The 140,639-nt window shown below is 53.6% G+C and overlaps 1 long non-coding RNA gene across 3 annotated transcripts, besides 15 other annotated features; it reads right to left on the bottom strand.

Moving 5' to 3' along the window:
* Nucleotides 8,862-9,475: an enhancer, noted in NCBI's record as "H3K4me1 hESC enhancer chr14:104808523-104809136 (GRCh37/hg19 assembly coordinates)". NCBI's record gives its function as "activates a minimal SCP1, AML or CMV promoter by ChIP-STARR-seq in primed H9 embryonic stem cells {active_cell/tissue: H9 hESC(primed)}" and the evidence as "EXISTENCE:reporter gene assay evidence [ECO:0000049][PMID:30033119]".
* Nucleotides 16,132-16,633: an enhancer, noted in NCBI's record as "H3K4me1 hESC enhancer chr14:104801365-104801866 (GRCh37/hg19 assembly coordinates)". NCBI's record gives its function as "activates a minimal SCP1, AML or CMV promoter by ChIP-STARR-seq in naive H9 embryonic stem cells {active_cell/tissue: H9 hESC(naive)}" and the evidence as "EXISTENCE:reporter gene assay evidence [ECO:0000049][PMID:30033119]".
* Nucleotides 48,590-49,091: an enhancer, noted in NCBI's record as "H3K4me1 hESC enhancer chr14:104768907-104769408 (GRCh37/hg19 assembly coordinates)". NCBI's record gives its function as "activates a minimal SCP1, AML or CMV promoter by ChIP-STARR-seq in naive H9 embryonic stem cells {active_cell/tissue: H9 hESC(naive)}" and the evidence as "EXISTENCE:reporter gene assay evidence [ECO:0000049][PMID:30033119]".
* Nucleotides 54,078-54,767: an enhancer, noted in NCBI's record as "H3K4me1 hESC enhancer chr14:104763231-104763920 (GRCh37/hg19 assembly coordinates)". NCBI's record gives its function as "activates a minimal SCP1, AML or CMV promoter by ChIP-STARR-seq in primed H9 embryonic stem cells {active_cell/tissue: H9 hESC(primed)}" and the evidence as "EXISTENCE:reporter gene assay evidence [ECO:0000049][PMID:30033119]".
* Nucleotides 56,151-56,842: an enhancer, noted in NCBI's record as "H3K27ac-H3K4me1 hESC enhancer chr14:104761156-104761847 (GRCh37/hg19 assembly coordinates)". NCBI's record gives its function as "activates a minimal SCP1, AML or CMV promoter by ChIP-STARR-seq in naive H9 embryonic stem cells {active_cell/tissue: H9 hESC(naive)}" and the evidence as "EXISTENCE:reporter gene assay evidence [ECO:0000049][PMID:30033119]".
* Nucleotides 57,157-57,824: an enhancer, noted in NCBI's record as "H3K4me1 hESC enhancer chr14:104760174-104760841 (GRCh37/hg19 assembly coordinates)". NCBI's record gives its function as "activates a minimal SCP1, AML or CMV promoter by ChIP-STARR-seq in naive H9 embryonic stem cells {active_cell/tissue: H9 hESC(naive)}" and the evidence as "EXISTENCE:reporter gene assay evidence [ECO:0000049][PMID:30033119]".
* Nucleotides 57,825-58,493: an enhancer, noted in NCBI's record as "H3K4me1 hESC enhancer chr14:104759505-104760173 (GRCh37/hg19 assembly coordinates)". NCBI's record gives its function as "activates a minimal SCP1, AML or CMV promoter by ChIP-STARR-seq in naive H9 embryonic stem cells {active_cell/tissue: H9 hESC(naive)}" and the evidence as "EXISTENCE:reporter gene assay evidence [ECO:0000049][PMID:30033119]".
* Nucleotides 59,683-60,665: an enhancer, noted in NCBI's record as "H3K27ac-H3K4me1 hESC enhancer chr14:104757333-104758315 (GRCh37/hg19 assembly coordinates)". NCBI's record gives its function as "activates a minimal SCP1, AML or CMV promoter by ChIP-STARR-seq in primed H9 embryonic stem cells {active_cell/tissue: H9 hESC(primed)}" and the evidence as "EXISTENCE:reporter gene assay evidence [ECO:0000049][PMID:30033119]".
* LINC02691 (long intergenic non-protein coding RNA 2691) lies at nucleotides 63,592-128,077 on the bottom strand. 3 transcript variants are annotated; one of them, NR_146612.1, is made up of 3 exons: nucleotides 127,845-128,077; nucleotides 64,108-64,175; nucleotides 63,592-63,827 (listed from the first exon to the last, which is right to left on the bottom strand). It is a non-coding gene; the product is annotated as a long intergenic non-protein coding RNA 2691 (long non-coding RNA). The 3 variants fall into 3 exon arrangements; NR_146613.1 differs by lacking the exons at nucleotides 63,592-63,827; nucleotides 64,108-64,175 and adding an exon at nucleotides 76,032-76,317; NR_146611.1 differs by lacking the exons at nucleotides 63,592-63,827; nucleotides 64,108-64,175 and adding an exon at nucleotides 105,511-108,564.
* Nucleotides 72,095-72,310: a silencer, noted in NCBI's record as "fragment chr14:104745688-104745903 (GRCh37/hg19 assembly coordinates)". NCBI's record gives its function as "represses an EF-1alpha promoter that drives an FKBP-Casp9 reporter gene in an ReSE screen in HepG2 liver carcinoma cells {active_cell/tissue: HepG2}" and the evidence as "EXISTENCE:reporter gene assay evidence [ECO:0000049][PMID:32094911]".
* Nucleotides 80,207-80,891: an enhancer, noted in NCBI's record as "H3K4me1 hESC enhancer chr14:104737107-104737791 (GRCh37/hg19 assembly coordinates)". NCBI's record gives its function as "activates a minimal SCP1, AML or CMV promoter by ChIP-STARR-seq in naive H9 embryonic stem cells {active_cell/tissue: H9 hESC(naive)}" and the evidence as "EXISTENCE:reporter gene assay evidence [ECO:0000049][PMID:30033119]".
* Nucleotides 80,892-81,577: an enhancer, noted in NCBI's record as "H3K4me1 hESC enhancer chr14:104736421-104737106 (GRCh37/hg19 assembly coordinates)". NCBI's record gives its function as "activates a minimal SCP1, AML or CMV promoter by ChIP-STARR-seq in naive H9 embryonic stem cells {active_cell/tissue: H9 hESC(naive)}" and the evidence as "EXISTENCE:reporter gene assay evidence [ECO:0000049][PMID:30033119]".
* Nucleotides 110,980-111,824: an enhancer, noted in NCBI's record as "H3K4me1 hESC enhancer chr14:104706174-104707018 (GRCh37/hg19 assembly coordinates)". NCBI's record gives its function as "activates a minimal SCP1, AML or CMV promoter by ChIP-STARR-seq in primed H9 embryonic stem cells {active_cell/tissue: H9 hESC(primed)}" and the evidence as "EXISTENCE:reporter gene assay evidence [ECO:0000049][PMID:30033119]".
* Nucleotides 111,825-112,670: an enhancer, noted in NCBI's record as "H3K4me1 hESC enhancer chr14:104705328-104706173 (GRCh37/hg19 assembly coordinates)". NCBI's record gives its function as "activates a minimal SCP1, AML or CMV promoter by ChIP-STARR-seq in primed H9 embryonic stem cells {active_cell/tissue: H9 hESC(primed)}" and the evidence as "EXISTENCE:reporter gene assay evidence [ECO:0000049][PMID:30033119]".
* Nucleotides 113,522-114,023: an enhancer, noted in NCBI's record as "H3K4me1 hESC enhancer chr14:104703975-104704476 (GRCh37/hg19 assembly coordinates)". NCBI's record gives its function as "activates a minimal SCP1, AML or CMV promoter by ChIP-STARR-seq in primed H9 embryonic stem cells {active_cell/tissue: H9 hESC(primed)}" and the evidence as "EXISTENCE:reporter gene assay evidence [ECO:0000049][PMID:30033119]".
* Nucleotides 128,223-129,115: an enhancer, noted in NCBI's record as "H3K27ac-H3K4me1 hESC enhancer chr14:104688883-104689775 (GRCh37/hg19 assembly coordinates)". NCBI's record gives its function as "activates a minimal SCP1, AML or CMV promoter by ChIP-STARR-seq in naive H9 embryonic stem cells {active_cell/tissue: H9 hESC(naive)}" and the evidence as "EXISTENCE:reporter gene assay evidence [ECO:0000049][PMID:30033119]".

The raw sequence follows: 140,639 nt of genomic DNA, 5'->3' as shown, positions 1-140,639 counted from the left end.
AGGTCCATATACACAATGGAGTACTATTCAGCCATAAAAAAGGAAAAGATACTGCCATTTGCAACAACATGGATGAATCCAGAAGACATCATACCAAGTGAAATGATCCAGACACAGAAAGAAAAATACTGCATGTATTTGTAGAATCTTTAAAAGGTGAATACATAGAATCAGAAAGAGAAACGGTGGTTACCAGGGGCAGGAGTGGGTATGGGGGGATGTTGATCAAAGGGTATAAAATTGCAGTTATGTGGGATGAATTAGTCTAGAGCTCTAATGTACAGCATGAGGACTGTAGTCAGTACTATATTATATGCTGGAAATTTGCTGAGAATAGATTTCAGGTGCTCTCATTTAAAAAAGGTAACTTTGTGGAGTGATGACTCTGTTAATTGGCTTGACTATAGTAATCATTTCACTATGTGTATGTTCAAATGTTGTATATCTTAAATATATACAATGAAATATATAGTAGTCATTTCACTATGTGTATGTTCAAATGTTGTATATCTTAAATACATACAATTTTATTTTAAAAATGTTAATAAGGAAAAGTTCACCATGGGTCATTGGTTTGGGGACAAGATGATGGGAGGCAGCATGGGGAATCATTGGTGAGGGCTCTAAGGGTGAGGGTGGCGAGGACATTACTGGAGGCTGGAGGAAAGGGCCCCTGTTACATGGTGACAGTAATGGAAAGTTTGACCTGCAAAAGAGAAAGGGCAGCTCACCCACCGGTGGATCTGACAGGGGACCCTTCCAGGCAGCCAGCTTTGCCTGTGATAAAATACAAAGAGAGAGGGGGTCAGCTTAAGGAACAGTTAAATTCTTAGCAGAAGTTAGAGTGAACATAAAAGACCCAGGACTTGCTCAGTTCAAAAACAAAACTGTGTCACCCTCAAGCTCTCCCAACGAAGATTCTCAGTACAAACAATGATCTCGGGGCAGAAATGTGTGGCTGCAAGCCAGCGCAGCTGGAAGCGCTCTTGTCCAGACCTCAGAGAGAAGGAAGGGGGTGGCTCACTGCCCTCTCAGCTAAACAAAAGAGCCTTTAAACATCTTCAGGGGGTGCCCCACCGATGCTCCCAGCCAGTCAATGAGGCTTCCAGGCATGTTTGGGTGCTGTTCCATAGCCGGCTGCCCAGGGTGAAGATAGGCCAGCCTCAGCAGGCAATGCCAGGGCAGCTTTGATCCAATCCAGCTGATTTTTAGTTGGTCTGGAAGAACCTCTCAAACCTTTTAACAAAATTGTACCAGTGGTGTTCTCTATCTTCCTAAGGTAGGAGGAAGGCCGAGCTGAGGACCTACCTGTGAACAGGGACAGCTCATATGGAAGAGAAAGAGTGACTCAGAGGATGATGCCAGGAGCCCAGAAGGCACAATCTTCTTCACCCAGGGGCCCCCAGAACAGTTGACATCTGGGTGGGTCATTGCAGTCACACTCCTTCTGCATCACATCAGGGCGCAGGAGCTGGCAACATGCCAGGGTGGATTTCAGGATCGCCATGGAATGACTGTGATGTACTCCTGCTTTCTGCTCTGTTGAATGGGTGTTCATTCTGGTGGTCCCCAGAGTCTCACCACCAGAATCTAGGTGGGTGGAAGGGCCCCATGGCTCGTATCTGGGTTGCAGTTCTTCAGATCAGAACAACTGTGTTGGAGGACCCAGGACCCCATGTGCACTGGAGTTCATTAGCCCAGAGGGTCCTGGACCTCCAGCCAAAGCCAAACAGATGAGACAAACGGGGGTCTCCAGTGGGGCTGGGTGCACGTTGCGAGGGCCTTCAGTGAGATTCAGTGTGTGTTGCATTTGAAAGGAGTATCAACAGTTGTAGCCACAGGGCAGACTGTGGTAGATTAAAGATGGATAGAAATTCTTTGTTCTCATTGAGAAATGAAGTCGAATCTGCTGCTACCTTGGATCTGCCCTGGTCTTAGTGACTTGCTTGACCTACAGAATGCAGCAGGCATGACATGCCAGGACCTCTAGACTAAGTCCTGTGAAGTCTGGCAGCTTCTGCCTCACTCACTGGAATGCTTGCTCCAGGAGACCAGCAGTCATGTAAATTCAGCCAACCTGAGATGTACCTGCTGTAAGAAGCCCAAGCCATGCAGAGAGGCCCTGGGGGATGAGACAGTGTGTGGAGGAGAGAGAGAAACAGAGGCACTGGGGCTCCAAACATGGGAGTGAAGAAGGCATTTCGGAAGTAGAGTCTCCAGCCTCAGTCACCCCCGCTGACACCAACTGAATGAGAGATGAATCACTCAGCCAAGCCTTTTCCAAATTCTTGGCCCATCAAAATAAAATAGCTGTTTTAAGCCACTAAGTTTTGGAGTCATTTGTTCACACCAATAGATAACAGAGTAGGGACCATTAGCAGAGAAAGCAGGACCGGGGCCATAGAACAGTTAACATCTGGGTAGACCACTGCAGTCACACATCTTTCTGCATCATATCCCTATGCAGTCCCTTCCCATACAGAATCTGAGATTGGCCACATGACTTGGCTTATCCAATGAGACAATAGCAAATGTGACATAGGCATGATGGGGCCTGACTTCTTTCTGCTCTCAGACCCCTGTGAACACATATGGAGGAGACAGGACCAGCCTGCTGGATGATGAGAGACACGTTGCCCAGAAGCCCTATCACCTCAGCCAACAGTCTGCTGGCTACCAGGCGTGTGAGTGAAGCCACCCTGGACCTTCTGGCTCGCAGCTGACCTGCTAGCTGACCATAGGTGCATGAGTGAGCCCAGCTGAGGTCAGTTGACCAGACCAGAGGAGAACCACCCACAGAACCGTGCACAACATGAATGGTTGCTGTAAGCTGCTAGATTGTCGGTGATGTCTTGCACAGCAAAGGAAAACTGATGGTGCATTTCATGGTATATTAATTATATATTAATAATTTTTTAAAAAGTGAATAAAGAGACTGTCTCTCTGCCAAGACTTACATTCTTGTCACTAGGTTTTCAAGTCAAGGTAAGCAGAGCCTGAGGTTGTGTGCTACCCACAACCTGCCTTTAGGGAAGAGAACCCCTAGGACTCAGTTGGTGGCAGTTGTACAACCAATGGGTTGGTGGGATGTACAACCAATTCATTCGTTTGTTTACTCAACAAATATGCTAAAGAGGGAAGAGGGATATAAACAGTAGCAGATTAGATGCAGTCAAAGACAGACTTACTAAATTAGACAAGAGAACTGAAGAAATTACACAGAATGCGTCTTAGAGAGAAAAGAGGTAGAAAATACAAAAGAGATATTAAGAGACACAGAGAATAGTTTGGGACGTGTTAATTGACCTATCTTCAAATTCACCGGTGCTTACTTTGGATGTGTCAGTCCTCTGATGAGCCATTTATCATTTCTGTCATAATTGTTTGTTTGTTAAAATTTCTAGTATATCTTTTTGATTCTTACTAAGAGTTTCCATCTCTCTACTTAGGTTAATCATCTGTTTCTGCTTGTTGTCTTTTTCCATTAGAGCCCTTTGCATATTAATTATAGTTATATCTACCTTCCTTGTCTAATGATTGAATCGTCTGTGTTACATGAGTCCATTTCTAATGGTTGCGTTGTCTCTTCAGATTGTGTTTTTTTCTTACTTTTTAGCATGCTTTGTAATTTCTTGCTGAAAACCTGACATATTGTATTGGGTGGTAAGAACTGAGAGAAATAAGCCTTTAGTGTGAAGTTTTGTTTTGTTTTGTTTTGTTTTTTGAGACGGAGTTTCACTCTTATTGCCCAGGCTGGAGTGCAATGGCGGGATCTTGGCTCACCGCAACCTCTGCCTCCTGGGTTCAAGTGATTCTCCTGCCTCAGCCTCCCAAGTAGCTGGGATTACAGACATGTACCACCACACCTGGCTAATTTTGTATTTTTAGTAGAGATGGGGGTTCTCCATGTTGGTCAGGCTGGTCTCAAACTCCCGACTTCAGGTGATCCTCCTGCCTTGGCCTCCCAAAGTGCTGGGATTACAGGCATGAGCCACCGCACCTGGCCTAGTGTGAAGTTTTATGTTAACCTTGCTAGGAGTTGGTCCATGTTTAATGTTTGCTGTAGCTATGGGTGCCAGAAGCATCAGATTCCTCTAGTATCCTTGTTTGTGTCCGCCACTTTTGACTTTGGGCTTCCCTGAGTAATCCTCCTTAGAGAGTCTGTGTCTGTCCCAGAATCCACTGCTATTATATGGGAGCCCTGTTGGGGCTGTGGTAGGTGTTGGGGAGGAGGTTCTTTATAATCTTCCAATTACATGTCAGTGTTGTAGTGGGCCTGTGACCCTAGGCTGTTACCTTCACGTGTTTCTGCATGGGTATAGCTTCCTATCCCTGCAAGTCCTTTCCTGGTTGCAATATTCCCAATCTATTCTTTTGAAGCTCTCTGGCCCTCGTTTACTATGTTTTTTGTTTTTATCCTAAGGTGAGACAGACACACTGGCGGGGGCAGGAGTGGGAGGAAATCCCTCCCCCACCTGCAATAAGGTTTCCTGGAGAACAGGCCTTGGTTATGAAGAAGGCACTGGGTATATTTCACACGATTGCCTTCGCCACCCACTGCCAGAGACACAGGGGTCATTTTCAGATCTTCACCATGAAAGACTTGTTGGTTTCTGGGAGTGAAGCCCACGAAAATGGGCCCCCCATAAGGAGTGTGGCCCCGAACCCAGGAGTCAGAGGTTGCAGTGAGCAAGGTCGTGCCACTGTACTCCAAACTGGGCGACAAGAGCGAGACTCCATCTAAAAAAAAAGAGTGTGGCCCCAGGAAATTGCTCCCTGTCAAGCTACTCCACGGTCAGCCCCCAGCAGTTCATCAAGGCTGCCAGTCAAGTTGCGGGTTTCTGGCTCCAGCGGCTTCGGCTCCAGGTGAGCAGATCTCAGACTTGCTCTTCCATATTCATGTGTCTCCCGGGATTTGAGGGTGGCAGTTTGCTTTGCAACCCCATTCTCTGATGGGTTTGAGAAAAGTCACTGATTTTCACTTTTTCCGCCTTTTTCTTATTGTAAGGAGAGGAGTGACTTCCAAGCTGTTTACATGTTGCAGCTGAAACTGGAAGTTCTGTTGATTGATTTATTTTTGTTATTTGTCCAGAGGTTATCACCATTATCTATGGCAGGATCAGTCCAATTCGAGCTTTGATGGACACACAGCAGTGGAACTTGACTGACAACTTTTTTAAATGGCAGCTTTTTTCACTTCAAAAATAAAATTTAGAGTTTGCCTCCTCCACTCCCCACCAAAAAGGAGCCAAGCGTGGCCCAGATGACTCACACTGGAGCCTGTCCTCAGCAACTCGGTCAGGTGGGTGCGTTCCTGCCCTGGAGGGGAGATCCGAGGACAGGGCGGTGCACGGTGCCTTGAGGGTGGGGCGGGTGTGCCGCCTTCACTGCCGGTCTCTCTCATTCCCCATCTCCAACATTCTCGCAATGCCCTCCAGTGAAGTCGGATCCAATGTCTTGCACGCCTCCCACGGTGCCGGGTGCCCCCCGTTTTGTGAACTTGCTTTTTCAGTTTGGAGCCTGTGAGCCCCACACTTTGCCTCCGTCTGGCACAGAGTGAGTCTCAGAGTTGGCTAAACTGGCTTAGGATCCAATCCTCCCACAAATTAGGGTAGGGGAGCGGGGTTGTCAAGAGGGCCTGGAGGGAAGGAGGCAGCCCTGGACCCTGGATGGGCAGCCCCAGCAGGGGCACATGCAGTGGGGGTAGGGGACCCTACAGGGTCTGCCATTGCACCTCAAGAGAGGAGAGGGGCACCAGGCTCATGAAGCCACAGATGGACACCCAGCTCAGTGACCGCTGGCCTGCTCACCTTCCTTCTCTTCTCTCCAAGGCCCTCCCTCCTTTCTCTTTTTGTCCTACTCTTTCATCTAGAGCTTGCCCCCTTGGTCACGATGATCCATTGGGGCCTCCTCTAGCAGGGAGGCAATGCTTCTCTGCACTGGTGCTCATTCCAGGGGGTTCCACCGGCACTCCTCACCCTCCCTGGCCCTAAGCTCCATGCACACTGGACCTTGCCCTTGGGTGCCCTCTTTGGAAAGGACCCTGGATGGCACCATCCCTCCATGTGGGCAGGTCACAGATATCTTTCTGTTGCCTTCATGTCTGGGTCATGCCTCTCCCTGGAGGCTCAGGGCTGGGATTCAGCCTCATGCTGGCTTCAGGCAGGTGCAGCTTGGACTTCCCCCAGCAGGTGCTTGCACTGCTGGTGGCACTGTGAGCTGGTGGCACGTGAGCAGCACATAGCTTCTAGGATGCAATTTGCAACACATGGCGAGAGCAATAGCAAGGGCTCCTCTATCAGGTAATTGCAATTCATGGGAACTTATCCTGAGAAAATTGCTCCCCCGATTGGAAAAATTTTGCCACTAAGGCGCCCCTCTCCATGGTGTCTGGAGGAGTGATGTGTTGACAGCCTGAGTGTGCAATGTGCAGAAGAGTCTGGGAAGGCACCCATCAGGCAGTCGATAGCACTTGGGCAGCGCTAGTGAAAAATCAGAAGATCTAATGGAAACGTGGGCAACTGGTATCCAAAAGGAGGGAAGCCAGCAGGACACAGAAGCCATTTGTCCTGCAAGTGCAGCGATGATAAATGTGCTGTGTGGACATTGCCTCGAAGGGGATGTACAACCAATTCATTCGTTTGTTTACTCAACAAATATTTATTGAGCACCTCCTACATGCCAGACACTATTCTTTATGCTAAAGATTTGGCAGGAAAAGAAATGCAGACAAATCTTTCTGTTTGCATGGAGCTTGCATCGCAGGGGAAAGAGCAGAAAGCTTACTCACAAATGAATAGATCATGCTGGGTGATGATCAGTGATACAAAGGAAGGACAAGGAAGATTTTCCTTGGTAGGGTGAAAGGCCGAGAGAGATGGAGGCACAGAGGTATGGTGGGGAAGAGAGACCTTCCCACGAAGGTGGCATCCAAGTTGACTCCAACTAATGAGGAAGAGTGCGGGCTGGTGTTCTCACCATCGTTGTTTGAGGTCCTGGGCTGATGCCTCCCTCGGGAGTGTGCTCACCTCATGGCCCCAGACTGAGGCTTCTGTCTGGGCACCTGCCCAGGCACCTTGTGTCTGCACATCTGGTGCCAGCTGCCTCTGCAGCCAGAATCGGGGCTCTGTGCACATGGGACATCTGCATGGGAGCCCAACGCAGGCTTGTAGAAGTGACTTCAGAGTCACTCCAGTCTAGTAGGACAGGGAGGGATCCTGCAGGAACCTGGAGTTGGAGGAGGCTGGAAGAGTCTGCAGAGGTTGGGGGTGGGAGACTGGAGCTTGGCAGGTGCAATACAGATCTGTGGGCAGGAGCTGGAAGGTGCCAGATCTGTGCAGGGGAGAGGAAAAAGGCCTGACTTCAGCCCAGGGTCCTCCAGGGACTCACAGAGGGTGCAGCCTGACAGAGGAGGCCTCTGGGAACTGGAGGGTGAGGGTGACCCTGCCCTGATGTGCCACCTGGAGTCGATGGAGGTGTGGGCAGGCACGGCTGAGCACCACCCTGCAGGACAGTTACTCAGAGGACTATGGGGCTGGCGCCTGCCTCCCCAGGGATGTGAGCCTGGAGCTCCCCAAGTGTCTCCAGCCCCTGTTGTGGCATCTGGCACTGAGCACATGCTCCAGAAGTATGTGTGGAATGTGCGCCTGCTCCTAGGCTGCTCACAGGATCCCTTGTCAGCATGGCCCTGGGTCCAGGGCGCTGGGCTGGGGGTCCCCAGGAGAAGGGGTGTGGCAGAGATGGGAGAAAGCAGAACATCTCACGGGGAAGCAGACCGCATGCATTTGCTGGGCTTCTTCCTTCCCCTCACACCCCCAGCGCCCCCCTCAGCCACCCAACACACTGTCTCTGAGAGGCACAAAGGCTGACCTGCAGCACCAGCTCATACCACAGACAGGGAACCCAGGCTCAGAGAGGGCAGGCCATCACCCGAGGTCACACAGAAAACCCACAGTGGCAGCCCCTTCTCCTCGTCTCTCCTTCAACTCCCTGAGGCTCTTCCAGGCTCTGCTGATTTCTCTGGAAAGTGGGTGTCAGGATGGTGTTAAACTCAGCAGTGGTGGGGGCCAGAATGAGAGGATTCAGGAAGGGGTTAAGCCCTCTGTTCTCTCCCTACATCAGCCGCAGAGCTCTGCACTCAGTGCAAACAACCCAGACCCACAAGGACAGGAGGTGTGGGTGCCGGGACTCCTGGCAGGTTGTCTGGCAATTCGGGCAGTGAGTCCTCGGAGGGACAGAGGGCCTCCAGCTGGAGGGTTGGTCTTGCTGGTCTGGGTGCCAATGACTGCTGTGGCCTTCCCACGCCAGGGACCTCCGGCCTCCCCAGCTTCCACTCACCTCTCCTGGGCCCTGCAGACAGGAGCAGGAGGGGCAGCCGCAGCCCATTGGTGAGTCAATGGGCCTTGCCTGGGCCACTCACCCCAACTCCCCACCTCGTTAGGCAGCCAGTGAGCAGCCAGCCTGTCGGCCCAGCAAATTGGCACAAACAGCCTTATTACCTGACTAATTAGAGCCCAGAGGCCCGGCCAGCGCCCCCTGCCCACCTCCTCTGCAATCAGTCCCAGTGAGTAACTGCTTGAACAAGTGCTTTGAAGGCAAATCTGTGGTGTCCCCCGGAGCCATTTCCCAGGTGTATTTCAAACCGGCCGCCATCCTTCCTCTAGGAGGCCTCACGCCTGCCCTGCCCCTCCTCCCTGGGCCAAGCAAAAGGTCCAAGCCCAGGACCCCATGGGTTTCTTCAAATAGATTCAGCACAGACTGGGTGGACAGCGCCAGGCCCGGTGATCAACTCAGCCAGGGCTCAGATCTGTGACATGGGGGTCACCATGCAGGGCTTCCTTACAGGGCTGGGCAGGTAGGAGCACGCATTTCAGGCACCTGGCACCCAGCACATCGTCAAAGGGGCAGGTGAGGGGACAGCCTACTTAGTGGTCTGAGGAGTTAGAGGGTCAGAGCGTGGAGCTCGGGGAGGCAGGATTGCACGCACCCACACGGAGCTCGGCTTTCTCATCAAGGATGTGAACACAGTGCCTGCTCCCCTCAGCCTCTGCAGCAGCAAGACACAGGAACATTGCCCTGAGCCATCTGGGCCCCTAGGGACCCGGACGGGCCTTTGTAAACTTGACTTTCCCTGACCTGAATTTCAGATCCCCTCGGCTCTGACAGTGTCCAATAAATAACTCCACCCTGCATGAGCGATAGCAAACCCCAGAATGGCTTTAATTTTGCAGGGTGATAAATTAAATGCAATGTCTGCCTCGTGTGCGCGATTAAACTCTTTTTACAGCGTTTTCATGTTGCTTTATGACTGGACCACTGCACCTCTTGAAATTCTTGGCAGAGTCCGCTGCAGTCAGGCAGCTCCTCCAGGCCAGTGCAGGTCACATGGGTGGTGAGTCCCGCCCCTCCCCGCCCCGCCCCGCCCCGCCCCTTACTGGATGCGTCCTTGGGAACCGCAGGTGGTGCCAGCTGGGTCCAGGGCGGTGAACTGGGGCCCGGAGTGCTCCTCCAGCCTGCAGGTGGCGCTGCAGGCGATCTCCATAAGCGCGGAGGGCAATTCACCGGCTCCGGACCTGAGTTCTCCATTTCGGCATTCCACGTTTGGAATTCCATACTTTGCCTCTGACCTTTATTTTCCTCTTCCTTTCTGACCTTCATGTGAATTAGACATTTTTTATTCCTGATTTTTCCTTCTGTACCGGGTTGGAGGTTGTGTGTACTATTCACATTGTCTCAGTAGTTGCTGTGGTCTGAATCCTTGCATCCCCCCAATATTCATATGTTGAAGCCTAACCCCCATGCAATAGTATCAAGAGGTGATGAGGCCTTTGGGAGGTGATTAGTGCCCTTGCAGAAGGGGCTGGAGGGAGCTTGTTTCCGGCTTCTGCGTTATGAGAACACAGGGAGAAGTCATCATCTGTGAGAAACCGGCGCACCAGTCACTGAATTTGCTGACACCTCCATCTTGGACTTCCCAGGCCCTAGAACTGTAAGCAATAAATATCTGCTGTTTATAAATTGCCTGGTCTGAGGTATTTTGATATAGTAGCCTGCATGCACTAAGGCAGTTGTTACTCATAATTTTAATAGGCTTTTTTACAAAGTCAAAAGTTAACCAAAGGGCCAGTCCAGTTTCAGTAAAGCAAAGAAATAAATGCATGAGGAAAGAAAAGAGAAAATGTGATCATGGTCTGCAGATAATATGATTGTTTAAGTAGAAGGGAAAAAAACTAATACTAATTAGAATGAAGATAGTTAGCAAGTTTGCTGGGCACAAAATCAATACCCCAATCCAACTGCATTTCAATACAATCACAATCTATACAAACCGATTTCTATACCAACCATGGTCTTAAAATATAAATTTTAAAATGTCATTTACCCTAGCAATTAAAAATATTGAATACCTAAGAATAAAACCAACAACAGATGTGCAAACACGTTATGGGAAAAATAATGAAAGCTTTATTCAAAGACATTAAAGAAGGTGTAAGTAAAAGGAGAGATGTATCATATATTTTATAAAGAAACATACTATGTACTTCATCACCATGTCAGTTTTCCCCAAATTGACCTAAAGATTTAACACACTTAAACAAAAATCACAAGAGGTTTTTTCATGTAAGAGCAAAGGACTAAGATTAGCCAAGATGCTCTTGAAGAAGAAAGCAAGCTGGGACCTATGCAACACAGCAGGACTTAGCACAGAGCTGAAGTCATTAAACTGTATGGTATGGGTGCAGATATGGACAAAAAGACCAACAGAAGATTACTGAGAACACAGAAAAATATATACTAATGGAAACTTGAAGTATAACTGACAGAATAAACAGTGCAGATCAGTGTAGAAAGGATGTTTTTTGATAAGATGCTGGGAAACTTGCTCTCCATACATTTTTTAAGTAGAGAAAATGAATCCCTACCTCACATCATACTCAGAAATAAATCCCAAATGATCAAAGATTTAAACATGAAAGGCATAACTAAAAAGACTGTTGAAGAGGGAAGGGCTTCTCAAGACACAAAAAGAGCAAAGCGTGAAGGGAAAGCTGTAACAAAAGGCAATTTTATTAAAATTAAGAAATTCAATTCAGCAAAAGAAACCATTTAAAAAGTGAAAACGAAGGCTGAGGACAGTGACTCACACCTATAATCCCAACACTTTGGGAGCCTGAGGTGGGAGGACTGCTTGAACCTGGGGATTCAAGACAAGCTTGGGCAACATAGCAAGACCCCTTCTCTACAAAAAGCAATAACAACAACAAAAAGTGAAAAGACAAGTCACAGGCTACGAGAAAGTATCTGCAACACATCTAACTGACCAACAGAATACAAAAAATATGAAGAGCTTTTACAAATCGATAAGAGAAGGCAAAAATCCCCGTGGGAAGAAATGGACAAAAAATTTGAACTAGCATTTCACAGAAGAGGAAATACACAGATTCATAAACATTTGGAAGTAAGTTCAACCTCTTCAGTAATCAAAGAAATGCCTTTGTTTGTTTGTTTGTTTTTGTTTTGGTTGAGATGGGGTCTATCTGTCATCCAGGCTGGAGTGCAGGGGCACAATCATAGCTCACCACAGCCTCAATCCCCCAGGCTCAAGCAATTGTCCTGCCCCAGCCTCCCAAGAAGCTGGGATTACAGACATGCACTGCCACTCACTGCTAATTTTCAAAAAGTTTTGTAGAGACAGGGTCTCACTATGCTGCCCAGGCTGGTCTTGAACTCTTGAGCTCAAGTGATCCTCCTGCCTTGGCCTCCCAAAGTGCTGGGATTACAAGCTTGAGCCACTGTGCCTACTCAGAAATGCCTTTTGAAAATCCTCTAGGGAATTCTGATTGTGATCATAGACTGAACATATGCATCTCACTTTCTCTCCACACTCCTACTAAAACTATAATGAGAGGTTTTTTAATGACATAAACTCTTAGGGATGAGAAGAACACAACAGGAAGAGGGGAAGTGTACTTTATGACAGACTAAATCATAAACAACTAACAGTAAACAGTAAAACACAACAAAATTTTGGAAGCTGGAAAGCAGATAGACAAGTGCTAACTGCCTTAGCAGACTTGAGAAAGACAACTCCTGAGCCAGCAAGGGAAAAACTGTGAATAAGTCTGATTTGCTCCCAAGAATATTTAAAATCTCAGGAACTGGCAGCAGCAGGTGTCTCTAGGACTGACGATGAAGGGGGAGTGGCAGAGCCAGGACTAGGATGAGGCTAACAAGATGCCAGAGCACAACACTTAAGGAGCAACATCCTTAGCCATTAGAGAAGTGCAAATTCAGACCATGATGAGATACCACTACATACCAGTTGAACACCTAAAATGAATAGTGATAATACCAAATGCTGGGGAGGATGTGGAGAAACTGGAGATCACTCATACATTGCTGGTGAGAATTTAAGGTAGTACAACCACCTGGAAAACAGTCTGGCAATTTCTTATGAAACCAAACGTACTCTTACCCTATGACCCAGCAATTACACTCTTGGTCGTTTACCCTAAAAAATAAAAATTTATATTCACATGCAAAATCTGTACACTGTTGTTCATAGCAGCTTTATTTGTAATAGCCAAAACCTAGAAACAACCAAAATTTCCTGTAATAGGTGCATGGTTGAACAAATTGCTGTACATCTATGCTATGGAGTATTAGCAATAAGAAGGAGCACTGTTGATGCATGCAGTAACTCAGATGGCTCTCAAGGGAATTGTGCTGGGAGGGGGGACAATCTCAAAAGGTCACATGCTTTACAACTTCATTTATACAACATTCTCAAAATGACAAAATTATAGAGATTGAAAAAAGATTAGTGGTTGCTAGTTTTCTCTAGAAAATAGGAGAAAAGTGAAAGGACTATCCAGTATGGTGGTGAGGGAAGATCCAGGCATACAGGGCAACCAGTCTAGATCAGAGCAGATTTTTCAGGACACCAGAATATTGAAGGTTGTCAGGGCTGATGAACCATCTTTTCACATCATTTACCCACAAAATGGTTCATGCCAAACAAGGGAGCAAACCAAGAAAGGAAGACATGAATGAGATCCAGGAAACAGGGACCCCCACCTGGGAGAAAAGCATCAGCAGAGGCAAGTCCCGGGACGAAGTGTGCAGCCAGCCCAGATGAGAGGAGAAAAAGATCTTCAGGCAGAGGGTTTACAGGAATATGTGATGTGGAAAAGTGCACAAAAAGGACATTTGAAGATGTGGGAAGAATTAGTAATAGGTTAGAAAAAAAAAAAGTAAGCAAATCAAAAAGCAAGGCAATGAATAACTTTAGGAAACACAGAAAGTAAAAAAGGAAACATAATTGGAGTATACTATAATGTTAGGCTGAGCTATGAATGTTATATAGACAATGTAAAGGTACAAACTTTACTTAAGCAAAAATTGTAGTATAACTATACTGGAAGAGAAGAAAGGAGAGCACAGGAGCTAGCAGAATGCAAGGGCTAAATTCTCATCACTGTAACAGGAAATTTTAAAAATTATATTCTAAATGAATTAATAAAAAGGCAGCAATATATACACAATATTTAGAAAAATGCAGATGTGTAAATGCCAGAACAAAAAAATTTTAAGTCAATCATGGTTAATTCTAGAGGTGACACTGGCAGGATCAGGGAAGAGAAGATCAGTGAACATACCATTTAGTACTGTGTGAGTTTTGTTGTTTCAGCTATATACATGCTCAATAATAGACAATTGGATTAGATAGGATTGGACTGGATTTAAATTGTATTTATCTATTAAGTCAAAATAAAATAATATGATATCATTTTACTACAACCAAATTTGCACAAATTAAGAAGCAGATCAATTCTAGGTACTGGAAAGGATGAGTGGGCAATAGGATGTCTCAGCCACAGCTGTCAGAGCTACACTTACTTTGGAAAACAGTTTCTCACACCTAGTAGAGGTGACTTGCACATAACTAAAAAGCCAGCAACTCCTCACCGGGTGCCATCTCTAGAGGACCCCAAACCTTTTCCAACTCCTGGCAGAAAACAGCAGTACTTATATGACACAATGGAGTAAATGGGCGAGGCTGCTCCAGGCTGCAAGGCCAGACAGAAAGTCCAGGGTCCAAGCTGCTCCAGCCCTGCTGGCTGCTCAGACAGAGTGGGGCCCCATTGCTTAAACATGCCTGCACCCCAATCACAGCATTCCAGCAGGCTCACCCAGAGAAAGGCTCATGCACACGCACCTGGAGATGTATACCAGGATGTTTATAGCAGCACTGTGATTGTAAAAAGCCTGCAGACAACATAAATGTCCATCAGCGATAGAACTGATCAACAAATTGTGACATATTCACACAACGGAGTACCCAACAGCAATAAAGACTAATGAACTGCACCATAAACATTCAAATGGATAGTCCTCATGCATATAGTATTGAATGAAAGACCAAGACACAAACGTTATATATGAAGAAGGTTCTATTTACATAAGGTCTAAAAGCAGCTCAAACAAGACAATATGTTATTTAGGATCACAGATATAAATGGCAAAAACGATCAAGGAAAACAAGGGAAAGATGAACACAAATTCAAGTTCGCATTACCCGGGAACACTGGGGATTGAAGAAGAGAGTATGATTAGGGAGGAGCATTCCGTGGGCTGTTGAGGCTCCGGGAGGATTTTATCCAAGTGGTGGCTACAGAGGAGTTTACATGATTATTAATCTTCTTTTTCTTCTTTAAACCATATACATACATTTTATACTCTTATATATGCCATATAAAATGTTAATAAAATTAAAATGATTAGCAAGAAAATAAGCAAAATGCAATAGTTAATACTGTAATCCTCTTACTCTCCTCTCCAACCATACAGGATCTGAGAATACTTTCACTCCCAACACTGACCTCCTATCTATATGTAATTATTATCAAGCATTTTATTTCTACCTTGTTCTTTTTAGTCAGACATTACCACCATGGCTTCATATTGTCAATGTTTACTGAAGTGTACCCACATGTCTCACCTTTCTTTGCTTGCTATTCTTTCTTTTGCTTTAGAACATCCTCCTAGATCATTTTCCCTCTTCCTAAAGTAGGGATTATTGTTAACAAATTCTTCCCACTTTTAGCTGAAAATATCCTTATTCATTCCAGGTCTTAAAAATATTTTTTTTCTCAGGCATGTGACTGTAGGTCATGCATAGATTACCAGTTGCCCCCAATATCTGCGGTCCCCTTCTTCAGTAATAGAACACACAATTTTCACTGGGCAGGTGTCTTCCAGGAATAAAGGCTACATTGCCCAGCCCTGTTTGCAGTGCGGTCTGCCATGTGACTAAGATCTGGCGATGGAAAGGAAACCTCAGGAATAAAGGCCATGCATGGTGGAGCAACAGGACAGAAGCAGCCACGGCTCCTGATGCCAAGTTCACAACAGCAGCCCTGGACCTGCCCCCTTCCAGCTTCAGAAACACACAGACAAACACACAGACAAATACACTTCTATCATGTTGAAGTCATGATTATTGGGGAGCTTTCTATTCTATCCAGCAGAACCTAATTCTAATTAGATATAGGAGTGAGAGGCAGCAGAAAATCCTCTGAAAACAAATACAGAAGCTTCCAGCCCATTACTTGCCCCCTTGGCTGGGTGCTCTGTGCTCACTGGTTAATCTTCACAGAAGCCCTGTGAGGAGCACACATGTCCCCTGTTTATCAGAACAAGAAACCGAGTCCCACAGACGGTGCGTGGCTTGCTTGGCATTGCACACAGTGTGCCTTGGGCTCCATGTGGCTGGTGCTCTCTGCTCCTCTCCAAACGGATCCCTTTCTTCCAGGGCCCAGGGCCCAGGGTCCCGCAGAAGACAGTGGGCAGACAGTCTCAGGCCATCGACAGGATGCTGGCAGACGTGTGAGGGAACATCTCCCCCACCCTGGCGTCTGGGAATGGAAGCTGCCAAAGACCCAGCACTAGGCTGGGCTCTGGTCTCAGGACCCCCAGACTAAGTCGCTGTGTGACCCCAGACAAAGCTCTCCACTTCGCAGGGACCCGCTTCCTCCACCTGCGAATACCCATCCTCCGTTCCTCCACATGGTCCACCAGGCCCAAGGCATGTGACCACTGTGAGCTGGCAGCAGAAGAGACCTGGGGGCTGGGCTGGGCTGGGGAGGGAGGGCAGTTTGGTGCGGGGTTGAGAGAAGAGGGAGGGGCTGGGATGCTTTCTCCTTCAGGCTGTGTCTGCTTGTGGCTGCCTGTCCCCACAGGCTGGGCCTCCCCACTGGGCCTCCCCACTGGGCCTCCCCACTCCCCAGTCTCCACTGGGCTGCAGGGACAGGGAGTGGGCACGGCCATTTCTGAGGGCCACTCCTGCTCCTGTGCGTCCTGGTTTGGGCTAGGCTCTATGCCAGGCACAAGAAGAGAAAAGGATGTGGAGAAAAGGAGTATGAGTTGTGGGCAAGAGCCTGAGACTGGGTGTGGTACCCGGGCCCTAGGTAAGCACTCCACATAGCGGGGCCCAGGTGAGCACATCACACTTGTTGACTGCCCAGAAGGGCCCACAATGGTGCACACGACACAGCGGGATGAGGTCACAGAGGCTCGGCTCAGGCTGAGGGCAGGGAGGGTGCCGAGGGCCGAGGGAGCCACCTGACAGGGGTGGGGGTGAGGGCAAACTCCTGTGGCAGGAGGGGCCACAGGATAGCAGGTGCAGGGGTGTGTGCGGAGGGCTGTGGGCGGAACTGGGAGGAGACTGCCCCAGGCCGAGAGGAGGGATGAAATGGGGGAGACCGAGTCACCCTCCCTGGAACAGCCATCCCAATGCCAGGAAGTGGGGCAGAGGCCGGCCTGGTGCCCAGAGCCCAGGGCCTACGTCCCACCACCCTGCCGGGGTCTGTTGCGAGGCCCCTTCTACAGTGCCCGGGCTCCACGAGTGTCTTGCAGCTTTTGTTCCAGGATTTATTTTTTCATCAGATTGATATTAGAGTCACTTCACGCAGTGCTCTCCAGCGTCAGCAAAATAAAGATGCAAATACACCTCCTGACCCGGCTCCTGGGGCCGCCGGTGACGCACGCCTCCCGCCACGCTCGCCGCCCATGGTGGCTTTGAATTTTAAATTTCATTTTCCCATCGCTTTTCAATAACTGCTTTTCCCAGCGATGTCTCGAGTCTTGACCTTATAATGCCCGAGTTAAAAGGCAGTGTCTTGTTTCCAGCTGCAGATAATTTACTTCTGAATGGTCCAATTACACGGCAGCCTGGGCTCTGCCTGGCTGCGGAGACGTCGCCGTTCGCCCGGGAGATAATGGTGTCGCCGGCGACATATCTGTTCCCGACCTGGGCAGCCGCCGGCTGGCCCGAGAGGGCACTGTCTAAGGAGGCCCTGACAGGCACGGCCACCCGGTGCCTCCCCGGCCCAGAGACAAGTGGCCTCTGTTGGGCACGAACATCCCCCGGCACATACAGGCTGAGGTCCTGACAGGCAGCACCTGCCCTGGGCCCTCCGGCTGCCACTCACTGCCCGGAACCCACGAGAGACTGGGGAGCGTGGCGCTGGGTTCCAATGCAGCCGCGGCACGTGGGGATATTAAAGGCCACGTGAAGGATGGTGTAACCACAGGAGCTTTTGAAAGAAGCGTGAAATCCAACCAGTCGTTAGCCCTGGTTTGGTACAGCTGCAACAAGGAGGCTTTATCCATTTGACGTTCATGGAACGTAAAATCGGAACCGATGTGAACGATCTGTGCCTTCAGATTCTTAAAGTGGAACATTTAAGTGCTTTGCTGTTCCGTGAGATTTCTTCCCTTGGCACAAAATACTGGTTTCTAAGCGGTTTGGCTTCAAAGAATGCCTCGACCTAAGTGATCCCGTTTTAAAGCCAAAAGTCCCCAATAGTTCTTAAAGAAGCGGAGGGAAAATGCTAAGCTACTTCTCTCCTTGTCAGTGGTATAATAATGTGCCTATAACTGGAAACAAATGGCCTCCCTGCATTTTAAACAAAGCACTTTTCCCTTAGATTTTCTTTTAAAAATGTCTAAATAAATGACAATTTAAAAAAGATTTTAAGGTATTTCCCCTAACACATAGAAAGTATGTGACTGACGGATCATCACGACCAGCAGCATTTCCCGGACAGCTATTTAGGGACAGTTTCCAGTGGTCACACCATCATCAACAGGCCTTTCCAGGGACAAGTGTGAAATCCTTCCCTGGGGAGCAGCACGGGGCTCCGAATCTGTCTTTGCTTCCAGAGACCAGCCCTGTGGGGAAGCTGGAGCCTGGGGAGAGGGTGGTGAAGGCATCGCCCTGGGGAGCATGGAGGGGGTGTGGAGGGCGTGCTGGAGGTAGGGGTGTGGAGGGTGTGGAGGTGGTGCTGGCTCAGCTTACACCCCCCTCTTCTTTCTTGGTGCCTCTTCAGCCTGGCCTGAACGCAACCCCCTCCCCATAAGAGGCAGCCACCCCCACCACAAGCCTGTCCCAGCCCTTCGTGCCCAGGAACCCTGAGAAGAAGCTTTGGTGGGGTCTCCTGGGCTGGCCGGGGAAACAGTCTCTGCTGCATTTGAAAGGCCAGCTGGGCAGAGCTGAGGTGGTGACAGGGACACCCGGACGCATGGGCGAGCCTGCAGCTGGAGGGAGCTCGGTCTCCTGACCCCCACGTGGGCATGTAGACACTTCCTCCTGCTGTGGATGTTTCCTGGTGCTGGGAAAGGCAGCTGGCAAGCCCTGGGCTCATGGTCCCTTGTGAGCCTGAGCTTCTGGGACCCCAGGGAGGATGACGCTGGGAGGAAGAACTGGGTCTGACTCTCTCCCTCTTCCTCGGGGCTGAGCTGCCCAGGATGTGGAGTCCTCCACAGGGCCCCCGGGGACTGGCTCTGCCTTAGTTCAGGGGCTGCCAGCTGGAGCAGTCCCTGGACTGGGAGGGTCAGTGCACCCAGCTCTGGGTTCGGTCTGAGCAAGGCCTCGTGGCCAGCAGGCTGGTCCACGGACTCCTCTGGCCAGACCTTAACTACCACCTCCCCTCACCACTCTGTCGTTCACCAGAGCATGGGTTGGGTGGCAGGTTCTAGCCCCACGACCATGCCTTCCTGCTCCTGCTGGACAAGCCTTGCCTTCTCAAGCCTGGGCTCCCCAAACAGCCAAGGGAGGAAAAGGAAATCTTGGTCCCTCTGGGAAGACTGGGACGGTCCAGCTCAGGCTGTGACTTTGCTCCCAGGAGGCAGGCAGCTCCATCCCAAGCATTCTCAGGGTTCATGCAGACAGCATGTCTGGAGCCCGGGTCTCACGCTCACATCTGATCAAGGAGAACAAGGGGCCTTTCCTGAAGGGGCCATCAGGGGTTACAGAGACTCAGCAGCAGCAGAGGCTGAGGCGTGGGGGGCTGGTGTCCCTGCCGTCCGACCACGCAGGTATGGGCAAGTGGAGGGTGGCGTGACAGGAGAAGAGCCTGCGTGTCAAGGTTCCCAAGGAGAGGCCTCCTCCGGGATGTTCTCTCTGTGCTGCACGGCTGCCTTGTGTCTCCTGGGGGCTCACAGGCCCAACTCTTGCTACCTCCAGGGTCCAGCTTTCACAGTCATCAGACAACACTAACCACGGCTCCAAGGCTCACATGACGTGAGGCTCCGCCAATACCAGGCTCTGCCAGCAGGAGCACTGCTGCGCCACTGCACGGCTGCGCCACTGCACGGCTGCGCCACTGCACTGCTGCACCACTGCACTGCTGCACCACTGCACTGCTGCACCGCTGCTGAACATGCAGCCTTGGGCAGGCCAGGCCCCTGCAGGCTTCTCTCCTCTAAGAGGAGGCTCCTGAACCCCAGGGCAGGACACAGGCAACACACTTGGCACACTGGAAAGGGCACCTGAGCTTACCTGGGGGACGAGGACTCCCCATCTTCAGGATGCTCTGTCCTCATTCCTTAAGGTCCAAGAGGCCCCAGCCTGGGAGAGCAGTCTGCCTGGGGTTAGGGGTTGGGAAGGGGGTTTCTTGTTGTCACATCACCTTTGGGTTTAAACACCTGCTGTGCTGGAGATAGGAACACACAGTTCACAGAAACAGAAATGCAAATGGCCCTAGAAGATGTAAAAAGAAGCTCATCTTCCCCCATAATAAGAGAAATGCAAATTAAAACCACACCAAGGTTCCATGTGCCACCTACCCCACTGTCAAAAATCCCAAAGTTTAACAACACATTCAGGATAACAACATATCTGTTTATAGCATAGTTTATTGAATATTTTAAGCCCACTATTGAGAACTACTGCTCAGAAATAAAAGATTCTTTTCAAAATATGACTGCTCATTGACTGTGTACCCAAGAGCTCTGATGGAGATGTACAAAGAGATGAACATTGTTCTCATGCCTGGTAATACAACATCCTCTCGGTAGCCCATGCATCAGGAGGCATTTCAACTTTCAAGTCTCATTATTTAAGAAATACATTTTGTAAGACTGTAGCTGCCATAGATAGTGATTCTTCAAATGGATCTGGGAAAAGTAAAATCTTCTGGAAAAGATTAATCCTTCTAGATGCCATGAAGAACATTTGTGATTGAAGATATATCAACATTGACAGGAGCTTAGAAGAAGTTGGCTCCAACCATCATGGATGACTTTGAGGGGTTCAGGGCTTCAGCGGAGGAAGGAAATGAAGATGTGGTAGAAATAGAAAGAGAACTATAATTAGAAGTGAAGCCTGAGGATGTGACTGAATTGCTGCAATCTCATGAGAAAACTTGAAGGGATGAGGAGTTGCTTTTTATAGATGAATAAAGAAAGTGATTTCTTGAGATGGAATCTATTCCTGGTGAGGATGCTGTGAACATTGTTGAAATGACAGCAGAGGATTTCAAATAGGATCAGAAACTTAGTCGACGAAACAGTGACAGGGTTTGAGAAGATGGATTCCAATTTTGAAAGTTCTACTGTGGGTAAGATGCTATCAAACGGCATCACATGCTACAGAGAAATCTTTCATGAAAAGAGTCAAACGATCAATGTGGCAAACTTTATTGTCTTATTTTAAGAAATTGCCACAGCCGCTCCAGACTTCAGCAACCAACACCCTGATCAGACAGCAACCGCCAACATTGAGGCAAGACCCTCCATCAGCAAAAAGATTATAATTCACTGAAGGCTCAGAAAATTGTTAGCATTTTTAGCAATTAAAAAAATTCTTAATTAAGGTATCTACACTGCTTTGTAGACATAATGCTGTTGCACACTTAACAGACTGCAGTATAGTATAAACATAACTTTTAAATGCAAAAATAAAAAAAATTGTGTGACTCTTTTTTAGCTATTTGCTTTACTGAGATGATCTGGAACCAGATTCACACTATCTCTGACAGGTGCCTGTACACTGATGAGTCAGGGACAGGAAAACTCCTATACGCACTCCCCTTCAAAAAGGGGAGGAACAGGAGGCACATGCAGTCACCAATCCTGGCAATTATGAAACACAGCCAGTGTCCTCTACTCCAAGGGCAAAGAATGTTCCTTGATTAGGTCCAGCTCTCCTCCTTGGGAGTGGTTTTCTAATTTATTGTTCTCCTTTGTTCTTGGCTACACCCTCTGAGTTTTATTTTCTTTTCCTTAAGAAGTGACCCACATTTGTAGCTGAGTAATTTCTCAACCTTTTTCTTCCCAGAAGCTTCTTTTCATTTTAAACCGTCTTCTGTGGTCTAAGCTGACAGTGTTTTTACCAATACAACTCTCTTTAAAACTTTGTGGATTTCTTATGAATCTAATTGAAGTTTACACCATATCTCAAAAGCCACATGCATAATTATTTTTTGAGACAGATCTTTCCCTGTCTTGGGCCATGTATGGCTGTTATGGAACAATCCTGGATTCTTAAAATCCCTTTTGTGTGGCTGAGAGGGCCTATTAGGTACTGCCATAAGTCTTTCAAAAGCCTTAACAAAGGATCTTACAGATACATCCTTAATTTGATCTTTGGCCCTGGCTTCATTTCACTTTGCATATTTTTACTAGTTGGAGAGAAAGGGGATGAGTGACAGTTTTATTTTCCACACAAGCTAGTCCTGGGCCTTTTGTCTTTAAGTTCCGATTGCAGATTGAATGATCCCTTCTCCAGCTCACCTTTGTCTTTCTTTCTTTCTTTCTTTCTTTCTTTCTTTCTTTCTTTCTTTCTTTCTTTCTTTTTTTGAGACTGAGTCTTGCTCTGTCACCAGGCTGGAGTGCAGTGGCAGTGGAGCAATCTCGGCTCATTACAATCTCCAACCAGGTTCAAGCGATTCTCTTGCCTCAGCCTCCCAAGTAGCTGGAACTACAGGCGTGTGCCACCACATCCAGCTAATTTTTGTATTTTTCGTAGAGACGAGCTTCACCATATTGGCCAGAATGGTCTCGATCTCTTGACCTCGTGATCCGCCCACCTCGGCCTCCCAAAGTGCTGGGATTACAGGCGTGAGCCACTGCACCTGGCCCAGCTCACCTTTCTTTCTGTATCTTATCACATGTGTGAGATGGAGCTGATGGGCACTTTTGACATTCTGTCCAGAGGCAAGACCTTCCACCGGATCCTACACGTTCATAAGGTATATCTTTTACCTTCCAAGTTACCATAGGTGACAGTTTGGCCACTTATTCCTAAGTGACAAAGGTCACTGTTTCTCCAGCCTCCAAAGGTCCCTTTTCCCCATCCCAGCCATTACCCACCCTTGGGCCCAAAGCCAACGTCACATGTCTCAGGTGCTTGTCAAGGCACCAGTCCACTGGTGGTACCAATGTCTGAATCACTTTTCTATTTGCTACACCACAGACATGCTGAAACATGGTGGCATCAAGTAACAATGCTTTATACGTCTCACAATGATGGGGGTCGACACCGGCTCCCTTGCTGTCCTCACAGGGGCTTCCCACCTGCCTGCAGCCAGGTGAAGGCCCAGGCACCAGGCCCAGCTGGAGCAGCTGGAAAAGCTGGGCCCACTCTGGATAAAAGAGCTTTTCATCACAGCCTTCTTCATAGCCTGGCGGTCTCAGGATCCTGGAGAGTGGAAAACAGGAACTGTAAGATCTCTTGAGGGCTTGCCTTCAAGGTCACACCACATCATGTCTGCTGCACCTTCCAGAACAAAGCAAATAAGATCAGTCCGGATGCACAACATGGGAAAACAGACTCTCCCTCTTGACAGGGACAGAGCAAAAATCTCATGGCCAAATTGGCTCCCCCACGTTCCAATACAGTCGCACAGATCATGTGCAGTGAGAGAAAGCAGGTAAGTCATCACGCAGATGTCATTAGGAACCAAGATTTTCAGCATAAGAGGAGAGAGATAGAAATTAAAAAATCAAAGAAGCTGCACAAACACTGTAATCTTACATTTAAATGGGAAATATTAGTATGAATTCATGATGTATTTTTCTCTTGCCAAAAAAACCCAAAAAATAAATGCATTTCTCAGCTTTGGCCACAGGAAAGGTTTAGAAGGAATGACTTGCCTAGCAGCCGCAATCCCCTTAGCTCCCGACTGTGACCATGAAATGCCATTTTCCACTAAAGGAAACAGGGCTGCCTAGAGAAATGGCCACTGTGAGACCTGGAGCAGGAAATGTGCAAGATGAATCTCGAACATCTTGTCATACAGGAAAATAAACAGCCCTCAGGATGACCAGGTTGAGCGAGAGAGTCTGGAGGCAACCAGGATGCCTCCCTCCAGAGGAGGATGGCACGATATTCACATCGCAAAAGTCCACGTCTACGTTAGGGGCCAAACTGTGTCTCCCAGAGTCATATGTTGAAGTCCTCATCCCCAGTACCTCAGAATGTGACCATAGTTTGGAGAAAATTTTTAAAGACACAATAAAGTTAAAATGAAATCTTCAGGGTGGGCCCTAATCCCATCTGACTGATGTCCTCTTAGGAAGTGATTGCGGCCCAACTACGCACAGGGGGATAACTGTGAGCAGAGACATGGTGAGGAAGGACCATCGCAAGCCGCAGAGACAGGCCACAGCAGAGCCTCCCCCGCAGCCTACGAAGGAGCCAGCCCTGCCGACACCTGGACCTCGGGCTTCCAGCCTCCAGAGCTGTGGGACAAGACACAGCTGTCATTTGGTCTGTGGCACTTTGTTACACAGCCCCAGGAAATGAATACAATTTATACCTTTATACATCTCATGTATGACTGCAATGAACTGAAACCAAATTAAATGATACCATAAGGACAAAACACTGAAGAAAAAACTCACGGCCCCTTTGGAAGGACCACGGCACCATCTCATCCCTGTGGACAGAGCTACATGGGTGAGGATCAGGTGTTGGCTGCCTTTTCTGTGTGAACTGTCTGTCAAAGTCATCAAATCATTGGCAAGGAAAATGTCCCTAATGGAAGAAGGCCAGGAGGTAGCTGCAGCGGGTTAGAATGGTGACTAGCGTCACCCCTGGTGGCTGCTCACACCACGGTGAGAAGCCCATGAGAAACCTTATAAAGGTGGAGCCAGGCTAGTGGCCCCAGCCGGCAGCCCCATCCCAGTGGCGTGTGCAGTGACACAGCAGGTGTGTGTGGCTGCTTAGCCAGGCTAGTGGCCCCAGCTGGCAGCCCCATCCCAGTGGCGTGTGCAGTGACACAGCAGGTGTGTGTGGCTGCTTAGCCAGGCTAGTGGCCCCAGCCGGCAGCCCCATCCCAAGGGTGTGTGCAGTGACACAGCAGGTGTGTGCGGCTGCTTAGCCCAGCCTCAGGGCTAAGCACAGATTCGTGGCACTGCTGGGCAGAAGTGCAGGGTGAAGGGCACCATGAGGCTCTCCGCATGGACGCAAACGACCGTGCAGAGGGCAGGAAGTTCCACAGGCAAAGACACTGATTTCTTCAACACATACATAGCCAGACCAGCAAAGAGGTTTGGAGCCACTCAGAGCCATAAGAAGACAGGCGCCATGAATCGGCCACATCTATGCAGGAACTCTTCTGGGTCCCAAGACCAAAGTTTAAATATGGAATAATTTGCTTTAAAATAACCCAGTGGGGGCCTGGTGGTGCTCATTATTGAAGCTGGGGGATGGGCATGTGAGCATCCAGATACCACACTCTCTCATTACATTGCTTCTGTGTCTTTTTTAAAGCTCCCTATTAAAACATTTAGAAAACACAATTTTAAAAAATCTGTTGTGAGACAGGACACAGGTGCTGAGTGAGGCAACACGTTCCAGAAGGCAGGGCAGGGGGCAGGGAGCCAGTACAGGCCAGGGGCTCCCTGGTGTCAGCAGGGGTGGTGGAGACTCACTGGGCCACTGAGACCTGGACCCCAGAGGGACCCCAGGGAAACAGAGCAAAGCTTGTTCCTGAAGCTCCACCCACAAAAAAGGATGGACAAGCAGGTGCCAATGGGAGAACCCCTTGAAGAAATTCTGAGGGTTCAAAGCAGCCCAGGTACATATTGGGTGAGGCCAGGCTGGAGAGGCTGCCCGGGTGTGGACGCCTTCCTCTTCCAGAGGAGCAGGGCGCTGGAGGCTGTGTTGGGTCACTGAAAAACACGTCTCTACCTAGAGCAACTCGGAGGCCCAGGAACGACAAAGATTCCAGGAAGGACCCTTGAGATTCCTCCATACACACCAGGCCCCAGTGGAACATTTGGTGTTCCCCTCCATGCATGTTCCTTTGGGGGTGTGCATGCACACACTCACACCCATGAATAATCACACTCACACTAACCGTAATGCATATTCACACTGACACATGCATTCACTCATACGCAGGCATAGTCACACACTCATGAATAATCACACTCACACTGACAATGTGTATTCGCACTGAAACCTGCATATTTACACTCACCCATGCATAATCACACTCATACGCACGCATAATCACACTCACGCTCATGCCTATCCACACTCACACTCATGCAGAATGACACTCACACTCATGCCTATCCACACTCACACTCATGCAGAATCACACTCACACTCATGCCTATCCACATTCATGCTCCTGCCTATCCACACTCACACTCCTGCAAATCCACACTCACACTCATGCAGAATCACACTCACACTCATGCCTATCCACACTCACACTCATGCATATCCACACACACACTCATGCCTATCCACATTCATGCTGCTGCCTATCCACACTCACACTCCTGCATATCCACACTCACACTCACGCCTATCCACACTCACACTCATGCATATCCACACACACTCATGCAGAATCACACTCACACTCATGCCTATCCACACTCACACTCCTGCATATCCACACTCACACTCATGCCTATCCACACTCACACTCATGCCTATCCACACTCACACTCATGCAGATCCACACTCACACTCATGCAGAATCACACTCACACTCATGCCTATCCACACTCACACTCATGCCTATCCACACTCCCACTCATGCATATCCACACTCACACTCATGCAGAATCACACTCACACTCATGCCTATCCACACTCACACTCATGCCTATCCACACTCCCACTCATGCATATCCACACTCACACTTGCATATCCACACTCACACTCATGCCATCCACACTCACACTCCTGCCTATCCACACTCCCACTCATGCATATCCACACTCACACTCATGCAGAATCACACTCACACTCATGCCTATCCACACTCACACTCATGCATATCCACACACTCATGCCTATCCACATTCATGCTCCTGCCTATCCACACTCACACTCCTGCATATCCACACTCACACTCATGCCTATCCACACTCACACTCATGCATATCCACACACACTCATGCAGAATCACACTCACACTCATGCCTATCCACACTCACACTCCTGCATATCCACACTCACACTCATGCCTATCCACACTCACACTCATGCAGATCCACACTCACACTCATGCCTATCCACACTCACACTCATGCCTATCCACACTCCCACTCATGCATATCCACACTCACACTTGCATATCCACACTCACACTCATGCCATCCACACTCACACTCCTGCCTATCCACACTCACACTCATGCATAATCACACCCACACTCCTCCATATCCATGCTCACGCTCATGCATAATCACACTCATGCTCATGCATATCCACACTCACACTCCTGCATAATCACACACTCATCCCATCCACACTCACACTCATGCCTATCCACACTCACACTTGTGCATAACTACATTCACACACCTGTATATCCACACTCACACTCCTGCATATCAACACTCACATTCATGCATAATCACACACTCATGCATAATCACACACTCCTGCATATCCACACTCACACTCCTGCATATCCACGCTCACAATCCTGCATATCCACACTCACACTCAGGCATAATCACAAACTCACAGTAATGCACATGCACACTCATGCCCACAGTCATGCATATTCACTCTCACACAGTCGCACATATTCACACTCACCCTCATGCATGTTCACATTCACACTCACTGTAATGCATATTCACTCCCACTCATGCATGTTCAAACACATTCATGCGTATCCACACTCCCACTAATGCATATTGACACTCATCCCAGTAGTGACTATTCACATCGAATAAGCAAGAGAAGCAACAGCCTCGGAAATATATTTTTGTGTATTTTTCCAATGATTGCCTTAGGATAAATTACTGGTGTGTTCTCTGTCATCCCATCTCTCAGAAGAAGAGGCTTCCGGAAGGCAGCCCTGCACCACAGAAGGCACACAAGCCTCAGGGATGCTCTCTGGACCCAGGAGCAGGTAGCTGTCTGTCAGCGGCTGCAGCACCTTCATCTCCAGGAGTCCCCAGAACTAAATGGAACCTTGCCCACGCAGGGGCCACTGTCAGGGCCTCTGGCATTCAGTGCTTCAGGGCTGGGGGGATCCCATCCCTCAGCCTGAACCTGTCCTCCCCGCCCCAACCGACTCTCCATCTGCCTCCCCAACGTGAGGCCAGATCGAGTCTATTTCTCAGCAGGCATGTCTCCACTGAGATGTCAGCACTAGCGGTCCTCATCCTGGAAAGACCCCACGGCACGTCTCAGAGGGCGGAGTCTGAGCCAAGGTGAGGGCCGGCCCATGGGCAGGAGGGGTGAGGCAGCACCTGACCCCAAAGAGGTGGAACCTTCTGGAATGATGTGGAAGGTGGACCCTAAAGCAAAGGCTGGGCCCCAGGACGGTGCACCCTCTTGGGTGCCCAGTAACCAATGATAGTTCTGATACTGTTTGTGGGACAAACTGAGCCATAGCCGACTAACCCCAAGGTGTGTGGGCTAGAAGACGCCTACTCTGAATCAAGAGTGCATACGCTTATTTCGTTGGATATTACAAAGTACAAACCTGGTTGCTATGTAATTAACTCAGAATGTAATGAGCAATAAAAATACAATTATATTCCTGTAATACATTAAACCACCGTGCTTTCCTAAACCACTTAAAAGGCCCTGCGCATGTTCTCAAGGAAGAGCACGCTAAGGGAACATGGGGGAGGTGATGCTGCATGAACACGTCGCTCTCAGACAGCCCTTCAGCCGCTGAGCCACCAGCAAGGGCGTCGGAGGCTTTCAGAGTCTGCTTCAGAGACTTCACAAAAGGCTCTGCTGTGCCAAAGGGGCCAGCCTCGAAGCTCTAGGCACCGCCGGCATGGATGAGCCCAGAAGGGAGAGCTCTGCATGAGGGGAGCTGACAAAGGCTGGAGTGGAACCGCGCGACCTGGTGACTCCCCGCCTTGGTGCTGTCCTGGAGGAAAGGCAGACATGCGTCCCCACAGCACACGCATGCGAGCATTCACAGCAGGGCCATTCACACAGCCACAGAGCGGAAACAGCCGTGTCCATCAAGGGGTGGATGGATAAACAAATGCGGTCCATCCAGATGATGGGATGTGGTTTGTCTATAAAAAGGAATGAGGTGCTGGCACGTGCTGCAATGTGAGAACCTTGAGGACGCTGTGCTCACTGAAAGCACCAGACACATTGGGCCACGCCACGAAGGTGCCATTTAAATAAATGCCTAGAACAGGCAAATCCACAGAGACAGAGGGTCTGCAGGGGCTGGGAGTATGTGGGGAGATGGGAGTGACTGCTAATGGAGAGGGGATTTTGGGAGGTGATGGAAACGATCTCAAATGTGATGGTGCACGCATCCGTGAGCACATAGTCATTGAATTGTTCACTTTAAATGGGTCAATTGTATGGTACATGAATTTTAGCTAAATAAACTGTGGTGTTTGTTTGTTTGTTGTTTTTAAGACGGAGTCTTGCACTGTCACCAGGCTGGAGTGCAGCGGCATGATCTCGGCTCACTGCAACCTCTGCCTCCCCACTTCAAGCGATTCTCCTGCCTCAGCCTCCTGAGTAGCTGGGATTACAGGCGCCTGACACCACGCCTGGCTAATTTTTGTGTTTTTAGCAGAGACAAGGTTTCAGCATGTTGGCCAGGCTGGTCTCGAACTCCTGACCTCAAGTGATCTGCTCGCCTCGGCCTCCCGAAGTGTTGGGATTATAGGCATGAGCCACCGCACCTGGCTAATAAGCTGCATTTTATTATAAGACTGGAGGAAGAGATGGGGGGACAGGCTTTGGCAGTGCAGGAGGGGCGGCCATGCCTGGATGCTCACGGGGCTTCTTCTCAGCCCCTTCTCCACCCTCCTCAGATCCTTCCTGGGTCCCTACCAGAAGTCAGGAGCAGAGACAGGCAGGAGCACAGGCCTAGGGCTCTGGGCACAGGGACGCCCATGCCATCCTGCAGGAAGGGGTCCCACCTTTCCTTCCTCATGCTGGATGCCTCCAGCCGCCCCCGCCCCCAGTGCTGTGCAACGTGTTCCATCCCCGAGGCCACTCGCCCTCCCAGACAGCTCGTGCCTGGTGGGCCCCAGCCCTGATCTCTGGGCCCGGCTCACATCCGACTTGGACCCCAAGCCTCGGTTTCCCCATCTGTGAAATGGGGATACTCGTGGTCTTGCCAAGCAGGCTGTTAGGATCTAGGAGCTAGCGCAGAGCCTGCCCACAGGAGAGGCGCCACCGTCACCATGGCATTGGTCAAAACCAACAGCACACTCCTGCCCTTTCATGGAACATTAGATGGTGGCTGTTACGTCATGATGATGGCGGAGATGAGCGCACACCTTTGCTTCCTAACTGTCCCCCAAGATGGGATAAGACCAGCGGTGGGGACCCCCAGACTCCTTCTGGGGAGCCTTCTGGCCCTGCAGACAGCCAGGAAAGTTCCGGGGCAGGTCAGTGGTGGGGTGGGGACTGGAGCCCCATACCCAGACTCAGGAGGGGGCAGGAAAGGTGGGCAGCGTCCAGCACGGGCGGTGTCCAAGCGTCCAGGGGCCATGGAGAGGCGCAGGGGGACTGGAGGAAGGAGTGAGCATCTGGGCCGGGCAGCCCGGCAGGAAGATGGGGGGGGGCACCCCGTGCGCTGTCAGGCTGTGGGAAGTGTGATATTGATAAAACATGCGGCTGGAAAACATCATCTCGCAAGGTCATTTTTACAAGAAAGTTGTGCTGCATGGATTTATTGCTGTGTGCAGAGAGGATTTTAATTACCATGTCTTAAGAGGTGTTATTGTCTCTGTGGCAGGCTCTGAAAAAAAATACTCCCTGAGCCATAACCCGCCCCCCGGCGCACTGAGCCCGGGGACCAGAAACCCCCGGCACTGGAGGGTGTTCCTGTTCACCACCCCCCGGGCCTGCCCCGAGACCCTCCTGACCCTGCTCAGACGGGCGAGGAAAATAAGGCCACCTCCCTGGCGGAGCCCAGGCCAGTTCTGGAGGCACCCCCTTCCCCAGCCTCTGCCGAGAGTCCCGCCGTTGGGACTCCTCTCCTCCTCTCCAGCTGGGTGTGGGCGGCTCCCCGGCCACAGCAGCTCTCGGGCCAATAAGACCGAAACTCCCATGTTCTGGGCACTCTGCTCCTTAGGACGCAGCCCTGGGCGTGACAGGGCCAGCTCCAGGTACCCTTGGGGGCCTGAGGCCAGACTCGGCCAGCCCGGAGGAGGGCAGTGTGGGTGAGGGGATGGGGCCATCAATAAGGGAAACGGGCTGTGGGTGGTGATGAGGGGAAGGGGCCGTGGGTGGTGATGAGGGGAAGGGGCCGTGGGTGGTGATGAGGGGAAGGGGCTGTGGGTGGGTGGGTGCAGAGAAGGCGCTGGTGCTCAGGCCTGGGTGACTTTGCCCTTCTTCTGCTGGAGCAGGTGCCGTCAGAATGCCCTTTCCAGGGCTGGCCTCCTTCTGACAGACTTTTTTTCTTATAGTTTTTTATTTGCAATTAAAAATTATCCTTGACAGCCATCCCCTGTAAAAAGGTTTCACTAATTTAAAACCCATTCTTCCATCCTTCACTTCAACTTGTGGGGACCTGATGAATTCTAAAGACCCCCAGAGTCTGTCTTGTGGGGGAGCGAGGGGGAGGGGTGGAGGGTGTGTGTCTGGGGATCAGGGTCTCTCTTCCAGGTCCCTAAGCTACTTTCTCTTCGCCCCTGATGCCCAGGCCCCACTCTGCAGAGATCCTTCACCTTCAGGTTTCTGTCCTCCTGGGCTGCCTGGGGAAGGGGCTGAGGCTGCCCTCACCCTAGGGGGCTGGGCCAGGAGGAGCCTCTCCACACTGCTCAGGCCAGGCCGAGGGGCTGGTGCATCCCGGACACACGCAGGGGCTGCTGGGAGAATCTGCAGAAGCGTGGCCGGCAGGTGTGGACAGAGCTGCCCCTGAGCACGGGGAATAAATGGTGCCTGGCAGATTCCACAGGAGAGCAGTGGGAAAGCCAGGTTCTCCAGGGCTTCACACCAGGCTCAGGGCTTCCCAGGCCAGCCTGGGTTCTGCAGGCTCCCACACTCCGCCCTGCGGCCCGCATGGATAGAAGTCTTATCAAGAGGCATCGAGACTGCTAGGGCTGCTGGGAGCCAACTGTGCACCCTGAGCTCCCCACAGAAGCCAGAGGCAGAGCCGGAGGCTGGGGGCAAGGAGTCCCTCGCCCCTGTTCCCTTTCAGCCCCAGGAATACACCCTGGGACCTCTTGACTTGGCCTGCCTGTCACCAAAGGACGCTACAGGGACCATGCGGGTGGCTCCCATGTACAGGCTGGGGCACCAAGGAGGCCCGCACCCTCAGGCACACCGGCTCTTCTGCCCACAGAACACACAGAACGGGGCCCATCTCAGTGCAGCCCGCTCCTTAGAGACGAGGCCAGAGACACTGGGGAGGGAAAGACGGCGCGGGAGGGAGGAGGGAGGATGAACGAGGGAGGAGGCTCTGTTAGAGTCAGGCCTGTTACCCTCTCCCCACCCTGTGACTCCAGTCCCCTTCCTGCCCTGGCTGAGACCACAGTGGGTGCCCAGTTCTGTGCCCACACCAGGGGGGCACTATTGCCCCAGTGCCCTTTGCTGGCTGGCATGTGCCACAGATGACCAGACCCTCCTAATGGCCAGCCTGGGACACAGACGGAGGGAGCCCCAGGAGCAAAAGCCCTCTCCAGGTGGCCACCACAGCCCCAGCAGCCTGTGGCCCTCCTGTCACCATGGGGAGGGAAAGGGCCTCAGCTCCCATGGTACTGGGAGAGGCCCCACGGGGCAGCAGAGGGCTCTGGGGGAGGAAGGCGCTGGCTGGCTTTCTGATCCTCCATCTCTTGACTTCCCTGGAGCTGCTAGTGGGGAGCTGGCTTGGTGTCAGCCCCACTCTTGGCGCTGGCACAGCCCAGGGCCTAGGACGTTCCTTTGGCCAAGGAGAACTCACAGCAGCCAGAGCCAGCAGGGCCAGGACGGGCGAGCTTGGAGCCCCGTGTGCTGGTGGGGTGAGGGGTCGTGCCCATGCTGGTGGCCACAGGGGCCAGGAGGCCAGGAGGGACAGTGGGGAGGCGCCCTGAGGCCGGCCTGGGTGACGGGTCCCTGCACAGGGAGGCTCATGGGTTTATTTGAAGATGAAGAAGCGCAGTCTTGGACAGGGCCGAGAGGAGGGGCAGGAGAGGGGGCAGGGGCCGCAGCCCAGCTCCTCTGCCCCGGGCCTCCCTGGGCCTCAGTTTCTCCACCCCTCCGACTTAACAGGGATGCCTCTCACACAGAAGCCCACGCATGTGCCGCCGCAGCTGGGGCACGTCCTCCAAGGGGCGGGCAGAGGCCCCTCGAGACGGGAGGAAGCTCATCACCCCAGCTGAGGCTGGGTGTGGGCAGGCCTGGGCGGAAACAGAGATGATGTGGGGCCGGTTCTGGGCAAGCTCTCGGGCCACTCTGGTGGACCCATGGTCTGTTTATAATCTCTCCAGCCTCTTCACTCTCCAGCCAGTCACATACCGCAGAGGAGGCACCAGGCTTCTCCTTGCGGCAGGAAAATGAAGTCAGGGTGCAGAGGGACAGATGGGCGGCCGCCGGGGTGGGCTGCAGCGTGGAAACCCGCTCGCCGATACTCCCTTGGTTCCGTAACTTCCAGGTCTGGGCATGAGAGAGGCCAGGAACCTGGAACTCCCACCCCAAATGCCCAAGAGGGTGCCAAGTGCCAAGTAAGGACCCCAGTGAGGAGGAGGCCTGGGATGGGGGGTGTTCCTCGAGCCCCCAATGTAGGCAGCTGCACACGGGCCCTTCCCAGTCCTCTTCTGTCCCCAGGTCTAGTGGGGCTGCCCCAGCAGCACTGGCCACAGCTCGGGCCAGGCCACTCAGGACAAGGAGGGCTGGGCCCGGCTGCTCACAGGTGTGCCGTGGAGGAGACCGAAGGCTGAGCCATGATGGGTGACAGCTGTGACTCCCCAGTAAAGTCAGGGGACTCACTTCACTCAGGTGCTCTGCAAAGGGCTCCCCATATGCTCAATGTCTTGGGGAGCCTGAAAAACAGGGATTCATGTGCAAACCCCTGAAATCCCTGCAGTTCAGCCTTCACCTCTCACGTTAGTGTCCATACCTTGGACAAGGCAGTGTTTATTAAGAAACTGATTTTACCTTATCAATTGTTTTGTGCCTGTTAGCATTCATCTCCAGAGCACACGCTGGCGTCGTGCTGGGCACAGACACACACACGTCCACTCACGTCACTCTGCCCCTGCCCACAACCCCATTTTCGGGTGAAGCAGAGCGTGCACGGAGCGCGTTAGTACCTGTCGGGTCCACAGTAGGCCAGAGCAACGGCTGCAGTCCACCCAGCCTGCCTGCCATGAACCGCTGTCTTCCCAGGGAGCAGAACTCACAGGAAGAAAACGCTGCCTCCTCACGAACAGGCGCGTGCCAAGGATACACAGCTCCTCCGGCCAAGCCCCAGAAGTCAATCCCATGCAGCAGAGGGTGCTCCCTAGCAGTGTGTGGCTCGGGGGAACCTGGAGATGCTCCTGTCCGTCAAAACCAGGCCTGTCCATGCTGCAGGGGAAAGCCCCAAATGCCCTCACTGAGCAACAGCTCCATGAGCCCCTAGTCCGAGAGGCTCAGAAGAGGACAAGGCTTGAGTTTCCTGGAGTAACCCTGGCATAAATAGGCTGGGTCCCAAAAGGCCATCCCTGGCTCCAGGATGCAGGCACACAAGACTGTTACCCAGAGGCTGAGCTTCCCCGGCTAGCCGGGGGCTGAAGCTCTGTGGCCTATGTGTGGGGCACTCTCTGGGGTGGGGGCTGCAGGGCAGGGGCCCCAGCTGCAGGATGGCGGGAGGGAAGCAGGGCAAGTCCCCATGGAGAGGCTGCAGGCTGACTGAGGGTGGGTGTCCTCAAAGATGCAGAGCAGATAGGCCTTTGGGGTCCTGAAGCCCCACACATCTCATGGCTGCCCCAAGGGCCATTCACCATCTGCCTGCACCCGGGCCTCCCTGCCTCTGCTCTGCCCACATCCTCCCAAGACACACCTCCTTCTGGAAGCTGAGGAAAGGCCGGGCTGACTCCAGGGGCAACCCTTCTTCTCCCAGCCCCCTGCCCCCAGCCCTCCCGAACTTCTTGCCAGGACCGTGATGATTTGACAGGTGTGTCATGAGATGCTGGTGGCAGTCCAGGGTCCCCCCAGGAACGGCAGGGCACCTCTCTTGTCCTCACTTAATTAAAATGTGTCCCTGACGGGGCCGCGGTGCATGGCGTTCGCCTGGCGCAGCATCAGCGATTCAACCTTTGCCTGTGGGAGTGAACTCTGAATTTCCAGCCAAGAGGAAGCCTCCAAAGGAAGGGTGGAAATGGGTGTCCCTGGAGGGGAGGCGCCCAGGCTGGGCCCCTGCACACGCTTCCCTCACGGCGCCCGCCTGCACCTGTCAGGTCTCACCTGCAGTGGCCCTGCAGCCCAAGCCCTGCCCCTCCGCCAACCTGGAAGCACCTGTGACGGGCTGCAGTGCCTTTCTTCCTGGAGAGGAGGCACGGACAGCCGCTCCCCACCTGCCCTCCGGCAGGCAAAAGCAGCAGTGCCACAGACGGAAGGGCAGTGTCCTTGGTGAGTTCCTTGCATGGGGCAGGGCCTCCTGGCCTGTGACAGCCAGGCTGGGACTGGCCCTGGAGGCAGATAGAGGGCCCAGTGGGAAATTCTGAGTCCCAGAAGATGGGCCAGGGCTGCCCATGGCAAGGGCCAAGGAGATCGCAGCCCCGCCTGCTGGGCATCGCACACAGGGTTGGCAGAAGCACCCTTGAGGCCAGGCAGGTGCTCAGCCAGGCTGGAAGGTCACAGGCCATAAAGTTGGGCTCACGTTTTATGTCCTGGGGGCTCCTTCCTTGGCACCCTGGAAAACTCCAAATGCCCCAGCTTGGGCCAGCCTGGGGACCCCCCCACCCGGCCCCACTCCCCACTCGGCCACATAAACCCCAAAGCCAGGGCCCTCTTGCTCTCCCAAGCTATTTCCAGACCTTGGGAGCTGCCTTGCTGTCCCCAGAAAGCCCCACCATATGAGTGACAAGCCCTTCACTCCCCCATGGGGTGTGTGTGGTGTCAGAAGCCTCAACATTTGGGCCAAATTTGGGGTGGGGGAGTTCGTCCCATGTCTTAAAGGTGGCCCCTGCCATGGGCATGGTGCTGTGGAGGCAAAGGCAGGGTGTTGGTGGTTGAAGCCAGGCCTGCTCTGCTCCTTTGGGAGCAGGGGCAGTGGATGGGAGGGTCCCATGCAGGAATGAGATTTCAGTTTAGTCTGGTTCTCAGCAGAGAGCTTCAGTTTTGTTTTGTTTTGTTTTGTTTTATTAAATCCCTTCCCCAAATAGAAGAAGGGTCAGCAAAGAAAAGACATGAGGCCAGGTTTGTCCTCAGGTGGGCAGGGGTGCAGTGAGGGCGAGATTGGGGAGGGGCTGAGAGGTGGCGGCTCTGCCTCGTTGGCTTTGGGGTCTCAGCATCTTGGCTTCCATGGTGAGGAGCCGGTAGCTGAGCCCAGACCCCATAGATCCAGCTCAAAGCCTGAAAAACAAGAGCACACGAACATAGGACATGGGCACTCACGCCGGGGATGGAAGCACCGGCCCTGCAGGAGGAGCCCGGTCCAGGGCCAGCTGCCCCAGAGCCAGGCTGGCAGGGGCAGGACTGTGGGGTCGGCCCCTGGCTCCGCCCCGTGCTCGCCAAGCCTCGCAAGCTCCTCTTTGTCTGGATCCAGTCTCCCCATTGGCAGAGCAGGTTTTTTTTTAATTTCTTTAATTTGCTTTGCAAATAACTCTGAATTAAAAACCATATATATCTATTTTTAAAGAGCCACTCTTTCACTCCCTTAGCTAAATTTACACGAGATATTTTTCCCTAGGAAAATTCAATTAGGTTTTTATTTTAGTCATCTAAAAGGCACTGGTGCTTTGAGTGTTTGGTTTTTAATTTAAGCCCTTGGTAGGACATTTCAATTGAAACACTGGGGATGAGAATGACCGGGCTGTTCCGAGGCAGGTGGAGACCCCAGAGGCAGGGCTGGGCAGGGCGGGGCAGGGCCACTGTGCAGGGCTGGGCATCCAATGGGCGGCTCAGACCACCTGGGGACTGACTGAGTTCCTCCACCCTAGGGGCCCCCAGGCACCGGGCGCTGACTCTGGGTGAGAGTCCACGCTGGGCCTGCAGCAGTGAGCCCAACAGGCCACAGAAGAGAGCAGGAGCCAGGAAGCGAGTCCTCCGAGGCCACAGGTCCAGCTGACCCCAAGGCAGGGTGCCTGGTGCAGTGACCCTCAGGCTTCACCCACATGCCCCGGTGGCCTGTTCCAGGGAAAAGGTGGAGTTGCAGCCACTCCTTGGACAAGGAGCAGTAAGGCGTTCTGGAAGTGGCACCTGCAGGCCTGTTCCGGGCTTGTCCTTTGGCTGCAGGGTTTCATCCAGGGTCTCAGCAAAGGCCCCCCCTCAAGTCTGTGCTGAGACAGGCAGCAAGCACGATGCTGAGAAAGGTGTGTGGCTCGTGCAGTTTGCTCAGCAGTTGGGAGGCCTGTCGTCCACTCCACACACGCATCCAGGCTGGGATCTCCACACACGCATCCAGGCTGGGATGGAGGCAGATGGAGCCAGGACATGCCCAGAGGCCCATCCAGGGCCTGACCTGGCACGGGGGACCTTGAGGTCGAAGCTGGGCCTTGCCCCGGGGAACGTGGTGAGAGAAGGGGACTCCCCCAGCCTCAGAGGCCTCAGGTTCCTCTGATGCGTCCTCAGAAGTTTCCTAACCTTGACATGGAAATGCGTCTCCTTCAATGAGAAGAGCCTGCAGTTCCATATGCTCTGAGAGCAGCCCCTCCCTCCCATACCCCTGCCCTCCCCCAAACCCAACATCCAGCCGAGAAGAAGACCTAGAGAGTGAGAACAGGGAGGGGCCACGTCCCAAGCAGGTTAAATTGGTGATACATATGCCTTTATTCGTTGTTTTTATTGCTTTACTTATTACACTTTTTATTCAGAGATTATTGTTGATCCCCAAGCAGCTACAAGAAATAACACAAACAGATCCCATGTGTCCTTCATTCCGTCCCCCCCAGTGGAAACCTCCAGCAAAACTCTAGCACGGTATCCCCACCAGGGTGTTGATGGATGCAACCAGGACACAGAGCACCCACCCCTCAGGGACCCTCAGGGTGCTCTTTTGTAGCTACACCCACTTTTCCTCTCACCCCCTGCACCCACTCCTTAATTTCTGCTAACCACCAGTCTCTTCTTCCCTTTCTATAAATTTGCCATTTCAAGAACGTTATATACATGAAACCATACATACAGTATGTAAGCTTTGGGGACTGGCATTTTTCACTCAGCATAATTCTCTAGAGATTCACCCAGGTGGCTGGACGTGTCACTAGCTCGCTCCTTTTCCTGGCTGAGTGGTGCTCCATGGTGTGGAGGCACCATGGTTTGTCTAATCATTTACCCATCGAAGGACATCTGGGTTGACTTCAGTTTAGGGCTATGGTGAATAAAGCTGCTCTAATCAGTAATGTACATGTTTTATGTGAACATGTCTTCATATCTCTGGAATACAAGACCAGGAATATAACAACTGCATCATAGGGTAATTGAGTTTTTAAAGAAATTGCCAAACTGTCTTTCTAGAGTGGCAATACTGTGTTACATTCCCATCCAGCTTCTCCACATCCTCACCAGCATTTGGTGTTTTCATTCTTTGTAAAAGTTAGTCATTCTGACAGGTGTGTAGTGACATCTCCTTGTGTTTTAATTTGCATTTCCTCCGTAGCTAATGACGTCAAACATCTTTTCATCTGTTTATTTGCCATCTATCTTCTCTCTTCAATGAAATGTCTCTGCAGGGGTCTTGCACATTTTCTAATTGGGTTGTTAAGGTTTGTTTACTGTTGAGTTTTGAGAGTACTTTGTATATACTAGATACTAATCCTTTGTCAGGTATGTGGTTTCAGATATTTTCTCTTATTCTGTAGCTTGTTCATCCTCTTAACAGATTCTATCATAGAGTGACAATTTTTAATTTTGATGAAGTCCAATTTATCAATGCTTCCTTTAAGGACCATGTTTTTGGTGTCAAGTCTATGAACTCTTTGCCTACCCCTAGTTCCCAAAGGTTTTCTCCTATGCTTTTTTCTAAAAGTTTCTTGGATTCACCTGTTACACTTAAACTATTTGTCCAATTTGAGTTAATTTTTGTATAACGTGTGATATGTTTAGACTGAGGCTCTCTTTCTGCTCAAGTAACATTTGCTAAAAGGCTATTTGTCCTCCATTAAATTACTTTTGCACTTTGTGAGATCTCACTTTGTCAAAAATCATTTGGGTACTATTGTGTAGCTCCACTCCTGAGTTCTCTCGTTCTAGTCCATTGGTTTGTGGGTCCATCCCTCAGCCAATTGACCAAATACCACCATCTAGACTAATATAGCTATCTAAAAAGTCTTGAAATTGGATGGCAGGATTTTTTTTTATTCTTTTTCAAAATTGTTTCAGCTATTCTAAGTCTTTCTTGTTTTCGTGTAAATTTTATAATTATCTTGTTTGTGTCTACAAAATAAGCTTGCTGGGATTTTTATAGGAATAGCATTAAACCCACATATCAATTTGGGGAGAATTGGCCTCTTTACTATGTTGTCTTCTAATCCATGAACATAGTCATTCTCTCTACTTATTTATATCTTTGATTTCTTTCATCAATGTTGTATACTGTTCAGCACAAGTCCTGTACATGTTTTGTTGAATTTATAACTATTTCATTTTTTGAGTAGTTGTAAATGGTATTCTATTTTTAATTTCAGCATCTGCATGTTCATTGCTAGGATATAGAAATACAATTGAGTTTTGTATGTTTATCTTGTACACTGAAACTTTGCTGAATTCCTGATTAGTTCTAGGAATATTTTGTCAATTCCTTCAGATTTTCTATGTAGACAACCTCCGCAAGTAGGGATAGTCATATTCCTTCCTTTCAGATATATATACTATGTCTTTTATTTGCTTTCATTGTCTTATTGCAAGAGCTAGAACTTCCAGCACTATGTTGAATAAGAATGGTGAAATTACACATCTTTGACTTGTTCCAATCTTGGGAAAAGAAATTCAGTATTAATTACATAGTTAGTTATAATTTTAAGTATATATATATATACTTGTTCCAATCTTGGGGAAAGAAATTCAGTATTAATTACATAGTTAGTTATAATTTTAAGTATATAAAGTTAGCTGTAGGGTTTTTGTAGATGTTCTTTAGCAAACGAGGAACTTCACCTCTGTCTTAGTCTACTTAGTGTTGTTATAACAGAACCTAAGAGGCTGGGTAATTTATAAAGAAAAGAGGTTTATTTGGCTCACGATTCTGGTGGCTGGAAAGTCCAAGAGCACAGCATCAGCCCCTGTTCAGCTTCTGGTGGGGGCCTTGTGCTATATCGAGACATGGTGAAGCGGGAAGGCAAGCAGGCATGTGCAATGCAAAAGCAAACACAAAGAGAAATCTCACTTTATAGCAACTCACTGTCACAATCACTAACCCAGTCCTGAGAGAAGGAGAATGCACTGTGGTTAGATGGCATTAATCTATTCATTAGGGATCCATCCCCATGACCCAAACACTTCCCATTAGGTCCTACTCCCCAACACCATCATAATAGCAATCAAATTTCAACATGAGTTTTGGAGGGGACAAACTATATTCAAACCGTATCATCCTCTATTCCCAGTTTGCTGATAATTTATCATGAATGAGTGCTGGATTTTGTTAAATGATTTTTCTTCATAGATTGACACTATCATGTGATTTTTTTTTTCTTCTTTAGCTTGTTAACATGATGAATGATATTGACTGATTTCAAATATTAAACCAGCCTTGCATCCCTGGAATAAACCCACTGAGTCATAGTGTATATTCTTTTTATATACTACTGACTTCTGTTTGCTAATATTTTGGTAAGGATTTTATGTCTGTATTCATGAGGGGTTATTAGTTTGTAGTTCGCTTGTTTTTTATACTGTTTTGGGTAATTTTAAAATTTCCTTTGAGATTCTTTTTGATCAATGGACTGTATTGTTTCCAAATGAACTGCTCCATCCACCCCTGGGGCCCCCTATCACTGCCACACTGTCCCTCTCCCTTCAACCACCCCACCCACCACACTCCTGCATGCTCCTAGCACTCCCTGCCACCCTGCCATAGCCCTGCATGCTCCTGGCACTCCCTGCCACCCTGCCATAGCCCTGCATGCTCCTGGCACTCCCTGCCACCCCAAGGCTTTTGCACTTGCCGTGTCCCTGCCTGCAGTGCTCTTCCCTGCCCTGACTCAGTCCCAAAGTCGCTTCCATAGGGGAGCCCTCCCCAAGTTCATCTGTTGCTCTGGGCTTCTATAAAGGATTCCCTACCCAGCCTACATCCCAGCACTGCCAAGGGGCTGCAAGCATGCCAGAGGTGGGCTTCAGGGCCATTTGTTACCTGGAGAAGATGGGCCAGAGCAGGCAATCAGGGGAGGGCAGAGGCAGCTCCACCTGGGGTCACCCCAGGTCTCTTCCTGCTTCTCTTCAGATATGTTTGCAGCCCTGTCCATCTCTCCACACTGTCTCTCCCACAGATCACTCAGGGCTGTCAGGCCCAGAGACCCAGCTTCCTGCCAACTGTGCATAGAGTTGGAGGGGTGCAGCAGAGAGCAATGCCTGGCCACTGCCTACCCCAGAGCAGCCCTCTCCTTGTCCAAACTCTGGACTGCCTGAGGCTGTCCCAGAATCTGCCAAGTGGCCAGGGTGCAGCTCCCTGGGGCCTGGGGCCCAGGATGGAGAAGCAGCTCAACTCGACACAGGGAGGCAAGGCAGCCCCTGTCCAGGTCCCACGTGAAGCCCACGTCCAGCCTTCTCTACAGGGCCCTTCACTCCCCCATGCTAGGGAAGGCTCTAACAAGGGAGGCCCCAGTGGGGCAAGCAAGCTTCTCAGCAGGCAGAGCATCGAGCTGAAGGCCAGACTCTCCAGGTAAGGCATGAGCTCCCTGTCCCGAGGCTGTCTGCTCCAGGCAAGATGTGTCTCGTGCACACTGAGTCTGCAGCCTTGCAGGAGGAGCTGAAGCCCCAGAACGAGCCCTCTCACCTGTGACTTCATCTCCCAGTTGGCATCAGGGCAGGCCTGTGGGAGGTGGGATGGAGCCCACGGCATTGTGCAGATGTGATTCCTCACCTCCAGGAGCACTGGGCAGGTAGGGCTCATGCTGAGGGAAAGAAGTAACAAGACCCCCCATGCCCTGAAGCTTCCCCCAAAGCTGCAGTTGAGGCTATAGGCCCCGCATCTGCATGGGGCCGGGAAGGCTTCCTGCTGGAGGTATGCCATCAGTAGGGTCTCCCAGGACTAGAAGGTGCACAGGAAGACAGAGAGCTTCCGGGCAAGGGGGCTGCTCATGTGAGCCTGGGGGGCAGAGAGGAGGTCCACCCTGGGAAAGACAGTAAGGAAGGGGCCTATGGGGAATGGGGAAGCCTAGGCCTCTCCCAGCTGGCAGTAGGGCTCCCTGCCCCCTGATGTTGGGGCCCTGGAGAATTCTAAGGGGCCCTGGGTCCTGGGGCCCCTCCCCAGCCAGCCTCTATCCAGCTAGGCAGGCAACAGGCAGGGGTGAAATGCTGTTTGACAGGTAGCAAATCGCCTCTCCTCTTATGAGAATAACCCAATTATTTGACAGCGTTTTTCCAATACTCACAACATCTGTCTTTACTGTCTAATTTATGGAATTACCAATTAGCAATGACAGTTTCTGCCTCTCTGAATTGTCCCTGCAGGGTATGGGTCTAATCGTGCTATCATTACGCAGGTGCCCTCAGGAGGGATGCCAGCAGCCCAAGCCTGGGCCTGGTCAGCTGCAGGGCACCAGCACCAGCTGCCGGCCCACAGGGCTCCGGGATAGGGTACCCTCCCCAGGACTTGGCAGATGCTGCCAATCAACTTTCCATTTCCCTTGGGTGGGCAGCCAAGGGGGACTTCTTTGGGATATAGAGCCGTCCTTCTTTGGGATATAGAGCCGTCCTTCTTTGGGATATAGAGCCGTCCTTCTTTGGGATATAGAGCCATCCTTCTTTGGGATCTAGAGCCGTCCTTCTTTGGGATATAGAGCCGTCCTTCTTTGGGATCTAGAGCCATCCTTCTTTGGGATCTAGAGCCATCCTTCTTTGGGATATAGAGCCGTCCTTCTTTGGGATATAGAGCTACGCTTCTTTGGGATATAGAGCCATCCTTCTTTGGGATATAGAGCCGTCCTTCTTTGGGATATAGAGCCGTCCTTCTTTGGGATATAGAGCCATCCTTCTTTGGGATATAGAGCCGTCCTTCTTTGGGATCTAGAGCCATCCTTCTTTGGGATATAGAGCCATCCTTCTTTGGGATATAGAGCCGTCCTTCTTTGGGATATAGAGCCATCCTTCTTTGGGATATAGGGGCCTAATCCGAGACCTCTTTGTGCCCTCTGGCCTCTGGCAAACAGCAAGCCCCATTTCTGGAGGCGTGTGGGCCACCACACAATCAGAATGTGGCCTACATGACTGTGGGGTCCCATCCACTGTGTGACTCTGAGTCCCTGGGCTAGGGGCAGGAAGAGCCCGTGGGCAGGGTCATGGCCCAGGACAGCATGCTCGGGCATGAGGACCCAGTTGAGGGCAGTGACCAGGGTGGCCTGGGGCTGCACAGGGGTCTACCCTGAGGTTTCAAAACGAGGTTGCAGGCTGGGCGGCCGCCAGTCCCTCATGGCCCCACAGCCGTGAGTCACAGCAATCTGCACCATTCAAAGGATTCCAGACTTCCCCAGAGTTGCCCTGAGCCAAGGACAGGGGCCTATCAGCACCCAGCGGATCCGAGCCCCGGGGGAGAGCTCGGCTCAGTGCAGGTGATGGTGTGGCTGGGCTGATGGAGGCCCATGGGCCCAAGTCTGGGGCTCCCACCAAGGAGCCTGCGGCCTGGCCCGGCCCCACACCTGCGCTCCCGAACGCCATCCCTGACGTTCGGACCTTGGTTCGTCTAACTTCTGATTTCCACCCATGACTAATGGCTGTGCCTGCGTTGTCTCGGCATTGGAGCTGGTTCCTCTGGCCCCAGCTGCATAAACAGGCCCAGCCCTGATAGCCCAGGGAAGGGCTGGATGAGGCGATGGCATGGCCAGGAAGCCAGGGAGGGGTCCAAGTGGAAAAACGAGGTGCCGGGCCAGGGGCGGTGCTGAGGTCAGGGCCCAGGGACTGCCCAATGCAGGGTCACTGGGGCAGAGGGCAGCCCCCTCCCCGGCCCTCTCCTGCCCAGGCTGCCAGGCACCTTTGGTGGGATTCCAGCCCCAGCCTCTTGCCCCCTTCGGCTGCCCCACATGGTGTCCGGGTCACCTGTGCCCAGGCGTACCCTCTGAGACCATGTTTGTCCTACTGCCTGGCTTGTGGTGGCAGCTGCAATCCCAACCTCACACCCCATCCTGGCACTGGGCAGGCACCCTGGGGAGCCTGGTCACGGCCCATTTCAAAGACAAGCAAACTGAGGGCCACCCACCAGGGGCATTCATACCCCTGGAACCCCAACAGGGCAGCTCCCAGGAGAGGCCCCCAGGCTGGCTGAATCCCAGACCCTACGGCTCTGGCCCTGCCTGGTACTCCTGTTTGCATGTCAGGATCACTCCCATTCCCACCGCCAGCCCTCTGGCAAGACCACCTGATCTGGCCCACGTCCCCGGCACCCAGAAGGAGGCCCATAAATCTTCCCAGACTGAAGGGACCATGAGCTAAAGTCAGCAGGGGAAAAGGTGGCTCCAAGCAAGGAGAGGAAAACCCACAGACAGCAGCCTGTGGGGCCGTCACCGCCACCACACCCTGGAGCCCCGAGAACCATCACTTCTGCTTCCTGGGAGGACTGAAATGTGGTACAGAGGGAAGCTGATGACTCCAGCACCCCTGCACCCCCCAGGGCCAGGACAGGCCCCTGTAGCCCATGCCTCGCCATCCCATCAGGCGCTCCCTGCTTCTTGCGCCTGGCTGCATGTGCTCCCCTCACCAGCCATGGCACCTTTGTGGCTCACTGCCCCAGCTGCCAGGGCCCTGCAGGAACGCACCACCAGCTCAACCTCTGACCAGCCGGCTCCCAGGTGAAGCCCCTCACGTGCCCTCCGGGCTCCAGCCCAGGTTGTAGTCATGCCCCTGGACTCCCAGGGCCCCGCTGTGCTCGCGACCCGCCCTGGCCACTCACCTCTCGCTCCCTCCTATGCCCCCAGTCCTGAAGTTCCCTCCTGAGCTCACCTCACAGCAAGGGTCGAAAGTCACCGAGCCCACCCCGCTCTGGGCCACACCTCCAACTCTGCAGGGGTCCAGGCCTCATGGCAGAAGCAGCCTCATCCCTCCCAGGAGCCCCCAGAGGGGCTGAAAACTCCAGGAGTCAAGAATCAGCCTCGGAGCCTCACCCCCAGTGCAGGCATGAAAATCCAAGCCTCTGGCGACTAAAGGGGGGATTTTATTCTAGGGACCAAACCACATGCCTGCCTTTGACAAAAGAAATACTGGAGCTGGTGCTTTCAGAGATCCCAGCACACCGGCGCCCCTGCCTGCTCTGCCCTCCCCGCCGCCCACCCTCGCACCAGCCTCCCCAGGCCATCTGCACAGGCTCCAGGCCCTCTTCTGTTTCAGGAGCAAGTCTCAGGGCAGCTACCGGCAAACAGCTGATGAAGGCCCCCATCTCCCAGGGTCAAAACCAGGGTTCAGCTGCCCGTCTGCCCGACAGCTGGTGGCTCTGCCCATGCATCGGGCAGTGCCGACACGGTCACAAAACCTGCTGTGGAAATGACCACTCACTGTGGCCACAAGGGCCCAGCAGACCTGAGCAGGCAAAGGCCCCCGGGCTTCCCCAGGGGAAGGAAGGGGCCGAGGTTTTCTTGTCACATGGTCACTCCCAGATCCTGGCTGCAGATCTCACATCTCGCTGTGGCCCCAAGGATGCAGCAGAGCAGAGTGCTGGGGAGCTGGGAGCGCACGGGAAGTCAGAGTGCTGTGCATGCACACCCTGCACACAGGGCAGCCACACACACACCTGCGGCCAGGCCCAAGTGCAGCGAGACCCTGAGCTTCTCCGAGCCACGTGTGCTCACATCAAGGCGATGCCGTCAAGGCAGAGGCTTTGGCCGAAGCATCCTGCCCCTAAGAGTGAAGGTGAGCAGGCGAGGGGCTGCCACTTGGCGTCTCCAACACAAGGGCTGAGGCCCAAGTCAAGTCCGGGGTCAGGGCTGACACAGCCACCAGGGCCAGGGAGTGGCATGGTGACCTCAGCACCCATGTGACCCTGAAACACAGGTTTCCAGAGCCCTGGGACACCTCCCACCCCGCCCCATCCGCAGCAGCCCAGTTCACAAAGCCGGTGCTCTCAGGGGTTGTGATGGGTCATTACATGTGTCAATGTGACTGGGACACAAGGTGCCCAGACATTTGGTCAAACATGACTCTGGGTATGTGTGAGGCTGCTTCCGGAGGAGATCAACACTGGAGTCAGTGAACTGAGTCCAGCAGGGGTGCTCCCCATGTGGGCGGCCCTGTCTAGTAGGTCGGAGGCCTGCACAGGACAAGAAGGTGAAGCGAGGGAGAACTGACTCTGCTGACTGCTGAGCTGGGACATCTGTCTTCCCCCTTTGGATGGGACTGGAACTCACAGCATTGGCGCTCCTGGGTCTCCAACTTGGCAACGGCACATCCAGTGACTTCCCAGCCTCCATAACCACATGAGCCAATCCCTTATAATAAACACACATCCACACACACACACACACGTGTGCACACACATGCGTACACACATGCATACACACATATGCATACACATGCATGCACACACACACAGGCTCTGTTGGCATTTTTGGAGAACCCTAATACAGGGGTCACCGAAGTCCCTGCCAACCTTGCAGCCACCCCTGAGTCGGACTGCACCTGGCCTCCTCTGTCTCCTCTGCATTATCAAAGAAAGGACAGAGGCAGACTGGTAAGGAGAGGCGTTTATTCAAGAGGGTTACTGCAAGGGGGAGGCGGGCTGTCGCCACAGGTGACACTGGATTGGAAGGGCAATCCAGTGGGAGAATGCCCCCGCCTCACCAAAGGGCTGCAGGCTTCTCCAGGGTAAGGGGAAAGGGCTTCTCTTTTAGAAAGAGGCGTCCACAGAGCTGGGAGGAGGTGGCGTGGGGAAGCGGGGACAGTCTGCAGGACAGAGACGTCAGAGCCAAGCGTGGTTGGCCCTGGTGCGCCTGTTCTCAGGAAGGCATCTGCTGGCTCGAGTGAGGGCAGCCAAGGTTCGGGGCTCGAGGGGAGTGAGGAGCTGAACCGAGGCTGAGTAACACGCCTTTCCTTCCAGTTGAGCAGCCAGTCACTCGTGAGGCCACACAAGAACTCGAGGGCATGTGTCGGGCCTGGCCCTGGAAATGAGGAGCATCTGGGAGTGTTTTCCAGCATCTTACGGGCAAGGGGGCTCCCCGCTGCCATCAGCTGTTTTCCGGAACACCAGAATAGAGGGTTTCTTAACCTTCAGGTAAATTCAACATTGTCACAGTGAGAGTGTCCCTGCCGGGGTCTCTCTCTTCAGGGGTCTCACAGGACAGGCCCCCAGGGCTGCACTGGGGACTTGGGAAGAAGATGATGATGATGCGGTTGGGAGAGATCATGTGCAGAAAGTGGCTCGGGGCCCAGTGTGGGATCAAGGCAAGGTCCACGGCCGCTGACGGCTCAGCCCCTGGTCCCACGGACAGCGTGGAAAGGTGGAGTCAGAGGGCCAGATGAGGAGGGGATTTCTGTGGCGTGACCTGGGCTGTGAGCTCTTCCCCAGCCCGAGGGGGAAGAGAACGGGCTTCTCCTTCACTTCCGGGCAGAGCAGACCTTGGGCAGGATCCCCGAGGTGGGGTGGGGCTGGAGGCTGGGAAGCGGCGGCACCTGGTAAGGGGGCCGTGCTCAGAAGGCTGTCGGGGGTTGCCAGCTGAACTCCCACACTAGTGCCCGCTGGCCAGACCCGGGCAGCTTGCAGAGCAGGGGTCTCCGGCTCACCTCCCCGTGTTTCCCGCAGGGCGCTCGTTCATTCTTTGGTGCATCCAGCCACACATCCTGAGCACCCTCCACGTCCACCCAGACCGGCCTGAGGACCTGCGATGACTCAGCCACCACGGTCTCCAGCAGGGGAACCCTGGCAGGGGACGGCCAGTTGCCACCAGCTCCACTTGGGGCCATCTCCTCCCAGGGCCCAGCAGGATCCAGAGGGGCACCCCTAAGGGATGGGTCACCCACCTGGCACTACTCTACCTGCCTTCAGGGCTAACCCTCTGTGGGTTCTAGGCTTCCTCTCCAGGGGTTCTGGGCCAAACTGTCCCCCCAAAATTCCTATGTGAAACCAACCCCGTCCATACCTCGAAGGTGGGCTTTGGATTCCCACACCTGTGGGAGAACACCATTTCTGTTGTTTTAAGCTACTTAGTTTACGGTCTTTGTTATGGCAGCCCTGGCAAACTGATACACCAGGGAAGGGTCTCCAGAAAGGTCTCCCACTCCCCTCTTAGAGTCCAGTGAACGCACTTGGACCACGGCACTCATTCCTGCTCTCTCCAGGGTGCTGGATGATGAGCAGATGCCCATTGCCTGCCTGTCTGGGGCTGGGCCGGGCTTGCTGTCTGGGGCCATGGTGGAAGTGTGATGTGAAATTTCGAAATGGCATTCTTGCAAATCAGTGTCAGTCCCTGTGTGGGGGTGCATGAAGAAGGCTATTCCAGAGCCTGAGCTCGAAAGCCCGAGGCCCCTGGGCCTGCATAGCCTCCCCCAATCCTCGACCCCACGTGGCTCCCACTGAGAGCTCCCCAGCCCAGGGCATGCAGACGGCCCATGAACGCTCATCTTCCTGAACCTGCTTCCAGCACACTCCCTTTCTGCTCTTGGGCTGAGCTGAGCTTGGAGATGAGCAGGCTGCTGTTGGTGCAGGGGATGGGTTGAAGCACAGCCTGCCTGGAGGGCTCATGGCCTGGCCCACATAGATGACAACCGGGACTGCAGGAATGGGGAGGCCAGGCAGACGGCACTCCTGGGGATACAAGAGCTTCCGGAGACCAGCAACGGCTTCCTCAGTAGCAGCACCTGACAGGCACATCAGCGCCTCTCCGTGTGCTGGAGTTGCTTCTGGAGCTCTGGGAAGTCATCATCGACTGCATATTTATTGTCAGCGTTGTTTAAATTCTGGTGCATTTTTCTGTGATAATGTAACAATAACATAAACATTTGCTGGGTGCTAGCTACGCTTAGTGCGTATCACCCTCACACCAACCTCATGAGGGAGATCCTGCCGTTTGCCCCATTTTACAGATGAGCAAACAGAAGCTCAGAAAGTTTAAGTCAGCTGCCCAAGGTCACACAGCTCATGGGAGGCAGAGCTGGGATTCGAATCCTTTGGGTTCACAGTTTGTGCTGTTAACCATGACTCTCCCCAAGGCTGACGCTGGGCTGGGGGTGCTGCTGGGGCCACCCAGGGCTGCAGAGCGTCAGCGCTCAATCTGGGTGAGTCTCAGGAAGAAAGGGATGTGGGGAGGGAAGAATTCTGTCCCAGTGAACACACACTGCCTGCCTCCCGCTCCACTCAGCATCCCACAGAGCCTGGGTGTTGTCTCTCCCCGGGAAACAGAACCCACCCCGAGGGTCCGTGCCCACCCTCCTGTCCACACAACCGTGGTACACACATGCGCACTCACACAGAGCACATGTGTGTCGGCAGCAGCCAACCCCAGTCCAGGCAGGTGGCCACGGACACAGCAGCTGGGCCCGTCTCACAGAGCGAGGCTGCTCGGGATAGAAAATGAGGCTTTGAAAGTCGTGGTGTGTTTGGAGGTTTAGACGTTCGCTCAGGGTTGACTGCACATTTCTCCCACTGCAGAGAGAATGAGGCCCGCCAGGCAGCCCACGCAGGTCCACGGCTGGGCTTGAGAACAGGGCCGGTCCTCGCAGGCCCCTCACTCCAGCAAGCAGGACCTTCCAGGGTGCAGAGGCTCTCTGCTCTGGGGCCAGGACTCTGAGACATCGGTTGCCCTGGAAAGGGCACAGGCCCGGCACCAGGTGGAGTGGCTCCGGCTCAGCTCCCCTTCCCCGCCCATGCGGCCTGGGGCGGATCCCCTGAGGGCCCTGGTGCAGCTTCCCCTGTGTGAAATGGAGATGTGGCCACCAGCTCATCACAGCACCGTCGTGAGTCCAGGAAATGAGGCAGCTGGAGTACCGTGTGCTTAGGAGGTCCTGGCAGGTCGTCCACGTGGTTAGTGTGTCCACCGCTACCAGCAGCAGCGGTAACAGTAGCAGTGGGGGTGCAGGAGGGTGATAGTAATAGCAGTGGTGGTAGTGATAATATTGCCAGTGGGAGTAGGAGGGGTGGTGGACGTGCTGGTGACAGTGGTAGCAGTAACAGCACTACCGGTGGTAATAGTGGCAGGAGTGATAGTAGTAGTGGTATTAATACAGGTGGTGGTGACCATAGTAATGGTAGTGATAGCAGTAGCAGTGGCAGCAGTGATAGTGGTAGTTATAGCCGGGGTGGTGGTGGTGGTGGTGGCGGTGGTGGTCCTAGGAGAGCAGGGGCGCTCATCACAGCAGCAGTAGTAGTCATGGTGGCGGTGATAGTAATAGTAGCGGTGGCTCACGCCTGTAATCCCAGCGCTTTGGGAGGTTGAGGCGGGTGGATCACAAGGTCAGGAGTTCGAGACCAGCCTGGCCAACACGGTGAAACCCCGTCTCTACTAAAAATACAAAAATTAGCCCGGCGTGGTGGTGCGCACCCGTAATCCCAGTTACTCAACAGGCTGAGGCAGGAGAGTCACTTGAACCCGGGAGATGGAGGTTGCAGTGGGCCGAGATAACGCCACTGCACTCCAGCCTGGCAACACAGTGATACTCCGTCTCAAAAAAAAAAAAAAAAAAAATAGTAGCAGTGGTGGTGGTGGTGGTGGTGGTGGTGGTGGTGGTGGTGGTGGTGGTGGTGGTGGCGGTGGTGGTGGTGGTGGTGGTGGTGGTGGTGGTGGCCGTGGTCACAGAGCAGTGGCGGTCTTCATGGTAGTAGTAGTAGTCATGGTGGTGGTGGTAGTAATGGTAGCAGTGGTGGTGGTATTGGTGACACAGCAGTGGCGGCCATTGTAGTACTAATAGTCATGGTGGCAGTGGCACCATGCAGTGGCATCAGTGGGTGCCCTCCCCAGGAGATGTGTCAAAGCTCGGCCACCACCCGGCCCCTGCCTAGCGCACCCCACGGGTCTGGGGACTGACGTCCACTGGTGCCTCCTCACGGGGGACAGTCTATATCCCCTGGTTAAAGGTAATCGCTGTGACATCGCACCGTTGTCCCAACTGTCGCACCAGCTCTCAGGCGCTGGGTCAGTGGCTGAAAGCGAAAGGTCAGCATTGCCTCTTGATCGCACTTTAATCAGATTTGGCTTCTCCCAGCTTCCGCCACCACCCTTGCCAGGGCCTGGGCCTCATTACAGAAAGTAGAAGGAGATGACATCATTCACAGCTAATTGTCTTGTTTGTCCGCTGGCTCCGTGGTTGTTTTAATAAAGGGCAGAGGCGGATAAAGGCTACATTTGCATCCTGGAAGGGGAGGCTGACAAGGGTCTCCTGCTCATGACATTTATTGTTTGCAAATGAGATAACCCAATAACAGCAGAGCCAGCTCCCTGCCGAAGCAGAGAACCCACCCTGCCCTCCTCCACCGGGGCCAGCCAGGAGCTGGGACAGACCAGGCCACGCGAGGGTAGCGCTCTCCGCCCACGGCCACCTGGGGTGATGCGTCTCAGTCCCTCTCCTGCAACACCTGCCTGTGGAGTGGCCCCACAGTAGGATGCAAGCAATGCCTGTTGAGTCCAGCCACCCGCAGGCTGGAACCAGCATCCCCGTTTGCCCAGGAGAAAGCCGGGGTTCAGAGAGATCACATTGCCTGCCAGTGCCACACAGCTGAAAGCAAACAGAGCAGCTCAGCACGCTCAGACTTTTTGCTTCACTGTTTGGCAAAACAGATCTCCATGCCTATGGTACCCAAATAAAGTCACAGCATTTTTTATTAAAATTATTATCACTGTAGAATCCTCACCCACCCTGTTTCTAGCTGCCTCTGGGGACCCAGTTCCAGTTGTCAGAACTTCTAAGGAAATTTTTAAGAAATTCCTCGAGCTGCACAGACTCTACTTTCCAGAACCAAACTAGGGATCTGGCAAAGGATAATCGTTTAGTCTTCAAATTTCATATGCAAGGACTTTCAAAACATTTGTATTAAATTGGGTTTAATAACACATTTCATAGGTGGCTTTTTTTGAAAAAAAATATTGTTTTATTGTTACCTGGCTAGGGCCAGGGGCTTCCTCTGAGTTGCCACAGCCTGCCCCATCCCCACCCCAGAACTTCCCTCTGTGACCACCCTGGACGCTATGTACAGAGAACTGTCACTCAGTCTGAGTACAGGAATGCAGCGGGATCAAAGTAAATGTTGGATGGATGGAATGGGTGGGTGGGTGGATGGAATGGGTGGGTGGATGGATGGATGGATGGATGGATGGATGGATGGATGGAAAGGTAGATGGGTAGATGGATGGATGGATGGATGGATGGATGGATGGATGGATGGGTGGGTGGTTGGATGGATGGATGGATGGATGGATGGATGGATGGAAAGGTAGATGGATGGTTGGATGGATGGATGGATGGATGGATGGATGGATGGATGGATGGATGGATGGTTGGATGGATGGATGGATGGATGGATGGATGGATGGATGGATGGAAAGGTAGATGGATGGTTGGATGGATGGATGGATGGATGGAAGATGGATGGTTGGATGGATGGATGGATGGATGGATGGATGGATATTTAGGTAGATGGATGGGTGGATGGAATGGATGGATGGATGGATGGATGGATGGATGGATGGATGGATGGATGGATGGATGGAAAGGTAGATGGATGGTTGGATGGATGGATGGATGGATGGATGGATGGGTGGGTGGGTGGATGGATGGATGGATGCATGGATGGATGGAAAGGTAGATGGATGGTTGGATGGATGGATGGATGGATGGATGGATGGATGGATGGATGGATGGGTAGGTGGGCAGATGGGTAAATGGATAGATAAATGGGTATACAGATGGGTGGGTAGATGGAAGCATGGGTAGGTGGGTGTAAGATTGGATGGATGGATTGGTGGATGGACAGATGAAGTACCGCTCTCAGTACTGCCTTCTGTGTCAGGTAGGGGCCGCTCTGAGCAGACGGTGGCTGCCAACCACCATGAAGTATGACCTTCCTTGCTCCCATGCAGCCCACAGAGGGTGGGCAAGCCTGCCTGGCTGGTTCACACCTTGCCACCCCAAGCCCATGGCAAGGAAGTAGGTGCCATGGTGACAGACTCAGGGCAACACTGGGGCACAGTGGATGCTGGGGTCAACCCCAATGCCAGCTACAATGGCTGTGCTTGTAGGGCCATTCTGATTAACCCAGATGTTCCAACATCTCCAACTTGCAGGCCACACTGTCCTTCAGTCACCAGGTTGACCTCTGTGCCACCTGGTTGTCCAGGTGTTAGGAGGCTCATTCTGGTGGAACGAGCATCTTGAGCCCCTCCTATGCCTCCAGTCCCTGCCAGACCACCTGGGAAGGCCCGGGAGCTGCTGCAGTTCCCACAAGCCCAGGCTGCCCAGGTTGCAGCCCCTGCAGCCCCCCGTGGTCCACACAGACCTCTTGCGTGCAAATCACACCCTGGGGTACTCACAGGACATGCTCGCTCCCAGAAGACCCAAAAGCTCAACCAGGTCCAGGCCGTGGGTGGTTAAAGCACTCAGCAGAAGTTCCTCAAAGCTCAGAGGCACCAGCAGAGGTGAAAGCAGATGCAGGGGCAGGTGGAGGAAGGTAGCCAGGGCATCTCGCCTCCTGGGGCTGCGGCCCTGCCTGCTCCCCCATCCCAGGCCTCCGGGCCCCTAAAGTCTGGGGAGCCTGGATTCAGGGAAGGACCCATCACCCCACAAGGGTCAGGCCGGGGGCAGGATGTTCCAAGCAGAAGCTTCACCCAGCCCTGTGGGGTGGCAGGAGGGAGCCCACTGAGCACAGGCAGGTCAGAGGCTGCTGCCGAAGAGCTAAGCCAGGACCATCTCTGGTCCCCAGGAGCCACCACTCAGCCTCACCCACTGTGAGGACTGGAATATTCACCCATCATAGGGCTGTCCACATGGCGAGACTCCACTCACATCCACCAGAGCCTCCCTGGCCCCCTCTCCTCCTCCTAGAGGCTCCCCAAGGCCCGAAATTACAACGAGAAAGTTTTTCCTTGGACTCTTCAAGGCAGACAGGACCTGGCATCTCCTGTGCATGTCTGTGGCCTGAGCAAGAGGGGACGTGGGACTGCGTGGGGGCTGTGACAGTTCAGCTTGCCCACCCGGCAGATGGGTCCTCTTCTCCTGTGGCCACTGAAGGCAAAGCAGGGGTGGGGGTAGGGGAGGGGGTCCCAGCCCCGTGAGGCTGAAAGTCAAGGTGGGATCACAGAGAAAGTCCAGGGACAAGATCAAGCCCTTCTGAAAAATGCATCTAGCAAGCCCCTGCCCGGCTGTGCCTCAGTTTCCAGTTTCTCTTTGGCCCTCTCCAACTGGGTGGACAAGTCTGGTGACTCCTTCCTGCATGCCAGCACCTGTCACGGCCCCTGCGGCCCTGGCTGAGGCCCCTGCTGGGTGGCCTGGGTGGACCAGCCCTGGACATGCAGCAGCTGGCTCTCGCTGCTCCCCGCCCTGCCACCTGGGTCCCTGCACCTGCCTCGAAGCATCCAGTTCTGGAGCTTTTGTCCTGGGCCTGGGAAATGGGCATTTTCTGCCCATAGGCACAAAGGAGAAACTGCAGGCAGGCACGCTTCTGGAAAGTTCCAGGGCTAAGGAGATGCCGAGTCGTTCTTCCTCACCCAGGGGTCAGGTCCTCACCACAGCCCCCACCCAGTGGCTGCCCCCGCCTCTGGCCAGGAGCCCTGCCCGCCAAGCCAAGCAAGAGGCGGGACGCGGTGACGCGATGTCTCCACTGAAAGGGTCCCGCTTCCCCTCAGAGAAGGGGCCGCACATTAATTCACTCAAGGCCGGGGATTAGTCATCGGGCAAATAAGATTAAATGCCCTTGAAATGGAATTAAAATGACGTCAAACAGCAGAATATCATTTTCCTAACAGCCCTGCAAGATGCTTCCTGCTTTAACCCCTTCCTGGCCCCATCTCAACCCCCAAGAGTGAGCTCCAAGCTCGGGAGAGGTGGCACCCACGTCTCTCTGTGCTCCTGAACCTGGCTCAGGGGCCATCGAGGAATCAACACTGAGGCTACTCCTGCCAACACCCTCCCAGGGCCTTCTGAGTCCTTCAAATATCAGATGGACCTTCAGGCCCCAGGCTACAGCTGGTAGAACTTGAGCCCCAGGCCCTGCACAGGGCGAGGGGACCTCAGCCCAGCCTAGGGCCCCGGGAATAGGGGGCCTGGGCCAGGAAGGAAGCCAGGAAGCTGAGGAGGTTCCTGGTCTCTCCCTGGCACCTCCGTGCCTTCCTTCACTCGGTTCTTTCTCCTCGTTAGCACAGCCCTGCCTGCCCTCCTGGGGAACCAGCAGGCCCTCAGCTCCTTGTTCACCACCTGCAGCTCAGGGGCCCGAGGATTCGTCTCCACTTGCAGGAATCCTCTTTTCATCTTAGAAGAGAAGAGAGGAATGATAAGGCTGGGCCCAGAGTCCCAGGGAGGACTAGGCAGGCGGGCACCAGGGCTGGGAACAGCCCCTCTCCCATGGGGCTGTCCACACAAAGCCCTCATTTCCCCAGGCCCATCTGGGGTCTGGAACCCCCTTAGAAGCCAGAAAGAGTGAACCCCACCTGGCCCACCTCAGCAGCGCAACCCAGCCAGGGAAAGGGGCAGGAACGTCTGTGCCTCCTGTGCCCCTGCCCGGGTCCCCACGCCAGGACAGCGTCTTTGCAGACATTCATGGTGACCTGCCTAGTCGGGGAACATGCCTCTCTGTAGGAGGCCCTGGCTATTAGCACCACCGAGACGACCTGCAAAGTCGCTGGAAATCTTCCTCAATCATCAGCCTTAAGCCCTGATCATCATTTCTCATTTTCACTGAAACAATCACCTGTCGGAGAGGGTGGGCTGTGAGCTGCCCATTCGTCACGCAGGGCTGCCCTGGCCAAGTGCACGCGCCGCCCGGCCAGGCTCAGGCGTGGATCAATAGGCCACGTTCAGGCCGTCAATAGCTGTAAATACATTTGCGGGATCAGTCAGGACAGCCTCCTGCCCGGCCACCATCCAGGGAGCTGCTGGGCGCAGAGTACGAGTGGGGCAAGCGGTGTGCACCCTTTACCGTCCCTGGGGTCCAGCCTGTCTGGGGCTGCGTCTGTCCCAGCTCTCCCTGCCAGTGCTTCCACTTGGGCCGTCATCCTTGCTGTGCTGAGCCTGGCTCTGCCCGGCTCTGGGACTCCAGAAATGAGCCGTGATAACAGAGGCCTGGGAAGGGCCCCTCTGTGTCCTCCTCCTTGCCTTCCGCAACCCTCAGCAACAGGCCTCGGCTCCTCCTCTCTTCTCGTGGGGTGGCCTCCCATGGCAGCCAGTCCGGCTCTGGGGACGGTGAGTTCTCTCGATTCCGAGTGGAGATAAGCCCAACCCAGCATCCTCTCAGGCTGGGGGCAGCTCTCTCCACACCTGCACCGTGCCCAGGAAGTTGGCACTGATGCCCTCTAAACATTTCTCCCGGCCTGGCACCCTGTCTCCCTCCGGCCACCGCCCAGCAGAGGGCCCCCACTAACCAGGGCCACTGTCACTCAGAGTCCAGCTCAGGAACTGGGCATTTTCCCCCCACCCATCCCCACCACAGGGCAGGGCAGGGAGGTGGGGAGTCACCTCCTTCAGCCCGGACTCCGCATTCCGGTCGGGGACAATCCTTAGTGCCAATGAGGTCCCTGGTGTCTGTCACCCACTGCTGCTGTACTCTCCTCTCCAGAGACTCAGAATCAACAGGCCGTGGAAAGAGAGATTTATTGCAGTGAATTAGCTCATACAATGATGGAGGCTGAGTCCGCAGACCTGCACCGAGTCAGTAAGCTGGAGCCCTGGGAGAGCTGATGGTGGCAAATCAGGCCGGACACCAGCAGACTCGACACCTGGGTGGAGCTGATGTTCCAGCTCAAATCTGAAAGCAGGAAAGCAGCCGCCCTCCCGGCTGCAAGGCAACCAGTTTCCTCGTCATGCCTTCATCTGATTGAGCGAGGCCCACCCGCATGGGGGAGGGACATCTGCTGTGCTCAGTCTACGGATTCCAGCCTGAATCTCATCCAGAAACACCTGCACGGACACACCCCAAATCGGAGTCCACCAAATGTCTGCAGTCGCGTGGACACATAAAATTAACCCTCACAATACCTCTCCCTCTGCCCCAAACACGCAGCTGCTTCACCCACCTTCACCTGTTCCCCCGCAATTAGCCTGTGTCCCCCAGTGCCATCCATTCTGGGCACCCTGGTCAGAAGGCCCCATCGGCTCTGCCCCTTGGGGGTCCTCAGGATTTTGACTGAGCCCCCAGGGTTGGTGGCTTACGTGCCTACCTGCATTTTCCACCAGCAGGAGGAGCAGGCTCATTGCAGCTGCATTGGAGGACGAGGGCTGAGTCTAGCCTCCTCCTTGGGACTGCAGCCTCCAAGGCAGGCTCTTCACAGGAGGGTCACCAGAGCCCTCAGCTGGGAGCTGGCACATGGCCACTTCCGGCTAAATCGAGCCCGGTGGCCAAGCCTGCCATCAATGGGGACAGTGGATGAGGAAATAGTGTTTGCTGAGCGACAATCTTCTCTCTCACAGCCGCCAGCCTCAGGACAGGGAGCACGGGAGGGAGGCAGAGGGCAGCCCTCTTGTCCTTTCTCACCCCGGGATGCAGATGACAATGACCACACTCTGGTGACCAACCAGGCTGCCCCAGCCCCTCCCAGACACTCACCCGGGCCAGGCAGCAGGAGGAAGCTCCCTGGTGCTCTCAGCTCCCAGAACAGAGGATGCCTTTGCTTTGGGAGGATGGGGTGATCCTAACCACTGCTCCGTCCTGCCTTGGAGGAGGAGGCCTGAGGGTAGGGCCCAGCTACCAACCAGGCTGCTGCTGTGGACAGCCTCCATCCTGCCCAGGGCCCCTTCCTGGCAGCCCCCTCCCTCCGTTGCTCTCTGCACTCACCTCTGCCTGGCCTTGCCCCTCCCCCGGGGTTCATCTCAGCCTGCATCTCCCAACTCTGCACCTCCCAAGACAATCTCGTTTGGGCTCTGAGTCACGCTGGGGCCTCACAGGACATCTCTGGGGATGGGTGAGCCTTGGCTGGCGTCCCCGCAGAAGCGTGACCCTCACACCTGGGCCAGCGCTCTGAGGCCCCCGGCCAGCTCACCTGCTGCTAAAAGAAGGGAAATGAAGCACTGGCTTGTTTTCAAGGGAAAAGGCCGGCAGCAGATGGCCCCTGCAGCCCCCCGGCCCCTCCAGCCCCCGGGTCCCTCCAGCCCCCGGTCCCTGCAGTCCCCTGGCCCCTGCAGCCCCCTGGCCCTCCAGGCCCCTGGCCTACTCCTGCAAGCCCTGGGGAACCGATTCTGCAGCTCCGGGCCAGAGCCTTCACCTCCAAACCAGGACAAACCAGGCAGTCTGGGGTAAGAGTGGGAGGAAGTAAAAGGCACCCATGGGCTCCTGGGAGTTGAAATAAGAATATCTCAGTCTCTTTCCATAAGGAAACCTAAAAAGAGCACAGAACATTTTGAAAATGGAAGCCAAATATTTATTAAATATTTTCGAATCCATCAGAAACCACAGATGCTGGGGAGAACAAAACCCACTTTCAGAAAGAGGTGGCGAGTCACGGGGAGAAGCGGGGAGCACGTCTGAGGGACTCTGCTCCGTGCCCAGCTGTCGACACCCCCGTTCCCACACCCCTGCCCCCCTCCCCAGCAGAGCCCCCCTCCCCAGCAGAGCCCCTCTCCCGGCCCCAGCAAGACCCCTTCCAAGGCAGGTCTGAGAAACGCAGAAACGTGATCTCTCAAAGCTGATCAACGTTGTGGACACCTGGAACAGATGACCAGAGACATCGTGCCTGTGTGCCCTGCGCCCACTCCAAACAGCCGCCCCGAGAGCTCTGCCGGGCCCCGCCCCAACACGCGGGAGCCAAAACGCTGGTGGCATGGCTGGCCCGGGGCTTTAGTAACACAAAGTGACAATGGGGTGACCAGCTCAGGGCCTCTGGATACTGGAGGACAGAGAGGCTGTGGGAAAGAGGAGGCTGCAGAGGGTGGGGTGGGCACTCCCAGGCCCTCGCTCAGGCCCTCGGCCCATGACATCAGCACCTTCTGGCCAAGGTGGAACGGTCACTGGGCGAGGGTGAGATCCAGACATGTACCTTCCAGCCAGTCCCTCACATAAGAAGCTTCCAGAAACAAGTACAGATCTAACTCTAAATTGGCAGAAGTAAGGTGGGGGGGGGGCCTGTCTTGATTTCCAGTGACTCTTGGTGAGGGCTGCGCTGGGAGGCCCTGCAGGGCCTGGCCCCAGGCAGGAGCTGAAGGCCCTTGGTGACCTCTGCCTCCAAAAGTGCCCGCCCCTCCACCTTCCTCTCTCAGCTGCCCCACCTCTCCCGCTGCCACTGCAGCCCCCTCCCTCCCCCACCCACACCGTGTGCCTTTCCTTCTCTTCCTTCTTGGGCATCTTCTGCTCCAAAACCCACCACCCGCCGGGTTCTATCAAAGGCCATAGAGCCGAACAGCAGCAAGAGCCCCCACTGATGGCGGGAGGTGGGGGGGCGGGGGGGGAGCAGGGAGGGGCGGAGGTGGAGGGGGAATGAGGTGGTGGAGGCAGAGGTGGGGAGGGATGGTTGTGCCACTCACACTTTAATACATATTTGTCCCTGACACACGCATGAGGTGTCCAGTACAGTACCCAGACCACAGCCGGCTTGCAGACATGCTAGTGGCCATTACTGAACATTTTATTGGCTGTAATTGATCGGGTGCTTCCTGTGTCCTGGACATTGTCCAGCGAGGCAGGTGCTGCCCCTCCCAGCAAGCAGGGCTCTTTAGACAGAGGAGGAGCTGACAGGAGGAGGTCTGCCCAGGCGGGGTCTCGAGATGCTGTCACCACCCTAGCGTCCTGAAGCCGCCCCAGGGGCCAGGAGCGAGGCCTGGAGGGTGCTGGGCCAAGGCGGGAGGAAGGTGGGACCTCCAGCCGGACGTCCCCTGCAGCAGGCCACACAGGCAGCTGGAAGCAGCTTCCGCAAAGCCTGCATGCATAATGAAGCCAAGCGTCAGGAGCTGCTGGTGAAGGCTCTGGGTAAACACTGATTATCGATCATTAAAAGAACAGGCTATTAGCAAGACAGAGGAGGCTGGCGGCCTTCGGGAAAGAAGGGGTGTTTGCACAGCCAGGAGTAAGCGGCCGCCCCAGGGACCCCTGAAGGGGGGCACAGTTATCAGCCTCAGTAATGGCACTGGAGCCGGCCACAGAGCCCCCGAAACCTGACACACAGGCCTGGCTTCTGCAGGTGGGGCCCCAGGTCTACAGATCTCCAGGGCACTGCAGGGCAACATCTGCAGGGTCCTTGCTGCCACCGTGGCCCTTGCTGTCCCCTGACCCTCTGGCACTTGAAGGCAGGGTGGACGGGGGCAGACAGGTTGCCATGGCAGGGAGAGACACATGCAGACCCCTCCACCTGCCATCACACAAGGTCCCTCCTTCCTGTGCCTGCTGGTGCCAATGACAGGCACCCTTCCGGCTAAACAGAGGACCGATGTCATGGCTCGGGACCCCCAGGCCACCTGCCCCTGTCTGCACCCGGTGAGCCCTTCTCCACAGCCCTTGGTCCCTGAGGTCACGGGGAGGCCTCTATAGCTGTTGTCTTCCACATAACCAGAAGCTTCCAGGCCACGTTTCACCTGAGAAGCAGGAACAGGGGAAGGTCACAGGGAACAGGTGCCGTGGCGCAGGGGACACCAGCATGGCAAACGCCACACCTGGGGACCTGCCAAGCCCTGGTGGCACACAGCCCTGACAACCCTCAAACCCTGCTGACCTCGAGAAGCCCCAGCCCCGGTGCATGCTGATGGCCATCCAGATGTCACTCCATCCTGAATGCTGGACTCAGCATGGGGGAGGACAAGCTCCCGTTCTCATCCCCAGCCACCTACACTGAGAACACAGGAATCATTGGGAAGAGATAGGCACTGGATAGACAAATGAGCAAAAAGGTCAAAGTGGCAATTCATAAAACAAGGGCAAATGACAAGAGGCACAGAAACACACAATCGCGTGTAGCCAGACACACTCCAACAATGAGAAGTCATTTCTCACCAAGCTGGCCATGGGGGGTGAAAAAAAATCCAGAACTGGAGATTTCAAACACTGGCCAGGGTTGGGAGGTGGGCATGGGAGGAGAGGCAGCGAGAGGGCAAGTGGCCACCGTCCCTGGGGACAGTGTAGGCCGGCATGTCATGTGGCCCGAATGTGCCACTCCAGAGGACTGACTTGGAAGGTATCATCAGACCAGAAACAATGGAGCAGAGGCCCCAGGGGAGTGACAGACAGACTGTGAGAAGACCTGGGGAGGGCACAGCCCCAGAATCCCGGGATGTGCAAAGGCCCTGCAGCAGGAATGTGCCTGGGGGCTGAGAAGCAGCAGCAGGAAGCAGGAGGCAGGGGAGGTGCCAGGACTCGTGGCTGGAGAGGCAGCTGAGGTGACGTCTCCATCGCAGAGATTTGGAAGCACCTTACATGGCCACCCAGGGGCCAGCCGTCACCGCCAGTGGCACATCCAAATAACAGAACCCCACAAAAGCATTAGGCATTGTTGCGGCAGGTATTTATTCACGATAAAAATCTTCCAGGTTTACAAAGCAGCAGTGCAGCACAGTCTCAACCTGTGAGAAAAAAAAATGACCTAATAACATGAACACGTGCACAGACAAAACCCGAAAGCCTTTGACATCAACATGTTTACGGTGGGTGACATGGGGGATGTGATAACAGGGGAGACTATTTTTCTTTGTGCACAGTATTTTTGAAATTTTCTGTCATTAGTGTTGCATTTATACAATGCAGTCCCTAGGTGCATTTCCTATGAAAATTGTTTAGGCTTCTCTTAGGAGCACTGACGTCAGGCACATCATATCTGCTGACTCATGACCCTCACTGATGGCATGTGGGAGGGTTTCCAGGGTGCGGGTGCTGTGCTTAGCAGGTGCCTTGGTAGCTGGGCTCATCATACATGTGCATGCATATGCACACACACACTCATATATGCATGCACACGCACATTCACAGGCATGCCCACACACACTCACACAGATATGCACACATGCACTCACATGCATGTATACATTCACAGACATGCACATACTCAAGCACACAGATATGCACACATGCACTCATATATGCATGCACACGCACATTCACAGGCATGCCCACACACACTCACAGATATGCACACATGCACTCACATGCATGTACACATTCACAGACATGCACACACTCACGCACACACAGATATGCACACACTCTCATATATGCATGCACACGCACATTCACAGGCATGCGCGCACACACACACAGATATGCACACATGCACTCACATGCATGTACACATTCACAGACATGCACACAGACACAGATATGCACACATGCACTCATATGCATGTATACATTCACAGACATGCACATACTCACGCACACACAGATATGCGCACACACACTCATATATGCATGCACACGCACATTCACAGGCGTGCCCACACACACACATATGCACACATGCACTCACATGCATGTACACATTCACAGACATGCACACACTCACGCACAGATATGCACACACGCACTCATATATGCATGCACACGCACATTCACAGGCGTGCCCACACACACAGATATGCACACATGCACTCATATATGCATGCGCACACATTCACAGACATGCACACACACACAGATATGCACACATGCACTCATATATGCATGCACACACACAGATATGCACACATGCACTCACATGCATGTACACATTCACAGACATGCACACACACACAGATATGCACACACGCACTCATATATGCATGCGTACACACATTCACAGACATGCACACAGTTACACACTCACACACAGATATGCACACATGCACTCATATATGCATGCGCACACATTCACAGACATGCACACACACAGATATGCACACATGCACTCATATGCGTGCACACACACATTCACAGACATGCACACACTCAGACATGCACACATGCACGATGCACACATTCACACACATATGCATATGTGGCTGTGAGTGAATGACGGAGGGGGGACGGCCGTGCCACTCATACTTTAATGTGTATTTGTCCGTGATACGTGCACACACATGCACATACACACATGCACACATGCATGCACACACACATGCACGTGCATGCACACATTCACACACATGCACGCATGCACATTCATGCACTACTGGGAGCCGGGAGCTCCCGGGGTTCCACGGAGCCAACAGCCTCTGGGCTGGACCTCTGGCCCCTCAGCTCAGCTACGGAACCTGGGGCCTCTGAGTCCTCATCTGCAGATGGGATGCTGAAAGTCTTGAGAGTAGGGATGAAGAGCAAATGGATGCAGGCTTGGAAAGCTCAGGGGTGAGGTCTGAGGGGTCAGAACCTAGCCCCTGCTGTTATTCCCGCTTCACAGAGGAGATCAAAGATAGAACATGGCCCGTGCTCACACGGCAGGCAGCCACAGAGGTGGCTAGCTGTCCACTCACTGAATTCCCATTGCCTTTTATGTTAAAAAATAAAAATAAAATGAATTGAGTTCAGGTAAGGAAGGGGCAGCCCCTCCCCTGCCCGGAGGCACAGCTGGTCTCGGCCCTTCGGGGTGCTCCTTTTTTATCTTGCTAGTGATTGGCCTTGTGGTGAGCATGAGAGCCAGAAAGTTCTGGCCAATGAGATCCGCAAGGAGGTAGTCCAGGGCTCTTCAGAGATGACTCCTCTTCTTCTGGCTCTGGAAGCTGCCATGGGCTGTGGGCTGTCTTGGTCCACAAGGCAACAACTCTGGACGCCCCATGCTAAGGATGACAGGGCCAGGAAGACACAGCCAGCCTCTGAGCTGCCCCAGGCCACCTCCCCCAAGACATTTCCACCGGAAGACACCTTCACCGCCAAAGCCCCCACAGGCTGGGGTTCCCAGCCAGCCAGCACCTCACCCATCCCTGCATCGCAGCTGGCCCCAGCCCTCTCCCAGTTCCACTTTGATGCCACTCTTTCTCCAGCAGCTGCTACCATCAGAGCCCTGAGGCCCACATCACCTCCTGTCTGCCCTCTGGAGCGCAGCCTGGCATGACTCACCTGGGCCTAGGGGCCTCCGCAGTCCCCAAGCTCCTAGGGGTCTCCCCTCTATTTTGCAGACTTGAATCCTGGGAGAGAGGAGAATATGGCTCCATCACCCATGTTCCGCACCTGGCCAGGCCCCAGCATCAGTCCACAGTGCGGGACTACACCCAGAGAGGTGTCGCAGGGGCTGTCCGTGGAGGATGGTGCCTGAGAGCTGGGACCATGGGATGGGAGAGGCACCTGCTCCCCCTTGCCCACCCCTTCAGTCTGGCAGAACTGGAAAGCTCCGGTCACCTGCCTGGCCTGGGGCCCCTGACACCCTGGGGGCCTGGGAGGTGGCTTGAAGGGGAGAGCTGGAGATGGCCAGGCTGCTGGACCAATGCCCCCCGTAAGACCACACTTGTGAATTCATTCCTCTTATCACCAACCCTCTTAAAATGTATTCAAGTTTGGTTTTTTAATTATGCAAATGATTTGTGAATAAATTTGTATAATAAAAATTCAAACTTTATAGACACCGAAATCCCCTGTTCCCCTTCCTCAGTCCAAGTGGCCTCCCCAGGGTGACAGCCCTTCTCCCACTGGTGTGTGTCATTCCAGAACATTCCCTGTGCACCTCATGCATTTGTGTTTGGGGGAACGCAGCTGTGCTTTGTGTGTTTCCTTAGATGGCATTGAATGGCACATGTCACTCTGGGGTTTCTCTTTTCTTCCCCAGTGACTCAGTTATGCACACTGTTGAGGACAGGGCCGACTGCCTGCAGCACCCAGGCTGCCTTTGCGTGTGTCCACATGACCCAGCCACACTCCCCACCCCTCACAGCTCCATGTGGCCATTTCCACCACCCGTCAGGATTCTCCACCCTCCTCGGGTAGGAGTGAGACCCAACAGGGTGGCAGAGCCCTGGAAGGCCCTGGGCCCTCAACCAGGAAGACCCACCTGGAACTGTGCCACCAACAAGACCCAATGTCTATTGAGTCAAGGAGCAGCATGTTGAATCCATGCTTACCGCGGCCAGAATGCCCCAGATGCTATGGCCATCGCCTGTCTTTCCCTGAGGACCTAGCTCATCTTTTTATCTGCTGTGTAGTATTTGCAGGGCAGACGTTGCTATGGTCTCCACGTTTGAGTCACCCCCAAATTCCATGTTGAAGTTCTCATGTCCAACGTGATGCTACTGGGAGGCAGGGCCTTTGGGAGTTGATTAGGTCATGGAGGTGGAGCCCTCAGGAATGGGATTAAGGACCTAACAAAGACACCCTGGAGAGCTCCGTCACCCCGTCCTCCATGTGAGGACACAGCCAGAAGACGGCCATCCGTGAACTGGAAAACAAAAGCAGCCTGCCCTCACGGACAAGGCGTCTGCCAGGGCCTTGCCCCTCCAGCCTCCAAACCTGGGAGACGTCAATCTCAATGTATAAGCCCCCTGCTCGGGGTGTTTTGCTACAGGAGCCTGAATGGCAGATCACACCACTTTATTCTGCATTCCTCTGCCCATGAACTTGCAGGTAACTCCCATATGACAGGCCACACTTGCAACAAATCCTGAATCTCAGGGTAGGGTCTCAGGGCATCTTCCTTGGTGGGCTGCCTCTCCTTGTCCTGCTCCTGGCCATGGAGCCCACTCTGGCCCTAAATACAGGTTTCGCCTGCCAGCCAGATTTCCAAGTGGTCTTTGTGCTGGGGACCCAGCGGGACCAGCCCTCTCTCCAGGGACTGCTGTCAGGATGAGGAATTGTTTTTCCAAATGTGGCTTTTGCCGCAATCTCCCCCTTTGTGTTCTGGACAATTTGATCAAACAAGCAATAGAGAATCCATCAACATCTTCCAACCAGGAGACAAAGAGGCCTGACATGCCGCATGATGGCGTCCCCTAGCCCCATACCACACGGCAGGCCACCCAGGCTGGAGAAATCAGCCTGTTTTGTGCTGAGATGATAACAAATCACAGCAGGCACACCCACGCTCCGGGTGCCCACATTGTCCGCCTGTTGCCTGTCATTGCAGATGAAGCCTGGGCTCCTGGGCTCTGTGTGTGGGGCTCAAAGCTGGACTGTGGATCCCAGATAAGCACTAGGACCCTGGCCACTGCTCACGGCCCTGCCTCAGCCTCCAGAGCTCTAGAGAGGCCTAGGCGACCCCCAGTCCTACCCAGGAGGGGCACAGCTGGGCTCTCCAAACTCCAGATGTGACCAGACCTGCCCTGTACGCACGGTGCATGGCAGGCTCATGAAACCCAACTGCCGATGAGGGTAGGAGCTGGGCCATCTACCAGGACGGCCAGACACTGCCTCTCCGGCTAAGGCTGGGCCTTCCAAGGCTGGTCCCCAGGGGGTTCTCAGGACATCCAGGTGACAGTGACAATGGCAAATCACGGCCACCGGCTTTTCCTTCATCCTTGCTGGAGGAGCACTTTCCACCCTGCATCCTCCCTCAATAGGACGGGAGTGGTCCAGGCCCCAGAGGCTTCATGCGAGTGCCGAGGGGCCCACAGGGCAGAGCTGTCCTTCTGGAAGGTCAGAGACCCAGAAGGACAGACCCGGCTGTAGCATGAATGACCCTGGTGCCCATTTTACCTCCAGCTGTCCCATCCCATCCTTCAACTGAGTGGACGCCCTGGAGCGCTGCGGGGACACACAGGTCCCGGAAACCATGTGAGCTCTGTCTGCAAACTGCAACCTGCCGGGCATGTGGAGCCTCTGCCAGCCGAGAGGGAGCCCAGCACGCAGTGAGCACCTTGCACCCTCGCAGTCACCAGTCATGCTGCCTCCGTGACAATGGTGGAAACGAGGAAACGGAGGCACAGTAGAGGGAGGTCCAGGAGGCAATACGGCGTCTGCTGCAGAGGACGCAGCCCAAGTTCCCTGATGCTAAAGGGATTTGCCTAAACACACCCACCTGAACCTCTCGCAGCAAAGCCTGGCGCTTAGGCAGCCCCTCACACAGGCCTGAGCTCTGAGCCCCCACCTCACCCTGAGCCCTAGGGCACCTCCCCATGCCTGAGTGGGCGGGCTTTAGAAGCACCAGCCCCCTCCCCTCCTGCCTGCACCCCTCCCTCAGGTGTCAGAGAGGCAGACCCCCTGCTGAGCTCTGCTGGACAAGCTATGGCAGATGTGTGGGAGTTGCACACATTGCAGTCTGGGCTCCTGGCGCAGAGCTGCACACAGCAGGTGCACCGCAGAGGCCAGCAGGGCCCCGGCCCACACCGCCACCCCAGAGTCCTCTCTCAGCCCAGTACGGAGAAGCCCCTCCCCTTCCTCTGCAAGCCCAGCCTCTCGCCCCCACCCACGACAACTCAAGGGTGCAGCAGCTTTGCCCACTGCAGCTTGGGCACCAGAAGGCCTCATTCCAAGACCCAAGGCAGGAGGACAGCAGCACCACAGAGGGGCCCTGGGCCACCTGCTGGCTAGCGAAACCACCTCACCTTTCCACAATAGGTCCCCCTTTCACCCTGAGTGAGAACCGCCCCTACCAGGGGGCTACCTGGGGGGCCGCAGCCTCCCAGCTGCCAGCACATGCCCAGTGCTTTCTCCAGCCTGGCCCAGCCCCAGCCAGGCAGGACTGCCCTGCAGAGCACCCCTGAAGGCCGCACACTTGCAAGCTGCCCACAGACTGTGCAGCGCTGGCTGCCTTTTATGGGGATGCTACGCCTGTGCAAGCCGAGCAGAACAAATGAGATTGGAATTTTATGATTCTTTTACAGTGCTGCTCTGCGGAGAGCTTGTTTAATTAGCTTCTAACTCAACACCTTTGGCGACTCTAAATAATTCACCACCCCGGCTCCCCTCACCCAGCCAGGTGTGCCAGTGCTGCTTCCACCCCCACCAGCTCTGCAGGGAGGTCACAGCTCCACAGTTCCAAGGCACAGGCCCCTCGAAGGGCAGATGCCTGGTGACGTGTCCTTTTCAGGAGCAGCCTTCCCAGAAGGCACAGTAGCCTTCCTACCTGGGCACAGCCACAGGTGTGCCAGGCCACCCTGGGGACAACGGTCAACCTCTCTGGACTAGCAGGGAACACTCCCGCCTGCTCTGCACACGCCCCCTCCGCCCTCCCGGGCAGCAGTTTCTCTGCCCCCAGCCTCAGCACTGGCCTGACCACCCCAGGGGCCTCAGCTGCCCATCCTGGGCTCCCTCCCTTCCTGGCGTTCCACAAGGTCAGTGTCCCACCGTCTCCTCCTCTAGGAGCCTAGCAGCAGGCACAGCACCGACCCCCATCCACTGCAGGGCGGAACCCAGGCCACGGGAGCATAGATGGAAGGGTGACCACCCGCCCACGGAGGGAGCCAGTTCCCGGGGCCTTCCTGAGCCCCTGGGTGGAAATGCACAGACTGTGGCTCCTAGGCCAGTCCCCTGGCTGCTCTCGGGGAGGGGGTCATCGCGTCCATCCCCCTGCTCCATCGCGTCCAGACCCCGGCAGAAGCTCAGCCCTGGCCTTTCTGGAGAGGAGCTGGGAACCGGGAGCCCATAAACCCAAGCCCAGCCCTGCTCCTGTGTTTAACAGCCCCCATCAAGGACTCCTGCCCGGATTCAATTACCATCGCAGGTTTTATAAGACCAGCAGTGCTCACTGCGCTCTGACAGAGAGACGTGACCCCGTGCCAGCTGGCTCCTCTCTCTCTCTCTTTCTCTCTCTGTCGTACACGTTCAAATGCCAAGGGGCGCTGGGGAGGGTGGAGAGGCCAAAGTTACCTCCTGCACCTTCTCCTAGGAACCAGGAAGCCCAAAGTGAGTGAAGCCAGTTCTGAACACACAGGAAGGGTCAGAGGACATGCTGGCATGCCACTCCGTGTGCCCTGGAATTATAGAGGAGCAGGGCTGGCACAGGGAGGCATGCCCACCATGCCTCGGGTGATGTGGAGAGCCCGTGTGGTGTGTGTGCTCACGGCCCCACACAGCCACCCCAACACGCCACCCTGACTGCCTGCCTCTGCCTCCACTCCTGCCCCACGGTCCTGGGGCTCAGGCCTTGGCATCCTGCCCTGTGGCCGGAGTGGGCTATCCCAGAGTGGACACATGACCCGCACCAGCCAGGGCTCCTGGTTTCTCCCTGGGATGGGAAGAAAAGGGGCCTCCCCCAGCAGAGAGTCTTAGGCATATGGGGTTTCAGGTGCTTTGGGGCAAAGTGAGTCTCAGGGCATAGATCTGGCCCACCCGAGGGCAGAAGAGAAAGACGGGGACAGGCTAGCTGGAGGTCCCCTAGGCCCAGCCACACGGCCCTCTCCTCATTGCATCGCCCCCAGGAAGTGTCCCCAGCACCTGAGCTCCTTGGCAATGGTCCATCTTGGGGAAGAGGTGAGAGAGGAACCCCAGGTGCCCCCCAGGAGGCCTGGCCTTGGCGTTCAGTGGCCTCGCTGCGTGCAGGCAGGCAGCTGGTCTCAGTGTTTCTCATTCCCCAGACACAGAATGGGCACGTTGCAGAGCAGGCTCCAGGGCGTCTCTTGGAGGCAAGTGCCCCACCCAGGCCTGGCTCCATGGATGACAGGGACAAGAGAGGATGTCTAAAGTCCTCAGGAAGCCTGGGCCCTGCCAGTGTAGGTCAGCAGACAGCATGGAGGCCGTGAGCATGGGCCCCCCAGCACAGGCTGCCATCCCTCAGCCCCCATGACCAGAGCAGGGGCAGCCAAACCAGCCTCAAGGACCGCTGGCATTGAGGCAGAGGCAGAGGGCAAGGGCCCCCGCTGGCCTTAGTGGCCACAGGGCTCTGTGAGGGCTGGCGCTGTGAGACGCCTCCCTCCATGCTCTGCCCTTTGGATTCTTGGGCAATGAAAGCTCACACTCCTCCCGCCCAAAAGCCACCAGCAGGCTCCACACGCTTCCCCCAGGGGCAGGGGCAGGATGTCCAAGCCATGTGCACACCAGCAGAGGGGAGAGGGAGGCTTCCTGCATCCCCCCAAGCACTGCTGTCCCTTCAGGGCCTCCAGGGAGGGCTTGGGGGCTCAGGGATGATCTCCTCACTCAGACAGATGCTGGGGTGGGGGCTCAACAGATGGGAGGGAGCGGAGCATTGCAGGTAGACCCACCCCACTCAACTGTTTGTGTCCTTCAAGACATGGGGGCACACAACAGCAGCAGGGACCTGGGGGCAAACCCACTGGGTGGGCTCAGTCTGGGGCCAGAGGGTGGCTCTGCTGGGTGGGGGTGGAGGCTTCAGACCCCCTTACATGGCTCTCGGGGTCCGTGGCTGAGCGTGAACGTCTCAAAGGTCAGGCTGTGAGCAGGGGGAGGGCGGCAGGGGCTTACTCACCTCTGCTCCAGGAGTCGACTGCAACGCCTCTGAAGCCCCCAACCAGAGGCCCTGGCGCCCTGACCTCCGACTTTCCCGTGGGCCTGATCGTGCCTGAGACGTCCAGCCCCGCCATCCCATGCTGGCTCTGCCTGCTGGGTTCCCTTCCTGCCTAGGCCGGCAGAGAAGTGACCTGACACCGCGGTCAGTGTCCCCAGACCTGAACTCTGCCTACCACAGCCTCTCTTCCCGCGCGTCTCCACGGCCTGGGATCCAGGACAGGCAGGACCTTCAGCTCTGCCCTGCGGGGCAGGTTGGCCTAGGAATTTTAGCACAGCCTCAGGTCACCTCAGGCCCCTGAAGCTTTCTGGAGCCAAGACTAGCCCAGGACCAGCCTCCACACCATCCCTGGTGCTGAGTGGAGGTGGCCCAGACCCTCGGGAGCTGCCTGTGTGCTGGACTGGGGCAGCCCTGCATGCTGGGCCCAGGGCCTGGACGTGCATCATCCACAGATCACAGCACTGGGTACAGGGCTTCCTGCAGGGCACCCTCCCCATGGCCCGGGGCCCGCCACTGGGCAGTGGCACCCAGGTTGTGCCCCGCAGGGCACTGAGTTGCTGCCAGTGATGCAGGCACGAGGCAGCTGGGCTTCTTCCCCAACGCCCACCCTCCACCCAATCACTCCACAAGCCCCGTAGGCCCCATCCCCAAAAGTCAGCAGCCACACTGACCCGCCTTCTCTATCTTACAGGCAGGTGTGTGTGGCGGGCGGCTGCAGTCAGGAGACTGATTCAGATCATACATGCACACTTGCACGCACACACTCGTACACACACGTGCACACTTGTCCACTGCGACCACCTCGTCTGGCCCCAGCCCACTGCTCCGCTCCCTGCTTCCTCCCTGGCCAGTGCCATTCCCTTCAATCTGATCAGACCACAGCGGTCCCTGCTCAAAACCCACCCATGGCTTCCCATCATTTGCCAGGTCCCAGCGGCCCCCCGCAGTTCCGGGAACACAGCAAACGCCCCCACCAGCCTCTGCTTGGAGCCCTCTTCTCCCACCCTGGGAATGGCTCCTCCTTGCCTCCCGGCCTGCAGCCCCTCTTCCGACTCAGGCCCCCGCTCCCCCGCGGAACCTGTGGTTCTAGATCACGCGCCAAACAGCTTTCTGCAAAGATCCCGTTTCCTCGTGAATGACCCGATTTCACACTTGAAGGTGAGCAGGAGCCTTCGCCACCCCTTTGTGGATGTCCTGGAACCTGGACGGACACCAGGCCCCTCACAGGTCATCAGTGGGTATCTGCGGCGTGAGGAGCCCAGGCCTGCTGCCTGCCCGACCACTGACCTGGCTAAACCTCCCTCATGAATGGGGTTGCGATGAACCCCCCAAGCAGCCTGGGAGGTCACTGTTCTTACTATCTTGAGAGCTGAGGTTCAGAGAGGTAGGTAACCTGTCCAAGTTCACACAGCAGAGGGCACAGGGCCAGGTCTGCCTCCAGATTCTGACCACTGCACTCCCGTCTATGCTGACATTTAATCCTCAGCGCGGACTGAAAGGTGTGGCAATTTGTCCCATGTCACAGATGAAACGGGGGCTCAGGGCCCTTCTGCGCTGGCCCAGGTTGCACGCCTCATGTGCACTTATGTCAAGCAGGGATCAGAGGCTGCCTAGCTGGGCCCGTGCTGTCTGCTGCGCCAGGGCCACACACACACACACACACACACACACACACACACACACACACACTCTTGGGTCTGGAGGGAGGGGCTGCTGGGGTTTGGAATTTTTCCTGAAGGCAGGCTGCCATCCACACCCCTCCCCACACTGACTTTTAAGACATATCAGCTAATTAACTAATTGCTGGCTCTCAGTGTTGCCAAATCCCCCTCCCGAGGCATCTGGCCCCAGCCTGGGTGCTCCCATATGCCGGCCAGCCCTGCCAGAGAGAGCTGGCGCCCACTCCCTGCCTGGCGCGGCTGCGGGCCCCTGGCTCAGCACCCAGACTGCCAGTTTCTAGTTGGTTTCTGGTTGGTTCCTGAGCACTGGGTGTCCTGCCTGGCCACAGACCCCAGCAGGCTGCCTGGGGCCAGATAAGGGCAGCCTCTTCCCCCTGCCTGGGGCCTGCCTGCTGGGTCTCTATCGCCTGCCCCCACCCCAGAGGGGTGACCATCCCCTCCCCAAGCCAGCATCTCCTGGTCTCCCAGAAGGGAATAGCCACTTCTGATCTCTCTCCCCAATAAGTCGAACATCCTCATTCTCTTAATTATTGGAGAACAGATTTTTCCCCCAAATAATTAGGCAATTTAAATCATACAATCTTTCTCTGGGAACTATATTTAACCCTGATTTGAATGTAATTTACACATCGCAGCTCCCTTAAGCAGCTCTGGAAGCCAAAACATGGATCAAATATTTTTTAAATGTCAAATGCTGCTTAATTGTGGATCGCACTGAATTTATTTGTACAGATAAGCGTTTGATCTTCTACCTCCTTCTCTGCCCAAAGTAATTTTTCCGTAATCTATATGATACCCCAATTTCTCTAATAGCTGGAGGATTGAAATGATACATGAGAGGCCCTCAAATTTGCAGAGTATTTTAAAAGATGCATATTCAAGATTGGAGCAGGAAACTTCTAACCGGAGACTTGAGGGGAATTCATTAAGGCAAAAAGAATCCTGGTGCCTGGAGTGGCCAGTGCAGGGACTCCTGGGGAGGGGGCTGCCACATTACCCAAGCCACCAGGGCTGTGCTGCTCCCTGCCCAGGACAGACCCCGGGCAGGCATCCCCTGGGCAAGGGTCTCCTCTGGTTGCTGCTCCACCCTCGTTTCTCCCCTTGCTTAAAATATTTCGATAGAAAAGGAGGCAGATAAGATAATGTGCAGGGTAGCAGAGTCAGGGTATAGACGGTGCCTGCAAGGCCAGGACTGGCCCAAGGGGAGGCAGGAGGCCCCTGTGCTTGTCAGCCTGAAGTCAGTGAGGGTCTCCAGGAGAAGGTAGTGGCATGGTCTGTGTTAGTCAGCTATGCTGGATTCTGCTGCCATGACAAACATCCCCAGAAGCTCAGCGATTCAGGATTGGAATCACTGAGCAATGCCTCTGATCTCTCTTTCAACACAAGGTTTTTTTCTGGCTGGTGTTCCGTGTAGGCGGCAGGTGGCTATGGGTCTGCCCCATGCATCTTCTCTCTCCTGGGATCCAGGCCCTCCCGCAGCCGAGGGAGAAAGAATGTGGCAGGACCACGTGGTGCTCTTCAGGTTGGTGCTGGACACAGCCCGGCCCACTGCTGCTAACATCTGCTCACTCTGGGCGAGTCGCGTGGTTAAGACTGCTGTGAGTAAGGCGGGAAAGTCCCAGAAGAGGAGTCCACGTTGGTGACCATAACCCAGCAGCCCACACACCTCACCATTCATGTTCACTCCCCTCACGTCTGCACACAGAACATGTGGGAAACAGCCTCAGCCTCCCATCTGAACACATCTCCTCCCGATCCAGGAGCTAAAAGGGAACGTTAGCTTCCACTCACAACACAAAATACCACGGCGGGACAGACCCCGGATGGACGGAAGAAGCACCCCTTTTGGAGAGGGAAAGGGCGGCACTGTGTTCGCTCGTGGATGGCAGCCCTGTGCTCCTGCTGGGCAGAGATTTTTGAGAGCCCCATACCTGGGCGTGGGGAATGTTTCCAAACCAGGCTCTCATGGTGACCATCCGGCCCGGTTCACCAGGACGAGTGGGTTTCCTGAGAGGTGGGACTTTCAGTGTTGAAGCCAGCGACGTCCCAGGCAAACCCCAGGGGGCTGATCAACATACCTGACTCCAGTCCGTGGTGTGAGCCCCTAATCCATTACTGGCCCATCACCGAGCTCGCCTCTGGGAGGTTCTTCCTTTTCCATCACCCTCTGGGCTACATCTGAAGAGGATATTGGAAATTATGTCCTCAGGGAGCCCGCACCACTCCTGCTTTCTGTCCACAGAACGCTGGAGGCTCAGACGTGATTTTTAAATCTTGCACCTTCGCAGTCACTGCAAGGCAAAGCTGGGTGTGCAGATCCCTCAGCACGTGGCTGGCTTCACATCTGTTTTGGGCAGTTCACGGCAGGTGAGGAGATACGTCTCACTGTCTTGACTTTACGGCAGCTACTTTTAACTTCTGGGGCTTCCTTGGGAGAGCAATGCCCCCAATTTCTCTTCTTACAAAATTTCACCTGACTCAAAAGATTTGCTGGGGTCGGGTACAGTGACCCATGCCTGTAATCCCAGCACTTTGGGAGGCAAAGGCAGGCAGATCTCTTAAGCCCAGGAGTTCGAGGCCAGTGTGGGCAACATGCCAAGACAGCATCGCTACAAAACTTTAAAAATTAGCTGGGCTAATTTTAAAATTACGCCTGTAGTCTCAGCTACTGGGGAGACTGAGGTGGGAGGATAGCTTGAGCCCAGAAGCTTGAAGCTGCAGTGAGCTGTGTTCGTGCCACTGCACTCCAGCCTGAGCAACAGAGTGAGAACTGGTCAAAGAAAGAAAGAAAGAAAGAAGGAAGGAAGGAAGGAAGGGAGGAAGGAAGGAAGGAAGGAAGGAGAAGGGAAGGGGAGGGGAGGGGAGGGGAGGGGAGGGGAAGGGAAGGAAGGAAAAGAAAGGAAAGGAAAAGAAAGGAAGAAAGAAAAGAAAGAAAGAGAAAGAAATGTGCTGGGCTGCCACCTTAATCTATTCAGAGATCATAACCCCCGGGGGTTACACTCTCCACCTGGCTTTTGCCACCAGCCTGAGCCTAACTGGCTTTTGTGGAGCAAGCATGTCTCCCATTTATCCTTTACTGGTTGGAGCTAAGAAGCAGTTGCCTCTTTCAAGGCTGTTTGCAAACCAGACAATTTCCATCTGAGCACATCTTTCTTGTATTATCTCATCCGTATCTCCAATAGCAACCAAGACACACCAGTCACATTTGGTTTCCAAACCTCTTTGCTTGAATCCACAATCTCCTGTTTTCTGTTTGGTGGTGATGGTTGTTGTTGTTTTGAGACGGAGTCTCACTCTGTCGCCCAGGCTGGAGTGCCGTGGTGCAAGCTTGGCTCACTGCAACCTCCGCCTCCCAGGTTCACGCGATTCTCCTGCCTCAGCCTCCCAAGTAGCTGGGATTACAGGCGTCCGTCATCATGCCTGGCTAATTTTTGTATTTTTAGTAGAGACGAGGTTTCACAATGTTGTCCAGGCTGGTCTCGAACTCCTGGCCTCAGGTGATCCACCCGCCTCAGCCTCCTCAAGTGCTGGGATTATAGGTGTGAGTCACCGTGCCCAGCCCAAAGCCTCCTATGTTTTCCGCCCCCGAGAAAACATAGATGACAGTTTTGCCAAATGTTTCACCACATAAAAATGCTGCTCCCAGCCTCTAATTATAGTTTCTCCCCCTCCCCTGCCCCACCCCAGCCAATGCCACAAATTTTAGGTTTTGTGTGTGACAGCAACGAATTCTAGGTGCCAGTTTCTCCTCGAGTCAGCTGATGCCAGGCCGGGCTGTGGCCCCAGCAATCTCGGCGTCTCAGCAGTTTACAACACACGTGTGTTTCCACTCGGGCTCCGCGTTTCCTGTAGGTCAGCCGGGCGCTTGCCACAGTTGAGCATCCAGGCTGGAGGAGCCGCTCCCTCCAGGACCGTTTCACTCTCTTGAAGAGGCGCTTCTGCTTCTGCTTACGTTCCATTGGCCAAGGTAAGTCAGGAGGCAAAGCCTGACGACATTGAAGAAGGAAAAATAAGTCTCTCTGAGACAGGGTGGGCGTGTGGGGCTGGCGAGCCGGGGAGAAGAGGCTCCTCCAACGGCTGATCACATGTAGCTCGCCGTTCTGCGGTCTCGCAAACAGTCACTGGCCCACAGCCAAGGAAAGGACTTGCTGGCAACCGAGAGGCCACAGGAGCTTAGGACTGCACGCGGCCACTTCTTCAGCTTTACTGCAGCAGCTCCAGACACGTCCTTCCAAACAACACCGGAGGCAAAAACTCAAGGAGCTGCAAGGAGAACAGACAAACCCACCTCTATAGCTGGAGACATCAACACTCCTCTTTCAGTCATTGGTAGATCAAGCAATCAGAAGTCAGCAAGGACAGAGGTGACATGAAGAATGCTATCAATCAACTTCATCAACTGATGTTTCTAGAACATTCCACCCAGCAACCACAGAATACGTGCAGGTTCACGTTCTTTTAAGCTCTCGTGGAGCATTCGCCAAGGACAGACCGCGTTCTGGGCCGCAGGACCCGCAATAACAAATTTAAAAGAAGAGAAGTCGTGCTCTTAAGACACAATGGCATAAACTAGAAATCAGGAACAGAAAAGACAGCTGGAAAATCCCCAAATATCTGGAGATTAAGCAACATACTTCTAAATAACACATGGGTCAAAGGAGAAGTCTCAAGAGAAATTTTAAATATTTAGGAATACATGAAAAGACAATTTATCAAAATGTGCAGGCTGCAGCAAAAGCAGTACTCAGGGGAAATTTATAGCATGAATGTACATGTTAGAAAAGAAGACAAGTCTAAAATACATCATCTACGCTTCCATTGTAGGAAACTAGAAATAGAACCATTTAAGACTATAGCAAGCAAAAGAAAAGGAATAATAAAAAGTAAAGCAGAATTCAATGAAACTCAAAACATGAAAGTGATAGAAAAAAATCAAAAGCTTATTTTTTAACAAGATCAATGAAATGGACTAACTAAGGAAAAAAAAAACAAAGAAAACATAGATTGCCAATATCAGAAATGAAAGAGAGGTTGTCACTGCTGATTCCGTAGACATTAAAAGTCTAATAAAGTAATACCATGAACAGCTCTATCTCTACAAATTTGAAATTTAAGATGAAATGGGCCAATTCTTTAAAAGACATAAACTACCCAAGGAGAAATTAAAAAGCTAAATAGTCCAGACATCCCACTGCTGGGTATATACCCAAAAGAAAGGGAATCAGTATATGGAAGAGATACCTACACTCCTATGATGGTCAGCACTTTTTACAAGAGTTAAGATTTGGAAGCAACCTAAGTGTCCATCAACAGATGAATGGTTAAAGAAAATGCAGTATGTATCCACAACGGAGTACTCTACAGCCATAAAAAAAGAATGAGATCCAGTCATTTGCAATAACACAGATGGAACTGGAGGTTATTATGTTAAGTGAAATAAGTCAGGTCCAGAAATATCAACATCTCATGTTCTCACTTATCTGTGAGAGCTAAAAAATCAAAACAATTTAACTCAAGGACATAGAGCATAGAAGAATGGTTACCAGAGACAGAGAAGGATACTCAGGGGCTGGGAGGGAGGTGGGAGTGGTTAATCAGTACAAAAAAAAAAGTAGAAACAATGAATAAAGCCTAGTATTTGATAACACAATAGGGTGACTATAGTTAATAATAACTTAATTTTACATTTTAAAATAAAGAATGTAATAGGATTGTTTGTAATTCAAAGGATAAATCCTTGAGGAGATGGATACCCCATTCTCCATGATGTGCTTATTTCACATCGTATGCCTATATCAAAACATCTTCATCTCATGTACCTCATAAGTATATACAACTACTATGTACCCACAAATACTTTTTAAAATAATTTAAAAATTTTAAAAAGCCTTAATAGGTCTATATCTGTTAAGGAAATTTAAATAATACTTCATTATCTTCAAAAAAGAAAGCACTAGGCCCAGATGGTTTCACTGGTGAACTCTACCAACTATGTAAGGAATAAATACCAATTCTCTACAGTCTGTCTTTATATGCAATAACACAGATGGAACTGGAGATCATTATGTTAAGTGATTTAATTTTTCTTCTGAAAAATAGAAGCAGAGGAAATGCTTCCTAACTCATTGTAAGAGGTCAGCATTACCCTAATACCAAAACAGATAAAGAAATTACAAGAAAAGAAACTTGAGACTACAAACCAATAACTCTCATGAATGTAGATATGAAAATAATCAACAAAATATTATCAAATCAAATCTAACAATGTATAACCACAATTACACAGCATGACCACGAGGGACTTATTTGAGGTATGATTTTCACATTGGAAAATCAATCTAAGATGTGTGTATTAATCTGCTCTCACGCTGCTAATAAAGACATACCCACGACTGGGTAATTTATAAAGGAAAGAGGCTTAATTGACTCTCAGTTCCACATGGCTGGGGAGCCCTCACAGTCTTGGCAGCATGCAAGAGAGAATGAGGAAAAAAAGCAAAAGGGGTTTCCCCTTATAAAACCATCAGATTTCGTGAGACGTATTCACTACCTTGAGAAGAGTATGGGGGAAACTGCCACGATGATTCAATTATCTCCCACCGGGTCTCTCCCACAACACATGGGAATTATGGGAGCTACAATTCAAGATGAGATTTGGGTGGGGACACAGCCAAACCATAGCAACATGTAAATGATTAAATGGATGAATGGATGAATCTATCTCCTGAAAGAAATAAGCAAACACAGCAAGGTTGCAAGATACATGGTTGATATATGAAAGTCAGATCCTTTCCTATATGCCAGCAATAAACAATCAGGATTTGAAATTTAAAGAACAATACTAGTTATAGCAGAACCCCCAAAAGTGGAATACCTAGGCACAAATCTAACAAAACATGTACAGGCTCTGTATGCTGAAAACTGCAAACCTCTGACGAAAGATATCCAAAAAATCTAAATGAATGAAGAGATAGTCCATGTTCACATAGGAAGACTCAATATTGTTAAGGTGTCTACTTTTCCAAATGTGGGCTATAGAATCAATAGATCTAATCAACCCTAATCAATATCCCAGCAAACTCTCCTGTAGATATCAACACACTGATTCTAGAGTTTATACACAAAGCCAAAAGACATAGAATGGCCAACACAACGGTGAAGGACAAAGCTAGGGGACTCACGCTTCGCAATTTCAAAACTTCCTATAAGATGATGGCATCAAGACAGGAAATATTGATGAATGAATGGATAAACAGATCAGTGGAATAGAACAGAGATCCACTAGTAGACCCACACAAATGCCAATGATCTTTGACAAAGGAGAAAATGTGTCTCTAACAGAGAAAGTCTCGTCAACAAATGGTGCTGTAATATTTAGACATCCATATGCAGAATAAGTAAATAAATCTAGACACACACTGAGGGCGCTTTTCACAAAAGTCACCTCAACAGGGATCAGAGGCCTAAATGTAAACCATAAAACTAGAAGAAAGCAGGGGACCTACGTGACCTTGAGTCTGACGATGAGTTTTTGATTGCAACACCCAAAGCCCAACCTATGAAAGAAAAAATTGTTAAGATGTGTTTTTCATTAAAAACTTCTGCCCGGCAAAAGAAACCATTAAAAGAATGAAAACACAAGTCACAGGCTGGGAGAAAACCTTTGTAAAATGTAAGTCAGATTAAAGGACCTGTATCCAAATCACACAAAGAACTTCCTAAAACTTAACAACTAGAAAACGAACAGCGCAATTTTAAAATGGGGGAAAGGTCCGAACAAACACCTCACTCAAAAAAGACAAATGTCAAATAAGCATATAAAAGGATGCTTGATATCATTTTTCATGAGGGAAATGCAAATTAAAACAACGAGACACCACTATCCCTATTAGAATGGCTAAATTCCAAAAAGTGACAATACCAATTGCTATGAGAATACACAGCAACAGAAACTCCCATTCACTGCTGGTGGGAAGACAAAATGGCACAGCCACTTTGGAAAACAGTCTGGCAGTTTCTTACAAAGCTAAACATAGTCTCACCATATGATCTAGCAGTTGCATTCCTAAGTATTTACCCAACTGGCCTGAAAAACTTAGGTCCACACAAAAGCCTGTATGCAAATGTTTATAGCAGCTTTATTCATAATTACCAAAACCTAGAAGTAACCAAGATGTCCTGGGTGAATGGATACACAAATTCTGGCAGATCCATCCATACAATGGGATATTATACACTGATAAAAAGCAGTGAGATATCGAGCCACCAAAAGACAGGCATGAACCTTAGACGAATATTGCTAAGTGAGAGAAGCCAATCAGAAAAGACTACAGTGCTGTATGGTTCCAACTGTATGACTTTCTGGAAAAGGCAAAACTGTGGAGACAGTAAGATCAGTGTTGGCCAGGGGTTCCAGGTGAGAGGAGATGGTTGGATAGGTGGAGCACAGGGTTTTGTTTGTTTGTTTTGTTTTGTTTTGTTTTTGAGACGGAGTCTCGCTCTGTCGCCCAGGCTGGAGTGCAGTGGCGCGATCTCAGCTCACTGCAAGCTCCACCTCCCGGGTTCACGCCATTCTCCTGCCTCGGCCTCCCGAGCAGCTGGGACAACAGGCACCGGCCACCTCGCCCGGCTAATTTTTTTGTATTTTTAGTAGAGACGGGGTTTCACCGTGTTAGCCAGGGTGGTCTCGATCTCCTGACCTCGTGATCCGCCCACCTTGGCCTCCCAAAGTGCTGGGATTACAGGCTTGAGCCACCGCGCCCGGCCGCACAGGGGGTTTTTAGGGCTGTGAAACTAACGTGAACGACATTGTAATGGCAGAGACACGACACTGTGCATCTGTCAAAACCCACAGAACTTCACAGCAAGAGTGAGCCTTAATGTATGCAAATTTTAAAGCTCAGTCAAGAGGCTGGGGGTCTAGGACGGAAGGCGGGCCATGTGTGGCGAGAGCCTCTGGCTGTATCACAGACCCAGGGAGCAGCTGTATTACAGACGTAGGGAGGGGCTGGGGGATGGGGCTGACCTGGGTACCCTCACAAACGACAAAGTCTGTGAAGCCAAAAGCAAATGGACCCGCACGTGAGCCCTGTACCCTGGCAGACACACGCTTCTGCCGCGGGGTACAGGTGAGCAGTCCCTACACCGCTCCCCCTGCACACTGCAGCTTAGCGATTAGGTCCATGGATGGTGGGTGGTGGGGCAGGTTCCTCACTGTGGGGTGGGAGCTACAGACAAGCAGGGGCAGGGGCCAGAACGACCCACACGGCCCAGGGTCAGGGTCGAGACAGCAGCACCAGCTCCTTCCTGTGGGCTCCCTCTCCACGCGGGCGGTGTGACGGTTAACTTTATGTGTCAGCTCCCCTGGCCGTGGGGTGCCGGGTTGAACGTTATTTCTGGGGATGTCCGAGGGTGTTCTGGATGAGATTAGCATTTGAATCAGTGGGCTCTGTAAAGCAGGCCGCCCTCCCCAGGGTGGGTGGCGTCACCCAATCCGCTGAGGACCCGAATAGCGCGGAAGGCAGAGAAAGGTGAATTTGCCCCCCTCTTCCTGCCACGCTGCTTGAGCTGGGACACTCACCTTCTCTGGCCCTGACACTGAGATTAACGCCATTAGCCCTCCGGCTTTCAGGGCTTCGGACTCAGACCGCACTGCACCACCAGCTTCCCTGGGTCTCCGCGGGCGTGGGACCTCTCGGCCTGCGTGGTCACCTGCGCCCAGGCTTCCAGGCAATCTCCAACAGGAGTGGGTGTGAACGTCCCACTGCATCCGTTTCTCTGATGACCCCTACTCACACGGAGGGTCACACACAGAAGCACGTTAGACATGGGCTCATGCCCAGGTTAGTACACGCACAGACACTTCCCTGCTCCGCTGGCCGAGAGGGCCTGGAAGCAACCACACCCAAGCAGCAAGCAGGCCCGGTGCCCAGGTCTTGGTGTCTAATGGGACCTTCCAACAAAAGGCACCGGGCTCCTTGGAGGAACAGCTGATGTGGGGCTGAGGCAGGAAACATACAGGATGAGCCTGGAGCTTCTTCTCATCCCAGAAAATAAGGACGCGTTAAAACCAAAGGGACGGGTCACAGGCCGACTGAAGAGCTGCCACCGCCAAAGACAGGACAGCTTGAGCAACAAAATGGAGGAGGACTGGGACACCCGAAATCTGACAAGAGTGTCCGTGAGTCGTTGCTGATGGAACCCAAAAACTGAGCAAATGAGCAAACACGGGAGAAGGGACGAGTCTCCAAGCAGAAGGATTCGGAAGGATTCATGCAGATCCTCTGCCCCCAAGGAGGCGACCGTGACTCCCCACCCCGCGGTGTGGGCTGTGCACCGTGACCTTCCTCCAAAGAGTGCTGGAGGTCGTGGCGGGCTGCTGGGTGGGCGGTAACTTCACCTAGGAGAAAGCTGACAGCACGACCTCAGCCAGGGACCAAGGTCAGCGCCAACGGGGACAGCCGTGTTGAGAGCAGGCACCCTGGGAAGGGTGTGGCGTCAGTGGCCCTCTGCCCTGCCCCTGTGGTCTTCCTTCAAAAACCTGTAACTCCAGTCTAACCATGAGAAGAACAGCAGACAAATTCCAATAAAGGTTCACAAAATACCTGACCCGTTCTCCCCAAAACTGTCAAGGTCATCAAAACAAAGTCTGAGAAACTGTGGCAGCTGAGGGGGCCCTGAGGAGGAGCCGCAACCACCAAAAGGCATGGTGTGTCCCAGACGCGGCCCTGAGGCAGGGGAAGGCCTCGAGGTCATAGGTGGGAATTGAACAATGAGATCACATGGACACAGGAAGGGGAATATCACACTCTGGGGACTGTGGTGGGGTCGGGGGAGGGGGGAGGGATAGCATTGGGAGATATACCTAATGCTAGATGACACGTTAGTGGGTGCAGCGCACCAGCATGGCACATGTATACATATGTAACTAACCTGCACAATGTGCACATGTACCCTAAAACTTAGAGTATAAAAAAAAAAAAAATTAAAATTAAAAAAAAATAAAAATAAATAAAAAACTCAGGAAATCTGCGTTATGTGTGAGCTTTAGCTGGTACCAGCGTATCCCTGTTGATTCATTAATGTATCAAACGCATCAGACTCTGGGAGGTGTTCACGATGGGGCTTGGCGTAGGTGGCGCTTTTCTGTACAATCTGCACAATTTCTCTGTGAATCTAAAACTGCTCTAAAAAATAAAGCCTACTTTAAAAAAAAAAAGGTATGCATTTTATTACATGGAAATGATACCTCGATAAAGTTGGCTGTAAATGGTTTTTTTAATGTGGTAGCCTGTTCTTTGGAGCTTTCATCTCCTGAAATAGAAAGATAATAAAGAAAAAACGTGCATCTGCAATCAGGAGTCGTGACTATCACTACGAAGGAAGGAGCCGGGATGCGGATGCGGAAGCGGAAGCGGAAGCGGAGGTTTGTGAAGCTGCAGAGGGGGGCAGTGCAGGAATCTGGGAGCGGCCGCTCTGAAGCCTGTGCTCTCTGCTAGCTAAGGCCTCAGTGTTTGCGCCCATGGGGACAGGGTCCCCATGTAATTACAAAAGGGGCTCAGCCCAGAGCTGGGACGGCAGCATCCCGGAGTCAGGCAGAACCTGCGTGGGGAGCATCATAAAAGCATTTATTTTCTTGGAGGAAGCATTGAGATTAAGCTTCCCAGCACCCGGCCGCGGTCACAGACCATGAGCTGGGCAATTACCATTCCCATTTTTACCAGGTTTCTAGGAAAACAGGCCTCGTGGCCAAGCGGGGACTGAGGCCATGTTAGGAGAGGAGCGTGCAGCCCCCAGCCCAGCCTCTCCCAGCCTCCAAAACACACTGTACGTTGAGCATAATGGGTTTTAGGGAATTTATTTTGCCAATTTTAGAACCCACCATAAAGAAGAAATATGAGAGAATTTTATGAGGTGTACTGTATATCTTTAATACTCGTATTTTTTCTCGAAATGCTGAGAATATCAATTACATTTATGGCTTTACGAGGAGATGCTGCAACCCCTAGGATGGCAAAGTGCATCTTAGCAGAAAATAAACAGTGGTGGGCACCACCCCCAGTGCCCGGGGGCTGTGAGACCGGATGGTGATTGAGGAATGGGCTCCAGATGAACCCATGGCTACCGTCTCGGGGAAGTGGGCTTGTGGGCATGTGGGCATGTGTGGGCGTGGGAGTGTGTGTGCACGTGTGTGTGGGCATGGGCATGTGTGTGCATGCGTGTGTGTGTGAGTGCACGTGTGTGTGGGCGTGTTTGTGCATGTGTATGCGTGTGGGGGGTGTGTGCATGTGTGGGCGTGTGTGGGCATGTGCGTGTGTGTGCACGTGTGAAGTGTGTGTGCACCTCCACTATGGCTTTATCAGTTCCTCACAGAGGAGGTCTGGGGTGAGGGAAGGTGAGTTTGGGAGGGACCCTTGGAAAGGGAGAGCAGCCACCAGCCCCCAGCAGGGGACAGAGGGTGGCACTTCTCCGGGAGCCGGCTCCAGGCCAGAGCCTGACCCTCAGCCATTGAACAAGGCCCTGCAGCTGCTGAGAACTCTGACCTGGGGCTCTGGTACCGCCCCATCCTCCAGATAGGTGCACTATGACCTAAGAAGCAGTGGTCTTTCTGGGCCGTGCGCCCTGGACAGGTGAGGAGCCTGCGCACTCTGACTGCGTGCACATGCGCACACACACGTGCACACACACACACACGTGCGCACACACACGTGCACACATAGTCATACCCACACGCACACACTCAGGCACATATTTGCACACACTCTCAAACACACAGGTGCCCACTAGCCTTGGTGGGGCTTGCTCCTTGTGACTAAAATATCCCTGGGAAGAAGCTGCCCCTGGCCCCTGCCCACCTCTGGGAGGGAGGCCAGGCCCCCAGAGAGCAGGCCCTTCCCAGCAGGCCAGGGCTGCGCTCTGGGGGTGACCTGCGAGGTGCCCCCCACTGCTGCGATGCTTCACATTATCTGTGGCTCCAATGTGCACGTTTGTTTAAAATCCGCTGCAGAATTCATCCTCTCTGCCACTTACTCAGCCATTATCAGCCATCACAAAAGTGCCGAAGAGAGTCATAAACAGCTGTGATTTATGAGACAGCCGGAATACGGGGACAAATGAGAGAAAATTAAATCCTTCACCTGTGCGGTCATTTACGAACTCGGCTCCCTCGCAGGGCCATGACGGTAGGTGTTGGCCTGAGGTGCGTGTTAAGTTCTGTCTCGTGCTCCCCTAGGGTGGAAGGGAAGGCGGGAGGAGTGGAGTGGAGAGGCTCTGGACCCTAGGGTGGGAGGGAAGGCAGGAGGAGTGCAGAGTCTACGGACCTCAGGGTGGGAGAGGGGGCAGGTCTCCCAGAACAGGCCCTGCAAGTGCCCTCACTTCCCACCTCCCCAGCCACACCCAGAAGCCAGATGTCCTGTACCCGAGTGAGCGCCCCAGACCCCAGAAGCACTGCCTCTGCCTCCTGGTCCCTGCCCTCACCCGCACTCCCTACTCTGTAGGCCCAAATTTGGCCGTCAGATCCCAGAGGGCCTGAGCCCAGGAAAGTGGCTCCTTCATCTTAGGAGAAACCAGGAGCTTCCTTGGAACAGAAGCCAGCAGGCGGCAGCCCGTGTGTTCCCTCCCATGTGGTTTCCACTTCTTTAAAACACACACACACGCACCAGGAAATGCAATTGCCTATAGAGCTTTCTATGAGCTTATAAATGAGCAGGGCAGGTTCTGAGAAAAAAAAAATTGATTTTTTTTTTTTTTGAGACGGAGTCTCGCTCTTTCACCAGGCTGGAGTGCAGTGGCGCGCTCTCGGCTCACTGCAAGCTCCACCTCCCACCTTCAAGCAATTTTCCTGCCTCAGCCTCCCGAGTGATTGGGACTACAGGCGCCCGCCACCACGCCCGACTAATTTTTGTATTTTTAGTAGAGACGGGGTTTCACCATGTTGGCCAGGATGGTCTTGAACTCCTGGCTTCCAGTGATCCACCCACCTCAGCCTCCCAGAGTACTGGGATTACAGGCTTGACCCACCATGCCAGGCTGAATTTGATTTTTATTTTTTTAATATTTTTATTTTTTATTTTTTTAGACGGAGTCTTGCTCTGTCACCCAGGCTGGAGTGCAGTGGCGTGATCTCAGCTCGCTGCAACCTCCGCCTCCCGGGTTCAAACGATTCTCCTGTCTCAGCCTCCTGAGTAGCTGGGACTACAGGCGCCTGCCACCACACCCGGCTAATTTTTGTATTTTTAGTTGAGATGGGGTTTCACCATGTTGGTCAGGCTGGTCTTGAACTCCAAACCTTGTGATCCGCCTGCCTCAGCCTCCCAAAGCGCTGGGATTACAGGCCTGCGCCACCACGCCTGGCTGAATTTGATTTTTAAATTAAAGCCTGGTATGGACTGCGCCTGACCCTCAAAAAGACATTGGCTTTGTCACGGGCTCGGTGGCACCATCATCCCCAGCTGCCGCCCATAGAGGTGCTGCAGAATTATGTCTTTGGGCATGTGCCACAGAGGCCACAGGCAGCTGGGAGGGCTGGCCCAACCCCAGGCCTCGCTGGGAGCCTCCCTCCAGGAAGCACCCCCACCCCGGGGCTGCACTGCCCTGGTGGGCTCAGTTCCCTGGGCTTGTTGCCCTGGCTTGCCCAGCCTCCCCCAAGCTGGGGGCTCTGGAGCCCTTTCTCCCAAGTACCAGTTCGGCTCATGCCAACACCAGCGTCCTTACCCAAGGCTGGGGAGGCCCAGAACCCCATCCCAGGGATAGGAGCAGATGACAGGGAAGGGCAGAAAGGGGGTGACCCACAGACACCTCCAGCCACCCTTCTTGCCTGGGATACCAGACCCCTGCGTCAGCACCACTGCCTGGGCCAGCGCTCCAAAAGCCCCCTGTCCGGAGCTCATCCCCAAGCCCGGCACCCAGCACTGCCTGTGAGCAAGCTCTAGCCACTTCCTGCTCTGCAGCTCCCACGCCTTACCCGGTCCTTGCCCTTGGGGGCGGAGAAGGCAGACAGTAGGCTCTGCCTCGGGGGCTCACCCGTCCTCCCAGCAGCCCAGGCCGGCCAGACCCACAAGATGCCAATACTGGGGCGGGGGCAGCCAGGACAGAGAGGCCCTGAGAAGATCCAGAGGAAGGGACGCTTCAACCAAGACTAACATTTTAAAACGGAGATAGAGAGGCAAGGCCCGAAGGCAAGCCCCAGGGGGAGTGTTGGCATGAGGAACAGATTTGCCAAGTTTGTATGCCAACTTCGCATTTCCCTGACGGCTCAGGCCCAGTGGACCCTCTCAGAAGGTTCCTGCTAGTCCCAACTTCATTTATTCATGCCAGGGCAAGGTGAGGGCCTCACATACTAAAGTCAGGGGCAGGGACCAAGCTCTGGTGCCACCCTCACTGCCAGCCCTCGGGCGAGGCCTGTCCCCACCCTGGGCCTCAGTTTCCCCAGCTGGACAAAGAACGTATGTCTGAGGTCACTTGTAGCTCTAAGACCCTGGGGGTCGCTGGCCCAAGGCCCCCTGCTGAGGGTCACCCGCTGCAATGCTGCAGACCCCAACTCAGAGCCCCTCGAGGAGCCGCCACTCCCTTCCATCTCATTCTCGATTTCTTCCCGGCGTAATTGAAAAATCAATATGTTGCAGCATTGTGCAAATCACAAATACAATTATTTCCAGTCACAAAGGGAATGATCCTACAGCGACTGCAGCTGCTCCACCATGAGTCCCCAGCTGAGCCAGGGGCAGGGGTCGGGTAAGCCCCACCATGCTTGTGCACAGACACCAGCTCTGGGAGCTGCCACGCAGGGTGCCCCTCATGCCAGGGACACCCTAGCACGGTTTAACTCCAGTCTTCCCTTCTGTGACTTCCAACTGTACAGTGCCCGGCCTCATAAGTTATGGAGCTTAATGAACGACATGAAAAGTTAATTAATTGTAAGGATAGTTACACACGGCCACACCATACCTGTCATCAAATAGGTCTTGCGTTAGAACTGATTACATTTTGATCAACTCGGCCTCAGGAGCCACTGTGCAGACCTGGGCGGTGGACCGTCCTCTACAATGAGAGTTATTTGGCTTTTATGGGTTTGTTCAATTTTGCCCAAGGGACAGATGGGACAACGAAAGGAGAGAGTCCCCCCCCCCCACCCTGTCCTTCAGGTGGGGAACGAGCCAAGACCCGTCCTCCAGGCCCTGCAGTGGACATGGCCAGCCCCGCCTGCCCCAGCCCCGCCCAGCCACCCCGCCTGCCCCAGCCCTGTCTGGTGCAGCAGGAGGCTCTGCCACCCCTGCACTGGAACCAAGGCCCTCAGGACAGGCTTGCCTGCAGGTGGGACCCATCTGAGCCATGTTGTCCCCAACCGGAATGAGCCCAGCCCCGTCACCCCAGCTGCAGCCTGTCCCCGGCATGCAGCTGGCCCCCTCCCCAGGGGGCTGGGGTGTGCCTCCCCTGCCAGTTAATACTCCCCCTCACTGTCTACATGTGGGGGCCGTGCAGCTAAGCGGGACCTCTGTCAACCTCACCCTAGCACTTGACCCCCAGAGCTGGTCCCTGTCCCCAAAGGAGACAGTGATGGGGGTGCAGGAAGCAGGAGCTCAGAGTCCCAGCCCAGGGCAGAGGGAGGGGGAAGGCAGGGCTCAGAACCAGGGGCTCCCCAAAGCCTTAGTGAGCCCTGGGCTCTCATCTGCTTGCTCCCCAGGTCAGCTCCTCCTCTGCCCCAGGGTGGGGGGCCCTGACACCCGGGATGCCACTTCCCTTCCAAAGTACACTGGCTGGGGTGGGCGCACCTTCCCCAGAGACCCCTTTCTGCCTCCTCTCTCTGCTCCCCAAGGCAGAGCAGCAGGGGACGGGGAGAGCATCCCAGCAGGGCAGAGAGCATCACTGGCTCAACCCCTCTTGCCTGGGCTGCCCTGAGCCTGCCTTCTTTCAGCAGCATCTGAGCTCCCCACCTCAAGCCTCACACCCTCCCCTCTGGCTTTGGTCCACAGCAGTGTGGGCCGCTCACCACCATAGCCACCTGGCATCGCCACCATCCTGCTTGGGGCCAACACCTCTCCCCTCACCCCACTGGGGAGGAAGGACCTTTTCCCCACCAGGTCCCCCAGGGCCTGGGTGCAGACCTGGTCAGCCCAACCAACATCTGCCAAGGCCCTCGAGTCCCTTCCTTCTTGTTACTCCGCTGATGTTTTCCTCCCATTGCAAAGACAAAGCCCACGCCATGGTCCAGGTCATGTGTGTCTTTCCCTCGAGACCAGCACTGTCCACAGTAATAAAAACGTTCTGTATCTGCACTGTCCAGTGTGGCAGCCACTAGCTACTGTGGTTACTGAGCACTCGAAATGTTATTGTAACCACAGACCTGGGTTTTAAAAATTGTACTCTGTAGCTTTACTGAAGTATAACTAACATAGAATAAGCTACACATAATTAAAGTATACAATTGGATAGGTTTTAACACATGTATACACCAGCAAAACCATCACAAAAGTAAAGAACATTCCCATCACACCAAAAACCTTCTTCGTGCCCCTTGGAGATCCTGCCCTCCATCTTCCCTGCCCGCTTCTCCAGGCCCCAAGCAACCATTGATCTATTTTCTGTCATTATAGATTAGTTTGCATTTTCAAGAATTACATACATATTCTTTATAAAATCGTGAATTACATTTCCTTTTTATCTGTCCCCCTTACTCAGTATATTACCTGCCATTTATCCACGTCATCGTGCACATCAATAATTCATCACTTTCTATCGCCAAGTAGCAGCCATTGTGCGGACACACCACCTTTTATTTATCCACTCAACTGTTGATGGACGTTTGGGTTCTGCCTAGTTTTGGGGTGTTACAAATAAAGCTGCTGTGAATATTCACATACAACTCTGTATGGACTGTTTTCATTTCTCTTGAAGTGGGATGACTGGATTATATGGTAGGTATATGTTTAATGATTTAAGAGACTGACAAATTGCTTTATAAAGCAGTTGTACCATTTTACATACCCTGCCTCCCCCAGCAGCACAGAAGAGTTCCAGTTCCTCCGTATCATCTCCAATACTTGGTATGTCAGTCTTTTTAATGCTAGCCATTCTACTAGGTGTGTGGTGTTCTCACACTATGGGTTAGTTTCCACTTGATTGACTAACTATATTGAGCAGTTTCACATGCTTATTTGCACTCCGCATATTATTATTGGTTAAGTGGTATTTTCTTCCTTGCATTTGGTAGAATTCATCAGTAAAGCCACCTGACCGTGGAGTTTTCTTTGTAGAAAGGTTTTTAACTACAAACCCAGTTTCTTTAATAGTTACAGGGCTGTGTGGTTATCCACTTCATCCTGCACATCCTTGGTAATTTGTGTCTTTCAGGGAATTTGTCCATTTTGAGTAGTTGAATTTATTGACATAGAGTTGTTGATAATATCCCCTTATCATCCCTTAATATCAGTAGAATCAGTTCTTATGTAACCTCCTTCATTCCCGATACTGGTCATTTGTGTCTTCTCTCTCTTTTTACTGACCAGCCTACCTAAAGGTTTGTTCATCTTTTCAATCATCTCGAAGAACCAGCTTTTGGTTTCATTGATTTTCTCTACTGTCTTTCTGTTTATGATTTCATTGATTTTTCACTCTGATCTTCACTACTTCCTTTTTTCTTACTTTGGGTTTCATTTGCTCTTTTCTAGTTTCTTAAGGTCATTGATTTAAGATATTTCTTCTTTTCTAACATAGGCATTTAATGCTACAAATTTCCCCCTAAATAGTGGGATTTAACTAAATCCCACACATTTTATAGGCTGTGTTTTCCTTTTTATTTAGTTCAAAATACTTTCTAATTTCCCTTTTAATTCCTCCTTTGACCCATAAGTTACCAAGAAATATGTTACTTCATTTCCAAATTTGGGGGAATTTTCCAGAAATATTTCCATTTTTCAATTCTAATCTAATCCCATTGTGATCAGATAAAACTTTTTATGACTTGGATCCCTTTATATTTTTTGGACTTGTTTTATGGCCCAGAATATTGTCTATCTTAGTAAATGTGTTCCATGTGCACTTGAAAAGAATGGGTATTCTGTTGTTGAGTGGAGTATTTTATAAATGTCAGTTGAATCTGCTCTTCAAGTCTTATACGCCCTTATTGATTTTCTGTCAATTTGTCCTAACAGTTATTGAAAAAGGGGTATTAAAATTTCTGGCTGTAATTGTATGTGCCTAATTCTCCTTGTAGTTCTATTAGTGTTTGTTTCATTTATTTTGAAGCTCTGTCATTAGGTGCATACATCTTTGGAATTGTTACATTCTGATGAATTGATTTCTGTATCATTACAAAGTGATTTTATTTATTTCTGGTAATATTCTGTACATCTACTTTGTTGATGTTAATACAGCCTCTCCAGAGTTCTTTTAATTAATGTTAGTGTGGTATATCTTTTCCCATTCCCTTTCTTGCAGCTTATTTGTATCTTTACCTTTAGTGAGCCTGTGCCTCTGGACTGTGAAACTCACCAGTGCATCTCAGATCCCCCTCCTTAGGTGGGACAGGATGGCTGGAGGGGGCTGGAGGTGGGTGTTTCCTTTCTGTCAGGTCAATTAAGCATGGATAAAACTCCAGAAGGCTAGGATCTGGTTAGTTTCTCTGGAAGGTAGACCATTATTAAGAACAGATAGTCTGGTATATCTCAAAATGGCTCTTTTTCCCCTTCTCCCTGCTGGAAAGAACAAAGGGATTTTCCTTTGGTATTCACTGTGTGAACCTGGAGGAAAGACCGAGGAGGAAAAATTCACAAAAGCTGGGGGAAGGGGGACTGTGACTGGGTCTCTCTGGAGTTTTTAACTCCCAGGCTTATCCACACTGAGCCTCTGGCAATTTGTTGATTACACTTTAGGTTTTCTTGTTCCAGCACTGGTTCCTGCAGAGGTTTCTGCTCCAGTAAGTTGTAATTCTCTGTATTTGTCTGTCTGTCCATCCAATTTGAGGGACAGCAGTTTGCCCTGTGACCTCGCTTCTCTTAAGGATCTAAGAAGAGTTGCTTTTGTGGTTTGTTCAGCTTTATACTTGTAATGAGAATGGAGTGATGACTTCCAAGCTGTTTACATGCCACATGCCAGGCCAGAAACCAAGAGTTCTGTATCTTCATATTTAATGTGTGTTTCTTATAGGCAGCATATAGTTGGGTCTTGCTTTTTAATTCTGTTAGTCACTCTGTCTCTTAATTGGAATATTTGGACTGTTTACATTTAATGTATTATTGGTAGGCTTAAGTCTATTATTTTGCTCTTTATTTTCTATTTGTCCCACTTGTTTTTCCCTTTTTCATCTTTTTCTGCCTTCTTTAGGATTAATGAAATATTTCTTACAATTCCATTTTATGTGTTTTGTTGTTTTATTAGCTATTTCCCTTTGTTTTGTAATTTATTGGTTGCTTTATGGCTCATAGCATATATTTTTAACTTATCGTAGGCTGCCTTCAGGTGCTATTATACTACTTCACATGCAAGATAAGAACATTTTAATAGCATATTTTCATTCCTCCCTTTCAAAACTTTGTGCTATTGTTGTCATGCATTTTAACTTTATATATGCCATAAACCTCATACTACATTATTGTTCTTGTTTAAACAATTAATTATCATTTAAATAAATTTAAATAATAAAAATAAATCTTATATATTTACCTATAAAGTGTCAGTCCCAGGACTTTTCATTCCTTTCTGTAGAGCCATAATTCCAACTAGTATCATTTTCCTTCCACCTGAAGGAATTTCTTTAAAATTTCTTGCAATGCAGGTCCTCTGTTGAGACATTCTTTCAGCTTTTGTATACTTGTAAAAGTCATTATTGTGCCTTTGCTTTTGAAAGATATTTCTAATGGTCACAGAATTCTAGGTTGAAAGATATTTTTTCCTTCAGAACTTTAAAGATGTTCATCCACCTTCTTCTGGCTTACGTTGTGTCCCACAAGAAATCTGCTGTTATTCTCACTTTTGTTGCACTATACAAATCTTGCCTTTTATTTTCTGGCTGCAAGCAAGAAATTTTATCACTACTTTTGAGCAATTTGCTTATAATGCTCCTTGGTGTAGTTTTTTCTATGTTTCTTGTACTTTGCCTTTTTTGAGCTTCTCGAATCTATGGGTTTATAGTTTTCATATGTGGAAAATATTTGGCCATTATTTCAAGTATTTTTTTTTCTGTTCCCATCTCTCTCTTCTCTTTCACATAATTCAATTAAACAGATTAGACCACTTGACATTTTCCCAAAGTTCAATGATATTCTGTTAACTTTTAAAATAATATTGTCTTTCTGTGTTTCATTTTGGATTATTTCTATTGCTATGTCTTCAAGTGTGATCATCTTTTCTTCTTCAACATCTAATCTGACAATAATTCCATCCGTCCAGTGTATTTTTTATCTTACACATTGCAGTTTTTATCTCTAGAAATATGATGTGGGTCTTTGTTATATCTTCCATGTCTCTACTTAACTTTTTCATCATATGGAACACAGTCATCATAACTATTTTCATGCTCTTGCCTGCTCATTCTAACATCTGTGTCAGTCTTGGGCTGTCTTTGCTGATTTATCTCCTTATTAGGGGTTGCATTTTCTTGCTTCTTTGCATACTTGTTAATTTTTACTGGACTCCAGACATTGTGAATTTTATATTGTTAGGTGTTGGATTCTTGAGCTTTTCCTGAGATTCAGTTAAGTCATTTGGAAACAGTTTGATTCTTCAGGGTCTTGCTTTTAAGATAGTTTAGGAAGAATTGGAGCAGTGCTCAGCCTAGGGCAAATTATATCCCACGACTGAAGCAAGGCATTCTACCAATGCCCCAGAAATTATGAGGTTTTCCAGCCCCACTGTTAGGAACAGGCACTATTCCTGGCCCTGTGTGAACACCAGGCCTTAGTTCTGAGCCTTTCCCAACTCAGGTAGTTTCCTCATACTCAGAGGATGCTCAGTCCTCAACTGAATCCTGAAAGGGGCCCTCTATGGATCTCAGAGTTCTCTCTGTGTTCTGCTCTCCCCTCTGCAGCACCTCTGTCCTGCCAATTCTCACCACCTTGGTCTCCTCCTTAACTCAGGGAGTCCACCTGGCTCTGCCTGGATTCCTGCTTCCTGCTTCACGGCATGGACATTCTCTCCAGCAGTAAGATATGACAGCTGTGGAGTTCATCTGATTTGTTTCTAGCCTCTTACTCTACTCCATTGTCTACAGTGCCTTGAGAACTGATTTTTCATGTATTTTTGTCCATTTCTTGCTTATTGCAGGTGGAAGGATAAATCCAATTCACATTACTCCATCTTGGCTGGTAGCAGAAGCCTCAACTTTATTTAACTGTATTTAACTTTAATTTCAGTAACTAAGTGGCTAGTGCTGCCAAACTGAGCAGCACAGCTCAAGACTGTGGGTTCTGTGGGGACAGGAGCCATGTTGGCCTGGTTCCCTCCAGGTGCCCCAGCCACCGGCACAGCCTGGGTGCTCAAGAATGTTTGTTTAGTGAATGTGCACAGGAAAAGTGTAGTGAGCATAAGCCCTGGGCCTGGGGGAGGATAAGAGAGCTCCAGAAAAGTTGTCCCCAAAGTCCTCCCCTTCCAAGCATTACAGCCAGGGTCCTTGATGCCATGCTCCCTCCTATTAGGGGAGTTCTCCAAAACCTGGGGCTGCCCATGGTCCCTTGCAGCCAGGGAGGCTCTGCCACCCCTTGGCACCCCCACCTCCCATCACTGCCCCTCCCAAGAGATCTCTCATGTCCTAATGCTCCCCAGCCTCCCAGAGCCCAGACTCCAGAATCCCTCACCATGCTTGGATCCAGGACCCCTGCATTTTAAACCCATACCAGTGTGACCCAGCCTAGCAGTGTTCCTACCCTTTATGATCTAGGAAGAAAGACCTCAATAAGGCTAGAGGTCCCAATTTAAAAATGAAAAAAGAACTTGAATGGACATTTCTCCAAAGAAGATATACAAATGGCCAATAAGCACATGAAAAGATGCTCAACAGCACTGGTCATTAGGGAAATGCAAACCAAAACACTTCATACCCACTAGGATGGCTACAGCTATAAAGAAAAGAAAAGAACTGGGGATGAGGATGTGGAGAAATTGCAACTCTTGCGCATTGCTGGTAGGGATATAAAGTGGCGTGGTCACCGTGGAAAACAGTTTGGCAGTTCTTCAAAAGGTTGAATATGCCACATGACCCAGCAATTCTACTCCTAGTCATACACCCAAAAGACAAGAAAGCAGGGTCTTGGAGAGATATTTATACACCCATGCATGTAGCAGCATTCGTCACAACAGCCAGAAAGTAGAAGCAACCCAAGTGTTCATCAACAGATGAAGGACAAACACAGTGTGGTCCACTCATACTGTGGAATACTATTCAGCCCCGAAAAGGAAGGAAATTCTGACATGTGCTGAGACAGAGCTGAGCCTTGAAGACATTATGCTGAGTTAAATAAGTCAGATATAAAAGGACAAATACTGCATGATTCCACTCATGTGAGGTGTCTAGAGTAGGCAAAGTCATAAAGACAGAAAGTACAATAAAGGTGATCAGGGGCTGAGGGAAGAAAGAAGACAGAGTTGTTATTTAATGAGGATAGAGTTGTCAGGGGAGAGAGTTGTTATTAGATGGGGACAGAATTGTCTTGAGAGGGGAGAGTTGTTATTTAATGGGGAGAGAGTCACTGGGGGGAGAGTTGTTATTTAATGGGAATAGAGTTGTTGGGGGAGAGGGTTGTTATTTAATGAGGATAGAGTTGTTGAGGGAGAGGGTTGTTATTTAATGAGGATAGAGTTGTTGGGGAAGGGGGTTGTTATTTAATGGGGGTAGAGGTGTTGGGGGAGGGGGTTGTTATTTAATGGGGATAGAGTTGTTGGGGAAGAGGGTTGTTATTTAATGGGGACAGAATTGTTGGGTGAGGGGATTGTTACTTAATGGGGATAGAGTTGTTGGGGGAGGGGGTTGTTATTTAATGGGGGCAGAGGTGTTGGGGGAGGGGGTTGTTATTTAATGGGGGCAGAGGTGTTGGGGGAGGGGGTTGTTATTTAATGGGGGTAGAGGTGTTGGGGGAGAGGGTTATTATTTAATGGGGACAGAGTTGTTGGGGGAAGATGAGAAGCTTTGGGTATAGATAGAGGTGATGGTTGCACAACACTGAGAGTGTATTCAGGGCCACTGAATTACAGACTTACAAATGTTTACAGCGATAAAGATTATGTATATTTTAATACAATAGGAAAAAAAGGCTGGAGGTGTTCAGCCTACAGGCTGGGAATTCTCCAGCCATATGTCGTTTCTGGGCCACCCAGTCAGGGAGCTGTCAGAGTGAAGCCAATATTCCCAGCCTCCAAAATTGGACAGGAGGGAAGGGGGGCTGCTCATACCTTCCCTCAGCCCTGGCTAAGAACATTTGTCTTCCCAACGGCATAAATTTCACAGATCAAGTGGAAACAGCAGCTGTCCAAGGCTGATAGTGTCCTGAGCACCCATATTTTAGGGGCATGAACAGATGCGTGCTCTCGGTGGGCAGGAACTGAGGGTTCGTCCAGCCTCGGGTCAGTGTACGGGGTCGGGGAAGACAGGAGGGGCCCAGTACCCTTTCCTCCACAGTTAGCTTCGGCTGGATTTATGGCTTTTTATGAAACGAAGACGCTCCCTCTGCTCAGCCTCACTCCGGTCACTTCCCACCTCTTCCTGTCTCCCAGCCTCTGGCTCTGCCTCAGTTCCCCACCTGCACCACTGAGGGTAACTGTTGCCCCCTGGGGCCCCTCAGTTCTCACCCTCTCAGCCCTTCTCCCACCCACCCTCAGCGGCAGTGAACACAGCTTCCTTCTTCCCTAGGTCAGGCCAAATTTGCCCAAATTTAGGGCTGGCTTGCGGGCCCCCTGGCCACAGCTGACATCCCTGCTGAAGGAACCAACACAGACACACACACACACACACAGATACAGACACACACTCACACATGCACAGATACAGACACACACTCACACATGCACAGATACAGACACACACTCACCCACGCACATACAGACACATGTGGGCAGATACACAGACACGGATACACACGTTCATATGTCTGTGTGCCCACACACAGTTACAAAGATACACACACACACGTAGACACACATGCAGGCATACACAGAGATATACATAGACGCACACATACCCACACAGAGATACAGAAACACGCACACAAAGATACACACATATGCACACATCTGCATGCACGCACACACAGCAGCAAACCTGGGGATCCAAGTGCCTCTTGTAGCCAGACACAGCATCTGTGCCCATGGCATCCTTTGGAGGGGCTGCTCCAGAGTCCCCCAGGGCTCCAGCCCCTCATAAGCCCGCCAGGAGATGCACCAGCACACCAGGGCCTGCCTCTTGCTCGCCAACGCGGGCGAGAAGGGCACTCGGTCAGCCCCAGAGGGCTGCCTGAATTAAGTCTGAAATTGGCTGCCTGGAAGCCTCCTCTGGGCTTGGTGACCCCAACCGTCATGAGGACCCTCTCCTCAGAGCCCCCTTACTCAGCTCCCGGGGACCGCCTGACTGCGCAGGCCCAGTGGGGCGGTGGATGGGGTGGGCTTCCACACCCCTCCACGAGCAGCTCTGCACAGATGGACCCGCGTGCCTCACCGCAGTCCTTTCCATCCTGCCCCTGCTCCCCTCCCTTCTCACCCCCTCCACCTGGACCCCATCTCACGCCAGGCAGCCAGTTAACCCCTGCTGGTAGCCTTTCCATAGCCTCCCTCACTACATCTTGGTTTTTAAAATATTGAATTCATTGCCAACATTTCTAAACAGATCTCAGATCGAAGCCCAGGTTGCTGGCTTCTCGTGGTATATTGGAAGTCCCAGCCTGGCTCCTAAAGAGCAGCCGTCAGGGGGTACCCAGGGAAGCTCAGGGCGTGGCCCCCAGCCCTCCACTCCCTCAGCTCCCGCCTGATTTCTAAAGCAGCTGACTTCACCACGAGACCCCAGGACCAGGGCGGAGGAGGGCACAAGCCGCCTGGCACCATCTCCATCAGAACTCGGCTGGACAGCGGGGCTTTCTCTCCACCGGTGCTGGAGAACGCGGGAGCTTTGGGATGCCAGCCCCAGGACACCAGCTGCAGCCAGGGGCAGCCATGCCCACTGTCCAAGGAGGCACCAGGCCTAGGGGTGGCTGGGCCCAGTGAGAGGGGTGATGCCAGCGGGTGTGCCCACAGCAGAGGGCCTGGCCTGGCTGCAGCTCTCGACCTGAGTCAGAGGAGAGCCTGCCCAGACAGCTGGAGCTGTGGGGCCGCTGGAAGGAGGGGGTTACAGGGCACACAGTGGCCCCAGGGGAGGCTGTGGGGTAGGAAAGGAAACCACCCGCCGTGGGTGCTGCAGGCCGGACCTGTTTGCCAGAGGCAGGTTCACTCCTCCTAGTGATGTAATGGTGCCCGTCTGTAGAATAGAAGCACAAGGCTGGAAGACATTGTACAGTGTCTATTTCACCAGGTTCCCTGGCTGGTAGGTGGTACAACTGGGCTTTAGAGCCCTTTTCTGCAACACGAGGAGATGGTCAGGTCCACCCAGAAGTCAGGAAGCAGGAGGAGGAGTCCTCAAAGATAGGAACCTGCTCTATCCTTCAAGACACCGTCTGAACCCCTCCAAGCTCCGTTTGTCCCCTACTGTGGAATAGCGGGTGGGACAGGTGCTACCGCACTCTGGCCTCTCCTGACTGCCCGGCTCTGTGGCCACAATGTACTTGCTGCTGGCCCCAGGCATGGCCAGGAGGTGGGAGCAGCAGCCTTTGTGAGGGCAGGGAGTGAGTGCCACCAGCCTTGAGGGCTGAGAGTGCCCAAGAGGGACAGTGGGCCCAGGGTGTGTTCTAAAGGGAATTTCATGCCCTGGGCACTTTTCCAAGAGCTGGAATTCTGAGGTCCTGGGACGCTCGTGGCCCACCACCCTTAGGTTGCCAAACAGAGCCAGGATAGGTGTTGCGAGGGTTGCTGGAGCCCAGGTGTGGGGCCCAGGCACAGTCACACCAGCCCCTCTCGCTCCCCAGGATGCAGCACCCAATGGGGCAGTGAGACCCCTGAGACAGAGGCTGCTGCGTATGGAGGGCAGCACGGTGCAGAGACCACCCGCCAGGGGACTGGATAATGGGGCCAGGCTTGACGGTGTCTGTGGGGCAGGCAGGGTGGGCTCTTAATTGGAAAAGGAGGTGAAAAGAGAAGAAAGGACTGGAGGCTGAGGGAGCCAAAGCAGCCAGGAACGCCGTGGACAAAGGGTGGGTGGCAGGCGGGAGTCGGCACCCCCTGCATGGGGGCCTCAATAGGCGTGAGAGATCCCGCCCACCCGCACCCTCCCCACACACCCATCTGCAGGCTCCAGCCCAGCAGGCCCCAGGGCAGCTGTTTGGGGGAAGCAAGACGAAGTCTGAGGAGGGGGCTCCTCAGCCACAGGCCCCCCCAACAGAGTGGGAGCATCCTCCCAGAGGCCACAGTGAGCACTGTGGATGAATGGATGATGCGCGGAGGAATGAATGAATGAGCGGGTGAGTGGGCGTGTGAGCTCCCGACCTCGCAATGAATGAATGAGCAGGTGAGTGGGCCTGTGAGCTCCCGACCACGCAATGAATGAATGAGCGGGTGAGTGGGCGCGTGACCTCCCGACCACGCAATGAATGAATGAGCGGGTGAGTGGGCGCGTGAGCTCCCGACCTCGCAATGAATGAATGAGCGGGTGAGTGGGCGCGTGAGCTCCCGACCACGCAATGAATGAATGAGCGGGTGAGTGGGCGCGTGAGCTCCCGACCTCGCAATGAATGAATGAGCGGGTGAGTGGGCGCGTGAGCTCCCGACCTCGCAATGAATGAATGAGCGGGTGAGTGGGCGCGTGAGCTCCCGACCTCGCAATGAATGAATGAGCGGGTGAGTGGGCGCGTGACCTCCCGACCACGCAATGAATGAATGAGCGGGTGAGTGGGCGCGTGAGCTCCCGACCACGCAATGAATGAATGAGCGGGTGAGTGGGCGCGTGAGCTCCCGACCACGCAATGAATGAATGAGCGGGTGAGTGGGCGCGTGAGCTCCCGACCTCGCAATGAATGAATGAGCGGGTGAGTGGGCGCGTGAGCTCCCGACCACGCAATGAATGAATGAGCGGGTGAGTGGGCGCGTGAGCTCCCGACCTCGCAATGAATGAATGAGCGGGTGAGTGGGCGCGTGAGCTCCCGACCACGCAATGAATGAATGAGCGGGTGAGTGGGCGCGTGAGCTCCCGACCACGCAATGAATGAATGAGCGGGTGAGTGGGCGCGTGAGCTCCCGACCTCGCAATGAATGAATGAGCGGGTGAGTGGGCGCGTGAGCTCCCGACCACGCAATGAATGAATGAGGGGGTGAGTGGGCGCGTGAGCTCCCGACCACGCAATGAATGAATGAGCGGGTGAGTGGGCGCGTGAGCTCCCGACCACGCAATGAATGAATGAGCGGGTGAGTGGGCGCGTGACCTCCCGACCACGCAATGAATGAATGAGCGGGTGAGTGGGCGCGTGAGCTCCCGACCTCGCAATGAATGAATGAGCGGGTGAGTGGGCGCGTGAGCTCCCGACCACGCAATGAATGAATGAGCGGGTGAGTGGGCGCGTGAGCTCCCGACCACGCAATGAATGAATGAGCGGGTGAGTGGGCGTGTGAGCTCCCGACCTCGCAATGAATGAATGAGCGGGTGAGTGGGCGTGTGACCTCCTGACCACGCAATGAATGAATGAGCGGGTGAGTGGGCGTGTGAGCTCCCGACCACGCAATGAATGAATGAGCGGGTGAGTGGGCGTGTGACCTCCTGACCATGCAGGGGCTGGAAGCGCCCTCAGGATCCCCTGCCCAATCACTCACGCAGGGCAGGGTCCCTAACCCTCACTGCCCCCCGGGTGAGGATGTCTACTGGGCCTCCCCTCTCCCTCCTCCCTCCCTCCTTCCCCCTTTTCACCCCCTCTTTCTCCCTCCCCTCCCTCCCCCTCCACCTTTACCAGGCATTCTCACCTCCTCACTCAGAACTCCTGCCAACACTGCCCTCTGACACCCCCTCTGCAGCACCATGACCCTGAGTGCCCTTGGCCACCCCCACCAGACAGACCCTCAGGGATCAGCCCAGGCCTTCTGGTCTCCTGGGCCCACCAGGCCACCGCAGGACCATGCAGGACCCAATGCTCAGGGCCATGCACTCCAGCTGCCCAGGTGGGGGCACTGCCATTTCACACTCCCACCCTCACCATCACCCCCCGGCCTCGGCCCCATTCCCCATCCCAGCCGCCCCCTGCAGGCCCCACCCCCTACACCGCGAGATCCCCAATGCACCTCCTACTCTGCCTTGCTCATGTGGTCCCTCCACACCAAATGGGGGGACCATCTCTGCTGGGAGGTCCCTGCCCAGGTGCGGCCTAAACCCGGGAGGCCTGTGCAACAACCCCACTCATCTCCCCAGCAACCTCCACGAGGAAAGCCTTATGGTCAGAGCATGAAAGCAGGGGACTTTAGGGCCAGCCATGCTGGGGCCCAATCCAGCCCCATCTCTGTCCTGCCAGTCACACAGGGTGGCAGGTCCCATCCCACCTCTGAGCCTCAGTTTCCCCATTGAAACCTGCAGGCAGCATCCCCAGCCGGGACTGTTGCAGGGTCCTATGAGACGCTTGGTGCCAGGGAGGTGCCAGGCAGGTACACCACCAGCACAAGGGAGCAGGTCCCAGCTCCCTCCCCGGACACCGCAGCTCCCCAGCACTCCCCCAGAGCAGCCCCGCTGTGGGGGGTCAGAGCCTCCCAAGAGCAGGACCTCTGCTGTCACCAGGCACAGAGTGCCCATGGGGCCAGAGAGCTGGCCCAGGCCCACACAGCTTTCCCTGGACATGGGGGATGAGGGAGACAGGCCTCCCCTGGCCTCCCACTCCTAGCTCCTTCTGTCCCACCAGGGGGAGGGTCTCATGGGCACAAATTCCCCAGAACTACCCTTGAGTGAATGGCTGGTTCAAAACTTTTAATTATCAAAATATACATGTATGTCTATTTAATTTGCTTTTATGAAACTCAGATCTCAATTTAACCTGGATGGTCATCTGGCAGGTCACGGGAGGGCAGTTCCAGTCATTCATGACCTCTCCTCGTTCCTCTCTTCCACTGGTGAGGGTTGGGGCGGGCAGCTGAGGCCACCCTTCCTGGCAGACCAGGCCAGCACCCACCTCTCAGCCTGCCCGCCTGCGTGCGTGCCCACCAGCGAGGAAGATCCAGCCTCACCCTGAGCTGTGGAGAGGGCGGCCTGGGTCCCCGTGGTAGGCTTAGGCCCAAGCCTGAGGCTCTGGTGCTGGCCCTGCCTGATCCTGGCCACCTCCCTTTGGCTGGGTCCTCATGGGCAGAACCCACTCATGACAGATTGTTCTCTCATGGGGCAGTGGCACAGCTGCCCCACCTCCAGGGCTGCTGGCGCATTGTATGAGGCCACCTGTGAGAAGGAACCTGCCCAGCCCTGGCAGCTGGTAGGGGCTCAATCAATGGAGGTGACAATGACGCCGATGACAATAATGGTGAGGACGGTGGTGGCATCATGAGGAAAAAGAGTTGGTCATTGGAGGTTCTGGGGGTCAGATTTTTGGATCTCGGCCTGAAGAAGCGCCTTCGGAGCGCAGGGATTGTTTGCTTCACAACAAACTTCCTGAGCCTGCAGGCAGAGGTTGAGGAGGGCCCACCAGCGATGCCTGCGGCAAGGCCAGGTCAAGCCAGGCCTCCTGGATATCCCCGCCCCTGAGTGCCTGGCCCACTTCCCACCTCTCCTGGGCTGAATTACGTTTTCCCAACTTCCTATGCTGAAGGCGGCCCTCGGGGTGCGACTGCCTTTAGAGATTGGGTCTTTATCGAGGTTATTAAGGTGGAATGAGGTCACTGGGGTGGGGTCTGATACAGTCTGACTGGGGTCCTTGTAAGAAGAGGAGACTGGGACGCACACAGAGGGAAGGTGGCCATCCGTAGGCCAAGGAGAGAGGCCTCAGGAGAAAGCAGCCCTGCCCACGCCTTGAGCCGTCTTCAAGCCATGACATGAGAGAACCCACGTCTGCCGTGTGGGCGCCGGCTGTGGTCCTCCCGCAAACTCATGCACCACCCTCTGCAACCTGCCAGCACCACAAGGACACCCAGGCTCTGCAGGCCCTGCCACTGTCTGACCCCCAAGAGGGGCACGGACCAGCCCAGCCACCAGCCCCGGCAGAGCCCAGGTGTCCCAACTCCTTTAGATACAGACACCCCTGCCCAGAGGGGACAGCATTTCCTCCTGAGCGAGGAGCTGCTGTCCCCCAGGGCCTGGAGGCCTGGGCAGCCACCACTCAGATGCTTGTCTGTTTGTCCACTTTGTGCCTGCCACAAGCTCACTCGGCAGAGCAGGCAGCTCCAAAAATGGCCCCTCCTCACTGGTGGGGAGTCCTGGTCTCCCCACAGCCTTGGGTGGAGACAGGAGCCCCCATTCAGGCCTCTCCCTCTCCAGAGGTGCCCTGGGCCACCAGAGGGGCCAGCTGCTCCCCACATGCCCCCCAGCCCTCTCCAGCACCCCCCTGCCCATGATGCCCTGCTCCGCTCTCCTCCTCAGCAGGCCCGGTGGACTCACCCTCAGCCACCAGCGTCCAACCGCAGGGCAGATTTTGGTGACATCCAAATTGCCAGGCAGGTTGCAGAGGTTCCAGCAGTGTGAACCCGAGGAGGGACCCTGGGCTGATTTTCCCTGTCTCAGGCTGTCACATTCCCAGAGGCTTTTTCACCGAGGCTTTTAACAGCCGCAACTCTGCCCCAGAACAAATTATGTGCAAACCAGGCGGCTGCCGTTCATTCTCCCTCTGAGCCCTTGTTCCGGGCGGGGCCGGGGTGAGCATGGCAGCCCGGACGCCTCCTGGGGCTGAATCTGGGAGCCCAGCACCCCCAACCTGACCTCCCGGCTCAGGCTGCCCAGGGAGGGTGAGCAGGGCCCAGCAGCCCCCAAAGGCCCTGTCCTCCCATCCCGACACTGCCACAGGGTGACCGCAGTGCAGGGAGCCCCTCGTTCAGCAGTCGGCACCCCAAAGCCCTCTGCAGCCTGGAAATGCAGCACTTCCCCAAGGCTTCGTGTGGCCCCCAGGACCATTCCCCACTGCCCTGTGCACCACAGGCTGCAGGACCCACACAGGACTGGGAGCCGCTGGAGGTGCCAGGGGCCTCTCACCACCCCAAGCACACAGCCCCGGACCACGGCTCCGGGAGGTCCTGACTCACAGACTTGTGCTCTCAGTCCAGAGCGGAGCCCTCCCATAGACATCTGTCCCCTCCTCGGGGACACACACACTCTCACACTCACATCAATGCACAACACACACACTCTCACCCACTCACACATGCACACACTTCCGCTCGCTCACAGTGGCACACACCCCACGGCCAGCAAGAGGGCCCTGGCACTGCAGGCCTCCTGACTCCCCGGCCAGGGCACCCTGTGGCCCCAGCTCCTCTGGAGGGGCGGACTCTCAAAGGCCCCAGGGCCAAGACGGCATCTCTTGCACTGTAGAGTGCTGTGTAGGCCCTTCCCTGGACCAGTCTCTGAGCCCAACCAGGAGTAGGTCCAGGAAGGCAGCCATCACCATGAGACCTCTGAATCTGGGCACCCCAGCTGAGGGGACAGAGATGGCTCATTCTTCCCTGCTATCTGCCTGTCTCCCTCCCGCCCAGCTCTGGGCCACCTCCGAGGCAATGCTGGCCTGTGTCAGAGTGATCTCTGCATTGGGAAACAGCGTCAACGCTGGCCAAAGCCTTCATCCTGGCCAGGCTAGGAGTCATCCTGGGAGTGGCCCACGAGGCAAGGCAAACGCCTGCCCCGCCTGCCCAGCCCCTGGCCTCCCAGGACAGACTGCATTGCAATTCTGCTGCAGGTTGATACTTCCTGTCGACACATTAAACAGGCTTCTCTTGCATTCTGCCAGGGTCTGTGCATCTCCTCCACCCCCACAAGGATGCAGTGTGTTTGAGCTGTGTGTCAATCTCATCAGGGCGCAAAGGCGCTCTGCTGAGGTCTTTGCAGCGTCAATGAAAATCAGGTCCAGGAATCAGCCTAGGAGTCTGCTCAGCAGCAGCCCTGGCAGCCCCCATCCAGCAGGATCAGGGCCCTGCCCAAAGAGAGGTAGGTGCCACCCTTGCCCCTTGATGGCAAGGGGACTTCAAGTAAGCCTCTCCCATGTGCTCATTCTGTCCTTCTGTGGAAAATGTAACTGCTAGGGCTCTGGGTTAAGAGCTCAGCCAGGAGCCCGGACCCCACTTCCTGGCTCCCTAGAACCTTAGTTTCTTCATCATGGAATGGGATTTTTTTTTCCTTTTATCCAATTATGCTTTTTGCTATTGTTGCTTATAATCTTTTATTTATATTTTGTCCTTATTACTTTTCATATCATTATAACTGGCCAGATGTTTAACTTGTATCTTTTTTAATTTTTAATTTTTGTGAGTACATAGTAGGTGTATATATTTATGGGGTACATGAGATGTTTTGATACAAGCAGGGAATGTGAAATAATCGCATCATGGAGAATGGGGTATCCATCCCCTCAAGCATTTATCCTTATTCAGTTATTCTTTTAGCAATCAGTGCTGACTATGTGGCTGGCCTAATGTAGGAATTCAGCATACATATACCACTGTACACTAAACGTGAATGTCCCAGGGCCCTGAGGAAAGAGCTCTGGACCAGAAGTGAGCATGGTTCAGGCTACACACCTTCCACTCAGCAAATAGATGTTGTATAGCAGATGGCTCAGAGTTGAGGGTAAGAGTATGGGGTCTCCACCCAGACACTATCATCTGACTCCCACTTCAGCCTTTGTGAAGGTATCTGACCTTTAAAAATTATTTAAATCCCCTTGCCTTGTTTTCCTCCTTCAGAGAATGAGGATAATAGTTAGAGTCACTCTCAGGCCACTGAGAGACCAGATGGACTTCACTGTTCACAGAGCTCAGGCTATGCCTCGTCAGGATGGTGCTCAGGTGGTTCAGCTGCTGTTATTACTGCCACCCACATTATTGCTGTGTCCCCACTGGCTCTGCCAGGCCATTGAGGCTGGAAAAGGGCGCCAAGTGTCAGTGACCATGATGCATTCTCCATCCTAGGGGGCAGCTAGCCAGGGGAAATGAGGAGGGTCATTGTAGATGGCAGGAAACCCAGAGATCCATCCTGGATCCACCCTGGGGTGGGTGTCACCTGCTCTTCAGAATGCAGTGGAAAACACCAGGTGAGGGAGAAGTCCTCACCTGTCTGTAGCTCGGGCAAGGTTGAGGTATCCCCTTGCTGCATCCCCCTTTCCCTCACACCAGCCTCAGCCTCCTGCTCTGTGTCTTGCCTTGGGTGGCTGGAAGAGGAGCAGGCCAGGCTGTGTCACTGTGAACTGGGAAGCACCCTCTATGGGCAGGGATGGGGTTTCTGTTGACCACCCACTGTCCTGGGCCTGAGCAGTCATCCTGCATGGGAAGGCCGGGGATCTGACCCTGACCTCCCCACTTAGTGGATCGTTCACTTCCCATGCAGGGCAGGGGACAGGTGTCTGCTCACACCTGCTCAGGGAGGGTAACAGGCTCTATCTTGGCACAGAGAGGACCCCAAGAGGCTGGGAGCCCAACAGCACATGCCCCCTCCACAGCCATGCAGTCCCCAGAGCCCACAGTGTCCACTGCCTTGGGAGCCCTCCCCAGCCCATCCTTATCCCTCCAAGCCCCCTTCCCACCCCCGACAGCTCTTCCACCTGCCGCAGCTGCAGGAGAGCAGAAGGGGCACCGACCACCAGGAGCCGCGGGCCCCAGGGCCACAGCATGCTTCTGGCCGGGGCAGGAATTCAGGGTCAGGGGAAAGGACTAATTATGGCTCGAGGATAAAAACGTGAGCCAGGCAGCTGTGTGCATGGAAGGAATGCTCCCCTCAGAGACACGTTTTCCGACTCCTGGACTGCCGAGAATGCACGCTTTGACATTTATGAGGCCCGGGTCCCCCATAAACCCAGATTCCAAAGCGGCGGACAGCTGGTCTGATCCTGGGCATCCAAGGTTGCAGAGCCCTGGGCCCCACGGCCATTTACAATGGGGACATTTGCATTCACTCTGCAGCTGAGGAGCCTTGCTTCTGGACCTGCTGACATTTGCTGAGCAGCTACGGAGCCCAAACTGCAGAATCTGGAGTCACCTTCGCACCGGCAGCAACTTGAGAAGTGCAGGAGATGTGTTCCTTCAGCAGCTGAGGGGACAGAGGCTCCAAGAGGCTGAGAAGCTCCGTCGAGGCCAGGAGCCAGCCGTAACCAGCTGTCTCCCTGCACATAACTGCCCGCTCCAGCAGCACAGGCCCTGGCTGGTTGTTATGCTTTCCAATAAGAATCAAATTGGAAAACAGTTTCCAAATGTCAGCAGTGTTCTTGTTGGGCAGCAGTACTATTGAGAGATGGTTGCTCTTTATTTCCTTTTCTATATTTTCTGCTTTTTCCTGTCCTTACAACAGAAAATAGGAGATGTCTCTGTCCATAAGTAGCAGATTAGTGACTAGGACCAACTCTTCCACTGAACACAACTAGAAAAGCTGGATTAAAATATTTCAATTGGCCAGGCATGGTGGCCCATGCCTATAATCCCAGCACTTTGGGAGGTCAAGGTGGGTGGCTCACTCGTGGCCAGGAGCTCAGGACCAGCCTGGACAATATAGAGAAACCCCGTCTCTACTACCAAAAATACAAAAAAAAAATAATAATAACCTAGCCTAATGTGGTGGCGCACACCTGTGGTCTTAGCTACTTGGGGGGCTGAGGTAGGAGGATCCCTTGAGCCTGAGAGGTGGAGGATGCAGTGAGCCACGATCAGCCTAGGTGACAGAGTGAGACCCTGTCTCAAAAAAAAAATTTTTTTCCAATCTTCTTTAAAGCAGAAAAGAGCAAATCAGGTAGCAAAGAATGCACTACCAGGCCAAAACCTTGGAGGAGTTGAGAGCCCAGCAAGTACTGCAAAACATAAGCAAGAGTCAGCTGCTTCTGCTTTAAAGAACTTTGCAGCCTCAGGAATGACTGTTGCACCCATCAGCCCCCTCAATGGCAGGTGAGGGAGAACCAGCAAGGCTCAGAGGACTCTTAAGAGCCAGCCATGGGCATCTTTTTCCAATCCCACACTCAGTGATGTTGTGTTGGTAACTTGAAGTCAGCCATGGCAGGAGTGTTTACACCATGGGAATTGGCAGGTGCTACAGATCAAAACTGTTTTTTTTTATGAAGAGCCAGTTATTAATTATTTATCAGCATGGCATTAGGGACAACAGAGTCAAAGCCCAGAGTTGGTAAGAGAGAGGAATCCGACAAGGCCCCAACTCTAAGCCTGAAGGCCATGGGTGAGTCAGAAGTAAATCAGTCCTTGTGTGGGCCTGCCATTTGTGATGGTGACTTCAGAGGTCCTGCTCCAGGAAATCTCAAGGCTTAAACTTCGTGTAAAATACTTCCAGACAGGTAGTGCCCCACTAGGCACCTGCAAAAAGCAAACCAACACCATCCTTAAAGAAAGGTACTATTGGCCAGGTGCCGTGGCTCATGCCTGTAATCCCAGGACTTTGGTATACTTGAGGTCAGGAGTTGGAGACCAGCCTGGCCAACATGGTGAAACTCTGCCTCTACTAAAAATACAAAAATTAGCCGGGTATGGTGGCACATGCCTGTAATCCCAGCTACTCAGGAGGCTGAGGCAGGAGAATCGCTTGAACCCGGGAGGTGGAGGTTACAGTTAGCTGAGCTCACACCACTACACTCCAGCCTGGGCAACAAAGTGAAACTCATCAAGAAAAGAAAAGAAAAGAAGAGGGGAGGGGAGGGGAGGGGAGGGGAGCAGAGGGGAGGGGAGGGGAGGGGAGAGGAGAGGAGGGGAGAGGAGAGGAGAGGAGGGGAGGGGACAGAAGAGGAGAGGGGAGGAGAGGAGAGGAGAGGAGAGGAGGGGACAGGAGAGGAGAGGAGAGGAGAGGAGAGGAAAGGAGAGGAACTATCATCCTAAGGCTCAAATTATTCTTACAAGCAATTTTTCAATACAATCTCTAGCACACAAAGATAACCACACACAAAATGAAATTAAATTCACAATCAAGAGCCAGCAAAAACAAAAGACAATAGAAACAGATGCACAAAGACTTCAGGTTTTGGAATTATAAGCAGAAGATCAGATCACATCAAATAACGATGCTTGCTAAGTTTAAAAGATTCAAAAATTCAAACATATCACAGGAGACTGAAAACTATAAAACATGTCAGAGAAGATTTGGAAAAGAACCAAATAAAAATATTTAAAACTGAAAATTAACCAAAAATTAGAACTCAATGCCTAAGTTGTTTTTTTTTTTGTTGTTGTTGTTGTTTGAGACAGAGTCTGGCTCTGTCGCCCAAGCTGGAGTGCAGTGGCGCGATCTCAGCTCACTGCAAGCTCCGCCTCCCGGGTTCGCGCCATTCTCCTGCCTCAGCCTCCCGAGTAGCTGGGACTACAGGCACCCGCCACCACGCCCGGCTAATTTTTTTTTTTTTTTTTTTTTTTTTTTTTTTTTAGTAGAGACGGGGTTTCACCGTGTTGGCCAGGATGGTCTTGATCTCCTGACCTCATGATCCGCCCGCCTCAGCCTCCCAAAGTGCTGGGATTACAGGTGTGAGCCACCATGCCCGGCCAATGCATAAGTTTTAACAGCAGATTTTATACAGCTAAAGAAAGATGAATAAACTAGAAAACCAATCTAAAGACAGTGTCCAAAATGCAACAGGAGACAAAACCAACCAAACAAACAAACAAAAACAGGAAAAACAAATTCAAATTGTATTTCTACATCAACAAACAAGTAAAAAAATGTAATTTAAAAGCATCAAAGAATATTGGGCATCTAGGAATATATCTAACAAATTTATCTGAGACTAAAAATTGTATTGACAGAAATAAGGAACACCAAATAACAAGATAAAACATGCTCCTGTATTGGAAGATACAACCTGTGAAGATGCCAGTTCTTCCTGAATTGCTTTGGTTCAATAATATTCCACCCAAAACCCCAACAGCACTTGGTTCTGTGTCTATGGGAAGCTTAACAAACTGACTGTATAATGTGAATAGTAGCATAAAGAGCCTAGAGCTGCCCGGATACCCTCAAGGAAGAATTTTTTTTTTTTTTGTAAACCTATAACTGCTCAAAAAATAGTCTTTTTTTCTTTTCTTTTTTTTTTTTTTTTTTTTTTGAGATGGAGTCTCACTCTGTCACCCAGGCTGGAGTGCAGTGGCGCAATCTTGGCTCACTGCAACCTCCACCTCCCAGGTTCAAGCTATTCTCCTGCCTCAGCCTCCCAAGTAGCTGGGATTACAGGCATGTGCCACTATGCCCAGCTAATTTTTGTTTTGTTTTTAGTAGAGATTGGGTTTCGCCATGTTGGCCAGGCTGGTCTTGAACTCCTGACCCCAGGTGATCTGCCCAGCTTGGTGTCTCAAAGTGCTGAGATTACAGGCGTGAGCCACCGCGTCCAGACTAAAAAAATAGTCTATTAATTAGAAACAATAACAGATTGGCATTATCTAAAAGGGTTGAAGAGGCGCACATCTCATGACCTGGCAATTCCACTCCTGGGGAGGGACCCTAGGACAAGTGGGCACATGGGCGAGAGTGTTCACAGTAGCATGGGCCACTCAGCCAATTCAGATACCACCCAAGTGTTCATCAACAGCAGAATGGATGAGAAGCCTGTTGTATGTTCGCATGATGGAACATGGTGGAGCCATGGAAGCCAACGGACTATAGCTAGAGAAACCAAGAACTCAACACACTGAGATTATTTCACACCCCTATACAGGAAGATGCAATGTTATCAAGGTTGGCTGCACATCAGACAAAACAGCAGGTGAAAGAAACAAGGAACAAAGCAATCACCTAGCTTTATTCTATTTACATAAACCCCCACCCTGGCCCCGACGGGGAAAGCCACACCAGCTTGTTTAGGGTTGCTAGGACAGAAGTGTTGCCCATATAAGGAGGAGGCAAGAGTGACCGCAGGTGCAGGGGCTCTGCTGGAAGGGTGCAGGGGGAGGGGAATGAGGCTGGGGAACTCTACCGGGTGATCTGGATGGCAGTCACACAGATGCGGGCTCTGAAGTTACACATCCTGTTGTACATTTATGATGCATGTCCTTTTCTATATGGGTGTTGCATTCAAAAATAAAATAAGCATCAAAACAAGAATCGGCTTTGTTCTCTTATTTGATTTATTCTGCTTAATTCAAGGTGCAAATGACCAGCCACTGTCATCACTCCGGGTCCAAGCATCCCCCAGGCCGCATGGCATTGGGCACCTCTGGCATTTCTGGGCGAGTGGACCGGCCAGCCCCAGCCTCCTCGCCCACACAGAGGCTCTCGCCCAGCGTCACCAGGGCCTGGTGTGGGCCTTGTCCCATGGCCATGAAGCACCCTCCTGGGCCAGGCCGCCCCAGTGCTCCCTGCCCTGGAAGCTGCCTCCTCTGCCGTTTCCTGCCTCCTCAGCACAGAAATAACCCCACGTCAGGCACCAGCATGTGTGTGTGGGCTTCTCCCAAGCACACGCAGAGAAGTGACTAACGGGGTGTCACTTTACCAGCGCCTGCAGCGGGGACCCCCACGTGGGCCAACTGGAAGCTTCCAACAGGCTCGCGTTGTGCTGATCAATCATTAATCTGGACATTCAAAAGCATTTTATTTGCTTGACAAGGAGCTGATTGCTGAAGTTGCCAGGAGCCCGAAGTCATTTTTCTCCTTCCTCCCCCTATGAAAAAGCATTCTCCTCCTGGCTAGAGGGGCAGCAGGGCCTGCCAGCGCAGGTGGGGTCCTTGCTGCCCCCCGTCTCATGCTGAGAACTGCAGCGCCTGCCCCCAGCCCCACCACCTCCAAGGCCTTGGCACCTGAGCCCCTCACTTTCTCTTCACACCCCTTCTGCCGTCCTTTCTCATAGCTCTGCCCCCTGCCCTGCCCTGGCCCAGGACTCACCAGCTCCCTCCCCCACAGGGCATAGGCCAACTACACCCCCACCCCTGCAGCCTTCAGGGCCAGCCCAGAGGCCACCTCCACCCATGTTTGGGGCCCCTCTCCAGGACTCCCAGGGCAGCCTTGTTCTCCCACCCCTCCTGGCAGTGCCTCCAGCACCCTGATGCTTGTGCTGTGGCCTTCAGACCCATCCAAAATAAGTTAGGCATGGGAGGTCACTTCATGATCACCAGCTTGAGCCAAAGGGATTGAGACAGTGGCCCATACACCCAGCCAGCCTCAAACAGACCCACTCACCCCGGGGCTTCCCCTCAGGCCCTGTCTCGCAGGAGTCACAGCCTCGAGCATGGCTTCGGTCTTCAAGAAACACCCCCATGGCCTCCCCAGAGCCTAAATCCAGCCCTGAGCAGCCAGAAAGTTCAGGGACAATCACCCCCATGACACAGAGGACAAACCGAGGCCAAAGGAGAAACCTCCTCCAAAGACAACGCGGCACTGCTCACCTAGGGCCCTCCGGTCAAGCCACGAAACTTGCCCCTTCCCTGAGGAGGAGCCAACGTGTTCACCGGAGGGGTCCCTGGCAGCGGAGGTGGCTGCAGTGTGGGCACCACTCTTATGAAGCATCCATCAGAGGCTCCTCCGGTGCATGGCCAGGGGCCTCCACACTCTCGGGGGCCTGAGGGCAGGCGTAGCCTGGCTCCTCCTCAGCCGCACGTCTGGCAGTCTTTCTCTTCTCGCTACAGCTGACATCTGGCTCTCCCCAGAACCCCTACAGTCCTTCAGGCCCCCACAGCCCCAACTCCAGCTCAGGATTGGTCCCTCCGCCATGGCTGCTGCTTGTCAGTCACTCATCAATGGCTTCAGCTTTGGGCCACTCGCTGGGAGGGACAGGATGGTATCCACCTCCCAAAATTCAGATATCAGAGCCCTAAACTCCAGGACCTCAGAATGGGACTGTATTTGGGGATAGGCTCTTTAAAGAGCTGATTCCATTAAAGGGAGGTCATGAGGGTGGCCCTGTTTGCATCCGAGGGGTGTCCTGATAGTAGATTAGGACATAGGCACACCACCCGGAGGAACAGGGAGGAGGTGGCATCTGTAAGCCCAGGACGGGGCCAGAGAGGAAACCAGCCCTGCAATTCCAGGGCCTCAGAGTTCCGGCCTCCAACATCGTGAGAAAGTTCATTTCTGCTTTTGCCCCACCGGTCTGTGGTACTGGCTATGGCAACCCCAGCCAGCCAACGTACTCACAGCCTCTGAGCATCATGGGACGGCCAGTCCATCTGCCCCCTGACCCAGTGACCGTCCTCTCCTCCTGAGGCTGCAGCCTGGGCTGTCATCACCCACAAACCCACCTCCAGCATCCGCTCCACGGCCGCTGCCCTGCCATGCTCCGCACTCCCACCCTCCGCAACTTCCAGCCCCCAGCCTTCCTCCCGACCAGGACCGCGTGTCCTCATTGAGCCAGTGACACTTTACACTTCCTCTCCTGCCCGCCCTTCCTCCTGTGCCCACCTCGGCACCCGTGGTCTATCAGAATGACCACGCCCTTGCCCTCTGCCGCCCGTGCATTTCCTCCCACCATAAGCAACCCCAGCGCTGGGGGAATATACTAGGTGATGGTCTTCGGGTGTTGGTGCAGGCAGCATGTGACTGTGATCCTGGAGAAAAGGAAAGCCTGTGAGATGAGCGCCACGTTGGCCCAGCCCTCCACCCAGGACAATTTCCCCACCACTCATGCAGGAGTGGAGCCCAGGCAGGGTGTGGCAGCAAGCTGAGCCCAGGAGGCAGAAACCAGAGCTCAGGCACTGAGGGGACAGGACTGTGGGGGGCAGGATTCCAGAGAGAGGGTCCGGAGGGGAGTGTAGGGTTCACGGTCCCTGGTGGGGCCTTGCATTCAGAGGGCAGGACCAAGTGCCCTTCTCCAGGGCAAAGGCAGGACAGAGAGCGTAGCAGTTAGCAGCACTGGAAGGTGGTGGGGCTCAGGACCAACCCAAGTCAGGAGGCGAGCTTGGCAGGTGGAGCAGGCAGCTGAGACACAACCATGCTCAGAGCCCTGCTCCAGACACATCCTCAAAACGCCAACACTGAGCCCCCAGGTCCACAGGGGAGACAGAGTGTGGGGACTTTGCGTCACCAAGGTAGAGGCTGGGTAAACGCCATGGGCCTCCAGGACCTGTTTCAACAAAGCATAAAATCGAGATCTGCACAGGCTACTGGGACAAAAATCAGCACTTCTCAGAGGAAGATAACAGAATCCAGAGTTTCCACAAGGTACCATTTACAATGTCTAATTTACAATAAAAAATGACTAGCCAAACAAAGAAACAGAAAAATTGCTTTATGTCAGCAATTATAAATACGTCCCAGGTTTAAAGGGTAATTCCAGAGCTGAAAAATATAATAGCTGAATTTTTTTTAAAACACTGGATAGGTTTAACAACAGATTGGAGATAGGAGAGTCAGCAAGCTTAAAGACAGAAATTTCTATGTCATCTGAAGAACAAAGAGATTGAAGATTTCTAGAACATGAAAAATAAGTGTGTTAAACATATCTTTTTGACACCCAGGACCCTGCTGACCCTGGAGAAACTGCTCTCCGCCACCTCCCAGGCCTAGTCAGTTCCTAGAGAGTGTAAACACTGGGGCACAACTTCCATACGCAAACCAGCTAATCCAGAACCTGCACCCATGCCACCTCCTCTATGGGCTTTCACACTCAGCAGGGTGGCCACAAGTCCCACCCTGATTACCCCAGGGCAGGTACCAGACCACTAGAGACAGCACCTGTACCCCAGAGCCCACCAAAATGACTGAAATGAGCCAATCGTCAGCCTGCTTGCCTGGCCGGACCTTCCCGTGCTTTTCCGTCACTCCTTCTTCCCCCTTGGCCACTCCTGGTGCTGCCCTGTGTGGCCCTGCATGGTGTGGCATGACCCCTCCTCTTGGGAGCTGTGAGTAACAAACCATTTCAATGGCGGTCATCCCCTGGTCTATTGCCCTTGTTGTATCTGAATAATTACAAAACCTACACTTCAGAACAGTGCCTCAGTGGTCTCAGATGGCCTGGGATATGTGTTAGCGGAATCAAAAAAGAAAAGAGAATGTAAAAGAGCAGAAAAAAATATTCAGAGATATGATGGCCAAGTATTTTTCAAAGTATTGAAGAAAATGTCAGTTACAGATCCTAGAATATCAGCAAACCCCAAAAAGAATGAATATATAAACACACACACACACACACACACACACACACACAACTGAGCTCATTATAGTCAAAAGACTGAAAACCAAGAGTGAAAAGAACATTTTGAGAAGAAACAAGAGAAGGGAAAACCCACTTATTCCTCCAGCAATTAGCCTCCCTCTCCTGCACTTCAGTTTCTCCCCCTCTACTTGTTCCCACTATTGATGTCCAGTTGTTTCTTTATGCTATTCTTCCTCACCCACATCTCTCTTCAGCTACTACCCGCATTTCTTTGCTCTTCTTCTGGAAAGAATGGTCCATCATCGCAGTCCCAGCTACTCCTCCCATGTCCTTCAGCCACTGTCACCAGCCTGTTTCCTCCCTGCCCCACCCCACTGGTCACCAAGACCCCAGTGGCTCACATCAGTGAGGGCCACCAAGCCAGCCAGCAGTCTTAGGCCCCACCCTCCTGATCTCTCACAGCCTGTGACATGGGTAGCCTGTGACGTGGGTGGTCTCTTCTCCTTGCAGCACCACCTCCTGCAGGTGTCCCCCACACTCACCTGGCTCACCCCCACCTCAGCAGCCACTCTTTCTGAGGCCTTTTGTTGCCCTCTCATCTCCTTCCAGCTCCTAGACTTGGCTTCCTCGCCTGTCTGTCTACATCCTCCCTTGAGGTCTCACCAAGACTGTGGCTCAAACTTCAGCTGCATACTGAGGACTCTAAAAGTACACACCTCTAGCAAGGGCCTCTCCCTGAGCTTCAGACTTGAGAAATCCACCTTCCATTCAATGTCTCCACTTAAGGGCTAACAGGAGCTGCAAACCTAACACAGAAAGAGGAAAGAAGGAAGGAAGGAAGGAAGGAAGGAAGGAAGGAAGGAAGGAAGGAAGGAAGGAAGGAAGGAAGGAAGGCAGGCAGGCAGGCAGGCAGGCAGGCAGGCAGGCAGGAAGGGAGGGCAGGCCCTGCAACAGAGAAGGTGCAGTGCTGTGTCGACATCCTAGGGACTTGCTGAATGGCAAGATGTGGAGTGAGGGCAAGTGTATTAGTCCACTCTCACGTTGCTATTAAGAAATACCCAAGACTGGGTAATTTATAGAGGTTTAATTGACTTGCAGTTCCACAGGGCTGGGGAGGCCTCAGGAAATTTACAATCATGGTGGAAGGCACCTCTTCACAGGGTGGAAGGAGAGAGAATGAATGCTGAGCAAAGGGGGGAAAATCCCCTTATAAAACCATCACCCCCATGATTCAATTACCTCCCACCAGGTCCTTCTCACAACATGTGGGGATTATGGGAAATATAATTCAAGGTGAGATTTGGGTGGGGACACAGCCAAACCATATCATTCTGCCCTGGCCCCTTCCAAAACTCATGTCCTCACATTTAAAAAGCAATCATGCCTTCTCAACAGTCCCCCAAAGTCTTAGCTCATTCCAGCATTAACCCAAAAGTCCAAGTCCAAAGTCTCATCTGAGACAAGGCAAGTCCCTTCTACCTGTTAGCCTGTAAAATGAAAAGCAAGTTAGTTACTTCCTAAATACAATGGGGCTACAGGCATTGGGTAAATACACCCATTCCAAATGGGAGAAATTGGCCAAAAGGAAGGGACTACAGGCCCCATGAAGTCTGAAATCCAATAGGGCAGTCATTAAATCTTAAAGTTCCAAAACAGTCTCCTTTGACTCTACGTCTCACATCCAGGTCACGCTGATGCAAGAAGTGGGCTCCCACAGCCTTGAGCAGCTCCACCTCTGCTGCTTTGCAGGGTACAGCCCCCATACTGGCTGCTTTCATGGGCTGTGCAGCTTTTCCAGGCACAGTGCAAGCTGAGCTGTTGGTGGATCTACCATTCTGGGGTCTGGAGGACAGTGGTCCTCTTCTCACAGCTCCACTGGGCAGTGCCCCAGTGGGGACTCTGTGTGAGGGCTCCAACCCCACATTTCCCTTCCACACTGCCCTAGCAGAGGTTCTCTGCAAGGGCTCCACCCCTGCAACAGACTTATGTCTGGACATTCAGGCATTTCCATACATCCTCTGAAATCTAGGCAGAGGTTCCCAAACCTCAATTATTGACTTTTGTGCACCTGCAGGCTCAACACCACACGGAAGCTGCCAAGGCTTGGAGCTTGCACCCTCTGAAGCAACAGCCTGAGCTGTATGTTGTCCCCTTTTAGCCATGGCTGGAATGCAGGGCATCAAGTCCCAAAACTACATGAAGCAGCAAGGCCCTGCACCTGGCCAAAAAGACCATTTTTTCCTCCAAAGCCTCCAGGCCTGTGATGGGAGGGGCTGCTGTGAAGACTTCTGACATGACCTGGAGACATTTTCCCCATTGTCTTTGTGATTAACATTTGGCTCCTCATTACTTATGTAAATTTCTGCAGCTTGAATTTCTCCCCAGAACATGGGTTTTTCTTTTCTGCTGCATCATCAGGCTGCAAATTTTCCAAACTTTTATGCTCTGTCACCTCTCGAATGCTTTGTTGCTTAGAAATTTCTTCTGTCAGATACCCTAAATCATCTCTCTCAAGTTCAAAGTTCCACAGATCTCTAGGGCAGGAGCAAAAAGCTTCCAGTTTCTTTGCTAAAACATAGCAAGAGTGACTTTTACTCCAGTTACCAACAAGTTTCTCGTCTCCATCTGAGACCATCATCTGGACTTTATTGTCCATATCACTATTAGCAACTTGGTCAAAGCCATTCAACAAGTCTCTAGGAAGTTCTAAACTTTCCCACATCTTCCTGTCTTCTTCTGAGACCTCCAAACTGTTCCAACCTCTGCCTGTTACCCAGTTCTGCCTGTTACCACATTTTTGGATATCTTTATAGCAGCACCCCACTCTTGCTACAAATTTATTGTATTAGTCCATTCTCATACTGCTATAAAGAACTGCCCAAGACTGGGTAACTTATAAAAGAAAGAGGTTTAATGGACTCACAGTTCTGCAGGGCTGGGGAGCCCTCAGGAAACTTATAATTATGGCAAAAGGCACCTCTTCATAGGGCAGCAGGAGAGATAATGAGAGCCAAGAAAAGGGGGGAAGACCCTTATAAAATCATCACCCCTATGATTCAATTACCTCCCGTGTGGGGATTATGGGAACTACAATTCAAGATGAGACTTGGGTGGGGACACAGCCAAACCATATCAGCAAGTCAGGGTCAGGATGGAACTAAAACCCAGTTCTGCCCAAGCCAAAGCCTCTAATGGTTCATAAGATGATACCCCAGAAGAGATGTTCCCTAGCTGTGCCCAGGTCAGGATGATGCTCTCTCCAGCACCAGCCTGAGCTTGAACAAAGGCATCTTCTTTGTGTAGAAAGCAGCCAAATATGTCATCCTAAGCTGGAGCCCCTCCTCCTACTCCTGGGGAGCAGCAGTAGAGTAAGCCCCATACCACCTGCACAAGCACCCCCTCCCCATCAGCAGACCCCACATCAGTCACCACAGCTTCACAGCCTTGACCCTCAAGCTTTCCCCATGCTGCCTGCCTACCCAGCCTGGTGTCCTGGTAGTGGGAAGACCTACCACTGGACTCCACAGACAAATGCCAGTGCATGGATCCCAGGGGGTTGAGCCACTTGATCCCTGGATCCCATGGATCTGGCATACTCAGCAGCCAGATTAGCAGCCTCCCTTGCAGGCCGGACTTGGGGGATAAATAGAGGCAAGGATGGAATTAGCATCTTCAGATCTCTCTGGGATGGGAACAAAACCACAATCTCTGCCAAGTTGATGATAATGAAGAGATGATGACAATGACAGGGATGATAATAATGATGACAATGACCATGATGATGATGGTGATGATGGTGATGTGATGGTAATGATGTGATGGTGATAACGATGATGATGACAGTGATAGTGATTATAATGATGGTGATATGATAGTGATGGTGATGATGGTGATGATAATGATGGCAATGATGATGGTGATGATGATGGCAATGATGGTGATGATGATGTGATAGTAATGCTGATGACAGTGATGGTATAGCTATAATGATGATGATGTGATGGTGATGATAATGGTGATGAAGATGATGGTAATGATGGTGGTGATATGCTCATGGTGGTGTGTAATGGTAAGGATGGTGGTGGTGACGATGATGCAATAGTGATGATGATGGTGATGGTGGTGATGATGGTAATGGTGATGATGGTGGTGAGAGTGATGTGATGGTGATAATATTGATTATGATGATGATGGTGATGATGGTGATGGTAATGATGGTGGTGATGATGGAGTGTAATGGTGATGGTGATGATGATGGTGGTGGTGATGACGGAGTGTAATGGTGATGGTGATGATGACGGTGACGGTGATGATGGTGATGATGATGATGGGGTGATGGTCATGGTGATGATGATGGTGTTGATGATGTTGATGGAGTGTAATGGTGATGGTGATGATGGTGGTGGTGATGGTGATGGTGGTGATGTTGATGATGGAGTGTAATGGCGATGGTGATGATGGTGGTGATGTTGATGGAGTGTTATGGTGATGGTAATGATGATGGTAATGATGGTGATGATGTGACAGTGATGATCATGATGGTAATGATGATGGTGGTGAGGGTGTTGTGATGGTGATATGATGATTATGGTGATGGTGACAATGACAATGATGACAGCCATCTTCTGTTAACCACCAACTACATGTTAGGTACTCCCCATGCATAGACTCATTTGATTCTCACAACCATTTAGAAAGATGAATGGCATGTCCTCCCTCCATGGAGGAGCAAACTCAGACTCCTCAACTTTAAATGTTCACTAAAGTGGACACAGAGCTAGAGTCAAGCTTTAGGCTCAGGCCAGGCCCCACCACCAAGTGCTGGTGCAGGGCTGGACTGTATGAGCCCTTGTCATTGTTCTCTGAATTATCTCAGCAAGCCTGCTGTGGTTGTCATTTTACAGATGAGGAAAGTGGGTCCCAGATGGGGTAAATGACTCAACAAAAGTCAAAGCTCCATCAGCAAGTGGCAGGTCTGAGGGGCAGCATCACGTCCCAGAGTGCTGGAGGGGCAGGCAGAGGCCTGGCCTCTTGGCAACTATGAGCCTCCATGCCTTCATCTCATCTGTCATTATAGCAGTAAGGGTCATCCTGACCACCTTAGAGGTGCCCGAGGAGATGCACAGAATGTCAGGCACCCACCAGGTGCTTGGCAAACCCCGCAGGGTCTAGCCAATCCCAGAACCAGGCTCCAGCTCCCAGTCCTGTGCTCCTCTCCTTTGCTGCCCTTGCCCCTCTGGCCAGACCTCCAGGACCATCAGTGGACTCAGGTCGTGGCCTGGGAAGCTGCAGACCTGAGCGAGGAGAAACATGGTGAGGAGCAGCTAGAGGCTGAGCCTCCTCCAACATCCCCACCAGGACAGCCTTGTAAGCAATGAAATGGTTAAGGCCTCCCAGCCCAGCAGAATTGGCTCATTATCATTTCTAATATGGATCAATACTCTTCAGGCATCTGACAAAGCCGGCAGCTCTCTGTTCCCTTCCTGCCCTCCAAACATAAAAGATCCCCTAAGCCACACTGGCCCGGGGCTCTGGCCCTAGCCCCCTCCTCAGGCCTCATCTCCATAGTGGTCTTAATCAAGTCGTGGGGAAAGATGCAAGTCAATAAGTCCTCATTGATCACCTCCTCTCCCCTCCACCCCACTGACATTCTGTCAGCCCCTCCCCCACAGCCAGCCGGGCTAATGGGGGTCCTTGCCTCCCACGTAGGTAGTGGGTGGGGGGTGCTCGTGAAAGCCCTGATTGCTCTGAGGCCCAGGGCCTCCGTCGCAGCGAGGGCTCCAACACAACATATGCCTCCTGCCCGACGGCTTTGTCTTCAACAATAAAACAGGGTTTCTCTCCCGCCTCAGCCCTGGGTCCAATTTATCAGGCCTGGCACTGATCATCTGCTTCCCTGTCACCAGCCGGACTTGGGGGATAAATATAGGCAAGCAGATACAGAATTACCGTGACCAGATCTCTCTGGGTCGGGAACAAAAACCACTTTACACTCCTTATGAAGCATTTCCACCATCACAGACATGAAGGCAAAGGGGCGGGACCCCAGCAACCAACGGGAGCTCATCCTTCCCCTTGTAAGAGCCAGAGGAAGCTGCCACATGGAGCTCCCAGGCTGTGTTCCTTTGGGAAGTCACCTGCAGTGACTGAGCCTCAGTTTCCCATCAGGGACACCTACCTTGCAGGGCTGCGACAAGCACTCACGGAGAGAATAAAACAAAGGATCTTCCACTGAGCTTAGCAGACAGTGGGTGCTCCGTGAACGGCAGTTAGCGCTGCTGCCTTTAACGGTGCGACTGTCCACAGCCAGGTATGGCATTCGGGATGTGTCACGTCCACGCCCCACGGAAATGTCAGTGACAGTTCGCACCCTTGTTCGTCCTCAGCCATCACTCCTAGAGCTGCCATCTGCAGACAGTGACCAGCTCAGGGTGGCACCACAGGCCCGCCCTGCCCTTTTGAGGCTCTGCAGGGCTGCCGCAGGAGCTCCAGGTAGATTGATGCCCGCCTGTGGCAGAGGTCCCCAGCGGCTCTGCACAACATCTCAACAAATGTTCCTGGACAGGCGGCCTGGGCTGGAAGCCGATCAAACACCATAAATACTGCGCACCCAAGGCCGTGACTACATTACCGCACGGTGTGTAAATAACAGGCCCGGGGTGGAAACACCCGGGAACAACCTCTAGCCAAGTAATTTATGCCCCTGTGAAACCCGATTAGATCCCAGCTAAGTGACTTCGCGGACGGGCAGGCCGCTTTGGAGAGAGAGAGACTGAGTGAGCGGCCACCACAAGCACCCAGGGGGGCCTTCGTGGGGCCATCATCTCCCCTGTGAGGGGGCAGGCTTGGAGCTCAGGCATCCCATCAGGCTGGGTGGGGTAGCATCTTGGTGACCCAGGCCACCCAGGGGTGATGACCCCACTTTAGCGTGTGGTGGGAGGCACCCTGCAGATGCATCCTACCCAGGCAGGATGGACACCCCGTCCGCAGCCCCTGGGACACAGCAGGCCCAGCCTCTCGGTGCATTTCAGTCTAAATGTAGATGCAAGTTCAGTCAAGGCCTCAGCCAGGAGCCGCCCTGCACAACGAGGCTAGCATTACATGTGCCCCTCCTGGGCAGGGTCCCCGGCAGATGGAAAACATGGGCCTGGGGCGGGGACGGCTCCTGACCCAGGATAAGGACCACAGTGGCCAGGTCAGGGTGGCACCACAGGCCTGCTCTGCCATGCCAGCCCTGCCAGGCTGACCACAGTTAGCAGGGTCTGTCAGAGGTGGCCGGGGCAGCAGGAGGGCAGGACACAGCCCAGGCCTTGAGGCAGGCACCACTCAAGAGCAACCGGCCACCAAGTCCTCCCTCAGAAGGGGCTTGTGTCACATCCCCTTGCACTCCCCGCTGCTCCCCCTCCACAGCCCCCCAAAGGGGCTCTACCCCTGGTGCCCATTTCCCCATGGCCCACATACCCCAAGTGCTGCCCCACGGCTACTGCTCCTGCCTTCTCGCTGAGCCTCGCCTTGGGCCCACCCTGCTCCCTGCTTCCCTCTGGCCTGGCCACTCACCAGGCAGTTGGGGCACACTGGTGTGCAGATCTGGGGGCCGGGCACTGAAGTCAGCTCAGGCTCAGAAGCCAGGCAGAGCTGGGTTCAAATCCCAGCACTGCCCGTCTTAGCTGAGTGACTTGAACAAGTAATGTTAACCCAGCCTCAGTTTACTCCTCTGTAAAGGAGACAATAGTGCCTCCCCTGATTTCCCTGATAGGGGTGGGTATCCCAAGTGAGAGAGAGAAGGTCAGTACCCAGAAAACCCTGGGGGACGGTAAGAGAGTGCTCTGGAAGCCACCTGTGGCTACTGGCCAGGTGGCAGTGGTGAGGGAGGGGTGGGTGAGGCTCAGGAATCTGGACCCATGGGAACAAGGGCTGCACTGGGACCCAGGCTGCGGGCGTCCCCTCTCGCCACCTTGGGCAAAGTACTCCACCTCTGTGAGCTCCCAGGGGGCCCTGTCTACCCATCCTCACAGGAACACAGGAAGGATCTGGTCACGTCACCTCTGCTCAAGCCCTCTGGTGGCTTCCTAGTATTTCTAGAGTCAAGTCCAAGGCCTTTCCACCTCGTACCCAGCTTCCTGCCCATTCACTCCACCCTCCTGCCACCACCAAAGTCTACGCTCCAATCACCTTGAACAAGTTACTCTTCCCAAGCAATTCTACCTCTCCATGCCTCCCCCTAGAGTCACCTTAGTCTCCAGCTCTGCCTAGTGAATTCCTATTGATACTGCAAGACTCAGCCCAAATGGCCCAACCTCTACGAAACTGTCCATTGTTCTCAAAGCAGAGTTAAGTCACACCTTCCTCTGAGCCCCCACAGTAGCCTTGGCTTAGTCAGAAAGGAGATCAGTATGACTTACCCCTTTCCAGGAACTACTTCCTGTTCTCCACCCCACAGCTATTGCAAACCTGCTAGGTTAGTGCACTGTGACCCCACTGCCCTGGCCCCAGCTGAGTGATCCTAAGGGAGCCACCTGATTCAGGCTGGGCCAATCAGAGCACTTTTCCAGGGTTACTGGAACTTGAACTAGGAAACAAAAGTCAATTTATCTCTGGTGGCCAGAGGTGTAAGGTGCAAAATTGGGGAGCCTCCAGCCACACATTTGCCACACGTGGAACAAACCAGTGAGAGAGCTGAGGCCTGACCTGGGAAGGAGACCTCTGGGCCTTGGCCCTGGTGGCCCCTAAATCCCAGCTGCCTCCCATCCTGGGGATTCAACCATCCTTAGATTCCACAGGATGCCCAGGTCTCATCCAGCAAATCCTTCAGCCCCAGCTACTGTGAGAGTTTCTGTCACTGTTAACCTGTGAGTCCCCATCCCTGGAGACAGTGATGGTCTCATCAGGCTGACGGCCCTACATGGGGCAATTCATTCAGCCCCTAATGAAAGCTCAGCCGCAAAGCCCCCACTGACACGGGTTCTTGCAAGGCCTAGAACCAATTAGATATTTCTACTTTTAAATTTTCTTTCTTAAAGAAGACCCCCCAAAGTTGCACAAGCATAAGACCCCTGGGATCCTTCTCTGGCCACTGCAGCCTGGGAGTCTCCAGGGCAGGCCTCTGTCTGTGAGTCTCTCTGGGCCATGCCCAGCACACAGGAAATGCACAGGAAGCGAGGACACAACCCCATTGAATCCCTGGAGCCCTGCATCTCATAACTAATTTAGCACTTCCTGGCCTGGCCCCCTTAATAACACAGGCACAGGAAAGCGTGCAGAGGAGGGAGGACAAGGAGGCTCAGCTGCTGACACCTGCAGGTCAGTTCTGTCTTTCTTCTAGCACAAGCCTATTGCTAGCAAGGGGCCAGGCTGGCTCACTGTGGCACCTCTGTGCCCCCAGGCCCCACAGGGGCCACCTCATCTGACCACTGTCCCAGCGGCCAGAGAGACCTGCTGGGTCTGCACTGAGAGCCTGGGCCCATGCAAATGACCCCTCCTGGTTCAGGAGCCACCACCACAAGGGCTATGAGGAACCAGGGACCCTCATCCCATCCCCGGCACCACTAAAACGAAACGTTAGGCTCATCGGAGTTCCTACCACTAAATCAAACACTAATCTGCTCCCCCTAATTTATCTAAGACAATATTAGCCAGACAAAATGAAACATAAATGTGAGTATGAGCCCGGCTATCTGGGAAGTGGGAGCAGGCGGCCTGGGGAAATGGATTTATCGTGTGTTTGCTGAGGCAGGCCAGGCATGCATGCCCGCAGAAGGCTGGTAGCTCCAGCTCGGCCCGGGCTAGCCTCACACAGGCGTCCACCTAAAGGCACATCAGCTTCCTCCCCAGGAAACAGTGTCGGGCACCATTGGAGCTTGAGAAACGGGAAAGTGAACCAGGGTGCCCTGCAGCTGCTGAGAATAATTCACACCAAAAGATTTCTCCAAGTGTTAGCGGACCTAAAATATCAGTGAGAGAGTTGGAAGCAAGCCGTATACCCAGAAGGACCCTGGTGGACATGCTACTTTGGTAAACAACTAATGGGATCCTAGAGTCAGAGGCAGAGGAGTAGCCCCACATAACCCACCAGTGACCATCAGTGACACATCTGTCAGGCTGTCAGGTGTGTGGCATGTGGCTGTCCTGTCTAACTTCCACCACAGCCCAAGGCCACCGGGATTTAACCCAATTCCCAGGTAAGAAAACTGGCTCCAGAGAGTGAAAACCACTTGCCCAAGATCCACGTCAATGAGATCTGAAGCAAGTCACACCCACCTTCACTCAGAGCAGCCCCGGGAGCCACACCTGCCTTCACTCAGAGCAGCCCCAGGGAGCCACACCTGCCTTCACTCTAAGCAGCCCGCGGGAGCCACACCTGCCTTCACTCTGAGCTGCCCCTGGGAGCCACACCCACCTTCACTCTGAGCAGCCCGCGGGAGCCACACCCGCCTTCACTCTGAGCAGCCCTCGGGAGCCACACCTGCCTTCACTCTGAGCTGCCCCTGGGAGCCACACCCACCTTCACTCTGAGCAGCCCGCGGGAGCCACACCTGCCTTCACTCAGAGCAGCCCCAGGGAGCCACACCTGCCTTCACTCTGAGCTGCCCCGGGGAGTCACACCTGCCTTCACTCCGAGCAGCCCCGGGGAGCCACACCTGCCTTCACTCCGAGCAGCCCCAGGGAGCCACACCTGCTTTCACTCAGAGCAGCCCCAGGGAGCCACACCCGCCTTCACTCTGAGCTGCCCCCGGGAGTCACAACCGCCTTCACTCCGAGCAGCCCCGGGGAGTCACAACCGCCTTCACTCTGAGCTGCCCCAGGGAGCCACACCTGCCTTCACTCAGAGCAGCCCCAGGGAGCCACACCTGCCTTCACTCAGAGCAGCCCCGGGGAGTCACACCTGCCTTCACTCAGAGCAGCCCCGGGGAGCCACACCTGCCTTCACTCCGAGCAGCCCCAGGGAGCCACACCTGCTTTCACTCAGAGCAGCCCCAGGGAGCCACACCCACCTTCACTCTGAGCTGCCCCCGGGAGTCACAACCGCCTTCACTCCGAGCAGCCCCGGGGAGTCACAACCGCCTTCACTCTGAGCTGCCCCAGGGAGCCACACCTGCCTTCACTCAGAGCAGCCCCAGGGAGCCACACCTGCCTTCACTCAGAGCAGCCCCAGGGAGCCACACCCACCTTCACTCCGAGCAGCCCCGGGGAGTCACACCCACCTTCACTCTGAGCAGTCTCCAGATCCCAGGAGGAAATGCAGCTGGGGTGATGGTGGGCATCTACCCACCATGGGTCAGCAACGCCCCCTGGGAGGCATCTTCCCTCCATCCCACCAACGACAGCACTGCTCTTAGCCCCACTCTGTTGAGAGTAGGGAGACGTGCCCAAGGTCACAGCAAGGTCAGGCCCTCCCTGACCCAAGCCTTGTGGCCTCTCCTCCACCCAGGCCGAGCCCAGCCGGCGTTCAGCAGCCAGGGACAGGCTTGCGGCCTGGAAACCTCTGGACCAGGCAGGGGCCCACAGCTCCTTCTGCCCCAGGTGTCTGTACAGCCCTGTGGTCACTGCTGCTCTGTCCCCTGCCTGGAAAATGGGCTGAAGCCACATGGATGAGACCACCTGAGGCAGCAGGTGGAGCCGAAGGTCCCTGTCCCTGGAGAGCATGGGGCCCCCGAGCACCCAAGGTCCCGGCCAGATCCAGCCCCTGAGCAGAGGCTGAGTGCTGTGGCATGGATGGGTGGGTCTGAGCCGGGAGCCCCCACTGTGAAGTGGGACTGGGAAGCCCAAACACCAGCAGGGGGCGCTCGGCTCAGATCACTGGCGCTGGCGGAGACACCAAGTCTGTAGACTGGCTCCGAGGTGGCCGGTGGTCTAGGGGACCCCCCACCCACACCCCTCTCTGGTTATCCCAGGGCCACCACAGACTACACGCCACCAGCCTGGCTCCTCCAGAGCAGACATCCAGCTTCTGGCCGCAGACCCCACCCAGATCTGCCTTCCAGCACATTCTGCCCCCTCCCCAGGGCCCTGGAGCAGATTACATCGAACCCCTTGAGCTTCCTGCCAAGGACAAGTGAGGGGCCAGGAGAGGGAAGCCCCATAAATCTCTTTGGAGACATGTGCCAAGATACCAGACACCAAAATCTCATTAGCAGGCTAAACTCTCGGGAGGAAATGGAAAATAAGTACCCGCAGATACAGGCCTGGAAACCGCAGGACCCCGAGCAGGAGACATGGATTAGTGGAGATGATATCCACGGGACAAGCTGTTGCCACAGGGGTTTTGCATGTTTTTTTTGTTTTTGTTTGTTTGTTTTTGCTTTAACTACAGTTTAAGTATAGCAGGACCCTCAGCACACCGGGTAGGTGGGGTTGAGGCCCTTTATTCACAAGAGAGGAGAGGAGGGAGGGCGAGGCCTGGCGGCAGAGGCACAGGGGGCAGGCAGGCAGCCGGGCCCTCCCAGGAGGGCATTCGTTCGGGAGCGTGGCTGCGCTGGGGCCCCGTCCATGCTGCTCAGAGCCCTGGCGCGTAACAGCTCCTTCCACGCAGGGAAAATCCATCCAGGTTTAATGGAAACATTAACCTCAACTCACCCGATTTCCTCCTCGCACTGAGGTCTGAGAACGGGAAGAGGCTCCGAGGCTGGAGCTCCCCAAGGCCTGGCACAGACGCGGGCCCACGGGTCCGGGAACACTCAGCGAGGGCCGGGACAGTGACAGTGGGTGCCTTCATCAGAGCAGAAGCAGCCCCAGGACGCCCCCACCCCTCTCGCCAGCTCAGCCAGCGTGCTCTTCACAGGCTGGACATGACAGACAGGAAGAGGAAAGCCCCTCCCCCAGCACTCAGCTGCTCATGCTCCCTCCGGAGTCTGCGCAAATTACCAAGGAAAGGGGGTGGCCCAGGCAGCTACGCCGTGTCCAAGGTCACCTGGTCCCCCTGGCGCAGTTCCAGGACACCCCAGGCAGGAGGTTGTCAGAGAAAGGAGGAGGCAGCTGGGGTGGGGGCGGGGGCGGCAGGCTGCCTGCAGAGGCGGGAGGGCAGGGTCGGGGAGGGGCTTTGGGGAGAGTAGGAGTCTGGGAGTGGACCACGCCCTCACACCCTGCCCCCTCAGCCATCAGCAGAGTGACCCAGAGCGGGAACTTGGCCAACGGTGAAGGCCACAGCAGGGGCCCAGAGGGGCTTGTACAGGGCACGTGCCGTAGGGTGCACAGCCACCACCCCGCGTGGCAGAGGCCTTAGCAAGAAAACTGAGGGAGTCTGCTGGGGGCCTCCAACAGTGGGGAGTGGGGGAGAAGACGCTGGCCTCCAAGTCCCTGACAGCTCCATCTATACCTCAGCAGGGAGGGGCAGGGTTGGTCCGAGACCAGGGTCAGGGCCCAACCCATTTTGAAGGGTCCGAGAGGCAGCTGCCCTCAAGAGACCTAGCTTGTGGCTTTGGTCTCCTCTGCACCCTTCAGGGCAGCCCTGTGCCATGACCCCGCACTGACCCTGACACAGGAGGCTGTACCCAAGGAGCTGGCACTTGGGGATGGGCCACAAAGCCATAAGAGCCTTCCAAGCAAAGACGCAGAAGGCCAGGAGTGGAGTCCCCGTCTCTTGGGCTGCAGGCCAGCACTCCCTGACCCATGCTGGGTTGAGGACCCCAGGCAGGCCTGAGGGACAGGCTGGCCGCATGTTCCCACCCTCAGGTGCCCCTGTGTGATGGCCTTGGTCACACCACCTACTGTCCCCCACCACATTGAATGACCCGCCCATGGGATCTGTGGTCTAGCAGTTTGAGACTAACTTCGATTTCTTCCTCTCCTTTTGTCCTGCCAGCCCCACCAAGAGGCCTGTGCACAGAGCCCAGGGGAGCCCGAAGCTCCCTGACACCATAGAGACCCCCTAACTGGCACAACGCTCCATGCAGGCAGAGCCAGGCCACAGCCACAGCACCATCAGAAGACGGGAGGCGGCTGTGCCTGGCCCAGGGAGCAGCAGGTGTGCAAGAGAGCAGGTCTTTCACCTGTGCTCCGAGGTGAGCAGGAAGATCTTTCTCCAATTGCCCTAAATGTGGGAGCCTGGTTTTCCATGTCAGAGAACAAACATTCCATCATTTTTATCTTTTCTGTCAGGTCCCAGAGCAGCTGCTTTGCCAGCGTCTCTGTTGGCAGGTGGCTCCATGTGAAGTCATCAGAGCCGGGCTCAGGCCACCCAGATGACGCACAGAGACAACCCCCCAGCAGGTCAGAGGGTGGCGGCCCAAGGTGGCTGCAGAGGACAAAGCGGGGAGGAGGGGCCTGGCCCCCCTCCGCAGGGTGCAGGCTCCCAGCACATCTGGGCGCCAAGGGTCCTGGTACCATGAGGGGTAGAGCAGCTCAAGGGCACCAGGCCAGCCACTGCCCGGAGGCTTCCCCAGCCCACACCCACCAGGGCTGCCCCTCAGCCTGGGGCCTTCCAGACCACCCTCCACCCACAGGGCGGCATCCCCCCTCTTCATGGCGTCTGAACACCTCTCATCTCTTCATAGCATCCGAGACCCTCCGGAACACCTCTCCACATCCACCTACCCGGGCCCCGGCCCTCTGTGCTGTTCTATGCTGCAGGTTTGCCCAGGGGGTGCCCCCACCGCACCCCCTTCTGGGGGCCAAAGGCTCAGGCTACACGCCTGGGGAGCACTGGTGGCCTTTGCCTGGGTCTCGGGTCCCCATGTTCCCCCACCCCAGCTCCTCGCCATGGGCTGACTCCCAGTCTCACTCGTTTCCGCTGCGTAGGAGCAGAGACTTTCAGGAAGGACTCCATAGTCCTTGAGACCACCTCTCTCCCCAGCTGTCAATGCCACCGGGGGTGCCTAAGAGCCCAGGGAGCCTGCATGCCACCCACCACGTGGCCTGGTGGGGAGGCTCTGACCAGCGTTTCATTTGCAGACCGGGTTCCTGGCTGTGCTCCCTTCCCTGGGGCAGCCCGGCCTGAGAGGCAGGAGTTCTGGGGACCTGGGGAGGGCACCTGTGCGGATGCAGGGTACACAGATGGCCTGCGGAGACAGTGGGTCCTGAGCGTGGAGAGTCACCAGCAGGTCCGAGCCTGAGAGAGTTGGGTGGGGCCCATGCAGGGTCGGCTCCAGGAGCTCCGGTGGGGAGAGTCAGGATGGGCCGAGAGCCAGCAGGGCAGAGGGGAACTCAAAGGGCCCCCAGTGTGCCCCATGTTCCTGACTTCCTAGGAGGCAGTTTCTGCAGTCCCCAGATACAGATGGGAACAGAGACACAGGGTGGCTGAGTTCCCAGCCGGGGCAGGTGGCTGGCAAAGGAGCCCTGGCAGAGCCCTGTGACCCCAGATTCCAATCCCCTCAGCCCAACGCCCTTTCCTTCCTCCTCTCCCTCTGGAGGACCCCCCGCCCCGCTACAGAGCAGGGTCCTGGCCCCGAGACGTCGCTTCACCCTGCTTTTCGCAGGGAAGCACGTGCAGCCGCGGGAGGATAGAGGGGCCCCAGCTGCCCCCGCCATGCCGCCCGCCACAGAGGGGACACGGCTTTGGACCACACGCAGAGCTCCCGCCAAGCTGGTGAGTGTAAAGTGGGCTTTTGTCGGCGGCCCACGACAGCTCCCTCTCGGGGTCTTCCCATGTCCTCAAAGACAAAGGGAGCTTGTCCCAGAAGAGGACCCTGGGGAGGCCTCGGGGCTGTCCTGCTTCCGAGGGAATGAGCCTGGCCCCCAAAGGAGCAAGCCCATCCCCCTCCAAGCCCTCTCACCCCAAAGCCAAACATTCCTTGAGGCCAAGCCCACAGGCCCATTGGGCTGCCTTCCGGAAGGGCGATAAATCCACAGGCGGAATAATCCCCAAGCCCAGAGCCTCCGTATATCAGAGGGACCAGCTGTCATCAGTTCAGTAGCCACCTCCTTCCTGGCCAGTGTTGGCCCCACACACACTCGTGCTCAAGTCTCGGGGAAGCAGCCACCGCCGCAGGCTGGGCCTCCTGCGGGGCGGGGGCGAAATACGTATAGATGTGGAATCCAGACCCAGAGACTCACAGCAGCATTGAGTGAGCCCCCCACACACGGCTAGCCTTGCCACCCCTCCTGGTTATGGGGACAGGCAGGAAGCTGACGTTATGTATTCATCTGTACCTCCGGAACTGTCACCGAGCCGCCTTATTTACTGACCCTGTTACCAGCCAATGTGGACTTCAGCCCAAAGCCACCGCCCTAATGGATGCGGATCAGGGTCAGCTTCTCTCAGAGAGGCTTGAACTCTGAAAGGGGATGATCAGCTTCTACGTCATTGGGGGAGGGGGCCGGGTGGACCCCGCTTCACATAGGATGTGCAGCCCTGAAGGGGTCAGGGTTTCTGGGCAGCTGCTGAGCCAAATTAAATACCACCTCCCTCTGAGTCTGTGAGAGAGGACACACGGCTGGGAAGAGCCCCCCGCCCCGCACCATGTCTGACTCCAGCCTACCCCACGTGCACCCTCCCAGCCAAGCTGGCAAAGAGGAGCCCCCTCCCCCGCGCCTCCCATCTGGAACCCACCCTGACATCCGCAGGCCGCTAATTGCACAGCGGCCGGTGCCAGAGTCTTCCCAGGTTGTTAAAATTCATCACCGAGTTCCCCCGACTCCAAGCCTGCTGCCCGCGCAGCCAATCGCGGCCACCCGGGCCTCATCCAGGAGGCGATCTGTGAGCCCGGGCACCTGCAGAGACCTCTGTCGCTATCCCATTAGGAGGGGCCCCAGAAGGATGCACACCAAAAGCATCCCGCAGCCTGTCATTAAATATTGATAAAAGGCAGGAGGGGAGAACACTATGCAAACTATTTATTGATTTTCCATGTGCGGAACTGAGATAATGAGAGGCCAGAGGACAGTGAGGGGCTGGGGGCCTGGGGGGTTGGGGGGCTGGGAAGGGACTCTTGGTGCCAGCTCAGCAGGGACTCATGGAAGGACCGGAGCAGACAGAGAGGCAGTGTCCCACACACCTGGGCCCGAATTCCAGCTTTGCTGCTTACGGGTTTTTGGTACCTTTTTTTTTTTTTAACAGAACCATTTGCTTTTTTTTTTTTTTTTTAACTTTAAAACAGTTTGCATAGTAAATGTTTAAGAATTGGTGGTCACATGTATATTATGAAAATCCCTCTGTAAAAAATCTCGAAGACCTGAATTCTACATCTACTTTAAAGAACAGTAATGCTTATATTTTCAAGAAAGAACAAAAATGCCGCCCTTTTCAGTGAAAAGGCACAGCCAGCCCCTGCTTCCAGCTGTGAAAGACCAGGCTGGACCCATGAGGCAGGTCAGAGGCTTCCAGGAGGTGTCCTCCCTGCCTGGTGGAGCCTAATGGCTCCAGAACATTCTGCTCTCCCAACAGCAATGCCTCACAGGTGGCACTGGGCACCCTACACGTCTCATCTCATTGGATCCTAAATTAGCCTTGCAGCCTGTACCAGGCCCTGTTAGCCCCAACTCACCAGCGGGGCTGAGATTGGGCCAATCTGCAAACCCACGTCTGCAGCGGCTTCAGAAACCAGCGGGTCCACCCTTCACTCTGGAGAGATTCTGATGCAAAGCAGTCCCTTTCAAAAGTAGAGTTTTTAAGAAGCAGCTGCTTGGTCATCCAGAAACCTCCATATTCCAGACCTGACCTTGCGGGTGTCTCCTGGCCTCACGTGTCTACACGGAGGATGCTTGCTCCTCAGTCCCCCAAGTCCTGGGAGATGAGGGGCCCGGGTAGGCACCTGTCACATTCCCTCAGCCAGGACTTCACCACCCAGCCCTGCATTGAACAAAATGTGAAAACTGAGGCCCAGGGAGGAGCCAGGACGTGCCCCAGGTCCCCCAGCCAGCAGGACAACGCGGGGCCTCCAACCCTCAGCCGAAGGCGCGGTTCCCTGCACTCCCCTCCCCACAGGCGCAGTCCAGGCCTCTGCACTGCCCTCCAAGGCGCGGGCTCCAGGGGACCTGCCACTGGCCCAGACAGGCCTCCCCGGGGCTGAGCGGAAATCAGGAACGACAGGGAAGGGCCCTGAGCCCTGAGAGGGTGAGAACTGCTTGTTTACGAGGCTAATCCCCCAAGAGAGCCCAAGGTGAGGAGGAACGGCTGAGCAAAATCATCACCGCTGCCACCATGTGGGCTCTGGTCTGTCCATCCACAGCCCCCAGGACCCAGGGGGGCCCCTTCATGACCACTCCCTACTTGGGAAGAGCCCCCGACATGGGAGCATACCAGCCGCCACTTCACTTCAGGGGGCCCAGGGCTGGGAGTTCAGGCTGTCGTCCTCAGTGGGCCCCGAGAGCACTCTCCACTCCCTCACCCAGTCTGGAGGATGAGAGTTCAGGCCAGCAGACACCTCTGTCAGCTGCTCACCCCAGCCCCACAGAGGGGACTGTCTCTGCCTCATCTGTACCTGGTCTGGCTTCTGCTCCTGCCTCCTGACTCCCTCCCCAGGGACCGCTCAGTGCCACCCACATCCTGGCAGATCACAGAGAACTTGGAGCCAAAGGCCTGGGTTCCAGACCCAACCTGTCATGAGGTGCAGGCACCAGACCAGCAGCAGACTTGGCTTCCCCAAGAAACCAACGGAGATGCAAATAATATGCAAATAATATGCAACCCCGGCCTGGATGATGCCTCAGACCAGTGAGGTCACTGTATACACAGCCTGGGGGCACTGGGAGCCCTGGGCAGCTCCTGTCACATTCCCTCGTCCACCTTGGGGCGGGCAGCCTGCAACCACCTGGACGAGGGCTGCCTCACTGTGCCAGCACAGTGCCACCCGGACCAGGGCCACCTCGCCACACTGCTGCAGTGCCACCCGGACCGGAATCACCTCACCACACTGCTGCAGTGCCACCCGGACCGGAATCACCTCACCACACTGCTGCAGTGCCACCCGGACCAGGGCCACCTCACCACACTGCTGCAGTGCCACCCGGACCAGGGCCACCTCACCACGCTGCTGCAGTGCCACCCGGACCAGGGCCACCTCACCACACTGCTGCAGTGCCACCCGGACCGGAATCACCTCACCACACTGCTGCAGTGCCACCCGGACCAGGGCCACCTCACCACACTGCTGCAGTGCCACCCGGACCAGGGCCACCTCACCACGCTGCTGCAGTGCCACCCGGACCAGGGCCACCTCACCACGCTGCTGCAGTGCCACCCGGACCAGGGCCACCTCACCACGCTGCTGCAGTGCCACCCGGACCAGGGCCACCTCACCACGCTGCTGCAGTGCCACCCGGACCAGGGCCACCTCACCACGCTGCTGCAGTGCCACCCGGACCAGGGCCACCTCACCACGCTGCTGCAGTGCCACCCGGACCAGGGCCACCTCACCACGCTGCTGCAGTGCCACCCGGACCAGGGCCACCTCACCACGCTGCTGCAGTGCCACCCGGACCAGGGCCACCTCACCACGCTGCTGCAGTGCCACCCGGACCAGGGCCACCTCACCGTGCCGGTGCCGCACATGCCAGGCAGGGAGCGGCTCTGCAGCCTCAAGTCTTTGCTCAAATCCCAGCTTCCAGAAGCTTCAGATATTTAGTCAAGATACTGAGCTATTCAGTCTCCCGTGCCTGTTTCTCTAATACAAAATGGGGATAATATTAGTATCTATTTCTCAACGAGGCTCAAAAGAGTTGATGTTTGTAAAAGGCTTAGGAAGAGGCCGGGATGCAGACACTGCCCGGCTGGGGCCGCTGTTGTGATGGGGGCAGCCTAGACTGGGAGAGGCCTTGGGGTGGAATCTGTCACCTTCCATGTACAGTTGTCCCCAGTGGGCATCCCGCACCTCCCGGGGTCCTCCAGAGCCAGAGAGTAGTTAAGCGGGGAGAGGGCAGCCGGGGGAATTGGCTCGTGGGCCACGACTGCCCCACACGAGGGAGGCTCTAAAGCGAGAAGCTGCCTCCAGCCAGGGTGAGGTGACCTGGGAAAGGCCCGCTCCCCCGTGTCCTCTCCACCCCTGCCAACTCCCCAGGGCTACTAGCATTTTCCTCTCCTCCACATCTGTTGAGGAGGGGGATTTTGTGGCTGAAAGGACTAAAGCTCCGTCTTTCTTCCAAGTCCTGGGGGAAGGAAAGCCCAGCCCCTCCCTGATCGCCCCTGACAAAAGGGGCGGCTGCAGATGGGAGCCGAGTGCCCCCGCCCGATGCCCGATGTCTTTTGCAATCAGAAATTCACTGGGGCATAGTGTGCGTGCTCACGGCAGGGCTCCGAGCCCCAGGCACCCCAAGGGGCAGCGACTTGAGTCCACGGAAGCCCTTCGTGTCCACCCCGACCTGAGGCTCCAGTGCCTGTGTGACGGCCTGCAGCATCTGTGGATGACCCATGCCCCCCTCTCACCCCTCCTGGCCTGTGGACTTGGGTCCTGCCAGCTGATGTCAGTGTCTCTCCCAAGTCATTACAGACCCAGCAGATCCTCAGCCCAGCACGGCCCCTTCCTATGATACCCACAGTCGGAGGGGTTGGGGGACTTGCTGGGGAGGGGCTGGAGCCACATGAGGAGGTAGGAGAGCAGGGGCTACCAAGAGGACCGCCCACCATCTGCCATACCCGCCATCCACTGTGCACCGGAGCATGTGGCCGGTAGGGTCAGTGTCCTGCAGGCCTTGCCAGCCATTCTTTCCAGTTCATTCGAAGGTGTTAAGAGGCAGACAGCAGGCAGGCATGAGGTGTGAGGGGCATAAAACACAGCAATTCCCACTAACTTCCGCTCCACATTAACCTTCCCACACACTCACCTCCCTACACACTCACCTCCCTACACACTCACCTCCCCACACATTCATCTCCCCACACACTTCCCTACACACTCACCTCCCTACACACTCGCCTCCCTACACACTCACCTCCCCACACATTCATCCCCCCACACACTCACCCCCTACACGCTCACCTCCCTACACTCACCTCCCCACACATTCATCTCCCCACACACTCACCTCCCTACACACTCACCTCCCACACATTCATCTCCCCACACACTCACCCCCTACACACTTCCCTACACACTGACCTCCCTACACACTCACCTCCCTACACACTGACCTCCCTATACACTAACCTCCCCTACACACTCACCTCCCTACACATTCATCTCCCCACACACCCCCCTACACACTCACTTCCCTACACACTGACCTCCCTATACACTGACCTCCCCTACACACTCACCTCCCCTACACACTCACCTCCCTATACACTAACCTCCCCTACACACTCACCTCCCTACACACTCACCTCCCTACACACTCACCTCCCCACACACACAACTCCCAAAACACCTCCTACACACACACCTCCCTACACACTCACCTCCCTACACACCTCCCTACACACTCACCTCCCCACACACTCACCTCCCTACACAATCACCTCCCTACATGCTGACCTTCCTACACACTCACCTCCCTACACACTGACCTTCCTACACACTCACCTCCCTACACACTCATCTCCCTACACACACCTCCCCACACACTCACCTCCCTACATGCTGACCTCCCTACACACACACCTCCCTACACACTGACCTTCCTACACACTCACCTCCCTGCACACTCACCTCCCTACACACTCACCTCCCTACTCACCCAGCTGACCCAGGCAGCATCTATGTCTCTGTGCCAGAACTAAGAACCACACGCCCAGCCTTCATCCCAATCACAGTGACTCTTATGGTGGAAATAATTAACACAAAATAAAACTGACAGCAATGGAAACTTTCCTGGAAAAAGCTGCTCCTGAATACAACCTGACGGGTGTCTTCTTGAGCGGTTCAGGTTCACAGGCGAAAGTCTAGCTCCTGCAGAATGGGCGGGCGTGTCCACCAATCACTCACTGCAGAGCATGCTGGGAAAATCATACTTGAGGAAGGCTGTGGCGGGAAGTGAATGTTTAAAAAGAAAACTAGAAGAGATTTAACTATTCTGCAAAGAAAATCATTGAAGGAATTCCATTTTTTCTTTTTTTTTTTTTTGAGATGGAGTGTCACTTTGTTGCCCAGGCAGGAGTGCAGTGGCACAATCTCAGCTCACTGCAACCTCTGCCTCTCAGGTTCAAGTGATTCTCCTGCCTCAGCCTCCCTAGTAGCTGGGACTATAGGTACCCGCTATCACGCCCAGCTAATTTTTGTGTTTTTAGTAGAGACGGGATTTCACCATGTTGGCCAGGCTGGTCTTAAACTTCTAACCTTAGGTGGTCCACCCACATTGGCCTCCCAAAGTGATGGGATGACAGGCATAAGCCACTGCACCCAGCAGGAATTCCATCATTTTTGAGGCTGAATGGTAATCCCAAAGGTACCAGATCTTATCCTTAGGACCTGTGAGTGTGGCCTTATTTGGTAAAGAGGGTTTGCATAATGCTAAGGATCCTGGGATGGGGCGGTTATTCTGGATTAGCCTGGGTGATCCTGGTGAACCCGAAACGCAACTGTGTGTATCGTATGCAAAGGAGGCAGAGGGAGGTTTCATGCACATAGAGGAGGAGGCTGTGAGAAGACAGAGGCAGAGATGGGGGGATGGGGCCACACGCCAAGGACGCCTGGGGCCACCACGGGCCGGGAGAGGCAGGGAAGGGTCCCGGCAGCAGCACCCAGAGGGGGCAATGCCTGCAGGCACCTTGGCTGTGGCCCAGGGACACGGATTTCAGACCTCTGGACCCTGGGGCGTTGAGAGGATGCCCCCTGCTCATCGTTTGCGATCACTGGTTGCAGCGGCCACAGGACGCCAAATGCAAGGCGTGTTTTCCAGAAAAACACATCGGGGACATGTATTCATTTCCTGTGCTGTGTGACAACTGTCATACACTTAGCGTCTTAAGCCATACACTTAGCGTCTTAAACCAGGGCATGGATGAGCTCCCCACCTGCAGGCCGGACTTCCCGCACGGCCGGGTTCTCTGCGTAGCCCAGAATCGGGTGTCAGCTGCGGTGAGTTCTCACCGGAGGCTCCATGGGGCTCCACTTGATCCAGGATCCTCCAGGTGATTGGTAGAGTTCCGTTTCTTGAGCTGCGGGGGGATCGGGGAGGTCCTGCTTTCTCACTGGCTATTAGGGGCTCAGCAGCTGGGGACTGCCTGTCGCATCCCCCTACACACACAACTGCAGCCAGCAATGGTACCTGGAATCCTTCTGCTTCAAATCTCTGACTTCTGCTCTCCCACCAGCCAGAGAAAACACTGGCTTCAACAGGCTGGTGTGACGAGGTCGGGCCGCCCAGACCATCTCCCTTTACCACATCTGCAAATGTCCTTGTCCCACAGAGCAGAGCATCCCTTCAGGAGTTCATGATGGAGACTGTGGGGCCATCTGGGGACTCCGCCTACCCTTGGCAGCATGGTGCTGATGACAATATTCATAGAAACAGAGTCGAATCTCTCAGAACACCGGGGCCTCCCATTCTGTGCCCAACCCGAGCTGGCCCAGAGCAGAGCCAGGCGGGCGGGATGGGGTGGCCCTGGGAGCCTAGGTGCCGGCATGGGGTGCCATCTCCTCACCTGCCTGGGCCTCTGGAGGGGGTTCCCTGGGAGGGGTTCCAGCCTCATGCCTTTTGCCCACCTTGGAACTTCATGAGAAGCATCCCCTTGGCCGCCTGTGGATGGGGCCGCGTCCCTGCAGCCACCTTGCTGCCCTGAACACGCAGCTGTGCCATCCCCACTCCTGGGTCCTCTCTCGGTCTCCAACCCTACCTCTCACAACACACAGCTGCATGCACACAGCTGCGCCGTCCCCACCCCGGGTCCTCTCTGGGCCTCCAGTCCTACCTCTCACCATTCCCTTCTCAGCCCAGTCCCAGGGCCACCCTGAGCCTGAGCTAAACGTCTGGCCACAGGTGAGGCCTGGAAACCTGAGGGCCTAGATCTGTCCCAGCTGGGTCTGGCTGGCTGGGGGAGCGCCCGCTGTGCCAGGGGCTGTGTGTGCCAGGCCTGCCCTCAGGTACCCCAGGGTGCATGGACCTGCGCTCTCCAGCCGCCGTGGTGTGGAGCAGCTTCAGTGGCCAACACAGGTGGTGCCGATGCTAATCTCTCAGCCCTGCCTTTCCCATGTGCTGTGATGACCTTGCCCTGCCTCAGGCACTCGCCCTCCAGGGGCAGCCCCCAGCCCATGAGGGCAGGGATAAAGGATGTCACTCACTCCCTCCCTCGGGTGGGACGACTCCGCCATGTTTCTCGGTCTCTCCCAGAGGCCCCCAAAGGGGCTGCGCTATTGCCTGCCCAGGGACCTGCTGGCTAAGCCCCCATCATCGCTGGCCCCTTCCACATCCTGCACCCTTCTATCTGCCGGTGACCCCAAATCACCCTCCAAATTAACTGCTTGCCCTTGAATCCTGGTCCCAGGGTGCACTTCTAGGAGAACGCTACCTAACGTTGAACTTGGACAGGGAGAGATGCAGCCCCTTTACAGATGAAGAAACCAGGGCAAAGAGAAGCAAAATATCCCGCCCACGATCACAGAACTAGTCACCTGCGAGAGCAGTGCGGCTCCGGCTCAGCCTCCAGGGCCACCCCGGCCAGCCGGCTCTTCCTCCCACCTTGGGTTTTTATGATTTTGTTTTGTTTTGTTTGTTTGATTTTTGAGATGGAGTCTTGCTCTTGTGGCCCAGGCTGGAGTGCAGTGGCAGGAGCTTGGCTCACCACAACCTCTGCTCTGTCTCCTGGTTCAAGCAATTCTCCTGCCTCAGCCTCCAGAGTAGCTGGGATTACAGGCATCCACCACCACGCCTGGCTAATTTTTCTATTTTTAGTAGAGACATAGTAGAGACAGGGTTTCTCCATGTTGGCCAGGCTGCTCTTGAACTCCTGACCTCAGGTGATCCACCCACCTCGGCCTCCCACAGTGCTGGGATTACAGGCGTGAGCCACCGCATCCGGCCTCTTCCTCCTGCTTTGCATCCTTCCTCCTCCCTGGGCTCTGCCTCCTCCCTGGTGAGGCCTGGGCTGACCCCAGATGTCCATTTCCTTAGAAGCAGCAGAGCGCTGGATGGGCTCAGGTGCTGCTGGGCAGCGAGTGGAAGACCCAGCTGGCTTGAGACCGTAGGTGGGGCTGTGGGCTCTCGGCCTGTCCTGAGCTCCCGCCTACGGCACAAATGCACACCAGCCACCACCCTCCATTTGTCATCTGTGAATTCTTCCAGACGGATGGGCCGGGCTTATCTGTGAGGCTGGAGCCACGGGATTTATGTACTGAAAAGTCTATTTCTAAAGCCTACAATAGTAGAGTTGCAGAGCAATTTCTCCACAATAAATTCTGCCTTCAACACCCCGGGATCTTCTTTCTGCTCATTTGTCACATTCTGAGCTTCTGGTGGGGATCAGAATCCCATGATGCGCGTCTGAGAGGCAGGTGTGACGGAGAGATTGAGCCCAGCTCTCGGCTGCCCGCCCAGCCCGCGCTGAAGGGACCCTGGGTGCGAATT

The sequence above is a fragment of the Homo sapiens genome, chromosome 14 (assembly GCF_000001405.40).
Source record: "Homo sapiens chromosome 14, GRCh38.p14 Primary Assembly".
Taxonomy (NCBI): Eukaryota; Metazoa; Chordata; class Mammalia; order Primates; family Hominidae; genus Homo; species Homo sapiens.
Note: the sequence above shows the minus strand (reverse complement) of the source record. Positions and strands in the feature narration are given on the sequence as shown.